The sequence below is a fragment of the Paramormyrops kingsleyae genome, chromosome 19 (assembly GCF_048594095.1).
Source record: "Paramormyrops kingsleyae isolate MSU_618 chromosome 19, PKINGS_0.4, whole genome shotgun sequence".
NCBI classification, from domain to species: Eukaryota; Metazoa; Chordata; class Actinopteri; order Osteoglossiformes; family Mormyridae; genus Paramormyrops; species Paramormyrops kingsleyae.
The window spans coordinates 30,110,415-30,222,825 of NC_132815.1; the positions used below are offsets into that span (position 1 = coordinate 30,110,415).

The 112,411-nt window shown below is 42.0% G+C and overlaps 3 protein-coding genes, 2 long non-coding RNA genes and 1 pseudogene across 15 annotated transcripts; 3 read left to right on the forward strand and 3 right to left on the reverse strand.

Annotated features, from left to right (window-relative positions):
* Positions 1–1,365: 1,365 nt before the first annotated feature.
* On the reverse strand, positions 1,366–10,447 carry LOC111834230 (eukaryotic translation initiation factor 5-like). Of its 2 annotated transcripts, none has more exons than XM_072702657.1 (12): positions 10,048–10,447; positions 9,655–9,850; positions 8,714–8,990; positions 7,578–7,659; positions 7,106–7,278; positions 4,385–4,496; positions 4,049–4,164; positions 3,794–3,955; positions 3,214–3,375; positions 2,317–2,478; positions 2,080–2,214; positions 1,366–1,955 (listed from the first exon to the last, which is right to left on the reverse strand). In XM_072702657.1, exons 3-12 carry the CDS (start codon positions 8,783–8,785, stop codon positions 1,857–1,859), a joined length of 1,275 nt encoding a protein of 424 aa, XP_072558758.1. In that variant the 5' UTR covers positions 8,786–8,990; positions 9,655–9,850; positions 10,048–10,447; the 3' UTR covers positions 1,366–1,856. The 2 variants fall into 2 exon arrangements, with proteins under 2 accessions (XP_072558758.1, XP_072558757.1); XM_072702656.1 differs by having other exon boundaries at positions 3,794–3,958; positions 10,048–10,446.
* Positions 10,448–11,352: 905 nt separating this feature from the next.
* On the forward strand, positions 11,353–32,902 carry LOC111843328 (uncharacterized). Of its 5 annotated transcripts, none has more exons than XM_072702653.1 (15): positions 11,353–11,476; positions 23,279–23,385; positions 23,480–23,539; positions 23,627–23,840; positions 23,999–24,074; positions 24,183–24,520; positions 24,773–24,846; positions 24,977–25,029; positions 25,280–25,477; positions 25,562–25,648; positions 25,778–26,031; positions 26,111–26,239; positions 26,894–27,028; positions 27,182–27,302; positions 32,324–32,902. In XM_072702653.1, exons 1-15 carry the CDS (start codon positions 11,423–11,425, stop codon positions 32,524–32,526), a joined length of 2,103 nt encoding a protein of 700 aa, XP_072558754.1. In that variant the 5' UTR covers positions 11,353–11,422; the 3' UTR covers positions 32,527–32,902. The 5 variants fall into 5 exon arrangements, with proteins under 5 accessions (XP_072558754.1, XP_072558752.1, XP_072558753.1 ...); XM_072702651.1 differs by lacking the exon at positions 11,353–11,476 and adding an exon at positions 22,112–22,376 and having other exon boundaries at positions 26,123–26,239; positions 32,324–32,901; XM_023810821.2 differs by lacking the exons at positions 11,353–11,476; positions 32,324–32,902 and adding exons at positions 22,115–22,376; positions 27,621–28,167.
* LOC140580928 (uncharacterized) lies at positions 28,101–31,524 on the reverse strand. 3 transcript variants are annotated; one of them, XR_011984069.1, is made up of 6 exons: positions 29,845–31,524; positions 29,704–29,749; positions 29,517–29,608; positions 29,231–29,341; positions 28,737–29,010; positions 28,101–28,521 (listed from the first exon to the last, which is right to left on the reverse strand). It is a non-coding gene; the product is annotated as an uncharacterized lncRNA (long non-coding RNA). The 3 variants fall into 3 exon arrangements; XR_011984068.1 differs by having other exon boundaries at positions 28,737–29,341; XR_011984070.1 differs by having other exon boundaries at positions 28,737–29,341; positions 29,496–29,608.
* Positions 32,903–38,642: 5,740 nt separating the features above from the next.
* LOC111834231 (tumor necrosis factor alpha-induced protein 2-like) lies at positions 38,643–96,113 on the reverse strand. Of its 3 annotated transcripts, XM_072702655.1 has the most exons (13): positions 95,963–96,113; positions 94,515–94,628; positions 84,228–84,440; positions 80,611–81,247; positions 70,258–70,372; positions 64,807–64,929; positions 64,156–64,250; positions 54,228–54,320; positions 53,476–53,602; positions 47,794–47,916; positions 45,376–45,531; positions 43,327–43,448; positions 38,643–42,582 (listed from the first exon to the last, which is right to left on the reverse strand). In XM_072702655.1, exons 1-13 carry the CDS (start codon positions 95,991–95,993, stop codon positions 42,372–42,374), a joined length of 2,160 nt encoding a protein of 719 aa, XP_072558756.1. In that variant the 5' UTR covers positions 95,994–96,113; the 3' UTR covers positions 38,643–42,371. The 3 variants fall into 3 exon arrangements, with proteins under 3 accessions (XP_072558756.1, XP_023649061.1, XP_023649060.1); XM_023793293.2 differs by lacking the exon at positions 94,515–94,628; XM_023793292.2 differs by lacking the exons at positions 94,515–94,628; positions 95,963–96,113 and adding an exon at positions 93,724–94,023.
* A 131-nt stretch (positions 96,114–96,244) lies between these two features.
* Positions 96,245–98,947, forward strand: LOC140580929 (uncharacterized). 2 transcript variants are annotated; one of them, XR_011984072.1, is made up of 2 exons: positions 96,245–96,582; positions 97,042–98,947. It is a non-coding gene; the product is annotated as an uncharacterized lncRNA (long non-coding RNA). The 2 variants fall into 2 exon arrangements; XR_011984071.1 differs by having other exon boundaries at positions 97,080–98,947.
* A 4,472-nt stretch (positions 98,948–103,419) lies between these two features.
* On the forward strand, positions 103,420–104,158 carry LOC140581084 (uncharacterized; annotated as a pseudogene).
* The last annotated feature ends 8,253 nt before the right edge of the window (positions 104,159–112,411 follow it).

Consider the following 112,411-nt stretch of genomic DNA (forward strand, 5'->3'; position numbering starts at 1 on the left):
TAACAATAAAGGTGAATCTGATCTGAATCTATTCTGTAGTTTTATTTAAGTTCTGCTTTGCAATACTGACAGACGACTGAATTTTCATAAATTTTTCATGCAAATGATGGTTTGGCTCTTTATTTGGACCCTCATCTGCTGTGCTCTGTCTACCTTCTGCCATGTTTTCGAGTAATCGAGATGGATAAGTTTAATCGAGTAGTCAAGTTCAATTGACTCATTGTGACAGCTCTATAAATAACAGAGAGGTGATTCTATAGCTAATGATCATGCAGTGGATTTTGCATAAGGGAAGTTTTGTGTCTATGGTTTTCAGCAAAATTAAGACTAAAATTCATTTAGAAGCAAAAACACCAGAATATCAATGGATCCACCACCAAAACACTGAACCAAGTTTTTATATATATGACTTAAAAAAACATGGTAAAGCTCTGCTATATATATGCTTATGACTTGGAAGCTGTAGCCCTCACCTTACACTTACCACCTCTCAACAGAGGTATCTTTGTGAAGCCTACAGTAACTTCCACAGTTGAGAAAGCACTCTGTGCAGCCAAAGGCCCAGGTGATTCATGCTGCAGCCAGGAAGCTCATCTTTCTGTCAATTCAGGAGCTCCATATATCCTATCTTGGCATTTGTAAGTAATGCTCAATTACAGAGATATATGGCATACAACACTTCTTCTCATTGGTTCTCAATTCCATGGTAGAAACACAACAAAAAAACAACAAAGGAACAATGCACATACATATGTACAACTAAACATTCATGAATAAGTAAAACCACCTCGATATCAAGCCATCATAGATTGCACTAAGTGAGATTGGCTGTGTGTGTGTAATTTAGACACACCAAGTTATTACATTTAAGGACTGCAGTAGAAACCTGGAGGAAACCCACACTAACAGAGGAAGACTCCTATTTACTGTTATTGATGGTGTGAAGTATTATGGATTTGGGTTTCAAACTACTCCGATTATTTCTGCTTAACCTTCTCATGATTAGCACCACCTGGTGGCTAAAGATAAGCATCACAATGCTAAAATTTGTTTGTTTATTGGTGTAGGAATCTCAGCGGCAAGCAACCCAGTAAACAGCCCCTGTGGCTAGACTGTACAAGCATGAACTCAATGCAGATGGCTGACCAGATGCATGCAATTACCCAGCAGTCCTCATGGCCTTCCAAGATCAAAGACCAGATGCTGCCAGTACTCTTGCTTCATATCAAAAACATCCAGCTATGATTTGCCTCATTTAGCTGAACATTTTTGTCGTGATCCCACCCCCCTCCCCCCCAAAGTAACACTGAGCTGTATGTCTATGTGGATGTACTGCAGGAATAACGAAGGAAATCCAGAAAAACATTACAACTTCAATATCATAATTTAAGGTACTGATGCTTTTACAATGACACCAAGGCATACAAACACTTGATTTTGTTTTATGGAATAAACTTAGACAAATTACAATGTACAAGCAAGCATATGTCTGATCAATGATCTAAATACACTGTCTCAAGTGCCACAAACTATTTTGCGGAGGAGAAAAATCAAAGGCCAGAATCCTGAGAAGTAAGCCCATTTAGTCACTGCAGACAGAACAGTAAGTACAATCACTATTTACTGAATCACTAAACAAGGAAAGAGAGAGGGAAAAAAAATACCCTCGTGCAGTTAGTGATTTAAAAAAGAAAAAAAAAAAGCTGAACCAACTTTAAAAAAAAAAAAAAAAAAAGAAGATGGTAAAGCTCTGCTATTCCCCCCCCCCCACTACATTCCAGCAGGCATTAAAGGACAATTAACAGTTAGGGGTGCTACTGAAACAAGCAGGGGCTCTGCAGCTCTGAGCAAGTTGCCTAAATGGCATCAATGTCAATGTCATAATCCTCCTTATCCAGCTCCTCCGGCTTCACCGTCTCCATCTTCAGCTTGTGGGCTGAGGAGGAGTACACAACCTGAGAAGGAAGGGTGACAGGTTATGAGAGGTCACCATCCTATCTGCTGGCTATCTGCAGACACATCAGTTTACCGACAATTAGAACGAACACACACACAATGCTGACGCAAGCTCAAACACACCTCCACATTCTCCACGTCTTCTTCCTGCTCACTGCCCTCGGACTCCTCCTCAGCTTCCTTCAGCCACTTGACAAATGGAGCTGCTTTGGCATGGATCTCTTTAGCAAGCTCCTTGGAGACATATTTTTTGGACACCTGCAGTAAAACATTTTCATGTTCAGTAGATAACTCTTTTGGGGGGGGGGGGGGAGCAGTCATTTGGAACCAAAGAACAGGAATATCACACGAGCCAAATACCTTTTCGGCCCAGGCCAAGATGACATCTTCAGCCAGCAGGTCGGCGTCATACATGTCCTTCAGCAGGATGGTAATGTGTGGCAGCAGCTGGGCCTGGTGCAGCTTTACCACACACTCAAAGCCACCCAGCAGGTACTTCTGAGCCTTCTTGTCATGACAGAACTGACCACAAGAGGGCAGCAGGTAAATTCATCTCACTGGAACATTAAGGCTGATAGTAGAATTCAGCTCAAGTTAAAAACAGGTTCTCTATTCCCATCTTCCAAACAACTAACCCCTTTCTGAATGCTAAGCTACACCACAAACATTATGATACAAGTTCATAATTTCAGGTAGAAATTGGGAACTGGCACAGCCAGAATGAGAACCTAAATGAACAAGTCACTCCATGTTCATTGAATGCTCTTAAATGGTGCTTTTTCTGATAATTAATTAGGTTTTTATTTTGTTTGGAAGGTGCAGGAAGCTTACATTTGTACTTGGGCTTGACTCATTTGCACTGAAGGGACTGCATCCAATTTCATCATATTTTGTATGATGCCAATAAAGATTCATTCATTCATTTTTGTTTTAAATTCATTTATGTTAAATCTTTTGATTTTAACATATTTTATTTATATTTAGTTGTATTGATATATGTTTATTGTGTATAGTCTCGTCTGTATTGTGTGCTTACGTCACTGTTAAAGATGAATTTCCATCTGATGTAAATTTGATGGACATTAAAGGAATATTCTATTCTATTCTATTCTATTGACAGTGTGTATGTTTGTGATGTGCCATTTGCATCACATGTACATCATTTTAGATATGAGTGCTACATTTAGTGTAAACTTCAGAACTGGCCAAAAGGCCACCTGCACATTGGCCATCAATTGAGCAGGAAGTGACAATCACCCTCAGGAAGTGGCGCTTGTACATCTTGATCTGGTCACGGATGTTCTCATCAAAGAGCAGCTCACTCAGGATCAGTGGGCCCATTGCCTTCACATCCAGGCGCTCAGCCTCCACCAGGATTTCCTTATCGGCAGAACCAATAGTACCACTGTCCTTCTTTTGCTGTCAGGGCAGAGAGATGATGTGAGCAACAGCTCCCAAAAGAGGGAGAAAAGCTACAGTGCCAAGGAAGCTTAAGATAATCAATACAGAATGAACAAAACTTATTGACTTCCAAGTATCCAGAAGTATACAATGCTGATCAATGATAATTAGGGCTGGATTTAAAGGAAAAAAAATATTTCCTGATACAAATTGATCTTCATTTGCATATTCATATAACAATTCATATTATGCCAAGATCGATTTTTTAACATAGGTCTTTAACGGTCTACGGCCGCTAGCCTTGTGTGGTCAGCCTCACGCAATGACATCTGAAAAAGATTCTAGTTCCTGAAAAGTTCTTTTTGTGTGGAAGCGCCCATTGATGATAGGGAACCATACAGAATCTCATCCTATAGAAGCCACACGTCATTCCCACCTTGACAAAGTTGTAGAACAAATTAACTCGTTCCTCCAAAGTCTTGTCCAGATCATCACTTAGGGTCAGGTTCTTGGCATGACTGCTGATCTCTTCCATCCTACGCCGCTGTGCCTCCTCTGTGGTCTCTTCAGCCCAGTCATCATCATCATCATCTCCATCCTGCTGGTGACCCAACCCACAGAACAAGCTGCTGAATCTACATCAACATCCCACCCCACCCCACTCAGAGATAAGGTAAACAGGGACACTCACCACCACATCTGGGGCATCAATCTCATTATTTCCTGTGTCGCCACCATTGGAGCTCTCCTGGTCCTTTTTGCGGTTCTTTTTCTCCTTCTCTTTTTTGACAGATCCAGTGTCGCTCTCTAGAAGTGACGCATGTTCAGAACATGAATCACTGACCCAAATCGAGTGCCAGCATAGAGCTCCAAAATGGACAGGTTAATCTGACTGCTTCATGCATTCAGTTTCCATATTCTATGCTACAGTAGACATGTTGGGGACATATGGCCACATTTCAGCCCATACTTTTCCCAGGAACCCCTGCAGCAGAAAATCAGCCCTTGGAAACATTTAGCTCCTCACCAGGTGGATTCTTCAGGACAAATGTGCAGAGCTTATGCCTTGTGTCCAGCATACCACGGTAGCCACAGGCCTTGCAGGAGATGCCAATGGTCTGCTTCTTTGGGTTGATATGCTGGAACAGAACCCCTCCCCCATTTTAGAACCCAAAGCCAAAAGACTTCACACCATCATAAGGACAAAATTGTGCTATCGGACTGCTTTATGATCATCCCGCTTCCGTGTTGAGATACCTGCCAAAACCGGTCCCTAGGATTAATGATGACCACTTCGGAAATACCACAAAATATGAGGATGCCGTAGGCAACCCCCATACAGGTGCCTGCCTCCCCATAACCCAGCAGGGCTGTCACAGGTCAGTACACAAAATAAAAAAGAATACATTTGACACGGGCAGAACCTAATTTCACAAATAGATATTAAACAGGAAAAAAAAAATTATGCCAACTGTGGCTGTGAGTTGGTTACAGCGAGTTATAAATTGATGGCTCGGAAACATTTTGGTTTCCCATTAATTTACACCAGCACTGGAGAATGTAGCTGGTGAAACCAAGACAGTCTGTCTATTATGAAGTACCAATCTCTGATATGCTGTTGGAAATATACCCAACACACTAACACATTTGAGATATACGACTGGACCAAAGCAGAAACTCTCTTCCAAGTTTGTCTTCCGGTGGCATTTATAGAAACTTTTACCTGAAAATTCAAATCAGGCTTAAATAAATAAATACAACATTTGGGGTGTGCAAGCATACTCTGTAGTAAAGAGCACAGGATTTATTTTACAATCACAATAAACTAAACATCTAAAATATAACAATGTGGAAATAAACATCTCTTGGTTTTTCTAATTCAGACACAATGACAGATGCATCAGGGCTGTGGAGTCGGAGTCGAAGACAATTTTGGGTACCTGGAGTCGGAGTCGGCAAAAAGTTAACCGACTCCGACTCCTACTAAATTTAAATGGGAATTAAAAAAGTAAGTTGAAATGTCCCAATTCACAAACAGTCATAATGAACTACTTCTCTGCTGTAAGAATAAAGCCCAATGCATGCAGTGCATAATGTTACCACAAAACGAACATGTCAAGTAACCATGAAGCATGCTTTTCATTGACTGTATGCGTCACTATATGGGATGTAATGCACAGGTAAGGTGCGGCACCGCTTTCCATTGTGTCGTGTTCCACTGTTACAGGGAACTGTGAACCTAGCCTAAAGCCCCCCATACATTTACAGATGCACTGCCGATTTTTCGGCCGTTCAACGAGTCATCACGCGTCAAACTCCTGAAAAATCATCTGGTGTGTTCTCAGCTCCATCGGCTCCCCTTCGCTATGCGCTAGTGAAGGGGGCCGAAGGAGCCGAGAACACAGATCTCCCTACCTGTCTCCAGCAGAGGCTCGTTCTGCTGATCAGCTGGCCGGTGAGTGACAATGCACTAAACTTCTGGCTGGCTGACAGAGGAGACAGCCACTGCAGCAGACAGAGGCATCACATTACTTTGGATGGGGGCGGTGGTCGAGATTTTCGGCAAGCTGAATCTGCCCGTCCATGTGGACACCCTCAATCTGCGGCCGCCAATCAATTGCCGCGATTGTACACGCACATCGGTCGGTGGCAAAATCCTTGTTTTCATTGTGTTTGTCTTTAATCTGGCATTACAGTAGAGCGTTGGCTTCCTAGCCAGTAGTTCTGTGGTGAAATGACATGTATGTTGCCTTCCTTTCCTTCAATGGATGTAGAAAATACATTAGCATAGTATATACATACAGAGGAGTCGGAGTCGGAAGATTTAGAAACTGAGGAGTCGGAGTCGGAGCATTTATCTACCGACTCCACAGCCCTGAGATGCATTGCCTCTGGTTTGCTACTTTCCCCAAATGCATTTGCAGTTTTAATAAATAATCTCAGAACAAGTTGTTTTCCCTACAGTAATGAAATGGCACCAAACCATGAAGCCAAAACCAAGGTGTGCCGAATTTTCCATACTGTTACACACCCATAACCCAAGGTATACTACACAGACTGCACCATGACGCTCTAAATCACAATCACAATACTATCACAAGTGCCCATTCAGAAGATCACGTGGACACCAGCAGCACATCATTTTCAAGGAGGAGTGGGTGTTCAAGCAATTCTGTACTGCTCTAATTTCTCAACTAATCCAGGGGATATTTGGTTTTAATACACTACTCAAATAAAAGTACTATAAGGATGGAACACATTAACTATGTATACTAAGTTTGTGCTTTGCTATTTTACTTTGTTTCAGTAGCTTTATAAACACTTTTTAGACCACCACAGAATGGAGACATAGTTGCTGGTTGCATGTATTTATTAAATATTGATAAATATAAATTACCTGAGCAACATTGTGTGCGAGTACTGTGTGCTATTTTACATTGTTTCAGGCAGATTAGAGAAGAGTGGTTTCTCAAACTCAAAGTCAGCTTTATTGTCAATTTCTTCACATGTACTAGACATACAAAGAAGAGAGTAACTCCCTTTGTTGTCTACTTTGGGCCTTAAGACTTTGCACACCATTTACACGAACATTTACCCACCAATGGAAAGGGCAAAACCAGAAAAATGCATAATAGGGCCTTTTAAAGATCCCTCAGTCTTCTGACTACCTACATGCATCATTGCCCTGAGGTGAACTGAAAGTTCCGGATTGGGGAGGGGGGAATGCTAGAGAAGGTTAAATACTCACCAGATCAGTTTCAGGATTGTCGCACTCCGGGCACAGAACAAATCTGCGGATAAATCCATCCAGCATGTCCTGCAGCTTGTTCGCCTCATGAGACCCATTAACAATGTAACGGTCATTCTTTGTGTCAAACTGAGTCTGGGCGCCCAGCTCACAGCCAAAGAACTTGGTAGGATCTAGAGAGAACGACATAGTTGGAGACTTTGCCTGACAAAATTTGGCACCAGGATGGACAATGCCAGTCCTAAATGGGGCAGCACTGCTCAAAGGGGGGGGGGGGGGGGGGAGTAAAATTATCTAATTTTGATCCAAAGTGATCTAACAGTTCATACTTTAGAGTCCCAAGACATGGTATGAGATGCACATTAGCTTATATCCAGCGGTGACTAGTATTCATGGGGAGTAGGCAAGAGTTACACAAACTGTTATACCAACATCTTCTTATGAAAGATGAACAAACAAAGGAAGTCCTCACATGTTGGAGGCCTGTTCAATGCCTTTGCGATGTCGACCATGTTGACTATGACCGTCTTAATGCCATTTCCTTTGCCCTCCACCTGGGAGCAAACGGGAAGGAGGGGGGGGGAGCGACATGTTAACCCTGCTGTGATATCCAAGACTTTCTCCCCACAAGCATACAGTGCATGGTCATGTGACATCAGGGCACTCAGTACGAACCCTCCAGCAGACCATAGCACAGGACAGACAGAACTCTATAACAAAGGAACAGACCTGACGGTCAATCCCAATTGAACTGGGAAGTCAGAATTTCTAAGTCCCTAGTTGGAAAATTCAACTGGAAAGTTTAACCTATGACCTTTTTGTGTCTCGCATTTTTATTTAGTATTAAGACCCCAGTTCCTGTTGTACGGTGTGAAAGTGACACACAAAAGTGGCCTGGAAGCAGGTTCTGAAACTTTAGTGTGAAAGCGTCCAATAGGGCTGGGTATTACCATTGAAGTCAGAGATCCCACACAGAAAGTCGGAGGAACCTTCGCAACACTGACTTCAGAATTAAAGTTGGCAACAGCCTTCATTGACAGAAGTGAAAGCTGTAGTTATATATTGTTTATTAGTATTCATCTTATTTGTGTTTGATTAAATCAGTCAGACACACTACTGTCAAACTATCTGTGGACAGGTTGCTGTGGTGTTTGTATGCGCAAAATACCACATAATGTGTTGTTATGAACTGGTACTGCTAACAATGTCCAACAACGAACCTGGTTAGAACTGGTATTACAAAATGGCTTCCTGACTTGTTGTACTGGAAAATGGTTAACTTGGGTGTGACGTCATTCCCAGCTCCGACATCCAATCTCCAAGGTAAATGGAATCCAGCATGAATGCCTGATATCACATGGCCATCACCTCCCCCTTCCAAAAAAGGTGTGCTTAGCAGTTATTAGCGGTATTGCACACCCACAGCTAGCCAATAACATAGTCCCTTATAACCATAATGTATGATCACAACAAAAATTCAGCTGCATATTTACATTTTACCTCTCAGCCATTATGACATTTCTTATGTGGGATTTAACTTGCCAACAGCAAGGTCGCCAAACACCCATCATTAACAGCCAGCCACACACACACGCCACGTCTACTCACCTTAGCAATCAGACGGGGCATCTTATACCGGTAGAATTGGTCTGACACACTGCGGTTCACGTTGACAGACATTTTGACTTTTTGCGAGATCTATCAGCAAGACAAGAACTCGAGCTGCAGCTTTTTGGTGTCTCCTGTGTGCACCAGGGCAGAGGACATAAACGACTGCACCAGCACTCGGTCTCTGACATGAAAAGGGTCTTGCCACCGAGGCTGTAGGTCCCTCACTCGTAGGCTAAGTTTCCCCAAAACGGCTTCCCACTGCTCTGCAACAGCTCTGGGAAAAGGGATGGGACAGGAAATAACCATCAGTGTAAAAGCCAGATGCAACCAAAATTAGGACAGGGGCACGGGGCAGCCAGCACTGATTTTTTTTTTTTTTTTAATTACAGGCCCAAAGGGTCGCAACCTACTGACATCGCCAAACGCAACCATACGGACAACCAGTTGACGGGAACTTCGGAAAAGGAAGAAATAACAGAAATTGCTAATCCACCATTCAAAGCCTGATCTTAAGTATGGTACAGCAAGTGTGTTTTCGCAGGACTGGATTAAGGTAAACGACGTGTTATCCCGATTAAACGCGGGCTCCATATAGGAGGAGCAGCGACCAGTCTGAATTCGTCATCTGGCAGATGGCCAGCTGTACTTATGTACCCGGCAAATGCGAAAAGCAGGCTAACTATACAGATTCATATAGCAGACAACCGGACTGCTTAAGATAAGAGTCAACTACCGGAGACTAATAAAACTCGATCCGAGCGACGCGTTATTGGACTACATGAAGCGTTGGGGCCTTAAATAATTCCAGGCAAGTCGAAATACAAATTTATCGAAATGGTGCATAGTGCGTCATGGTTTATTACGGCGGTGGTGTGCAGGGCTGGAAGACGCCATCTTGGTACACATATGCATCCCACTCACTATTAATCGAGGCTTACCTTTCCCATCCGGCGCTCCTGTCGTCCAGGTATTCACCGACTTCGTCAAACAAAGACATAAACACAGCACTAGTTGCCCTGAAACGTAAATAAAGCGATTGCGCTGCGAGCTACGGAGAATGGAGAGAAGCGCCCGCGTGCAGGGTCACAGTGCCCGGAGCTCAGAAGTCCAAAACCGCCCTCCTTGGAGAACAATCTGTAAAGCAAAGTGTAAAGTACTGGGACAAGTCAGCTCGACTGGGTCAGTGACAGCCATGTCGGGGTTATGGTACACCATCGTTTGTTCATTATTACAGATAGTAAAATATACAGAAACACACATCACAAAAACGTCATCGGAACATCGCATATCTAATAATTCTACACAGTGTATAGGACATCATTCTTACTTACATCTGAGATGTACAAACTGAATGAAAACACCGACGTGTTGCTTCGAAGCTCACGTTGACTCCCGATCTATCACGGCCCTGGATGACTGGACCCGTCCCCTTCCGCGAAAACGGTCTTCTAATTCGTCCATTCTGATGTCAATCATCAGCTACAATTGCTTGGCTTTCCCGTCTCATGAATAGAGGGCATGCATTGACTTTGGTGAAGAAGTTATTTGAAGACATCTTTAGAAATGAGCGATTAGATTTAAAAAAAAATATCAATTCAGATTGGAGGCCATAAAACGCAGTAAAGTTATAATACAATCTAGGAATAAAAAAGATGCCAACTTATTTAAAAAACTGGATACTTTGATGGGTTTAGATATGCGCTCACTCCAGAGAAGGAATTAGAAATGACTACTGTTCAGTCAGGGCTGCCAACTCTCACGCATCTGGCGTGACACCACTGTTGCCAACTCCTCAGCAAGGAATGTCGCTATTGGTTGTCCCAAAAGTCGCTAGAAGTCGCTAAATGACGCCATCGCCTAATTTGCATAATGTGCATGTAATTATAATGGACGCTGTAGGAGAGAGGAATAATGTCGTGGGAGAGACAAAAAGTGGTTAAAAAACACCCTAAATACGTTTAGAACTGCAAATGAACTTTCTTCTGTCGATTCTTGTTTTTTATATCATAATTCCAACCCTCTTCCCAGTGCTTGAAGTGGGCCGGAACGCAGTTCTGGAACTTCTGTATTTTCGTCTTTTGGGTTCCGCCACTTTTTTCTGCGTTCCGGTACTTACTGAAACTGATCCGACGCAGCGACAGTGGCCCGAGAATAGACAATATCACAAGACCGATAAAAGACTACATTACCCACGAGCCACGACAGTGTCCTATCATATGCATCCACAACCAATCGCATCAGCTTTAGCCCTAGTCTATTGTTAGGCCTACAAGTATCACACTGGTCTGGTTCATGTTGTTTTAATGATTTTTCAGTACTCCATTTGTGAATTAGAAAAAAGTAGCCTATGCCTATAGGTTATTGCTTGGAAGAATGATTAAATTAAAATAGTTTTTGAACCAACACATCCTAAAGACTTGATTTTTTTTTCACCGCACAAATGTCAAATGTCGGAAAATTAGAGTTCCTGCACTTATTTTTTCCCACTTCAAGCACTGCTATATCCGGGCTTGGGACCGGCAAAAGTGACCCCAAAGAGACACTCTGGCGGAATGTCATAGAAACTGTCATAATTTTTTGGCAGGAACAGCCAGTGGTGGCTTCGCGCATGCGCAATTCATTTGAAGTCTGGACGCAGAAAGGTGAACATTTCTTGCTCTGACTGCAGCTGGGTGGGGCTGCTGCGTGAGGACTGTCCGCCTGTGAATGCTTTGGGACGGGAGGCGAGCCCACGGTAGTACCCGCTGCTCGGTGTGGAGAGTAAGAACGATACGTGCTTCCACGTCAGAGTCTCCAAAAGTCTCTAATAACACTAGAAAAAGTCGCTAGATTTGTCGCTAGTCGCTTTTTTGAAAACGAGTCGCCAGAGAGGTCTAAAAACTCGCTAAATATAGCGACAAAGTCGCTAAGTTGGCAACACTGCGTGACACTTTAGACTCTAACGCTCACCTAATAAATGTTACGACGAATCTGTATTATTCCATTATAAACCTAATATTATATATGTCAAAAGCATTGTGGTAGTTTGCTAACCCTACAGACTATTTACAAGGTAATAGAACTTTTACATACATAATAAATGCGTTTGCATTTGTGTGCAGACTTGTCTCGAACTAAAGTTGATAACCCCGTAAAGTACGTTCTTAAGATGTCGTGCCAAATGGCTTGAGATGGTGAAAAGAACACGGCGTACTATTTTGCTTTGGAGAATAGAAACTACAAAAAACGGCCTTTGCTGGCTCTTACAATTGATGGTGCACCTTGTACGGACCCTGAAAAACGTCTCATTTTGTGTCGCATTTTTTAAAAACTTGTATACAGTACTAATAAATGTAGTGAAGTAGACTGTGGTAAATATTTGAATGGAAATTCGGAAGCCTTACACGTAATTACTGATGATGCTAAAATTAATTGTGATGCAAACTTAATCTTGGATAAGGTCACTGAGGCTGTTTTTCAACAAATAAGTCCAAATCATATGGCACTGATGAATAATGAGTGAAATTTAATTTACACTTTTTGGAGATTATTAAAAGTCCTTTATTTTAATGCTTAATATAGTTGTGTCAACTACAAGGAACTTACTGCAACAGTGAAACAATGTGCATTTTTATGTAATTCCCAAATCTGGTAAAGACCATTTATTTATAGAAATGTGGTGCCCAATTACTTTTGTTAAATGTGGACTATAGACCTTGGTTTTTGCTATAAGACTAAAGCAGGTATTGGATCAAATTATAAATGAATCACAGTCAGGCTTCATGACATCATCACATCAGCAATAATGTCAGGCTTATTAAGGATCTTGTGGACTATGAACATTTAATTGAAGAAGACTCTATTCTGTTTTTAGATTTCTAAAAGGTATTTGATACTATTGAGCAGACATTTTTGCTGTAGTTGTGGATGTTTGGTTTTGATGAGGCCTTTAATGGCATAGTGGGCATGGTCTTCAGAGACATTAACAGTTCAATAATATTGCAGTCCTCCACATCAACGAGATTTAGGATTGAAATAGGGTTCAACAGGTATGCCAAATATCACCCATTTTGTTTCTTATGGTATATCTTATAGTATAGTATAGTAGATAATAAAAAAAATTTCATCCAAGGGACATAAGAACATAAGATCATAAGAACTATACAAACGAGAGGAGGCCATTCGGCCCATCGAGCTCGCTTGGGGAGAACTTAACTAATAGCTCAGAGTTGTTAAAATCTTATCTAGCTCTGATTTAAAGGAACCCAAGGATTCAGCTTGCACTACGTTATCAGGAAGACTATTCCATACTCTGACTACACGCTGTGTAAAGAAGTGCTTCCTTAAATCCAGTTTGAAATGTTCTCCCGCTAATTTCCACCTATGGCCACGAGTTCTTGTATTTGAACTAATGCTGAAGTAACTATTCGGTTGAACAGCATCCAAACCTGTTAGAATCTTATAGACCTGGATCATGTCCCCCCTCAGTCTCCTTTGCTTGAGGCTTAACAGATTTAGCTCAAATAACCTTTCCTCGTATGACATTCCTCTAAGACCAGGAATCATTCTTGTGGCCCTACGCTGCACCTTTTCTAAGGCCGCTATGTCCTTTTTAAGATATAGTGACCAAACCTGTACACAATATTCTAGGTGAGGTCTCACCAAGGAATTGTATAATCTTAGCATTACCTCCCTTGACTTAAACTCCACACACCTGGAGATATACCCCAACATCCTATTGGCCTTTTTTATTGCTTCCCCGCACTAGCGAGAATGATACATGGAAGCATCAACATACACACCAAGGTCTTTCTCATAATCAGCTACCTTTATTTCAGTAGGTCCCATAAAATACCTGGACTTTATATTTCTGCTCCCTACATGGAGTACCTTACATTTGTGGCCAGGTCATGTGATGCGACACTCTATCACTCTCTTTTGTAGGTGGCTTGGCATGTACAAACTTTTGATTGATACTGTAGGAATGAGGTACAGGAGCTGGTTGCACGGTGTAATAGTCACAACCTTGCTCTAAACATTAAAAAAACTAAGGACTCAATAATGGACTTTAGTAAGACAGCATGACACAAGCACACCCTACTCTACATAAATAGTGACGCAGAGGAGAGGGTCTACAGTTTCAAGTTCTTTTGCCTGACAGTCACTAATGAGCTGTGCTGGAGCACCAATACCACCAGAGTAAATGGAAAAGTTCAACAATGCATCCTCTATCTGAGGAAACTGAAGAAAGCAAGCCTCCCTGCTTATCGGTAATGATCACAAGGTGCACAAAAGCAGGCTGGCAACTCTGCAGAGGGTGATAAGGATAAAATTGAACCCTGCGGTACCACACTATGAACGCAGGCCCACTGTGACATCGAGCCTCTTATAACTACTCGCTGCTTCCTATCCGTTAACCAGTTATCAATCCAAGTCGCTACAGTTCCTAAAATACCTGTCGCTTTGAGTTTAAGTGAGAGCCTCTTGTGGGGAACAACATCAAAAGCCTTTTGGAAATCTAAATAGATGACATCATAGGCCTTCTTATCATCAACTTCCTGAGTAGCTTCCTCAAAGAACTCCAACAGATTTGTTAAACAGGATCTACCTCTCCTAAATCCATGCTGGCTATCCCTCAAAATGTTATTTGAGTCCAGGTAATCTACCATTTTCTCTTTGATTATAGCCTCCATAACTTTACCAGTTATACAAGTTAGACTGATTGGCCTATAGTTTGACAAATTACTTCTATCCCCTTTTTTGAAAATGGGCGTTATGTTGGCATGCTTCCAATCAGAAGGTACCACACCTTCAGATAAGGATTTTTGAAACAGTAATGTTAAGGGTCGGCAAATAATATCCCTCATCTCTTTTAACACTATAGGTAAGATGCCATCAGGGCCCTGTGATTTATTTATTTTGAGCTTAGCTAGGCTTTGCAAAACATCAGCTTCAGTTATATACACTCACCTAAAGGATTATTAGGAACACCTGTTCAATTTCTCATTAATGCAATTATCTAATCAACCAATCACATGGCAGTTGCTTCAATGCATTTAGGGGTGTGGTCCTGGTCAAGACAATCTCCTGAACTCCAAACTGAATGTCAGAATGGGAAAGAAAGGTGATTTAAGCAATTTTGAGCGTGGCATGGTTGTTGGTGCCAGACGGGCCGGTCTGAGTATTTCACAATCTGCTCAGTTACTGGGATTTTCACGCACAACCATTTCTAGGGTTTACAAAGAATGGTGTGCAAAGGGAAAAAGATCCAGTATGCGGCAGTCCTGTGGGCGAAAATGCCTTGTTGATGCTAGAGGTCAGAGGAGAATGGGCCGACTGGTTCAAGCTGATAGAAGAGCAACTTTGACTGAAATAACCACTCGTTACAACCGAGGTATGCAGCAAAGCATTTGTGAAGCCACAACACGCACAACCTTGAGGCGGATGGGCTACAACAGCAGAAGACCCCACCGGGTACCACTCATCTCTACTACAAATAGGAAAAAGAGGCTACAATTTGCATGAGCTCACCAAAATTGGACAGTTGAAGACTGGAAAAATGTTGCCTGGTCTGATGAGTCTCGATTTCTGTTGAGACATTCAAATGGTAGAGTCAGAATTTGGCGTAAACAGAATGAGAACATGGATCCATCATGCCTTGTTACCACTGTGCAGGCTGGTGATGGTGGTGTAATGGTGTGGGGGATGTTTTCTTGCACACTTTAGGCCCCTTAGTGCCAATTGTGCATCGTTTAAATGCCACGGCCTACCTGAGCATTGTTTCTGACCATGTCCATCCCTTTATGACCACCATGTACCCATCCTCTGATGGCTACTTCCAGCAGGATAATGCACCATGTCACAAAGCTCAAATCATTTCAAATTGGTTTCTTGAACATGACAATGAGTTCACTGTACTAAAATGCCCCCCACAGTCACCAGATCTCAACCCAATAGAGCATCTTTGGGATGTGGTGGAACGGGAGCTTCGTGCCCTGGATGTGCATCCCACAAATCTCCATCAACTGCAAGATGCTATCCTATCAATATGGGCCAACATTTCTAAAGAATGCTTTCAGCACCTTGTTGAATCAATGCCACGTAGAATTAAGGCAGTTCTGAAGGCGAAAGGGGGTCAAACACCGTATTAGTATGGTGTTCCTAATAATCCTTTAGGTGAGTGTATATATTAGTTATAGACGATGTTGGATTAGTAATAAGAACTGGTAAGTTACTAGTGTCCTCGACAGTGAATACCCGTGCAAAACTATCATTGAACTCATTTACTATGTCAATGTCGTTTTCAATTATAAGACCCTTACTATCCTGCAGATTAGTAATTTCAGCTTTTAGAGCTCTAAAACTGAGCTGTCACTCAGAAATCCATTAGCCAGTGGGAGGGCACTCCTAAAAAAACCCACCCATGCAAAAGTTTTGGGCCAGAACAACAAGCAAAAACTCAGGCAGTGCAAAAGTCAGGCAGCGTAAGCAAAATAGCTGGTAATGTAATGAGAAAGCCAACAGCGCAAACAAGAAAGCTGGACAAACAAAAGGACATATTATCAAAAAAGTAAACGACCAATTATTTGTTTGCAAGTTATAAATTTTATTTAGAAATGACTTTTTTCTTTTTGCTTCAGTGAGTTTTATTATTTCTCAAAGTCTTGTTTTTGGTTGATGTTAAAAAAAGTTTCGATCAGTAATATTGGTACAAATTTGATTCCATAATAGCCCAAATGCAACTGTATTTTACATCCTAATTATGTTTTATGCCTTGAATTCTTTATCTAGATTTTACTTAATATATCTTGTGTATTTACATTTCATGTATTACTTTTTATATAAGAACTTCATGCATAGGTTTTTGTTTAGGCAACATTAATTGGATAGGTAAACTTGCTTTCAAGTCAGATATTTTGAACTCACCAGGAATCCAGACTTCTCTGCACAAGACAGGATTAACTGCGAATAACACTAATACTCACAGCTTTTACATAGTGTTGGCCAGGTTTGGCTTGTAGCATTCATTCTGTTGCATGCAGATACACAGAAGCATTTTGTTGAAATTGCTGAGTGACAGTTTATCATTTCATATTTCATCTTTAGGCATTGGTATTTGTAAATATTGTAAAGTCATTGTCATTGAGTTTTAAGTTTTTGTTTGTTTAATTTTCATGTTCTGTGATTTTTAGTGGGCCTAGATTAGTTAGTTAGCTTGCTAACTGAGCTGTGTACAGTATGTGTTCAGGCTGAGCTAGAGGCTTTGAAGTAATATGGCAGACACTGTAGTTAATGCTGACTTCATTCTAAGGAAGTCCCTTGGTGAATGAGAGCAGAATTTACATGCAAGTAGCTGGCTTACTAAAATACCTACTGTGTACAGCATGGTCCCCTCATTTTAAAAATCAACATCCACCACTGTCTGTAACAGGCATTGATTTTTCTGATCAGAAAGTAAGGGAGACTGGTTCTGCGGGGGCTTGATTCCCACATTCACTGTATGGGTGTATATACATAGTCTGCATGTTCTTTCTGTGTTGTGTTTCCCTGGGGTTCTTCCCACAGCACACAGATATGTGTTTGGGGTCATTGTTTCCTTTGGATGGACACTGGGGTTGTGGAGTGACATCCCTACCAGAGTCCCCTGCCTGTGCTCTCTTCACAAACATCATTAACCTTTCTTTGGCATCATCCTGTGTCACGTCACAACAATAATAATAATTGATACTTTATTGATCCCCATGGGGAAATTGTCTTTACACCTCTCTCAACTTGCTCTTTGGAGAGTAAGCTGTCCGCAAGGGGCAGCCCCCTGTTGGGGCACCCAGGGAGCTGGGGGTTAAGGGCCTTGCTCAAGGAGCTGCAGACATTCTGAGGCTGGGTTTGAACCAGTGACCTTCTGATTATAGGCACACAGGCTTAGCCACACGTTGCCTGCTTTAAAACATCTACAATAATTCCAGTTCCTGAACAGTCAGTTGTCACATGCCTTAATGATTACAGGCCTGTGGTACTCATATGTGTACCTGTCAAATGTTATGGTTATGGGGCAAATTAGAAGTCTTGAACCCTTGACGGTTAGGGAGCATGTATACTCGGCCACGTACTCAGCCCATTCAGCCATGTGGCAGCCCAGGGAGCAGCAGAAAACAAAAGCGACTAAGAGGTACTAAACCTTGAGACACACAGGGAAAAGAATGGGATGGCCAGCAACACCTGCTGGCCAAACAGGGAAACAACAGACAAAACAGGGACTGATCCTGATACACCAGCGTTTCACAAGGATGTGTGCTTAGCTCATTTTTCTATACCCTTTGCACACATGACTGATCTCTTGTCTGTGACTCTAACCTTATTGTCAAGTTTGCAGATGATACCACAGTTCTTGGTCTTATAACAAACAATGATGAGTCTGCATATACATGGTTCAAATTTCTTGGTCGGTAGAGTGATCTCACCCTTGAGCCCTTGAACAAGGCCCTTAACCCCAATTGCTCCAGGGACTGGCTGACCCTACTGTCTCCTCTACGCCAGTTTCATAAGGTGGCTTCCTGAGATGTTTTTCCAGGTGTCCTGAAGGAGATCCCACACATATTCTGAGTACTCATTGACAAATTTTCCTTCACTTTCTGGCCAAACTCCTCCAAAACCATATCTACTAGTTTTTGGTCAGGTGGCCAGGTCATGTGATGCGACACTCTATCACTCTCTTTTGTAGGTGGCTTGGCATGTACAAACTTTTGATTGATATTGTAGGAATGAGGTACAGGAGCTGGTTGCACGGTGTAATAGTCACAACCTTGCTCTAAACATTAAAAAAACTAAGGACTCAATAATGGACTTTAGTAAGACAGCATGACACAAGCACACCCTACTCTACATAAATAGTGACGCAGAGGAGAGGGTCTACAGTTTCAAGTTCTTTTGCCTGACAGTCACTAATGAGCTGTGCTGGAGCACCAATACCACCAGAGTAAATGGAAAAGTTCAACAATGCATCCTTTTATAAACACACACTGTCCCACCATGTCCCCCACCACAAGATCTCACTACCTGTAGGAAGTGGTCTTTCTGGGTTTGAGAGGGATCATTTAACAAGTTTAAAATCATATGGGTTGAGAAAAAAATGTTCATCCATATTTCCGACAAAGAGTGAGATTTCAAAACCGACAGACAGCTCAGTACCTCCGGGCTATGCAAATGTCTTGGCCACACCATCCCCACCTTGGCCTGCATCATTATTTGACCAATGCTTTCTTTATGAGGACCTGAGTCATTACAATATCTTGATTTTATTGCCAAGAAAGAACACATAAGAACATAAGAAATTCACAAACGAGAGCAGGCCATTCGGCCCATCAAGCTCGTTTGGAGAAAACTGAACTAATAGCTCAGAGTTGTTAAAATCTTATCTAGCTCTGATTTAAAGGACCCCAGGGTTTTAGCTTGCGTTACACTAACAGGAAGACTATTCCATACCCTAACTACACGCTGTGTAAAAATGTATTTTTTCAAAAATTCTTTTAAAAATGTTCTCCCACTAATTTCCACTTATGGGACATGGAAGCAACAACATACACCCGAGGTCTTTCTCATAATCAGCTACCTTTATTTCAGTGGAACCCATAAAATATCTGTACTTTATATTTCTGCTCCCTGCATGGATTACCTTACATTTATCTATGTTAAATTTCATCTACCAGGTATCAGCCCAGTTGCTAATTAAATCAAGATGCCATTGTAACCTCTGTGCTGCTAGTTCAGTATCTGCTACACCACCCAACATGGTGTCATCTGCAAATTTAATCAGTTTACTGTATGTATTGCTGTCAATATCATTAATGTAAATTAGGAACAATAGTGGTCCTAAAATTGAACCCTGCGGTACCCCACTATGAACGCAGGCCCACTGTGACATTGTGCCCCTAATAACGACTCACTGCTTCCTGTCTGTTAACCAGTTTTCGATCCAAGCTGCTACAGTTCCTAAAATCCCTGCAGCTTTAAGCTTAAGCAAGAGCCATTTGTGGGGGACAACATCAAAGGCCTTCTGGAAATCTAAGTAGATTACACCTCGGTTGGCCGTCCCTGCCGGCTGTGCGGGGTCGGGGATGGGGGACTAATCTGGACCAGTTGGGGATCTGGCCCCGGTGCCGGGGGGGTCCACTCCTGGCACGCCCTTATTGCTCCCCTGGGCCCAACACCACATTTCACACAACACTAGGGCTTGATTTTTTACTTGCATGTTAGACACCACATGACACTAGGGCTGAGGAGGTGGGTTGAGGCAGGTGGGGCTTTGCCGTCTGCCAGCGGTGGGGTGCCCATGCCTCAACTGCTCGCCCACTTTTTGCACCTTAGTCATATACACAGTCCCTATTACATTAGGGCCTTGGGGGTGCGGGGAGGGGGATGGGGGACTCTGCCATCTGCCAGTGGTGGGGCCCTCATACCCGAACCCCCTCATACCCACTAATTTTAATGCATTGTAGACATAAACACACAACTCTCTCACACATATACATGCACACTTCACACCAACATGGGTCGGGGAGGGGATAGGGGCTGAGGGGCCCCCCCTAACTCTCTGTCTCTGGCCCTGCGCGGGTGGGGTGGCCCGCCGGGTAGAAGATCCATCATGGGGGTTTCGGGAGGCCCTGGCGGGTGTGGGCGGCCTCATCTCTTGGGCCGCGGGCCGGGTGGTGCTTGGCTCTGCTGCGCCGTGGTGGGGCCCTGGCGGGCAGTCCGGAGAATCTTGGGACGCTCTGGGCCCTGCTAGGCGGATTGGGGGGTTCGGTTTGGGCTGGGCGGGGGGTCTGCTATGGTGTTAAAAAGTCTTGTGTGTTCAATTCATTACAGTATTTTCATAGCACTGACAATTATGCAGTTGACATAATGCACGTACAGTATGAGCTTAAGCTGGTCTTTCAGTATCTTGTTAAAAATGGGTATATCTCTGTAAACACATTGATTTATAGGATACAAAGCTTCAATTATGATTACACAGAACGTAAAAACAAATCAGCAGCATTGAAACTAGAAGATAACAGCAAACAGCTTGGCTTAAATGCTATTCAGTCTTGGTGTCTTCTTCGCAACACTCCCCTGTTATTTGGTGATATCATTGAAAGGGACAATAACTACTGGAACTTTCTTCTCCTTCTCATACAAATTGTTAATATTGTATTCTCCCTCATTGTAAAAGAAGGAATGATATGTTATTTAAAACATTTGATCTGTGATCATCATAATTTGTTTAAATCATTGTTTCTGTCACGCCCAGCTCCGTACGATCCTCGTGTGTGCCACGACCCCTCGTTACCTCGTGTTAATTCCTGATTGTGATCACCTGTGTCCTGTTATTTCTGGCTAGTTTGATGTATATGAGTCTGCGTCTCCCACTGTCTCCCAGATCCGTCATTGTATTGTAGCGTGTAATGTCAGTCTGTTCTTGCCTACCATTCTGTCAATTAAACCCCGTGTTCCTGATCCCTGGCTCCCTGCTCCTTTGTCTGCGCTCCGGGCGCTACGCACCGTGACAGTTTCCTGATAGAAAGTTAATACCCAAGTACCACATGATGGTACACTAGCCAAGATGCATTAAAAAAATTGGCCCACTTATTTATATGTGGTGCATGCGTTTCGAGGCTAAACATAATTTTTTTAAAAGGTCTGTAAAAAACTTCAAAAATATCACTAAATCTTTAGTAAAACAGCATCAGCGCCAATTGGAATTTTATTATGAGAATTATTATTTTTAAAGATTTGAGTATGGTCCTACAAAATTAAAGCACTTTGTAAATTTAGGAGCATTTACAGATGTTTCAGCTACCAACTGGGTCAGAAATTATGGTACTGAGTATCAAGTTCATTTGTTCATAACCTCTGGAACATTCAATGAACTCCCTGTGTTCAAAAAGATCTGCAAGATCATACTACATGAAGAGAATGCTTACATGATAACATCTAGTGTAGATACACTGTACTTTGATGACCACTTCAACGCATACTGTATTGAGGAGCAAAATGTTGAATTTACTGTCATGTGCTTAGAACAGCTTACTTATTTTAGACTTTTCGACAAGCAATACTCTAATGAGACTGAAACCAGAGCATATATATGGAAGTAAATTAATGACAAAAGTCTTTGATGAAAAAAAACACGTTGAATTACACTTATCAATAAAAACGCATTGCATTAATGACGCTTTGAATTTTTGGGGACTGTAATTTAATATGTGTATATAATAAACGTTAAACATTTCAACTGAAAAAATTTCAATTGTAATTTCATTGCTTAAATATTCAGTACAAAAATATTCGGCTTCCAAAATTCAGTTCCAAAACATACGTATTTTAAAGTGCATGTTTATAATTCAACTACATGAATTCAGTTCATTTAATTTCGCCTCAAAATAAATTTCAAAAGAACAAATTCAGTTGAAAATATTCCATGTGTTTAATTCGCATCTTTATTATTCAAGCAGTAACATTCAGTCCTCTTATTTCTGCTTTACAATATTCAGTCCCGTTATTTTCGCTGTTTCCAAATATGCTGCCAAAAATTCAGTGGTTTAAAATACGATCCGAAATTCAACCCTCTACATCCGGGACTAGCAGGATGAGCAATAGATTGCCGATAGAGTTCTCTTCGGGAACCGCGGTTAAAATGGAGCAAGCGGTAAGTACAAGTACTGATGGACTTGGCAGCAGATTTTCGTTGATTGTGTTACTTACTGTATGTTTCTTGTCGTTTACTGGTCAATACGATAACTTTTTGCGCCCCCAACTAATAGGTTTTTATGTAAGTAATTCGCTAGCTGCATTAATTATCACCAAACTTATCTTGCTAACGTAAGATGCCTGCGGTCAACTACAAGGTTCGCTAGCTTGCAAGCTGGCCAGCTAGGTAGTTAGGATGGGATAGTAGTCGACTTGGGGACTGACAGGTCCGCCATGTCGGCGATGACAGCAGAAGGGACCTTAATAGCACTTTGAAAGTATGATATGCTTAATTAATTAAGGAAAAGACGGTGAAGATGAAACGGCATCCGACAGCTAGGGCTGGGCCGTGAAATATCGCGTCGCGTTTATGAACATTCATATCGTCATCAGTGTATAATATCGTAATAGTTATAATGCACTATTTATACAAATTCCATCAAGGTATGAGTCAGTTGCTGGCGCCCTTACCATTAAACCAGTCACACGCGCCATATCTATTAGTAATACAATTTGGTCATCATAATGATAATCAGAAAACCTCGAAACCACCTGTTATATTTTATTGTTTTCTATATATGAATTTTATAATATGGGCATGGTGAAAATCTCTGAAAATATTGTGATATAATTTTTTAGGACATATGCCTATTGTATGATAGAACCTGAACTAGCATTGCAATAATGCAAACTTTGTAATGGTTTATTGGTTTGAAGCTGTGAATAGCCTGTTTCTTTAGCTGTATATAGTAAATGACAACTGGCCAGAGTCTTGGTTCTGCTTGTTGCAGTGACCAAGGAATGAGATTCTAGTCAATTTGTCAAATTATCTGAATGTACCCATGTTGTTTGTGGTACAAGGGAGGCAGTGAAGAAGTACTGAGGTCGGCAAGACACCTTATGTCTCTTCTGTCAAATTTTCAAAGACAAGGAAGTGCAGGACCTTCTACCAGTCGGGATAGTATCAGGTAAAATTTCATGTGTTCTTCTTTTTAATGTGAGAAAATCTCAATAAAGTAATTAAGTAATTTTGTGAATTTCCATTTTAATGTATGTCTGCAGAGCGAATAGACAAGATGGCCAAAACGAGAGAGCGGCATCTGTCCAGGCAGAAATGACAAGGTGGATATATAACACTTTCATGCATTTATAACATCAGAGGCATTATAACAACAACTGCACTGCCAGTTACTAATTTTTCTTCAACAGGTCATTTCCTGGATTGTTTTTGAGTCGGAGAGGAAAACGGCGCTTTACTGGAGTGTGTCCTGTGCCCAGTAAACAAAAACCATTTAATGTCATGTTCCACCTGCTGCCAACCCAGTGTGAACGAAGTCCTAGTGGTCCCGAACAGCTGCTCCATGCCCAGGCAGGATTAGGACGGAGAACTGCCACCTTGGATGAAAGCATTACACACGAAGAGGTCAGGGAATTACTATTCCAATACCTTGAACCACTAGACCAAATCAATCAGAATGTTTAGGTTAGTTCACAGTAGCTTGATAAGTCATCATTTACACCAACAGTAGCATTTGTGGTAGCAATTGGATAAATAGCATTGAGTTGTTTTATCATTTACAGTTATGCGATATCCTTATTGAGCTGTATCCAAAACTGGAAGGAATAAGTGGTGGATGGCTCCTGTACAAAGCAGGAGGTAATACTGCCTATCCAAAACAAAATATAATGCAATTTGCTGATTTTGTTATCTTTTGTTATGTATAATTTTGTTATACTGTATAATTCTTGTTGTTATGACTTCTAGGAGGATGGGGAAGTCGTAAACTCATCCTAGTGGCTCCTGCAGACTGTGGATATACAGGCAGGATTATAAGATCTGCAAAAACAGGAGAGAATTCAGTCCTCTACATAGCTCCTCTTCAGGAGGAGTTGGATACTGCACCTTTGCCAGCAACTTCTGAAGCCTTCCGTAACATGCCTAAGGCACTGTGCAAAAAGTGTAACATGTCTTATCCGCTCCAGGTTCTAACAGAACATATTAAATCATGTTCTGTTGTTGTGGTGGATGATGACGATGACGATAGGGTGGAAGATGGGAAATGTGACACTAAGCACATCACTGAAGATGTGAACAATGTACAGGTAGGCTGTTTCAGTACTGTAAAAATGTAACTTGTAGTTAACTTATATCAACTCATAAGTATAGACTGTATGGTCTGTCATTTTAAATTGTTTAATTGCTAAATGTTTACATTCTTAATCATCCATTTTAGATATAATTTGAGAAAACATAGGCAAAATATGGTAATTGATTAATGCATTTGAATGTCAGCATTTTTCATTTAAATATTTTTGTCTCCATCTACTCTTTTTGTAATTTATCATTTATTATAGACCTGTTGTCCTATATGTGAAAAAGAAATGCCTCTTGATGTGTTGGAAGTTCATGCAAGTGGATGTGGGGAAAGGTATACAAGACATATTGTATGAAAAATGTTTTCTACAACATAAAACTACCATATGCCTGAATACATAAAAGTTAATTATGATTCCTAATACTGTTTTTTTTTTTGTGTGTTTCCTTTTCCCAAATTGTAGAACAATGGAGGATGAAATGAACATTTCAATGGAAGTGACTCATTTGGATAGTGGTGGCTAATTTGTTTAATCTATGGTTTCTCTAATTGACCACTGCTTAGAAGAATGATGTGAATATTACCATTGTATTTGCTATGGCTGCTATGCTAAGGGGTTTGTGCTTTGTGGCCCTTCATGAACTTGTGTTAAACAATGACAAATGAAGCAGAAAAGAAAACAAAATATCATTCATTGGTGATCTAAATCAATTTTAACACAACTTGATTTGGAAGAATATTTAAAGAAATTGTGATTCCCTTCCAGATTGGAAGACTCACCCTGATCCTAAAATGGCTGCATACTTGTATACTTGTGAAATCCTCCGTCTCCATGAGACAGGGAAACCTCTTTTCATGTACATGGATTTGAGATCAAGCACTGAACAACAGGAGAGGGAACTGATAAATTTCTACAAGCAAACAAACATAGAGTGGGCATGTCCCGTTAGATGCCAACTTCAAGGTGAATTGTAAATTAAGATGTGTTTGTCAAAGTGTGTAGTTTGTATTGTATAGCTTTATGCCTGATTTGGTCCTTGTCTTTTAGGAGACGCTGCAATTGGTGATGGAGTCACGAGGCACTTTTTTTCCATAATTCTGGAAAAACTCAAATATGGTTTCAGTTTGAACATGGGTATGCACTGAAATACAGAATAATGTGCCTTATACATGACACTTGTTTAGTAGATTTTCCTGTTGTGAACTTCACTCTGTAGTTTGTGTCTGACACCTGGATTGAAAAATGTAATGTTTCTTTGAACAGGAAACACAGGAATAACTTGCTTGTTTGAAGGGCAGCCAGACCACTTGGTGCCGTCCTCATCCCAGTTCCTAATTGAAAGCGACCTTTTCCTAGTGGCGGGCAGAATGCTAGGCCACTCTTTCTTGCATGGGGGCCCACGTCTGGCAGGGGTCAGCAGAGCTTTCGTTCATGTGCTACTTTTTGGTTCACATGATACAGCCACACTGCAATTGGAGGACTGCCCAGATATTGATCTGCGAGAAACCATCACCTTGGTATGTATATTTGTAGCTGCATGGCAATTATACACACAGTATATATCAAAGTATATATTCATATATTTGCTCTTTGGAGCTTGATGGACAGTCTCCATTGAATGAGGACCAACACAGAAAAGTATTGGAACTTTGTCTCTCTTGGGATCTGCCTGGTCCAACAGAGGAAAACAGAAGATGGCTTTATGAGCGCCTGCTGTTACATGCGGTAAATTTAATTGTAGGAATGCAAAGTTTCTCTTCTAATATTTGTCATATTACATCTCATTAAGGTTCTAATCACATTTTTATACAAGTTGTATGAAAGTATACAGGCCTGTAATCTTATTTGTAATCTTTACATATTTATTGTAAACCTAGATATCTGTTGGTCTGTATTCCTGGTTGTGATTTCTGAGCTAGATGATGTTATATTGTATCCTGATCATGGCTGTTAGCAAAATGCTTACAGTGATTTTAAAGGATACTTGAAATGGTACTATGGTAGTCTGATGTGGTATCTTTTATCCTTCTATGGCACATTATTCTCTGCTCCTTCTCTTTCGATCTTTTTTTATGGATATCATTTGTGTGTTTTACTCCCATATGGTCTGTAGACCTTTAATTGCAATGTGAGAATTAAACTAATTACTGTGCAACTGAATTTTGTCATGAGGATAAGGTGTGGATGTTTTTCTGAGATTTGAGGGTATAACAATGAGCACTTGCCTATTTGCTGTTTTCCTCTACACAAGTTATCTATCAACATTGCTTTCTGACAATTTTTTTATAAATCTAAAAACTCATTTGAGTATGTTTATATCACGCAAGCCTATTGAATATGGGAATTAAATCAGTTTCCATATGTTTATGCATATTGTAGGTTCTTGGGAGAAGAACCCGCCAAATAAAACAAATCAGACGACGACTGAAGGACACCCTGGTTTGGCCTCTTCTTACTGAGAGAAAGGATGTGGTGTTCTTCCCAATGGAATCTGAGGATTCATGCACCCCTGATGTAATGCTTACTTCTGGGTGATCTTTATTTATCAGAGAATGGAACAGTTATGTTCCTCTCCCTTGATACAGACCGTCAAATGCCTTATAGCTGTGCTGTTGGTAATGGGAAGCCCACAGCTGACTCGTGCACTCATTTCTGTTAATGCTTTAGATGGTACTTTCCCATGTATCCTGGCCTAAAAACTGTGACGGTGTAAATGATGATGACAACGAATGCTCACCTGATACAGTGGAACAGATCTCAGGGTACTTGAAGCAATTCATTGAGACAGGTATGTCCTTTGCAGTATCAGGAAATCTTAGTAAGTGTATTTGTGCCCTATGTATGTATATTCTATGTTAAATAGCATAAGCCTACTTTACATAATTTCAAGTTGTAAGGAGACCAATGGTACTGACATTCATGTCTCTTCCTGCATAAATATGAGCACTTCAGTGATGCATCTCATGGTTGTCTCAAAACTAAATATCAGCATGTACAATTTATATTAAGACCATAGTTTTTTGCAGTCATATGTAGCAAAACAACTGAGGAAACAATATGCTGTAAGATCTCATTGTGTAATAAGAATGATTTTATGTAATGCCAGCATCCAGCAAGGACCTAAAGAACCTTTTAAAGTTTTTAAAGGATGGGAAGTTGCAAGGGAAGATTTGACAGTGGAAGTCATGAATGGTGATCTCCCAAGATCCTCTACCTGCTTCCATATCCTGAGGCTCCCAGGGCACTATGCAGATTTCCAGTCCTTTAAAAAGGACTTGATGATGTGCATAGGCTCCTGCAAATATGGTTTTGGTCATATGTAATGTTTAAATGCTTAAATGCTTGACTGTATGGTACATGTTAAGTTTGCACTGATGGCACTGTGGTGCTGCTGCACTACAGTGCTGTAAGTTTTTGTTAGTATTTGTGCTACTGCTAGAGTTGTTATTGTACTATTGTATAGCAAGTTACTATACCATTCCTTAAAAATTTTCCAAACTAATGTTATTGTGACATTATACATACTGTTACTATGGAACACTACAGTGAAGCTGAATCATCATATGTTGCCAAAAAGAAAGCACTATAAGGTACAGTTGTTTATTTACATTACAGTAAATGTACTCACTGGATGTGCAAACAAAGTTCAAATAAAACAATGGTCTTTTTGAAAAAATAATACAATCTTCAGCTATTGCCTGGTCAAGCACTACTGACGGAAATTGGTAAAAAGACAAGTTTCATAAATGAAGTGACACATAATACAAAAATAAGCAAAGACCAAAAAAAAAAAATTACTCTATGAGAACTGACTGACAAAACTGGAGCGCAGCTAAATAAATGTCCCAACCAAAGGTCTGTGAAGGTGCTCTGGGGTCTACGGTTTCTTGAAGTGCTGCCATTTGTCCATCACTCAAGGGAGACTCGATTGTAGGAAGGATGAAACTGGAGTGTACATCAAGACTGAGGCCACTACTCTCCCAGTCAATGTGTGGTATGCTCAACCCCTAGAAAATTAAAATCCTTTTAGATCTTTGATCATTATATATCCATTGACTATGAAGGAATACTTACAATTCTTAAAGCAATAAATACTGAACTGCATGAATGTTAAATTTCTATCATAATGCAATCTTTACTAAGTATTTAACTGAACTATATACAAATATCCTGCTCAAAAGAGTTGGCTAATACTGTCAAGCCTGCAGTAAATACAGCATACCTCTATGTCAGGTTCAAGTACAGGATGATGGATACTTCCAATTGTCCATAACTGGTTTGGGGTCATGTTGCCCTCTGTGCGGATTGGGTGATTGTCCCAGGTGTCTCGAAAAAGATTCAGATCATTTTGAAGCCGTGGAAGAAACACATAGTGGCAACAGAAGATGTGAATCATGTCTGAAAGATCAAGGTAGCCAGCTTCTTCCAGGGAGTGTAGAACATCATAATATACATTCGTTACTGATGCCCAGATGTCTCTCCATAACCTCTCGATGCTGAGAAAATTGGTCAATTAACATTATCAGGCAAAGTACCCAGTTCACTGACAGGTTACATGTAGAGATGGATGAATAGTGGTAAAAATTAGCCAAAAGTTAAGACTGTCCAATAAGAGGAGGTTTGTTATTTTAAGTTATCTGGACAAACTGAAAAATCTCACTTTATAGAATAGGACTAAGAAATGCTGAATTAAACTATTTGACCAGCTTAACTCACCGCTGATTATGGACACTCTTCCCTGAAATAAAGCTGCCCCTTCCTGTCCCACGAACTGTAAACATCAGGCGAGCTACATCCACATTTTCACTACCCTGGTCACCTCGTACCCTACAATATAAAAAAAAAAATTTATGCATAGAACAGTTTTGAAGCTCACAGTCCAGTGTGTAAATTTAAGCTTGTTATTAAAGACTCGGGTGGTAATTTTTTAATTGAAGTTTTAAAAGTATGTCCATGTATTAAAATGTTTTAAGCATAAAACCTTATATCATAAAAAGTGTACTTAAGTGGGAAGCCGAATGTTTCCACAGATTCTTGGAAAAAATCCAGGGTAGTTGAAGCCCGGTTATTAGAAGCAGCACCCAGGTACATTATCTGTGTAAATAAAGTAAAAATAAAACAGAGGGCAAGCTGGTGATGATCCAACACATTATACAAAGGAACTAACACTAATTAAGCTTGAGAATTACCTTGCGCGAAAAGCCATCTATACCTCCGAAGATGATTATATTGTAACTGAAATATCACAAAGAAAAAAAAACAGTAGAAACATACACAACTCTCAGAGCAAGGCTTGCAAAATAAAATAAGGACCATCCTAACAAACATACCGAATCAATTTATGATTGGTGTCGATGTGCATCAATGCTCTGGGACTGGAGACAGAATATGTCCTTCGAATGACACAGCCAAGTTGTGTCATTCGACATATCACTCCAGCAGTATCCACCCGGTGCATGGATGCTCTAACGCGTTCAAACTGTACTTGATGTCCATGGGCCTGTAACGCTGCTCTCACCATTCTGTATCCACAATGTGGCATGCGTTGCTTAATACCTGTCACACAAGCATCTAACTCTTCATCAGAAAAACTGCTATATCGTGCCCTGACTGAGAGATTGCATTCTGCCATTCTTCTGTATATTGTGCGTGGGCATACTCCTAGAATCCTGGCAATGTAAGGAACAGACAAATTCATATCCAAGAGATTTGCAATGTGTTCTGGTGATATGATTATACGTGGTCGTCCCATTCGTCCTTGCTCTTGCTGAACAGTCACAGTGGGCATCTCCCTGAATGTCAGGTTTCGTTGGATTAATTGAAGCAGTTCAGTGACAGCCTGTGTTATATTATGTGGGATGGTTACTATGCTGGAAATTGCACTTAAAAAAACCCATTCCTGCGAGCAGACAAAGTCCAAGTAATCAAGGTCAAGGGGCTAACGCCCAACTGCATGCTCCAAGCGGGAGTGGAGTCTTTCCATCACATAGTTCAGCAGCAACTGCTAAAGGAAAAACAATACTTACAATGTACTTACTCTGTATCGAACACATTAAAAATGTATTAATATTTCCATAACGAAGCCTTAAAGTTTAAATCAGCGTGATAAATTTATGATAACGACAGTCAGTTATGAAAGCTGCTGGCAACAGGTTTAATGGTAAGGGCGCCAGCAACTGACTCATACCTTGATGGAATTTGTATAAATAGTGCATTATAACTATTACGATATTATACACTGATGACGATATGAATGTTCATAAACGCGACGCGATATTTCACGGCCCAGCCCTAGCTGTCGGATGCCGTTTCATCTTCACCGTCTTTTCCTTAATTAATTAAGCATATCATACTTTCAAAGTGCTATTAAGGTCCCTTCTGCTGTCATCGCCGACATGGCGGACCTGTCAGTCCCCAAGTCGACTACTATCCCATCCTAACTACCTAGCTGGCCAGCTTGCAAGCTAGCGAACCTTGTAGTTGACCGCAGGCATCTTACGTTAGCAAGATAAGTTTGGTGATAATTAATGCAGCTAGCGAATTACTTACATAAAAACCTATTAGTTGGGGGCGCAAAAAGTTATCGTATTGACCAGTAAACGACAAGAAACATAAGTAACACAATCAACGAAAATCTGCTGCCAAGTCCATCAGTACTTGTATTTACCGCTTGCTCCATTTTAACCGCGGTTCCCGAAGAGAACTCTATCGGCAATCTATTGCTCATCCTGCTAGTCCCGGATGTAGAGGGTTGAATTTCGGATCGTATTTTAAACCACTGAATTTTTGGCAGCGTATTTGGAAACAGCGAAAATAACGGGACTGAATATTGTAAAGCAGAAATAAGAGGACTGAATGTTACTGCTTGAATAATAAAGATGCGAATTAAACACATGGAATATTTTCAACTGAATTTGTTCTTTTGAAATTTATTTTGAGGCGAAATTAAATGAACTGAATTCATGTAGTTGAATTATAAACATGCACTTTAAAATACGTATGTTTTGGAACTGAATTTTGGAAGCCGAATATTTTTGTACTGAATATTTAGGCAATGAAATTACAATTGAAATTTTTCAGTTGAAATGTTCCACGTTTATTATATACACATATTAAATTACAGTCCCCAAAAATTCAAAGCGTCATTAATGCAATGCGTTTTTATTCGATAAGTGTAATTCAACGTGATTTTTTCATCAAAGACTTTTGTCATTAATTTACTTCCATACATATACTGTATAGTGCCATACTGTTACCTACTGATTAGTTATCAGATAACTCCTGTATGAATTATTGTTTTATTTACTGAATGTGGTGCACTTGTTTAATAAATGAAAAAAAATGTATGTGATATTGTTGTTATTATTATAATTATATGGATTTTGAGTTCATTGCTATATATATATAAAATGTTAAAATTAACATTATAACCGTGTTAAAATAGGAGTCACTCCTATAGAGTTGAAAAATAACACTTAGAGATTTGATTTCTGACACCCAACACAAGTGTTGATAAGATATAACTCTTTAAAGTGTTAAGTAGTGTTAAATTTTAACTATACCTGGAGTCATTGTTAACTCTTTTACATAGTCAAAATGCCAACACTTTTAAGAATGTTAAGATAACACCCTGGAGTGTGGACCCATATAGACACTTTAAAAGTGTTGAAATTAACTCTATTGGAGTTGATTTGGGTCTGTTGATTTTGCTGTGTGCCAGGGCTTTTGTATTGCACTCACCTAACTCTTTGCATTGGCTCTGGTCTCCCCTACTTTAGATAATGCACTTTTTTCCCCTACCCCTCTTAGGGTGTCCTACCTGGAGACCCAGAAGTCAAGATATTCTGCCTACCCTGCTGCCTGTGACACCTCTACTACCTGTCATGTCCTTCCAGCCTGCTTGCCCCTCTGCGTGTGATGTCTTCCTGCCTGCCCTGCTGCTGTTCCACTCTTCATCATGCCATCAGAAGCAGCACCAGCACTTGTGTGCTATCACCATCCTGCCACATTGACATATCTAAAAACTTTGACTGTATAAATTAGGATTTTGCCATCTTGCCCATTTGACTTCCTCTGCTGGCTTCTGGACAATGAGCTCCTTTGAATCTGGTTCCTCCCAAGGTTTCTCAAGCCTTTGCTCCCAAGTCCTATCATTGATGTCTATCCTGCATGTAGCCTGCCCCTCTGTACTCCCTGTTTTGATTCCTGTGTGATCCTGTTTCTTTCTGGTTTCTCTTGTTTGCCCCAACTCCTGCGTGCTTCATCATGCAACGAGATACAATGTGGTGCAAATGCAATATACAGATGAAGTTGAATCACATTATTGCTTTTTGTGGCCTGCCACATCACGGCTGAGTTTCTGTTTCTGTTGTTACTAAATGCTTCCACTTTGCAATAATACCACTTACAGTTGACCGTTATTATGCTCCTGTCTAGGGTTGGAGCCTAACAGCGTGGAAGGGAAGGAGGAAATGGGAAGGACAAGACAACCAGGGGCTAGGAGAAGGGAACACGGGACACAAAGGGAATCTTTTTTTATGGTTTTTATAGTTTTTTTTTCCACAGACACTTTACAAGCACTAGGTATAACAGACTTAAGGAGTGTCAAGGGCCAAAGAAACAAACAAAACACATCTACCGAATACAACTCCAATCAAAGCTAATCCTAAAAAGCAATCACTCCTTACACACACCTAGTGATAGACAAACAAGCAAACACACAGCCAAAGCAAATGTATCCGAGGGAATAACGAAGAGGCAAAGTCAAAGTACAGACAATAGATCAAAACCAGGCGAGCAGTCAAAACCGGGGTGAAGGGGCAAAGCGAGAATCGGAAAACCAGGGACAAAACAGTCATATACGAGAGCAATCACGCAAAGGCAAAGCGAAGGGAGAGTGAGCTAACAGGCAAGAAGTGAGCAGCGAGCACCCGAAGTGACGAAGCGGCGACCTCTTCTGTCGGTGAACCGGAAACTGCTCCGAAGGCAAGGGAGGCGGGACAGGTCGAGAAGGCGGAGTCGAAAGAGGAGCTGACAAATGGGCGAGTGGGCAGGACATCCGAAGAACCTGCAGGCATCATTCCGAAACTTACGGTGCGTATCTTCCTAACGCTACGTATTACATGACACAGCTCACGGCCCGTAACACCGTGGAACATCTAGCAGGGAAGAAATTTCACTAACTGACTTATTGCAAAGGAGGTATTTTATGAAAGTACCATGCTTGAATTTACTGAGCTCTTCAGAACAACCGATTCTTTCACAAATGTTTATAAACCTGGCTGTATGACTGGGTGCCTTACACCTGCGGTAATGGGTCTGAATGAAACAGCTTAATTCAATGATTAAGAGGTGGGTCCCAATACTTTTGTCCATACAGTGTATGTCTTCGCAACGCTGAAAGAAAAATAAAACAAAACTTTACCACACAAATCTGTGCACATGCAACTTTATATACAACATACTACTACGTATATCTATTCTATACAGTTGTGTTCAGAATAATAGCAGTGTGTCTAAAAAAGTGAATAAAGCTGAAAATCCTTATAATAGTTTTTATTTCCATACAAGCAAATGCATTGGGAACACTACAGATTCTATTCCAAATCAAAACAAGAAGAGAAATTCATCACATTTGTGTTTTTCTTTTACAGAAAGTGAAAGGGAATATTAGCCTGTTCAAAAAAATAGCAGTGTCCACATTCTTCTTTACAAACTCAAAGATTCACTGTATGAACTGAGATTTTATTTTCCTTTGAATCATTTAACTAATATTTAGTTGTATAACCACTGTTTCTGAAAACTGCTGCGCATCTGTGTTGTATGGAGTTGACCAACTTCTGGCACATGTGAACAGGTATTCCAGCCCAGGATGATTGGACTACATTTCTTGGTTTTGCCTCAGAAACAGCATTTTTGATGTCACCCCACAAGTTTTCTATTGGATTCTATTGCTAGTGTTATTAGTACTAATGATAACATCTTTGAATGTTTCACTCCTGTAGTGCAGACAGAACTCCTTCAGTTAATTTCCTCTTGCAAACCCAATACTAGCCTTGTTGACCCAATTCCCACCAATCTACTTAAGGAAATTGCACCACTGATTAGCACTACATTGTTAAACTTGTTAAACTCATCTCTTAGTCTTGGATATGTTCCTAAATCTTTTAAAATGGCTGTTATTAGACCTATCCTAAAGAAACCAAATCTTGAACCTAGTGACTTAGGAAACTATAGACCCATCTCAAATCTTCCCTTCATTTCTAAAATTCTTGAGAAAGTTGTTGCTCACCAGCTGTCCTCCTTTCTTCAAGATAATAATGCTAACGAGCTATATCAGCCTGGTTTCAGACCCAATCATAGCACAGAAACGGCCTTAGTCAAAGTGATAAACGACTTGCTTATGGCTTCCGACCGTGGCTGTATATCGCTATTATTCTTACTGGATCTAACTGCAGCATTCGATACTGTAGACCATAATATTCTTTTGGACCGGTTGGAAACATTGATTGGCATTAAAGGGACAGCACTACTGTGGTTTCGTTCGTATTTAACTGATCGTTACCAGTTTGTCCATGTAAACAATGAGTCATCCATAGCCACTAAAGTAAGATATGGTGTCCCGCAGGGATCAGTGCTGGGCCCCCTACTGTTCAATCTATATATGCTACCGCTTGGTAACATAATTAGAAATTACAGTGTTAATTTTCATTGTTATGCTGATGATACACAATTGTATATATCTGTTAAACCTAGTGACGCATCCCAGCTCTCTTCTTTAGCCGACTGTCTGCTAGACATCCGTTGTTGGATGGCAAGGAATTTCCTCATGTTAAATACTGAAAAAACTGAGGTTCTTTTAATCGGTCCTAAGGAGGCCCGCAATAAGTTTGTAAACCCCAACCCTAGCGGCCTCCCTACTCAATTTAAAACAGTGGTCAGAAATCTTGGTGTCCTGGTAGACTCCGACCTCTGCTTCAGTGCTCACATAAATAGCATTACCAGTACGGCATTTTATCATCTACGGAACATAGCCAAGCTTCGGAAGTTGCTGTCCTTTCAAGATGCAGAAAAACTAATACATGCCTTTATAACTTCTAGATTGGACTACTGCAATGCCCTCCTTTCGGGTTGTCCATCTGGATCCCTACATAAACTTCAGTTAGTACAAAATGCAGCTGCCAGAGTTCTAACAAAAACTAAAAAATTTGATCACATTAGCCCTATCCTGTCTTCCCTGCACTGGCTACCGGTCAAGTTTAGGATTGACTACAAATTATTACTATTGACTTACAAAACTCTGAATGGCCTTGCACCACAATATCTCAATGATCTTCTGGTCCCTTACAACCCTTCTCGCCTGCTTCGTTCACAAGGAGCAGGATATCTAATTGTTCCTAAAGTAGACAGGGCTACGGCAGGCTGCAGAGCATTCTCTTACAGAGCTCCGCAGCTGTGGAATGGTCTCCCGGCAGATGTGCGGGATTCAGGCACACTCTCGCTTTTCAAGTCTAGATTAAAAACGCACTTGTATAGCTTAGCGTATAGGAAACCTAGTTCTGGTTCCAGCTAGTCGCTCACTCCCAGTCAGACTAACAGTATGAGGTGATGAGCTGGGTGGGGATCGGTGTCATTGGCTTTGGATAAACTGATGCGTCAGTGCTGTCACTCTAGCTCTACACTAGAGTGCTGATGTTCAGGGAGTCCCCATGCCTGTGTTCCCGCCTGTCTCTTCCTCTTTCTCATGCTGCTATACTCAGATCTGCCGGAGCCTAGACGAATATTGCACTCGATCATTTTGCTTGCACTGCCTCTGGTTTCCTCAACTCTGGCTAATACACAATTATTCTTACTTCCTCCCTCACCCCTTCTGGGGTGTGCTCCCTGGAGCACAATGTCGTTGAAGAGTTTATGCCTCTGCGGCCTGCAAGACAACTACCTCCACCTCCAGCAACTACCCTCCAACCTGCCTGCCCTTGGCTCAACACGATGCCTCGCCATCCATCCTGCGGCTGTGTGTCTATTAATCCTGCCATCGTGCATCAAGCACCACGTGCCTGCACCGGTCGGCCGCTGCATTGAGACATATATTTCAACCTCTGTATTAGCTTAGTCATTTCATCTTGTCTGTATTAGCTTAGTCATTTCATCTTGTTTGTTTGACTCATCTGCCGGCCCCTGGAGGATGGGCTCCCCCTTTGGGTCTGGTTCCTCCCAAGGTTTCTTCCTCTTAGGGAGTTTTTCCTTGCCACCGTTGCCTTTGGCTTACTCAATGGGGGGTCCTTACGAGGCAGAAATGTAAAGCGCATTGAGACAATGTAATGTTGTGATAATGCGCTATATAAATAAAATTGAATTGAAAAAATTGAATTAAGGTCTGGGGATTGGGCTGGCCACTCCATAAAGTCAATCTCGTTGGTCTGGAACCAAGATGTTGCTCGTTTACTGGTGTATTTGGGGTCGTTGTCTTGTTGAAACACCCATTTCAAGGGCATTTCCACTTCAGCACAAGGCAACATGACCTTTTCAAGTATTTTGAGGTATTCAAACTCTGATCCCTGGTATGCGATAAATAGGCCCGCCACCGTAGTATTAGAAACATCCGCATATCATGATGCTTGTGCCACCATGCTTCACTGTCTTCACAGTGTACTGTGGCTTGAATTCAGTGTTTGGTGGTCATTTGACAAACAGTCTGCAGCCACTAGACCCAAAAAGAACAATCTTGCTTTCATCAGTCCACAAAATGTTGCGCCGTTTCTCTTTAGGCCAGTCAATGTGTTCTTTGGCAAATGGTAACCTCTTCAGCACATCCTTTTTTCTACAATGGGATTTTGTGGGGGCTTTTTGCAGATAGCTTGGCTTCACATAGACGTCATCTGATTATAACTGTACTCACAGGTATCTTTAGACTTTCTTTGATCTTCCTGGAGTCTTTGCCATTTTGGCTATTCTTCGATACATTTGAATGGTAGTTTTTCGTTTTCTTCCACGTCTTTTAGGTTTTGGCTGCCATTTTAAAGCATTTGCGATCATTTTAGCTGAGCAGCCTATCATTTTCTGCACTTCTGTTTTCCCCTTTCCAGTCAACTTTTTAATCAAAGTACGTTGTTATTCTGAACAATGTCTGGAACGACCCGTTTTACTCAGAATTTCAGAGAGAAATGCACTATAACCAGCATGTACAACATTTGCTGCCTTCCTTACTTAAATAAGGTCCATAATTGACACCTGATTTTTCACAGAACGAATAACCTCACTAACTGAACTTCACACTGCTATTATTTTGAACACACCCCTTTCAATTTATGATTCAATTACCCAGAATCAGCAGCATGCATGTCATGACTGTTGGGTCTCTTGGTTTTCCATTACTCTACTATACCTACTAGTAACTTATTTGCCATAAAAACAATGATTGATCAGGTTAGTGATGTCAGATTGCTATTATTTTGAACACTGTACCTATGCTAGCATGATGAGGCCTGCAGCTGTAGCTATGGTACTTTGGGGTAATATTCAATAAGCTATATTAATTGTGAATTAACATTTCCCACATACTGTAAAGCAGTCAAATACATTAAAATAAGCTTTTGTTTTTAAAACCAGCAGTAGCTTAGGCACTGTTATAGCTCACGTGCATGTTTTTCATCATCGAGCTACTTAAAATGGTTAATGGTTACAGTTCAGATGGAGCAAAGTTTCTCAGATATGGTTTAAGAGTATCATGGTCCTAGATGGCCAATGCAAGGTACAACTTCTCTACACTGCATTTTGGTGTACCTTGCACCAATTTGTAGTGCACTATGTACAGTAGTAAATTAAATTTACAGTTCAGAATTCAAACAGCATTACAAAATGGCTGACTCGCTATATAGTTGACATTAGACATTTGAAACACAGCCGATGATTTTTTAAAGGGGTAAGAAAACCCGGAAAGTAAAGGGGTGAGACTTCAAGAGAAGGGACCCAAGTAGGCATGGCTGTGCAAAGAATTTTTGAGGGGCAGGTGATCAAAGGTTGAAAGGGGCACTCAATACCTTTAAAGCTATTGCCAAATGGGCAGGTGCTCAGGCACCACCCCCAAAAATGTGTCTGGAAGCTGGACCACTCAGTTAAACGAAAAGGATGGAAGCTGATATTTATGTTTATTAATACAATAATCCATGAACAAATGAGAGTATCAGATAAACATTTAACAGATACAGTTAAGACTTTAACATTGTGTATATATTCAAAAGAAAAGTTGACAGCCCTGACCAAATCAAGTGCAGAGTACAGCTGGACAGGAATAAGATGGTAGTGGGTACAAACACTGAAAGCCTGTTATATACACAGTTACTGCCAAATTGCACATAATGCCAAAAACGTGTATACAAAATACAACACAAAGAAATTACATCTACAATGATAAATCAGCAGTGTTACTCTTCAAATTGCAGGAGTCACATTATCACACTCATAGTTCACCCGATCACACTATGCATCATAGGAGAGCTAAACAAATAAAGGGGAAAAAGAAATTTAAAACAATTATTTATATTTACAGTTAGGAGACACTTTTGCCAAAGGTGACATTACTCTGCTTGGTAACATTATTAGAAAACATGGTGTTGGGTTTCATTGTTATGCAGATGATACACAGTTATATATATCTGTTAACCCTGATGATACATCACTCCTATCTCGGTTAGAAGATTGTCTGTTAGATATTCGGTGCTGGATGGCAAAAAATTTTCTAATGTTAAACACAGAAAAAACAGAAGTACTGGTGATTGGTCCCAAGGCTGCAAGAAATAAGTTTCACCACCTCAGCATTAGTGGCCTTCCTACACAACCTAACACAGTGGTTAGAAATCTTGGTCTTCTAGTAGATTCAGATCTATGTTTTGATGCTCACATAAGAAGTATTACTAGAACTGCGTTTTATCATCTACGAAACATAGCCAAGCTTCGTAAGATGCTCTCACTTCGTGATGCAGAAAAATTAATACATGCCTTCGTAACTACCAGACTAGACTACTGTAATGCCCTCCTTTCCGGTTGCCCGTCTGGTTCCTTAAATAAACTTCAGCTGGTACAAAATGCGGCAGCCAGAGTTCTCTCAAACACTAAAAAATTTGATCACATCACACCAGTCTTATCCTCCCTTCATTGGTTACCAGTTAAGTCTCGGATTGACTATAAAATACTGCTGTTAACCTATAAAGCACTGAATGGCCTTGCACCAGACTACCTTAATAATCTGCTGACCACATACAATCCCCCACGCTTGCTTCGATCTCAAGGTGCGGGATATCTGTTAGTACCTAGGGTAGAAAGATCTACGGCAGGCTGCAGAGCTTTCTCCTATAGAGATCCTCAGCTGTGGAACGGTCTTCCACCGGATGTGCGGGTTTCAGGCTCACTTTCAATATTCAAGTCTAGACTAAAAACACACCTATTTAGTTTAGCTTATAGGGACACTAGTTCTAGCTCTAGCTAGCTTCTCACTCCCAGTTAAACCGATAGTGTGAGGTGTAGAGCTGGGTGGGGATCGGTGCCATTGGCTTTGGATAAACTGAATTGACAGTGCTGTCACTCTAGCTTCACAATTGCTTGTGGGATTGGAGTGCTGACATTTCAGGGACTCCCCATGCCTGCATTTCCACCTGCCTCTCCCTCCTACTTACGCTGCCATAGCCATATCTGCCGGAGCATTGCACTTCATATTGCACTCATCTAACTTTTAGCACTGCCTATAGTCTCCCTTACTTTGACTAATTGCATTTATTTCCACCACCTTCTCCTGGGTGGTGCTACCTGGAGCCTTCAATCTATCAAGATGTCCAGCACACCCTGCAACATGTGACGTCGCCACTGCCAATGACGACCGTGCATCCAGCTCGCCGTTCTGCCAGTGTCATCTTCCTTGTATGACCCGCTCCCTGCCTTCTGGCTGCCTGGCGATTGGAGGAAGTGTTGGCACCGGCTTGTCATCTCCCCCCTGCTCCCCGTTTGTGTTTCAGACTAAACTGTATTTGACTCTCCCTGCCGGCCCCTGGAGGATGGGCTCCCCCTTTGAGTCTGGTCCCTCCCAAGGTTTCTTCCTTCTAGGGAGTTTATCCTTGCTACTGTCGCCTATGGCTTACTCACTGGGGGCTTTGGGAGGGGAAGCTGTAAAGCGCTTTGGGACAATGTAATGTTGTGATAATGCGCTATACAAAAATAAATTTGTTGTTGTTGTTGTTGTCTCAGAGTAAAACAAAGAAACAATAAAAGCTTAACAAGGCAGTGAATAGCCTGCACTTGGCCCACATGCAGGCATTTTTTCACATTAACTTACAGAACCAGAGTGTTAAATAAAATGCAATGCTTCAGAAAATAAATAGTTATTATAGATGTGGTCAGAAATTTAGGAGAGTATGTTTGTAGAATTGTCAATATATTTCACAAGGCAAATTCAAACATATATGCTGTTTGTGTCCTTGAATCATAAAGTACAAAAATAATAAGTTAAATAAGAAGATAAAACTGATGATATAAAACAGAAATGATTAAATCCATTTTCCTCAAATTTACCTAGGTGTGTTCCTTACCCTCTTCTACCATAAGGGAGCACTCTGAATAGGGGCACTGTCTCAAACACCATCAACATTCCCCATGGACTCTGCTCAGCGGACCCTAATGTTAATACAGTGGTACCTCAGAACTCGAATTTAATCCGTTCAGAACTCCAGATCGAATCCTAAAAAGTTTGAGTTGTGATAGAATTTTCCCCATAAGAAATAATGGAAAACCAATGAATTGGTACCCGGCCCCAAAAAATTACACCTAAATATGTTTTTTTTTAGCATTTAAACACAAAGTGAACCAGATAAAACAAGAAGAGCATATACTGTACTAAACACATCTAAGCACATTTATCAAAACAGTAATGTGTAAAGTAAGAAAATAAATGTATCCAAACAATGCGTCCTGCCCCGATCGTCCACTCCTTCCGTGTGCCACAAGTTATCTTAGGTCGGCGTTCACAGTTTGACTTCTGAGATTCAGATCGAGCTCTAGGTAATTTTTTTTTGAACTGGTTGGTTCGACTTTTAAGAAATTCGAGTTCTAATAAGTTTGAGAACTGAGGTACCACTGTAGTTCCACAACAGCTTTCCCTTCCCTGGACAGGCAGCCCTCAAAAGACCTTTGAAGGAGCCGGGTAGCAAATATAAACAGTCCAAAATACCCAGAAGACAGGGTAAAAATGTCCTCATACACTCCAGCTGTCTTGACACAACAGTGTCAACAAGCTGCCTGTAACAAAGACAGTGATCCAGGCAATGGATGAAATAGTTCACATTATATTCAGCTTAAGGTTCTTGAATGACTCCTTGTTTTATATTAGATAACTGAAATGGTACTTGGAGAGCATGTGGTTACATTATGCACTAAAAGCTTAATAATCTATTATTCAGGGTTGTAGTTAGACTCGAATCCTGTCTCAAGACATTTTTATATTATTTTGGTCTCCTTGGTATTTGCCCTTGGACTGGTTCTGGGCTTGTCTTGGACTTGACAAAGGTGGTCTTGACTACAGCTCTGTTATTTTTGAAGTACAGCAGATATCACAGGTGTTTTGCATGTTTGTGGACTTGCACTTGATGAGTGCAAGAGCCTAAAGATCAGAGTTAGAATTTACAAGTACACACATCCATGCTTTATACAGTAAATGCAGTAATAATGAGACAGGTTCAGAAGACTACACAGCAAACTGAAACAGAATGTGTACAAATCATAGCCTCATATGCCTGTGAATCATTATACAGTATATAACAAATGTTTAAAAAATGGAGAGTACAACAGGCTAGGCTAAGAGCATTGAAAACTGCTAGGGAATTTTGGGTAGTCCTGTAGCTGTGAGCTGTGATCTCAAGGGAGCAACCTTGAAGATCCACTTGACCTGCACCATAGAGTAAAAGGGTTGGCTAGTTGTGGGCACAGATGGGATGTGGTTCTCCACCAAGCTTTTCTGTATGCTTGCTATGTTGTCCTTTGAGAGATGGACCTTGAGGTACAGCAGGGCGCAGACATGCTCTTCCCTTGGAGAGGGAACATGATTATCAAACCACATGGATTATGATGAAGGTCATGCCAGTAGTGATACTTAATACTGGAGGCTTTAAGGGGTCCTACTATATCATAAATTTGCAGTTCATAATTTTATTTTTGGGCTCTACTGCAATAGATTTACGTGCTTCAGTGTTCCAACAACATAATATTTTTCTCAGACTGTACATCAATATTTATTCTGTCTATAATTCTATCTGAGCCTTAAGCGCCACCCCCGATGAGTCCAGTATGCTCTGATTGGTCAGCTTGCCTGACTATTCAGCTTGCCCTACATGTTCCACGCCTGTCTTGCAGTTTGCAGATGGACCTTTGCAGATAGGCAGCCAATAAGGTCTGTGTTACTGTGAGCCAATAAGGTGACATGTCACAGAATCTAAGGGCTGGAATTCCAACAAGGTGTTTCAGGCAGATTAGAGAACAGTGGTTTCTGTGGTGAGAGTTACACCTTTTGGCATCTACTTTAGGCCATAAGACTTTGCAGATTGCTTCATAGCACACTAAAGGAAAGGGAAAAACTGAAAAAACATAATAGTACAAGAGATTAATGCAGTCTATTATTTGCTATATGCTTGCCAGGACTATTCACTAGCTCATTTTCTGTATAATCCTCAGAGACAGGAATGTCAAGGAGCATATTTGGCTCCAAATCAGGGGCAGAGTATTGTGACTGTGGTCTGGTTGTCTCTGAGATGTGCTATCCCACAGGCCCTCACCTGATATCTGGATATTTCTGAGCCAGTGAGAGAACCTCCAGCTTAATGGCCTCTGGGTCTTGCAGCTTCAGAACTTCAGCAATTCCGGGAAGAACAGAACTCAGCCACTCCTCCTTGGAGCCCTGGATAAAAAATAAGAGTCAGAGGGCTATGGAAGTTTTATTGGACTTTTTTTTTTTATTATTTGTAACCCACAGAAAACAATCCACAAATACAGTATGTACCATGCTGCACAAATATTTCACTGACCAAAAATATGTACAGTGGTACCTCAGTACTCGAACTCATTAGAACTCCAATTTCTTAAAAGTCGAACCAACCAATTCGAAAAAAATTACCTAGAGCTCGATCTGAATCTCAGAAGTCAAACTGTGAAAGCCGACCTAAGATAACTTGTGCGCCGGGAAATTAGTCACACGGCACGTCTCTCAGCGGAAACAAAGGGTAACGCTTCAGTCTCAGCCTCGCATTCGTTGTGACAAAAATACATTTAGACAATGATAGACAGTAACAGTAATTATTATTATATAATAAAATACATTTTTAAATAAAGATTTCTTATTCATTATTTTAATATTAATAATAAACCATTACTACGTTTAATTATTATAATGTTGTGCCCAGCGGGGATCGAACAGAGGCGCAGATGTCAGGGTATCGGGGAATACGGGGTTTAATTACAGGTAAGGCAGGCAAAACGCAGACAGACAATACAATGACCAGACTGGGGAAACAAACTGAAACGCAGATGAAATACAGAGGGCTAATGAAAACAACTAGAAACAGCTGATCACACGGGGATTCCACATTAACGTGGGGGCGTGGCACACGGAAGGTTATATAAATGTGCTTATACTGTATGTGTTTAGGACAGTATATGCTCTTCTTGTTTTATCCGGTTCATTTCGTGTTTAAATGCTAAAAAAACATTCCATTATTTCTTATGGGGAAAATTCGATCACAACTCGAACTTTTTAGGATTCGATCCAGAGTTCTGAACGGATTAAATTCGAGTTCTGAGGTACCCCTGTATTTCTTTTGTGTTGTTTGAAATCCACAAAAATAAGGAGCAATTTGTACATATGAAACGTGTTTTGCACATTTGTAGATCACTTCCCGTCTATTTGTGGATCATAGATTCTAGGAGGTCTGGATGCTGTTCAGCCAAATGGCTATTTCAATTAGTTTAAATACTAGAACTCATGGCCACAAGTGAAAATTAGTAGGAGAACATTTTAAAATGAATTTGAGAAAGCACTTATTTACACAGCGTGTAGTTAGAGTATGGAATAGTCTTCCTGTTAGTGTAGCGCAAGCTAAAACCCTGGGTTCCTTTAAATCAGAGCTGGATAAGATTTTAACAACTCTGAGCTATTAGTTAAGTTCTCCCAAAACGAACTTGATGGGCCAAATGGTCTCTCGTTTGTAAATTTCTTATGTTCTTATGTTACATAAGAACATAAGAACTATACAAACGAGAGGAGGCCATTTGGCCCATCGAGCTCGCTTGGGAAGAACTTAACTAATAGGTCAGAGTTGTTAAAATCTTATCTAGCTCTGATTTAAAGGAACCCAAGGATTCCTTTAAATGTGGGTTACATGTATTACTTATCTCCTGTTTATTTGCAGATTTTTGTCCAATGTATATCACAGCTGATCGGTAGAAAAAAATCCACAAATATGAGGTGCAGTTACCAGCTACACCAGCAGGTGCCACAAAAAGATTTATTGACAAAATCAAGCAAAGCCTTGCTGGATTTTGTCTCAGCAAAAGACTAAATATTTTTTGTGACTCCACAAAAGCTTCTTGTGCATGAAAAAGTTCATTTCCTTGGCTATTTCAGGTATTTCTGAGCTATTTCTATGGTTCACCGGCAATGCTCGCCTATAAGCAGAAACAATTTTTCAAGAATGTGAGCACATTTACTCCTCTTCTGATCCCTCCTGGTGACAGCCCACCAGTACTGCCAGCCAGAATACAGAGCAGCACAGGATCTGCAGAAATAGGCGGTCTACCAATGGCTGTGGGGGGTGGGCACTAACACTAACCTCCTGGCTGAACAGGTCATTCAGGGCATGGCTGTCCTCACACAGTCTCTCCACCAGTCTGTCCTCTTCTTCTCGTGACTTCAGCCTCAGCTTCCTCTTCATTAGCTTCCTCACGTACTCCACCATCATCTGCAGGTGCAGGTGTGCTACCAGCGCCTTACGGCACACACATATGTAATGAGTAACACAGTACCACAAAGTCACTGATATGCCATCCGTGTAATAATGTCCCTGGAGCGTACAGATCAGGCATGGAAAGGCTATCGGGCCTATTGCATTTGGCCAAATTAATTTGGCAGAACATAGTCTCTAACAAATTGCACTATATGTGTCACACTATACAGCACAGAAGCGCAGAAGCGCAGGAAGCCAGTAGTCAGGGCGAACATGGAGTTTAATAGGTACAGCAACGATAGGGACAGGCAAGACACGGGGTAACATTACACGCAACAATACAATGACCGGACTGGGGAAACAAACAGAAACGCGGACTAAATACAATGAACTAATGACAACAATCAGGAACAGTTGGTAAACACGGGGAATCCATACAGGGTTAACGAGGGTTCGTGGCACACAGGAGGAGCGGACGATCGGGTCATGACAATATGTACACTGAACTTCTTAATTATAACCACAGTCAGTTTTGCTACAGCTTCTGGACATGATATTCACACCGTGAATATGTCCTAACATGATTAGTACCGAAGTCCAATGGAAAGTGGAATCGCATTTTTATTCGCATGATTTTTAATCGGAGCGAAAAGCACTTCTCGAAGTACAACGCCATATACTCTTAGCGAGATATACAACTTGTGCACAAAAACAACTATCCAAGTGAACAAATCATTCTTTTAAATCGGTTGATGGGCCGAATGGCCTCCTCTCGTTTGTAAATTTCTTATGTTCTTATGTTCTTATGGTTCTTTACAATGAATTGACTTAACTGATTGTCATATCTAAAAGAATCATACCTTTTGTACATCCACATATTGCACAGGTCAAAATATTAGATTCTTAAAATTAAAAAATATTTGACAAATTATAATATAAAAATACAGCAGCATTTTGTAAATTTACTTAAATTTGCTTTTCGTAGACTGTCTGTAGACATGTTGCCTTCAGTGTCCCTCCATATACTGTTATCCATCGTGCTTGTGGTGTGTTCATGCCCAGTGGCAAGGTGGCCATGGCTCACTACACCCAACTAATGATGACCAAAATGGTTAGAGTTTTGGCACGTTTGACTGAAGCGGTCACTAAGCAATTCTCGTGAGACTAATAAGACATAGGAGATGTTTATCACATAATTAGTTAATGTGTTATTATTTCTTATTTAAAATGCATTTAGTTACATTATTTCTGTCACGACGCGTAAAAGACGGACCAGGGAAGCAGGCGAACGAAAGTAGGAATGGGGTTAAATAAAAAGATTTAATTGGAGAACGCAAGGGCATAAGGGAAAAACAACACGGAACAATACAACGCATGACACTGCACTGACAGAACTCGGGAAACAAACTCTGACGTGGACTTAAATACATCGAACTAATACAGACAATTGAAAACAGCCGTGAAACACTGGGAATCGACGTGAGGTTAACGAGGGGGGCGTGGCACAGAAGGATCAGCACGATCGGGGTGTGACAATTTGCCTCTGGTATCACTGTTTTTATTATTTAATTCATTTTCTTTGACGTAAGTTGCTAAGTTTTGAAGTCGCATTCCCTAACCCTAATGTTCCCATTGGATATGTGTATTTTAGTAAGTGATTTTAGTGAACATGTGGTTTTTCATGATCACATTAGTCACATTATAGTAGAACTACTGTACTATACTTGTTCACACTGGCAGCGACATCTAGTGTTGAAACTAACTTGTACCTCAGTTGATTAAACATGGCATAACCGAGAAGATGGAAAAAAGCAAGGGAGTTCTGAAAATTTCAAACACCATCGCAAAATGAATAATTTTCATCATAATCATTAAGTTGGACACTTGGACCCTGCAGTGTATTCACTAAGAGCTATGCAGGAATGTTGGAGACTGCCTTGTCGCTTTCATCATCTTTTCTACTGTTTCTGTTTTGCACCCAGCCTATTCTGCACTTTTTTGAATGAGAGTTTTAAAGAGTTTTATTGCATTCATTTAAATTAAAGATACAGAAATGTCTACTATAATATGCATACTACATTATTAGGCTACTGTAATGTCAACAGTTAAACTATTCAGTAGCGTTATATGGTTATTTTGATAGAAAATTATTTTTCAATGGCACAGGGGTTTTCTGGTCTAAGAACAGTTTTTCACACTTAATATTGTTTGGCCCCTGACTACTTGAAATTTTCTGTGTGTGGCCCACAACCAAAAAAGTTTGGCCACCCTTAATCTAGATCATTCTTCTATAGGGAATCAGACCTGCAGGCAGCTGGGCCTCATGTCCTTGTGGGCTTCCACATTTTCCCTAATCTTCATCAGCAGCTCCGTCATCACGCTGCCGTCACTCAGCCATGATGCTGTCCCCAGCTGATTATAATGTGGCTGTGGGAATATGAAGGCACATGTGGGCTTCAGGTCAAGTTCCACGACTGTCTGCTTATTCACCATACCCTGACTCGTGAATACCAGGAAGCACTGACACCAGACGGTGGATTTTTAGGTGCCTGAATGCTTCACATGACAATAAGGTGCCCCAAGTACTTTGCCCACTACAGACCCCTTATTAAAACCATAGCTATGAGCTACAAAGCCTAGGAAATTTATAATAACAATAATCCATCCATTTTCTTAAACCGCTTATCCTGTTCAGGGTTACAGGGGCAGACAGCCTTAGCCAGAGTGACTTGCATAAATGCTTAGAAGTCTCCATCAGTGAATATAACAACAACTGATCTGAACAGTTTCTGCAAGTTTTGTTGCTTTTCATCATTCTGTGTTGTAATATTTTCCTTTTTCAAAACCAGTTTGGTTTTGTGTATTTTTTCCAGCACACCGATCTGCAAGCATGGAAGGTGCACCCTTTGTAAGCAGACCTGACTCACAGGTGAGCTTAGAGCTTAATCACAGAGCATGGACTGGAGAGCCAACAGTGGGTGGCATCTTCCTGGTTCACTAACAAAACGTGCTTCCTTCCAGGATGTCTGCTGACGTTTATTTTGTAACCCGTTTTCCAGAAATGAGTTTCAGTGTGACTGTGACATAATTATAGGGCAAAAACTATAACATATAATCGCAGCTAAAAAAAATGGCACTAAAATAAACTTCCTAAAAAAACACTGTCCTTGCTATGGTGAACTAAATTATATGTAGTTTACTCATCATTATACACACAGAAGCCAGTGATGATCCTCAGCGAGTTTGGGTTTATGTTTCATTCTGGGTAACTCAACAAACTTCATCCACCTATCTCCTGAAACCACTTCTCCTATTCAAGGTCATGGGGGGGGGGGTCCAGAGCCTATGCCAGATGCTATAGGTATAAGGCAGGGAACAACTCAGGATGGGGTGCAAATTCATTGCAGGGCACACTCACACACCATTCACTCACACATGCACACCTATGGGCAATTTGCTTACACCAGTTAGCCTCAGCATGCTTTTGGACTGTGGGGGGAAACCAGAGTACCCAGAGGAAAACACAACAATATGGGAAGAACATGCAAACTCAATACATACAGGGTGTTCCACCTTAACTTGTGCAACCACTTTATTCAGAAAGTAAGAGTAAATAAAACAACAGAAACATTGAAATCACACTTTTAATGTTACAGGTTATTGCTTATAGTTATGTAACACATGTCATTCAATAATTCCACCCGTTTTTTCAATTACACTCTCCAGCCTATGACGAAAACTCTGGCACGTCTTTCTTACATATGCCTCATCCATTTTGCTCCAAGTTCTGAGGATGGATGCCCTCAGAGCTTGCACTGATGAATGTGGTTTCTTGCAGGCCTCCTGCTCCATGTATGCCCAGATACTATAGTCCAGGGGATTCAAATCGGGTGAGTTGGGAGGCCACATCTCCTTACCCCAGAAGTTGGTCATGTTCTGCTGCAAAAATTCTTGGGTCTTCCTCGCCGTATGACAGGGTGCACCATCTTGCTGCCATACATAATTTCCATCAGGAAAGGTCCTTTGAATCCAAGGTAGCACATGCTTCGTCAACATCTTGATATAGGCATCAGCATTCACCCTCTCATTTTGTGGAATGAACACAGGCGGACACTTTTTGCCATTGGATGCAACAACCCCTAGTACCATGACTTTGGCAGGGTTTTTTGTCTTGGAAACATGTTTCACACAATCAGGGACATCCTTTACTGCATCTGCTGAAATATAACGGTTGTTTCTACGGTTGAGAACCCGATCAACACAAAACAATTTTTCATCACTGAAGAGGATGACTCTGCCAGAAGAGTGTTTGACATCATTCAAAAGAAGTTTCGCCCTGTCTACCCTTTTCTTTCTGGAATCTTCAGTTATTAGGTGGGTGCTGGTGATGGCCCTAGAAGTGGCACCAAGGTCTTCTTTCACTATGCGATGCATTGACGTAGTGCTCACACCCACATCCTTTGCCATCTTGCGTATTGAGCGCCATGGGTTGGTGTTTATTCGGTTTTTCACCTTCCTAATGACGTCTTTGCTTCGAGCACTTCTACGTGAGCCAGTAGACCTTTTCTTCACATCTCCTGACTCTCTGTACATTTTTTTTACATTGTTTACAGTGTTTCTGTGTACGTTTAAGGCACTTGCAATCTGCTTAGGAGATCTCCCGGCACGAGCAAGATCAATGATGGCCTGTCTTTTGGCTTCCATATTTAAGAATGAGACAGTTAAGGCTAGGTAACCTACTTAAGAGTATTGGTCTGGTAATTGTTTATGTGTTTCAGGTGAAATAGACGACTATACCAAATTAGATTGTTTGCAGGTGTGTGGTTTAAGAGTGCACAAGTTAAGGTGGAACACCCTGTATGAAGCCATGGCAGAGTCCCAGAAGTGTGAGGAAATACCGATATATACATAAATATATGTATATATACACACAAACACACACACACACACAGAGCTCACAGAAAGTCCTGGGAAGCTTGCTTAATTCAGTCAAAATACTGCAAATTTGGTTTTACAACAAAAATAAAAAAAACAAGGCTCTTTTTTGGCACTTAAAAATGGAAGTAGCTCATCAATAATTAAAAAAAAACTGTTATAACTTGTTTATAATTGTCTACTAATGATTTACAAATCTGATTATAAACAACAGTGATAAACAGTAACAGTAATTATTATTATATAATAAAATACATTTTAAAATAAAGATTTCTTATTCATTATTTTAATATTAATAATAGACCATTAAAACCTTTAATTATAATAATATTGTCGAGCCGAGCGGGGATGGAATGGAGACTAAGGCGCAGACATCAGGGTATCAGGGAATACGGGGTTTAATTACAAGTAAAGCAGGCAAAACGCAGACGGACAATACAATGACCGTATTGGAGAAACAAACCTAAACGCGGACGAAATACGGAGGGCTAATGAAAACAACCAGAAACATCGAGTCTGTATGGGCCATGTTCCGCGCCTCCATTGTGGAGGCGGCTGACTGGAGCTGTGGCCATAAGGTGGTCGGTGCTTGTTGCGGCAGCAATCCCCGAACCTGCTGGTGGACACCGGCGGTGAGGGATGCCGTCAAGCTGAAGAAGGAGTCTTCTATCGGGCCTTTTTGGCCTGTGGGACTCCGGAAGCAGCTGATGAGTACCGGTGGGCCAAGCGGAACGCGGTTTCGGTGGTCGCTGAGGCAAAAACTCGGGTATGGGAGGAGTTTGGAGAGGACAAGGAGAATGACTTCCGGATGGCTTTGAGGAGATTCTGGTCCACCATCTGGTGTCTCAGGGCAGGAAAGCGTTGCAGCATCAACACTGTTTATGGTGGGGATGGTGCACTGCTGACCTCAGCTCGGGACGTTGTGGGTCGGTGGAAGGAATACTTTGAAGACCTCCTCAATCCCACCGACACGCCTTCCAATGAGGAAGCAGAGTCTGGGGACTTAGGGGTGGACTCGCCTATCTCTGGGGCAGAGGTTGCTGAGGTGGTTAAAAAGCTCCTCGGTGGCCGGGCCCCGGGGGTGGATGAGATCCGCCCAGAGTTCCTCAAAGCTCTGGATGTTGCAGGGCTGTTTTGGTTGACACACATCTGCAGCATCACTTGGACATCGGAGGCGGTGCCTCTGGATTGGCAGACCGGGGTGGTGGTTCCCATCTTCAAGAAAGGGGACCGGAGGGTGTGTTCCAACTATAGAGGGACCACAATCCTCAGCCTCCCTGGTAAGATCTATTCGGGGGTGTTGGAGAGGAGGGTCTGTCGGATAGTCGAACCTTGGATTCAAGAGGAGCAGTGTGGTTTTCGCCCTGGCCGTGGAACAGTGAACCAGCTCTATACTCTCGGCAGGGTCCTGGAGGGTGCGTGGGAGTTTGCCCAAACAGTCTACATGTGCTTTGTGGACTTGGAGAAGGCATTTGACCGTGTCCCTCGGGGAGTCCTGTGGGGAGTGCTCCGGGAATATGGGGTGCCGGACTGCCTTATAAGGGCTGTTCGGTCCCTGTACAACCGGTGTCAGAGCTTGGTCCGCATTGCCAGAAGTAAGTCGGACTCGTTCCCAGGGAGGGTTGGACTCCGCCAGGACTGCCCTTTATCACCAATTCTGTTCATAACCTTTATGGACAGAATTTCTAGGCACGGCCAGGGTGTTGAGGGTGTCCGGTTTGGTGACTTCAGGATTAGGTCTCTGCTTTTTGCAGATGATGTGGTTCTGTTGGCCTCATCAGACCGTGACCTTCGGCTCTCACTGGAACAGTTCGCAGCCGAGTGTGAAGTGGCTGGAATGAAAATCAGCACCTCCAAATCCGAGACCATGGTCCTCAGCCGGAAAAGGGTGGAGTGCTCTCTCCGGGTCGGGGAGGAGGTCCTTCCCCAAGTGGAGGAGTTTAAATATCTCGGGGTCTTGTTCACGAGTGAGGGAAGGATGGAGCGGGAGATCAACAGGCAGATCTGTGCGGCGTCAGCAGTGATGCGGGCGCTGTATCGGTCTGACATGGTGAAGAAGGAGCTGAGCCAATAGGCAAAGCTCTCGATTTACCAGTCGGTCTACGTTCCTACCCTCACCTATGGTCACAAGCTGTGGGAAGTGACTGAAAGAATGAGATTGCAAGTGCAAGTGGCCGAAATGAGTTTTCTCCGCAGGGTGGCTAGGCTCTCCCTTAGAGATAGGGTGAGGAGCTCGGTCATTCAGGAGGGACTCAGAGTAGAGCCGCTGCTCCTCCGCATTGAAAGGAGCCAGATGAGGTGGCTCGGGCATCTGTTTAGGATGCCTCCTGGACGCCTCCCTGGTGAGGTCTTCCGGGCATGTCCCACTGGGAGGAGGCCCCGGGGAAGACCCAGGACACGCTGGAGGGACTATGTCTCTCGGCTGACCTGGGAACGCCTCGGGACTCCCCCAGAGGAGCTGGAGGAAGTGGCCGGGGAGAGGGAAGTCTGGGTTTCCCTGCTGAGACTGCTGCCCCCGCGACCCGACCTCGGATAAGCGGAAGTTAATGGATGGATGGATGGCATTAGAAACAACCAGTATCATTAAGTAAAACATTCATTTCAAGTAGTAATAAATTGAAACCCAAATTATAGTTCTAAAAGAGCTGCTCTGAGATAAAAGGTCATGGCCAAGCAATCTCATTGGGTTCTTTTTAATTAGCAACACTTTAACACCAGAACACCAAACATTAGCGTTTAGTATGTCTTTGGGTGCCAGTGACCACAATTACAATTAAAAGCAAAATTGCAAGAACAGAACTGAATGAGTCAGTCAAAAAAATATGACACTTAATAAAAAGAAAATGTCTGTGTGAAAGATATGTGCAGATATGTTAAACATTACCTGTCAATGGACTTGTTTTGAAACCAATAAATTTGCACAATTATTACAAAATTAAGCAAGCGTCCCAAGACTTTCTGTGTGCACTGTACAGTAAGCTATTCATCATTTAGTTCATCTGAGAGAAAGCAACAAGGTGGCTGCCTATAAAGTGAAACCTTTCCCAGTACCTTTATGTCACTTTGTATGCTGTTTATCAGGTACTTATAGCACTGCTTCTCCATGTCATTCACTATGTCCAGGTGTCTGACCCTCACATCTTCAGGCTGGGGGTCCATGGAAACCACAATATAGTCCCTGTGGGAAATTCACCTGTCTGGTCATTGTAAAAAAAACAATGCACTCCATCACTGTACTACAAACATAAGCTAGTACTGTCCTTCTGGAAAAGGGATTTCACTACAGTACAGGAAGAGGTAGATAGATCAGGTCCAGAAAGTAAAAATCCAGATCAAAATTTTGTTTCAGTCAACCAGTTAACTATAAAAATACACAGATTACCCAACTGGCAGGTTGAAACAGATTCTTGGTCTGGATTTTAAATTTTTGGACTTGAACTATCCACATCTGAGCATAAGCCTTACTTTAACCACACAAAGCTCCAAATACAAAACCACTGCATAAATCAGCTCCACACTGGACCATCTTCAGTTAGATCTTGTAAAAAACTTTAACAACATTGTCACATTGCTATCCGAGATTGACGCTTTTGACTTTTGGCATTTTTAGGTTTTGTACTTTGTTTACAGATTTTTTATAAAATTGAGATTATTCTTGTGGGGACAGAAAAAATGTCCCCACAAGATATGAAGTTACAGGTTTTTATCACATTGTGGATACAACTGGTCCCCAGATTGTAATAGTTACAAAAACACACAAACACACACATGCAGCTAAAGCCTTTTATAATTAGATGACTTACCTGAGCTGGCAGATGCCTGATAAGCTGCCCTTTATTATTGGTTTCACATTGATCTGTTTCACTTTCATTTGATTCTTCAGGGATTCCCTATAGCTGTAATGCATAATGAGGCCGATGCCTTAGTAAATATACAGAGACCCAGCAGCAAATGGAAAGACGACACACAGGTTCTGGGAAGTAGCTATACGTTTGTTAGTTAGTAAAAATGTTGCAAATTTATTGTTTTCATAACAAAAGTCCATTGACAAGCAATGTTTAACATATCTGCACATATCTTCTGCACAAATATTTTCTTTTTTTTAATTTTTTTTTTGACTGACTCATTTAGTTCTGTTCTTGCAATTTTGAGATTATTTGCAATTGCAGTCACTGGCTGTCAGATGGATACTAAACGCTAATGTTTGGTGTTGTACAGTTGTGTCCAAAAGTTTTGAGAACGACACAAGTATTGGTTTTCACAAAGTTTGCTGCTTCAGTGTTTGTAGATCTTTTTGTCAGATGTTTCTGTGGTATATTGAAGTATACGTACAAGCATTTCATAAGTGTCAGAGGCTGTTATTGACAATTACATTAAATTTATGCAAAGAGTCAATATTTGCAGTGTGGGGCCTTCTTTATCAAGACCTCTGCAATTCACCCTGGCATGCTGTCAATCAACTTCTGGGCCAAATCCTGACTAATGGCAGCCTAATCTTGCATAATCAATGCATGGAGTCAGAATTTGTGGGTTTCAGTTTGCCCACCCCCTGTTTGAGGATTGCCCACAAGTTCTCAATGGGATTAAGGTCTAGGGAGTTGTCGATGTTTGTTCCCCGAGACACTTAGTAATCACTTTTGCCTTATGGCATGGTGCTCCATCATGCTGGAAAAGGCATTGTTCATCACCACACTATTCTTGGATGGTTGGGAGAAGTTGCTCTCGGAGGATGTTTTGGTACCATTCTTTATTCATGGCTGTATTCTTAGGCAAAATTGTGAGTGAGCCCACTTCCTTTGCTGAGAAGCAACCCTACACATGAATGGTCTCAGGATGCTTTACTGTTGGCATAACACAGGAGTGATGGTAGCGCTCACCTTTTCTTCTCCAGACAATCTTTTATCCAGTTGCCCCAAACAAAGGAAAAGGGGATTCATCAGAGAAAATGTCTTTATCCCAGTCCTCAGCAGTCCAAACCCTGTACCTTTTGCAGAATATCAGTCTGTCCCTGATGTTTTTCTTGGAGAGAAGTGGCTTCTTTACTGCCCTTCTTGACACCGGGCCATCCTACAAAAGTCTTCGCTTCACTGTGCATGCAGATGCACTCACACTTGCCTGGTGCCATTCCTGAGTAAGTTCTGTATTGGTGGTGCCCCGATTCTGCAGCTGAATCAACTTTAGGAGACAGTCCTGGCACTTGCTGGATTTTCTTGGGCACCCTCAAACCTTCTTCACAACAATTGAACATCTTTTCTTGAAGTTCTTGATAATCTGATAAATGGCTGATTTAGGTGCAGTCTTACTGTACTAGCAGCAATATCCTTGCCTGTGAAGCCCTTTTTGTGCAAAGCAAAGATGACTGCACGTGTTGCTTTACAGGTAAGCATGGTTAATAGAGGAAAAACAATGATTCCAAGCACCACCCTCCTGTTAAAGCATCCAGTCTGCTATTCTAACTCAATTAGCATGACAGAATGATCTCCTGCCTTGTCCTCGTCAACACTCTCACCTGTATTAATAAGAGAATCACTGAAATTATGTTAGCAGGTCCTTTTGTGGCTGGGCTGAAGTGTAGTGGAAATGGGTTTCTTGGGATTATGTTCATTTTCATGGCAAACAGGGACTTTGCAATTAATTGCAATTCATCTGATCACCTGATCAATTCATCTGGTGTATATGCAAATGCAAACTGGCATCATAAAAACTGAGGCAGCAGATTTTGTGTCATTCTCAAAACTTTTGGCCATGACTGTATGTTATTGCAAAGGTGTTACTTATTAAAAAGCACCCAATGAAACTGCTTGTCAATGAGCTTTTTAACTCAGAACAGCTTTTTTAGTACTATAATTTTGGTTTCCCATTAATTACTACTGAAATGAATGTTTTACTCACGTTTGTTTTTCTAATGTGATATACAGCGCTCAAAAAAAATTAAAGGAACACTTTTTAACAAGAGCATAGCATCAAGTCAATTAATCTTTTGGGATGTTGATCTGGTCAGTTAAGTAGCAAAGGGGGTTATTAATTAGTTTCAGCTGCTTTGGTGTTAATGAAATTAACAACAGATGCACTAGAGTGGCAACAATGAGATGACCCCCAAAACAGAATAGTTTAAAAGGTTAAAAGGTGGAGGCCGCTGACATTTTTCCCTCCTCATCTTTTCCGACTGTTTTTTTCACTAGTTTTGCATTTGCTACGATCAGTGCCACTACTGGTAGCATGAGGCGATACCACCCTACAAAGGTCCAACGCCCCCAGGATAGCACATCAATACGTACCATTGGCAGAGGGTTTGCTGTGTCTCCCAGGACAGTCCAGGAGACAGGCAATTATTCTAGGAGAGCTGTACAAGGCCGTAGAGGTGCTTAACCCATCAGCAGGACCAGTATCTGCTCCTTTGTGCAAGGAGGATGTGCGGGATTCAGGCACACTCTCGCTTTTCAAGTCTAGATTAAAAACGCACTTGTATTGCTTAGCGTATAGGAAACCTAGTTCTGGTTCCAGCTAGTCGCTCACTCCCAGTCAGACTAACAGTATGAGAGCTGGGTGGGGTTCGGTGTCATTGGCTTTGGATAAACTGATGCGTCAGTGCTGTCACTCTAGCTTTACACTAGAGTGCTGATGTTCAGGGAGTCCCCATGCCTGTGTTCCCGCCTGTCTCTCCCTCTTTCTCATGCTGCTAGCCAGATCTGCCGGAGCCTACATGAATATTGCACTCGATCATTTTGCTTGCATTGTCTCTGGTTTCCTCAACTCTGGCTAATACACTATTTTTCTTACTTCCTCCCTCACCCCTTCTGGGGTGTGCTGCCTGGAGCACCATGTCATTGAAGAATTTATGCCTCTGCTGCCTGCAAGACAACTACCTCCACCTCCGGCAACTACCCTCCAACCTGCCTGCCCTTGGCTCAACGCGATGCCTCGCCATCCTTCCCTGCGGCTATGCCTCTATTAATCCTGCCATCGTGCATCAAGCACCCCGTGCCTGCACCGGTCGGCCGCTGCATTGAGACTGATATTTCAACCCCTGTATTAGCTTAGTCATATCATCTTGTTTGTTTGACTCATCTGCCGGCCCCTGGAGGATGGGCTCCCCCTTTGGGTCTGGTTCCTCCAAAGGTTTCTTCCTCTTAGGGAGTTTTTCCTTGCCACTGTTGCCTTTGGCTTACTCACTGGGGGGTCCTTACGAGGCAGAAATGTAAAGCGCATTGAGACAATGTAATGTTGTGATAATGCGCTATATAAATAAAATTGAATTGAATTGAATTGAATTGAATTGAATTGATTAGCACTGCCAGAAGCCCTACAAAATTACCTCCAGTAGGCCGCTGGTGTGAATGTCTCTGACCAAACAATCAGAAACAGACTTTATGAGGGTGGCCTGAGGGCCTGAGGGCCTGACGTCCTCTAGTGAGCCCAGTGCTCACTGCCCAGCACCGTGAAGCTCAATTGGCATTTGCCATAGAATACCAGAATTGGCAGGTTCATCACTCATACCCTGTGCTTTTCACAGATGAGAGCAGGTTCACCCTGAGCACATGTGACGGATGTGAAAGGGTCTGGAGAAGCTGTAGAGAACATTATGCTGCCTGTAACATTGTTCAGCATGACCAGTTCGGTGGTGGGTCAGTGATGGTCTGGGGAGGCATATCCATGGAGGGACATACAGACCACTAAAGGCTAGACAATGGCACCTTGACTGCCATTAGGTATCAGGATGAAATCCTTGGACCCATTGTCAGACCTTATGCAGGTGCAGTGTGTCATGGGTTCCTCCTGGTGCATGACAATGCCCGGCGAGAGTATTTAGGCAGTTCCTGGAGGATGAAAGAATTGATATCATTGACTGCCCCCCACGCTCGCCTGATATAAATTCAATAGAACACCATTATGTTTCGGTCCATCCAATGCCACCAGGTGACACCTCAGACTGTCCAGGAGTTCAGTGATGCCCAGGTCCAGATCTGGGAAGAGAACCCCCAGGACACCATCTGTCATCTCATTAGGAGTATGACCCGACATTGGCAGGCATGCATACAAGCACGTGGGGGCCATACAAACTACTGAGTATGATTTTGAGTCAGGTCAGGTTGGGGAGTATGCACCCACCACACGGTGAAACTCCTCGGGATCCCAGCCGGCAATCCCTCAGGCAGTCCCACCCTCCAGAAATGCCCATTGATCTGCGACAGCCAGGTGTTACATGGGCATCCCTTTGGCCTGGTCCAGCTGCTTGGGTCCTCAGCAATGAGAATCCTGTGAGCCGGATCACCCTCAAGGAAACATGTCACATGGGTGTAGTGTCATAACTGACACTCCCTCACAATGTGCCTCATTTTGGACTCCTCTAGGAACCGCTCATTCAACACTAGCTCAAACCAGCGGTACCCAATGATTCTCTGAAGAGACACAGTACTAATGGAGTCCAGTCTTCATCTCAGCTCACTAGATAGCATCCATGCCTCACAGCCATACAGCAAGACAGGGAGCACCAGGACTCTAAAGACTTGGACCTTCGTCCACTTACAAAGATATTGGCAGCACCACACACCCCTTTCCAGCAACCCATGACCACCCATGCTCTTCCAATCCACCTGCTGACTTCATAGGAAAAGTCACCTGAGACATGAATGTCGCTGCTAAGGTAGATAAATCTCTCGACAAGGTCAACATTCTCCCAGCAGACAAGCACACTACTGATGGCTGTGCCTAAGAAGTCATTAAATGTCTGGATCTTAGTCTTTACTCAGGATACCCACAATCCCAGACACTCAGAATCCTCATTCAGTGTCTCGAGAGCCCCCATCAGAGCTTCCACTGACTCCACTAAGATCACTGCATTGTCAACAAAGTCGAGATCAGTAAATCAACACCCAGACCATACAAGCATTGAACAGAGTAGGAGCAAGAACACACCCCTGGCGAACCCCAGAATCAACTGGGAACAACGCAGAGGCTCTCCCTCCACTCTGCACAGCACTCACAGTACCAGTGTACAGGCCGGCCATGACATCCAGCAAATTCTGGGGGATCCCGTGAAGTCTCAGGATGTCCCACAGGGCAACTCGAGTCAAACCCTTTACGAAAATCGACAAAGACTGCAAAGAACCTCTGCTGATATTTGCACTTGCGCTTGATGAGAACCCTCAGTGTAAGGATCCGGTCAATGATAGACTTCTTAGGTGTAAAACCAGACTGCTCCGGTTGCTGATCATGGATCCTGTTAAGGATGACCCTAGCAAGGAAAGCAGTGTTATCCCCCTGTAGTTGCCACAATCCAAGCGATCACCCTTCCCTTTCCAGATAGGGACTACAAGTCCCGCTTTCCAGTCAGTTAAGATGATATCTGAGTCCCAAATGGAAGCAGAGATTGCCTGCATTGACAGAAAGACAGCCTTACCATCAGCCTGGAGAAGTTCGCTCCGGGTAACACAGATCCCCGTGGCCTTCCCTACCCCCAGCTGATTCACCACCCATGCAATCTCAGTGAGATTGGGTGGTTTACAGCTGATCAGAGGATCAGCTTTGAGAATCGTGGACCCAGAGGTGTCCAACATCATAGCTGGAGGGTCAGCTTTAAACAACTGCTTAAAGTAGTCTACCTAGCAGGTCACAACTAGTGTCATTTGTAAGGACCATTTCATCCCCCACCCTGACTGCAAGTCTCCGAGGAACAGATTCAGATGTACGTAATGCTTCAAACAACAACAAACAAACAAATTTATTTTTGTATAGCGCATTATCACAACATTACATTGTCCCAAAGCGCTTTACCCCACCCAAAGCCCCCAGTGAGTAAGCCATAGGCGACAGTGGCAAGGAAAAACTCCCTAGAAGAAAGAAACCTTGGGAGGGACCAGACTCAAAGGGGGAGCCCATCCTCCAGGGGCCGGCAGGGAGAGTCAAATACAACTCCTCTGTAAGCAGGATGTGTGTCACTAGACCACAGATGGTGTGTCACCTGCTCACAGATTCGTCTATCAAACTCCTCTTTATCTGCCCTCAGAGCCCTTACAGCCATTCTTCTCTGTTCCTGGTACAGACTAGAGTTCCCACCAAGTCGTGTGCTGCGACTCTCGATAATATCCAGGGTGTCCTGCAAGATGAGACACCTCCTTCTGGGAGCACTGGCAACAGCAACACAACCCTCGGCAACCTTCAGGGTCTTATCACGTAAGGTCTCCCACATCACATTAACCCTCTGGAGTCTAGGGGTAGGGAACACACTTTCACTGACTGGGGCACACATTTCATTCAATATCATAAACTTAATTAATGGCAAATAAGTTATTTCATATATATTTGTTTTGGCATAAAACTCATCTTAATCTTAGTGTACTTTGTAAATATGTCAGATTTATGTGAAGTTTGTAATTTGACATCAAAGTATAGACATTGCAAAATGCAGTTTGACACATTATAAAAGTACAAAGCAAGCAATGGTGGAAGTTTGTTTTGATCCCAGATATCTAATCAGCAAAGTCTTGGCTACATGAAGATGACTGAATGGTGTAGTTGCAACATTCAGTTAGATAAATGTATAAGAAAGTCATGTCACTATTGTTAGCTCCTTTCATTGAATATGTAGCAACTTTCATGTGTATGAATGAGCCATTGTCACTTGGCCACATCCCTCCCCCCCTTTTATGGCGCTGATGGGGATATATCTGGATCGCGTTTCACCGTCGCACTGTTCATCGAATTACCATGCGAATGCGATTTGAATACGCGGTAATGCGGCTATTTAGAATGTGAATATCGGTTTTCGCATGAGGGCAGTACTACACGCCCCCGATGCAGATGAAAAAAACACTGACTAAATCTTCTTTTCAAAACGTCCATTGTCGGAAGTATTAACGTTTTTAAAATTAAGTTAAATCGGCAAAAAAAGTAAACCATGTCATCTTACTATGTTTTATGTTTCTATGATAAGATTTCAGCGTGTTATGAACTGAAATACACGAGAAAGAAACTCGACATCGCCGACGATGCCGTCGACTCCAGAGGGTTAAGAGTCAGCAGTCGCTTCGGAGTCTGCAAGATCCTCACACAAACTGTGTGCAACCTCATCAGAAACAGCTTGATCTTCTAGTCTGGCTAAGTCCAGCCTCAATCTCCTAGTAAGTGGTACATCTATTCTGAATCTTCAGTGTAGCAACAACAAATCTGTGGATAGAATTCACAAACTGGGCACTTCTGTAGACCATAGATTCTGCAACTGCCCACAAGGATGTGATCCACCACCAGTATTGGAGTACCAAGTCCAACGATGCAGCTCAGGGCATTGAAACCAGGATCCAGTGACCCGCAGCCCCTGACCTTTTGCAAAGTCAAGGAACATGGAGCCACTTTGACCCCAGTCTCCAGACCCATGGGGACGGACACAATTCTCATAGACAGCTCTGTTAGTGCCAGTGATCGCACTGAAGTCACCCATGACCAGAGGAGTGTCACCTTGTTAGCACCCATCAACCACCAAGCAAGGTGGCGAGTAAAATGTCTCCCTCTATGAGAGATCACTCACCATGGTCAGAGCATACACTGAGACAACAGACAAGACACCCAAGGAGTGCCTTTGCCTGAGTCTCATTATATGTTCGTTGAAAGGAGTGACATCAGACACCATCGGAAGGAGCCGATCCGCTACGGCAACAGCTACTCCCTGAGTATGAAAGCCATCAGACTAACCAGATCAAAAGCAGATATACACACCTACAGAAATTTGCCCACTCCCCAGTCTCCGTACCTCAGAGAGTTTACAAAGCTCCCTCGACAGCAGAGGAAGATGGTCATCTTGTCGGCCAGACAAGACGTTCCATGTGCCTACCAAGATGGGTCGCCTCAAACTGTGACCCAAGTGCTGGCATGCAGTAGGCGATGCCTCAGCTTCACACCAGCCCGATCCCCAACAGGCCTGACCCTCCAACGGTTTTCGACTCGTCTGGGGGTGGGGCTCCCGAAGGCTTCCCCCATCCCCTTCATGGTGCATGCAGCCTTCCTGCGGGCGGCTGCAGCAGAGCTACTCCTGCAGAGAGCAGAAGAGTATCGTGCTTGTTTAAATTGAGCAGTTCTGAGTTGTTTTACAGTGGCTGGAGTCCCGCCAGCGACTCCCAAAGAAACTGTTTCCCTGCAAGTTGGAGTTTAACATCAGTGAGTTGCTGCAATCATTTTTTCACTTTGATTTTCAGGGTGTCTTTGAATTCAGCCCTCTGTAGGTTGAGAATTTTCATTTCCATCAAACGTTGTGGCATCCTTTCATTCCTAACATTATTCAGTCCATATCAGTGTAGATATTCAGTATGATTGTTTTTCCCATTGAGATCTGATGTTTTCAAAATGGTCCTTTAATTTTTCTGAGCAGTGTATAAACATAATCCATAATCCATTCTTAATAAAGCACCATGTTTAAAGACATTTTCACAAAATAGGGTAGAGTGTAAAACTAAAGTAATCTTATTTTTCTTCTTTAAAGGAACATGATTTACAACATGGATAGTTCAGGTCCAGAAAGTACAAATCCTGACCAAGATTTTGTTTCAACCAACCAGCTAAGTACTCTGTGACTGTAACTCATAATACTCACCTGGCTGGTTAAAACAAAATCCTGGTTTGGATTTTTACTTTCTCATAGTGTTGGTGAGTAGCTAACTAAAATCATCAATGTTATTAACTTTACTAACTAATGTAACTACTTTTTTCAGTAGCTTATATTTTTTTTTACAAATAACGATGTAGTGTGGTAAAACGCTACATCATAAAAAAATACTACAGGATGTCGTCGACTTACGACCTACTGTATACAACTTATGACTGATTGATTTTATGACCGTACCGAGACCGCACATATGTGACCACAACTGCACCGCATTGCCCACCGTGAGTGTATGACAGTTTCCGCCCCAAATGCCAGCAGCATGAGCATCCCCACAAGATGCTCATTCATTCATCTTGTACTCAGGCTGCTGTTCACAGCGCTCACAGTACAGTATACATTCGTGTCTGTTTGTGTCTTAGCAGCTTAAATGGTGATAAAAAGGTGAAAAAATGACAAGTAATATGACTTAAAGATGATATTTTATTATACAGTATACTATACATATGATCATTTTTGCATATAAAATAAAGTTCTGACTTCTCTTTACAAAGACAGGTATTTTCAACTACCAAGTGTTTCTGATTGGTGTTTTTTGCTTGAATAATCTGGGGATGGATGTTAAAGGGTTGAAATTTAATTTAATTAATTATCATTAAAATGCATAGGACCACTTTGGTTCTTCAACCGATTATCAAAATGTCTTTTTTTTGTTGTAAACCTTCTAAGCAGTTGTGATTGCAAAGTATCTTGGTTTACACCAATATAAAAAAAAATTTGAAACCTTATTGTGATTTGACGTTACGTTATTAAAAAAATATAGATTTTCATTTCCATTTTTAGCATCACGTTTCACATTTTTTTATCAATTTGCTGTAAGAGTATCCTACAGCACAAATATTAAGTATTACCGGATGAAATAGCTTCAATCTAGTTTGCTACTTTTTCTCTGTAGCTTGTAGTGTAGCTAGCTACAATACTAAAACAGTAGCCTGGCTCTAGCCTAGCTACTTTTAATCATAAGTAACTTGTAGCCTACCATTTAAAAGTAGTTTCCCCAACACTGCTTTCAGGACCTGAACTATTCACTTCTGAGTTTGTTTGTTAGTCAGTGGTCATGGCTGGATTTTAAACCATACCTTTGTAAAAATGGCCCCAGCTGACACACAATCCTCTGAGCCTTCATAATGTCTCCCAGAATGGTGCCTGCCTCCTTTACGCAGTCATCAACAAGCTGTGACAGGGGATGGCAACATGCAGGTAACGTTAGGGAAGTGCCACCTAGAGTTTGGCCTGACACACTTTCATCAAAAACCAGAACAAGGAAATAATGTGTGACATGCCAAGGAAGAATTGAGAAAATAATCACACAGAGAACAAAGAGACAGACAGGAATTAAATGAGCCATACACAGCTCAGTCTACAGATCCTCAATCACAGCTGGGAATTAAAGGAGTTTAATTTAAAATTCATACTGTCCCTATTATTGATTATTGTATTTGGCTTTATGGAGTGTTTACTGTGTATTTGTACAGTATACAGTCATATTTATTCTATTACAAGATAGCAGCTGCACAGACTGATTATTACGAGCTGAATGTAGGTACTATTAGTAACAACAGCAACCTGTAAGTCTTTATGAATGTCTATGAATGTATCTGGCACTGTATGTGTAAATACAAGCACCAGAAATATAGTATTATATTCCTAGACTCATTAGGAAACAGGAAGAAGAGACACACTCCAGAGGAGCAAGTGGTGCAGCAAAGGAAAGACGTTTTGTTTTGTACCTTGATGACTGGAAAAGTCATGGCTGTGGTATAATATCCGTCCTCCTTTTTGGGCAAATCTCCTTTTTTCCATGCCGCGTTCTCATCGGTCAGGGCCTTGGATATCCACGTGCCTAGCTGGCTCTGAAAGGCATAGTGACCTTGGTTACACACTTACCTGCAGATCCTATCAGAAATGGTTCAGGGGCGTGCAAGATGGCGGCTTGGGAGCGGTAAGGTTTTTTAGAGGTTCTTGCCCCCTCTTTTGTTTTCTATCCTCTACTCGTAAATAGAGTACTCAAGCCATTGATTTCAGCTGCAAATTTTGTGTAGCATGTCATTAGAGACGTTTTGGCCGCAGTCTTTGCCGAAGATGCCTAAATCTGTTAAGAAAACTGGGAAAAAGGATCTGATCGCGGATGCAGAGGCTGATGAGCCGGAGCATAGCTCAGGTGATGCTAACCGTGAACCCGAACTCAGTCCGGAACCAGCGGACTCAGTCTTCAAAAACAAGTCGCTATTCTAAATGATCACATCGACGATCTGGAAAACAGAGGCCGGCGCAAGAACAATAGAATTTTAGGCCTTCATGAAGAGGTGGAGGGTACTGATGCCGTTGCTTTTCTTCAAACGTGGATCCCCGATTTTCTACACTTGCAGGCTAAGAACGGGCGTATCAAGATTGAGAGGGCGCATCGTACGTTGGCTCCAAAACCGGGTGCTAAGGACAGACCCCGGCCGCTAGTCGTTCGGTTCCATAACTACAGGGACAAGCAGAAGGTTCTTGACGCCAGCAGGATGCTCTCGAGGGATGGAGATTTGTGGTACGATGACAACAAGGTGTCATTTTATCAGGATTTCTCTGCCTAAATGATACGGAGGCGTAAGGAATTCGACGCCGTTAAACAGTGACTTCGAGAGATGGGCGCTCGCTACGCGATGTTGTATTCAGCCAAGTTATGGGTGTCTATTGGAAATACTTCCAAAGTCTTTGAGATGGTTGCTGCAGTTTCGCAGTATTTGGATAAGAAGGCTGCGAGCTTTAATACCTGATTTGCGTGCTGTCGTATAATGGTCAGGGGCTGAACTATTCGTTTTTACAGATTGTATGCCTGTTCTTTTGTAGTTTATACGAATCAAGGCTTGAGTACCTCTTTGTATTGTTTTTGTTCCTTTATATTGACTGAGTAGGGGATGTTTTAATAATTTTAATTAGTTTTTGAGTGGGTGGTTTTCAAGAGACTTATTTTGGTCGACTTCCTTTGAGCCAGAGCTACAGTGCGTGGTTAACTTGTTGGTTTAAGAGGTGAGGTTGTGTCCCCTAAGAGATAAGGGGAACTGTCCCCCATTCTGTTTTTCTTTCCTTTTCATGTTTCTTGAGTCTTTTATTCTATTATTATTTCCTTTTTTTTTCCTTTTCCCTCATGTTGCCAGTTTGGCTTGCTTTGATATGTATTTTTGTTCACTTATATAACCTGAGACACACATGGCTGCTTTTTGAATGTAATGGCAGGGCGACGATTATAAATGTGTTGGTCAGGGGAAGGGTACTACCTGATTTACTCATCACTGGGTGCACGTCGTGGCGGTTAGTTACCTAAGAATTTGTACTTGGAATGTAAGGGGTTTACACGGGCAGATAAAGATACGGAAAGTTTTTACACATCTCTGTAAGGAGAATATAGATATCGCTATGCTACAAGAAACTCACCTGAGTGAACATCTGAACCTAAAACATAAGTGGATTGGTTAGGTTCATTACTCATCTTTTACAAAAAGTAGCAGAGGTGTAGCTATTATAATTAATAAAAAGATACCTTTTAGAGTCACAGAGAATATTAAGGATAAATTTGGAAGATATATTATTATCAAGGGAGCTTTGAATGGAGAAGAGTTTTCACTTCTAAATTTATATTGTCCCCCTAATTACTCTTCAGAATTCCTTTTAAAAGTTTTTTTTCATTTTAAAGAGAATGCGTCTGGATTGGCTATTATAGGAGGGGACTTTAACTGTTTATTAGATTCTTTATGGGATAGATTCCCCCCCAGAAAGTCTTTTATCACCAAACAATCTAAAGCTCTTTGTAAAGAATTAGGATATATAGATTTTTGGCATACTCTTAACCCTTTTCCAAAAAAATTCCTTTTTCTCTAACCCTCATAATTGTCACTCTAGGATTGATTACTGTTTTGTTTCTAAGGCTCTGATGCAAACAATTTCTAACAGTTACATAGAAGATATTGTTATCTCTGATCATGAGACAGTTGTTCTAGATGTTTGTGTGAAGGGGTTTATAAGATCAGCTAGATGCTGGAGATTCAATACTCTGTTGCGTAGAGATGACAAATTCCTCTCACATTTTTTCTCAGAGTTTAGGATATTTTTTTCTATTAATTCAGCATCCACAGATAATCCCTCACTTCTCTGGGAGGCTTGTAAAGCATACATCAGAGGCCTCTCCATTTCATATCTCACTGATAAAAAAAGAAACAATTAGAAAAACAAAAATACCTAGAGTTAGCCTTAAATGTTGCCACTGATAGCTATCTGATCTATCCTTCACCTGCTTCCTTAGGAAAAATAAATATGTTACGGGCATCTTTAAACTCATTGCTAAACCAACAGTCTCACTCAAATATTCTATTCTCAAAGCAAAGATTGTATGAGTGGGGTAACACACCTAGTAAATATTTAGCCCATTTGATAAAATCTAAATTGTATTCACAATTTATCATCTCTATAGTTGAACTTAACGGTGTGCAATCTTTTGATTCACATATTATAAATAATACTTTTAAACAATTTTATTCTATGCTATATAAATCTAATTATTCTTTTCAAAGACGCAATTCTATGGTATCATTCTTTGATCGTTTGACTCTTCCTCTTGTCTCTGAGGATCAAAGGAATCTTCTTAATGCTCCTATCACAAGAGAGGAAGCTAGGATCGCACTCCGTAGTCTGAAATCTGGAAAATCACCTGGGCCAGATGGCCTCCCATGTGAACTGTATGAAGAATTTGAACATATTTTATTAGACCCTCTCTTAGCCATGCTTAATCATTAATTTCTGACTGATAGTCTGCCCTCTTCACTTCGTGAAGCAAATATTTCTCTGATATTAAAAAAAGACAAGGATCCAGAAGTTTGTAGCCCCTATAGGCCCCATTGCATTACTAAACTCTGATTTAAAAATGTTATCAAAAATTTTAGCACTAAGATTGGAGAAGGTTCTACCTCTTATTATTAATGAAGACCAGACGGGGTTCATTAAAGGTAGAAGTTCCGCTCATAATGTTAGGCGGTTACTAAATATTATCAAGCTCTCTCATAAATTAAGTTTTAATTCTCTTATTTTGTCTCTGGATGCTGAGAAAGCTTTTGACTCCGTGGAGTGGCCTTATCTATTTTATACTTTATACAGATCCTTTTGCAGCTGTTATTACTAACGGTCACAGATCTGACAATTTCCCCCTGTTTCTGGGCACCAGACAGGGCTGCCCCCTCTCCCCATTGCTTTTTGCAATAGCGATAGAGCCGTTTGCTCAGATGGTGAGAGAGGAGACGGCTGTATCTGGATGTGTTGCTCTTTCTTTCAGATCCCGAGGTATCTGTGCCAAAAATTGTAGACATTATTCAGGAGTTTGGACAATTCTCCGAGTATAAGATAAATTTTTTTAAATCAGTCGCCCTATTCCTAGGTAATAAGAAGCCCATCAATCAATCTCCCTCCTTTCCCTTTAAATACTCTGAGGATGGTTTTGTATACTTGGGTATTCATGTGACCCCTACTTTTGAGCAATTATATAAAGCCAATTTTACACCATTGTTAGGAAAAATCCATGATGATTTGAATAGGTGGATGGCTCTCCCTCTGTCATGGCTGGGGAGGGTGGCTCTGGTGAAAATTAATGTCTAACCCCGCTTACTGTATCCATTGCAAATGATTCCTATTTTATTGTCCAATAAGGCTATAAAAGAGTTACCTGGGTGGCTCAGTTCATTTATTTGGAGCAAAAGGAAACCCAGATTAAAACTATCTAAACTTCAGCTCTCTTAGTTCAAAGTTATGCAGAACTCTGTTTAATAGTCCTTTAGTACACAATACCCTCAAGGCATGGCGTGCTATTCAAAGGCTGGAAGGCAAGAGCGATATCACCTCACCTCTTTTGCCAATTTTGAACAATCCAGAGTTCCTGCCAAGTGTTACAGATTCAGGTTTTAATCTATGGCCTGTTCTTGGAATTTGTAGGATGGGTGATTTGTTTGAGGATGGATCTCTAATGTCTTTTGATAATTTAGTTTCTAAATATAATCTACCTAGACAGCACTTTTTTAGATTTTGGCAAATTAGAAACTATATATTCAAAAATACCACACTTATCTCTAAATACTCTTTTTCTGTTATTGAGGAAATCCTCTGGAACTCCCCATCACACAGGTTGATCTCCCTTTTCTATAAAGCTCTATGCTCCTATGGTGCAGATAGCACTTCATATCTAAGACTGACTTGGGAAAAAGACCTGGGGGTGGATATTCCAGTAGAGGAATGGGAGATGGTTTGGTCTCAAGCTAACAGGCTCTCGGTTTGTAATAGGGCAAGAGCCATTCAGCTTAGAATTTTACATAGAATACATATCACGCCACAATTAAGACATAAATACAATGCAAGTCACTCGCCACTCTGTCCTAAGTGTAAGTCTAATGTAGGAGATTATATTTATTGCATTTGGAACTGTTATAGGATCCAGGCATATTGGTCCAAAGTTGTGGCTCAATTGAACAACATCTTTGGCCTGGATCTGGAGCTGGATCCTTTGTTACTTCTCTTCGGCTTTCCTTGTAAGCTCATTTCAGATAAATTTGAAAGACGACTTTTTAGTTTGTTATCTTTTGCTGCCAGGAAGAATTTGCTGATGTCATGGATCAGTGATAAGCCTCCCTCCATCAAAGGCTGGCATTCAATTATTAGGGAGATTATCCCTCTGGAACTCTTGACCTGTATTATTCATTTGACAACTGATGCTTTCATTCGCATATGGACTCCATACCTTAATTTCATAAATGCTTCTACCTGTGACATCTTGCGGTTTGGAATGTGTTACTAGAGGTGTATAGATAATTTATGTATTCTCCCCGGTTATTGTCAATTTTGATCTGTGATATAATACTCTGTTTGTCATTGTATGTACAATTTTTCCTTTCTTTTGTGTTGTATTCCAGCCAGTGTGTGTGTGCTTTTGTTTTGCTAAATAAAAATAAATAAATAAATAAAAGAAATAGTTCAGACTGCACACGTTTTTATGTTGCAGTTACGTATAAGTATTGCTTAAATATCTAAGCTATGTCCCTGCTGATTTTCACAGAATGGAGCTTAAACAACTTAATTAAGCCAGCAGAAACTACAGCCCAAACAGAGCCTTTTTACAGCCCAGGGTCTGCAGGAAATTCACTGTCAGAATGAGGCACTACCTCAGCATGGGAGAGGTACTGCTGTTCCAGGGGCTGGACCACATCTTCAGGCAGCAGAGGTCCAAGTGCCTGTAGGTCTATGCTTGTTTGAAGACTTTTGTGCCTCAGTACGTTGCTGAAATAGAAAAAAATGATGGGTTCAGAACCATTCAGAACTTTGAACGTGCCATGCTACCAACAAAGACGAGTGATAAGGTAATAACTTTAGCAAAGCAGCACAAAAGGCTTTACATAATAAAAGGAATAAAAAGAATACAGAAAATATAACACAATAAAAAAACATACAAAAAGAAAACATAATAAAAACATGTAAAAGAGAAAAGGACTATATAATATGAAACATTGCAAATATAAAGCATTAACAACAAAATAAGAACACAAACCATGAAACATAAAACTAAGATAAAAACAAAAGTATAAAAAATCTAATTTAAGACATCAATAAAATATGAACCATGAAATGCTGAACGGTAAAAATGAGTTTTTAAATGTGACTTGTAATTGTCTAATGAGTCAGCTGACCTAATGCTTGGCAGTAAGCTGTTCCTGAGCATAGGAGCCAACACAGAAGGAGCCTTATCACCTTTGGCCTTTAGTCTCGACTTTGGAACAGATGATCGGAAAGGTCTGATTGGTTTGATAGAGAACTAATAATCCAGAAATATATTCTGGAGCCAAACCATGCAAAGCTTTAAAAGTGATCAATAAAATTTTTAAATAAATTATGAATTTAACTGCTAGCCAGTGAAGTGAAGCCAGAACAGGGGTAATATGCACACAAACCCTTGGTCTTGTAAGTAGTCTGGCTGCAGTGTTTTGTACCAGCTGAAGATGAATGAAAGAACTGTACGAATTGTTCAGTAAAGCGAATAGAGCATTACAGTAGTCCAGGCGAGATGTAATAGAAGTGTATATGACTAGTTCTGTATCTTTAGAGCAGGGGTCTCCAACTCCGGTCCTGGAGAGCTACTATCCAGTCGGTTTTCAATTCTACCTGGCTTCTGATGAGCCACACCTGTTCTCAGGTAAATACCAGGGCCAGGTGTGGCTCATCAGAAGCCAAGTAAGACAGAAAACCTACTGGATAGTAGCTCTCCGGGACCAGAGTTGGAGACCCCTGCTGTAGAGGAAAGAAATGCTCTAATGGTGCGTTCCATTTGCCCTGGGAACTCGGATTCCGAGTTGGATTCCGAGTTTCGAAGCCGGAAGTGACGACATGCGCGCTCCCGTTTCTCGGAGATCCGAGAATGATCTCGGATAACGCAGAGGATCCCGAGTTCAGAATCGAAGATGGCTGCGCCCTTTATCAACAGAAGGGAAAGTTGTAGTTTTATCCTGTTTAAGCACTACTTCTCATTTCTGGCTCATTAAATCGGTCGCACACACTATACCGTCCAACTTATCTGTGGACGTGTTGCTACGGAGTTTTATACGTGAAGCACCGCGCGTAATGTGTTATCAAGTGATATGGCTAACAATGGCTACCCAATTAACCGGTCTAGAATTGGATTTCATGATTAGTCGGATTATTTGTCGGATTTAAGGTAGTTCGGGCTAATTGTAAGTGAACGAAAATAAAGGCCATTTAAACTGAGGTACCTTAAATCCGACAAGTTGTCCGGCTAAGCAAAAAATCTTGCTTTTTCATACGGGTCGATGGTATTGCTGCTACTTTGGCAAATGGAACGTATCCAACTCGGTTTTTCCGAGTTTTTACCGGATGTGACGTAATCTCGGATTCCGAAAATCGGAATCCGAGGCAAATGGAATGCACGATAACTTTCATAGTATTCCTCACTTAGTAAAAGCTAGACTGTACCTCTTTATTAACATGAGGCCTGCTTCACATGAGTTGTATTACACTGTGGCCCAATTACTAACATCTCTGTTTTGTCAGTGTTAAGCTGAAGTTAGTTATAGGATAGGTTTATGGTAAGGGGTTGTTTTTCAAGGGTTGGACTTGGCCCCTTAGTTCCAGTTTAAGGAACTCTTAATACTGCATTTTGGACAATTTCATGCTCCCAACTTTGTGGGAACAGTTTGGGATGGCCCCATCTTATTCCAACATGACAGCACGCCAGTGCATAAAGCAAGGTCCATAAGGACATGGATGAGCGAGTCTGGTGTGGAGGAACTTGACTAGCCTGCACAGAACCCTGACCTCAACCCGATGGAACACCTTTGGGATGAATTAGAGTGGGGACTGCGAGCCAGGCCTTCTCATCCAACATCAGTGCTTGACCTCAGAAATGCTTTCCTGGAAGAATGGTCAAAAATTCCCATAAACACACCTATACCTTGTGGACAGCCTTCCCAGAAGAGTTGGTGGGCCAACTCCATATTAAAGCCTATGTATTAAGAATGGGATGTCAATAAAGTTCATGTGTATGTAAAGGCAGGTGTCCCAATACATTTGGTAATATAGTGTATGTTAGCAGTGTTGTTTGGATCCAAGGAAAAGTACAGCTGTAGATCATCAGCATAACAGTGAAACTTAATGCCATATCACCGGGTGACATGTTCAAGAGGGAGCATAAACAGGGAAAGAAAAAAATTAAAATAGTGTGTCACATCACATGACCTGGCCAACTGACCTAAACACAGCAGAAATGGTAATTGGAGCTAAGGGTCTGCTCAAGGACCCAATGGTGGAATCATGGCTGACCCTGCTCCGTGACCCCAGCTTACCTCACTTATATGTGGTTTTAGATAAAAGTATTTGCTTATTTATAAAATTAGAAAGGGGGGCTGTCTGAAAAACAGCATTGTATAACCCGGACAGCCCCATCAAATATTTTGACAGAGTCAATAGCAACACTGAATTTTATTACCTTATATTCAGGTATATATGAGGCCTAAAGAAAAAGACAAAATATCGGTTATAACGATCATCTGCTTATAGTGATCAATTTCACCCAGACAGACATGATCACAATAAATGTTTTTTTTGTTTGCAAGAAATGCAAACAATATATTTTCTACTTCTTTAGGGAACTTCCCTTTTATATTACAACTAAAATTTGACCTTTTTCATAAGATGTGTTTTATTTAAAGCGATTTGTGTATGATTTCAGTTGTTCTAAATTAGTGCTGCCACTAACAACTGTTTTTTGATCAGATAATCTTGTTGGGTGCAAGATGGCACCATGAGTAGTCATAGCGTGTCATGGACTCGGATGGCTCGGACACGAGAACGTGGCATAGTGCACACAGAAAAAGGGTGGACGACCCACTGGCGGCTCCAAGAACAAAAGGGGTTTACTAAATAAAACAGAAAACACTACAAACACAATGAAACCAAAAGGACCGCAAGGGGTCAAAAACTATAAAGGGATTGACAAAAACTGGGCAAATAAGCAAAATACACACCACACAAACGTCTCAATACTAATCAAACAACAATCAACGAACCACTGGGGAACTGAACAGAAGCAGGAACTAAAGCACTCAGGGGTAACGAGACTAACACAGGACAGGTGAGGCTAATTAACAAAGACCAGGGAAACGGGGCACAGGTGAAACTATAAACTCAAAAGAACTAAAAACAGGGAAACTAAGATAGGGTGACCAGATAATCCATGTCAGGGAGGACACTTTGAGCTACTTCGGGTTTTACAAACTACTTCCAAATTGAAAGGCTCCTCCGATTGGCTAAATAGTTCAGCACTTATTGTGCTTTGACTGGTTTGTTTCCTTGACTGAAAGACTCATCCAGCTGTTTCACATTAGCGTTAGTGATTATAGGAGACTGACCAATCAACACACAGCAAGAACTTGGTGCTCAAATTAAATCCAGGTCCTTTTAATTGAAATGGTAATTTACAATTCCTGTCCTAGCTCAGAGTGTCCTCCCTGACGTGGATTATCTGGTCACCCTAAACTAAGAACTAACCAAGGAATAAGGAACCAACACTGGGGAATTACAGACAGGTAAAGACAAGCAGGGCCACAAGGAACAAAACAAAAACCAACTACAAAATCAAACACAAGAACTAGAGAAACTCAAATGAAATACTAGGGATCAAAAATACAAAAACAGAGGAGGCAGGATTCAAACACAGGACAGAAGGGTACACAGACAACCACATGCTCAACATATTGAGCCACATGACCAGACAGGTAACCAGGGAGAACAAAGACTAACATAAAGAACAGGATGACCAGCAACGCCTGATGGCCAAACGGGGAAGGGAACACAGACAGACCACAACACGGGCTGACCCTGACAATAGCGGCCCGGCGCTGCACGAGATTTAGCAGTTTTCTTTTTCTTTTTTGTGTTTTTACATTTATTTTGCTGAATCAAGTATCAGTCGCACACATGCAGTACAGCAGGACTGAACTGATTATGGTTCAGGAGCAAAATAAGCACCAAAATTGTAATGAAAGTGGCTGGGACTTCATTCCACCGGCGATCTGAAGAACCATAGTCTCCGTTTACAACATTCCACTGCTGAAGCGGCGCAGGCAACGGAGGCTAAATGCTAGCCCCCACAAACCGGCCATTCCAAGTCTCTTTCTTGCTCAACAAGAAAATGGATGAGATACGACTGCGGATTATCTCACGCTGCTTGGATTACTGTGTGATGGTAATAACAGAAACATGGTTGGACTCTTTCACCCCACTAACTGTGATCGAGCTAATGGGCTATGCTACTTTCTGAGTGGACAGAACAACCAAATCCGGTAAGAAGCGGGGAGGAGGACTGTGTGTGTTTGTTCACTGTTGTCCGGACATGGAATATCTGATGGTACAATGTAGACCATTCTACTTCCCGAGAGAGTTCATGTCGGTTGTTATAACCGCAGTTTATGTGCCGCCAAAGGCTAATGTTAAGCTAGCCATGGAGAAGTTACAACGTTCCATTAATCAACAGCTTACGCCGCAGCCGGACTGTGTTATAATTGCAGCGGGAGACTTTAACCACTCAAACCTGAAGTCTGTCCTGCCCGGAATATATAAAAATGTGAGCTTTCTGACGAGGGAAAATAAGATTCTGGACCAGGTCTACACCAACATTCCAGAGGCCTACAAAGCCACCCATCTGCCACACTTTGGACTTTCAGACCACCTCTCTCTGTCCCTGATACCTGCCTATAAACCTCTAATCTACAAAAACCAACAGTTAAAACAATTCAGGTGAGGACTGAGGAAACCACTGCAGCCCTACAATACTGCTTTGACACTATGGATTGGGGAATATTTGCAGAGGGAACAAACTAGAGGGTCACACAGCTGCTGTGCTCTCTTACATTAACTTTTGCACAGGGAGTGTTACCTCAGGGTGCGTGCCCTGCTCAGAGCACGAGATACTGCCTTTAAGTCAGGAGATCAGCAGGCTTACAAAGAGGCATGTCAGTCCCTGCTGAAAGGCATCAAAAAGGCCAAGCGCAGACACAAACAGCGCATTGAGGAACACTTTAACAGCAACAACTCCAGACATATGTGGCAGGGTATCAAGGCACTTACCGCCTACAAAGACGCCCACACACCGGCAGAGTTCTCAGACAGAACCCTACCTGACACCCTAAATAGGTTCTTTGCCCGCTTCGATCAACACAACAGTATGGCCCACACTCATCCTGCTCTTCCAAAAAGGGTCGACACCCCCATCCAGCTGCAGCAACATCAGGTCAGAACCATTTTGCGCAGAGTCAATGTGAGGAAAGCAGCTGGTCCAGATGGAGTTGCAGGGAGGGTACTTAAGCCATGTGCAGACCAGTTAACGGAGGTTTTCACAACCATCTTCAACCTCTCGCTACTGCAGTCTGTAGTTCCGACCTGCCTTAAGTCAGCCACCATTGTTCCACTGCCCAAGAAGAAGAGCCCAGTGAGCTGCTTGAATGATTACCGCCCAGTTGCTTTAACTCCCATCAACGCCAAGTGCTTGGAAAGACTCATCATGCCCCACATTAAAGCCGCTATTGCAGCTGACACCAACCCACATCAGTTTACATACAGGGCAAACAGGTCGACAGAGGATGCCATGATAACTGCTCTCCACACAGCCCTCAAACATCTGGACAACAGCAACACCTATGTGAGGATGCCATTTATGGACTTCATCTTTGCCTTTAATACAGTATGACCGCACAAGCTGGTTCAAAAGCTGAACAACCTGGGCCTCAGCAGCTCACTTCACCTGGATAAGGGATTTCCTCAGCAACAAAACGTTAGGATAAGAGACCACAGTTAGCTTTATATTTAATGTTCTGGCTGTAATATCTTTCATCAAAAGCAAGCAACACTCGTTGGTTTTCCAGATTTCTTTACGGGCGAATTTTAATTAATATTTCAATGGGGACACTCGAAAAAGCTAAAAGCGTGAAAAAGCTTAATGTGGCTACATATACCAAAAAAGTGACCAATAATCACCAAATTTCTCTCAGACATATCTGGTCATAAAGATTTTCGCCTGGCAAGGAATCAAAATCGAAATGCTAGGAATATGGACTTTATCTCACATTAGACGTTTTCCTCTCCATTGACGCCCATTATAAGGAAACGCACCTCATTCCCTCAATTCATTTATGTTCTCTCTAATTTCAAACAACCTCTGAATACAGTTAGTAAGTAAGTTGTTCACCTTCAATAGCCCAGCTGTCTTGTTTAAAGTCACTGATGGTGAATGGACACAGTGCAATTATTAATAAATACATATAAAAACACATATGAAAGTTACACGGTGTGCATTGTCCCCTGTAGTTTAATGCTTAAAGCACATTTCACTGGACATGTCTGTATCAGTTAGAATTAATAGACTAATAAGAATAAACCTATCTTGTGTACTTTAAATGGACACAGAACATTTTAGGTGGAAATTAGCGGGAGAACATTTCAAACTGGATTTAAGGACGCACTTCTTTACACAGCGTGTAGTCAGAGTATGTAATAGTCTTCCTGATAACATAGTGCAAGCTGAATCCTTGGGTTCCTTTAAATCAGAGCTAGATAAGATTTTAACAACTCTGAGCTATTAGTTAAGTTCTCCCCAAGCGAACTCGATGGGCAGAATGGCCGCCTCTCGTTTGTATAGTTCTTATGTTCTTATTAATAACAGAAAAGTATTATGAGAGAATGCAAAACTATCGCGTTCCTTCGCAATGCTATTGCATTGTATTTGTAGAAAAGAGTCTACAAATATTTAGAGTATTTAGATTTATTTCTATTTAGAGTAACTTCCGTCCAGTCCGGATTGTTTATAAATGTTCCCCTTCTTATTTGTTATTTCAACTTGACGCGCTGACTTACCCGAGTTATCTCTCCCCTATCGGACAGAATGGTTGTCAGTCATAAGCCCCGCCCATCTTCCTGAGAGTGGAGAACTCGCTTGCTTATTTAGTACCATGGACTGCAGAAGCGGAGCGGTGCCAGCGGAGCCTAGCGAAGTTCATGATTATTTAGTGTTCCTTTATAATTGCAGTTAGATATAAATTAGTATTTCTGTTAGCCCTCGGAGTGCGTGTTTGTAATTTCTTATGGTGTAATCTGATTTTCAGTACTAATTTTCAGTTAGTACTTGCCGTTTGTTAGGATGTGAATCCTCGTTACCCGTGGAGTTAACATAGACGCCATTTCATGTCTGTGTATACTGTATAGCCATGCCGTATCCTAAGTTTGCTTGTGTATCGCATGCATTAATGTCTATATTTGTTATGTTTTGCCTAGGAGATATTGCACGTTTAGCATTGCACAGGTTATAAAGATTGTATGTTACTTGGTATGTTAATGACTTGGTAGCATACTTTGCTGTTATCTGTTATATACATGTATTGTGTTTTGCTCTAGGAAAACCACTTCATTTCAGGGCACTTCTCTCAATCAGATAAAGTGAATGGAAATAAGCAATCGTGGCTGGTGTGATGTTTAATAGGATTCTTGATTACATACATCCTTAACCGGATATCGAGAGCGGTTCCATCTCAGTCGACACCGGTGTTCTGTCGAAATGAGGTACATTTGTCGAGTTATCCTACCGTAGTGCTAATCGATAGCCCTAACCCTAACTCTTACCCTAACCCTAAACCCCCAAACCCCCTAAAACCCTCATCCTAACCCTAACCCAAACCCCTAAAACCTAACCCTAATCCCAAGACGGTGGAACTGCACATGCGCAAAAAGGCTCGATAGTACGCCTCGATGGGTAGTTCAACTCGTCAGAACACCGGCAACCTAGCTCAGAGCATGGGATATAGTTTCCTCATCTAAAGTATTTTTATTTGTGTTGTGTAAAATCATAATTACATTTGTACACATTTGTACATGTGAAAAGGGTTTTGCAGATTTGTTGATTTGTCAGTCACATTACATTTGTGACTTACCTCCTATTCATTTGTGGATTGATCTATAGAACAAAATCCATAAATATGAGGTGCAGCTGTGATATACAGTGGTACCTCAGTTCTCTAACTCTAACGCGAATTTCTTAAAAAAATTCGAAAAAAATTACCTAGAGCTCGATCTGAATCTCAGAATTCAAACTGTGAATGCCGACCTAAGATAACTTGTATGCCTGGGGAAATGAGTCACACGGCACATCTCTCAGCGGAAACAAAGGGTAAAGCTTCAGTCTCAGCCTCATATTCGCTGTGATAGCATCCTGTATGTTTACACTAGCTGAATACATATATTTAGAGTTAGACAGTAAAAATACATTTAGAAAATGATAGACAGTAACAGTAATTTATTATATAATAAAATACATTTTAAAATAAGATTTCTTATTCATTATTTTAATATTAATAATAGACCATTAATACATTTAATTATAATAATATTGTCCTGCCGAGCGGGGACGGAACGGAGACAAAGGCGCAGACATCAGGGTATCGGGGAATACGGGGTTTAATTACAGGTAAAGCAGGCAAAACGCAGACGGACAATACAATGACCGGACTGGGGAAACAAACTGAAACGCGGATGAAATATGGAGGGCTAACGAAAACAACCAGAAACAGCTGATCACACGGGGTTAACGAGGGGGCGTGGCACACGGAAGGAGCGGACGATCGAGGCAGATTGTTAACTTTACACATTGTTTGGATACATTTATTTTCTTTCTTTACAAATAACTGTTTTGATAAGTGTGCTTAGATGTGTTTAGTACAGTATATGCTCTTGTTTTATCTGGTTAATTTTGTGTTTAAATGCTAAAAAAAACATATTTAGGTGTAATTTTTTGGGGCCGGGAACCAATTAATTGGTTTTCCATAATTTCTTATGGGGAAGATTCGATCAGAGCTCGAACTTTTTAGGATTCGATCCGGAGCTCTGAACGGATTAAGTTTGAGTTCTGAGGTACCACTGTATATCATTATCAGGATATACGATGACTCATTTCTGGATATGAGATTTTTGTCATAGCGCACAGCCCTACGTCTTAATGGTCAAAACTGCCCATTTTTTTGCTATCAGTGCTGCTTCAGTTTTGGGGCAATCAGTCTCAAAATTTAACTAGTTCCATTTCAGTGCCCATACAATGCCTCTGCACTTTGAAAAAAGATCTTTCAGGTTATTTGAGTCATTAATCAGGAAATACAGAAGTCTGAGGGAGTATTTTATAAATCATCATTTCAGTGACGCTCTGTACTGTATAACTTACAAAAATTGTATACATTAAAAAACAGTGGTTATGAGTATTAGATGAGCTTAATGAACTCAATGCCATAATTGGCTGTCCTTACTCTAGTGAACTCCACAGCTTCAGCAGATTAAGAACATAAGAACATAAGAAATTTACAAACGAGAGTAGGCCATTCGGCCCATCAAGCTCGTTTGGGGAGAACTTAGCTAATAGCTCAGAGTTGTTAAAATCTTATCTAGCTCTGATTTAAAGGAACCCATGGTTTTAGCTTCCACTACAATAGCAGGAAGACTATTCCATACTCTGACTACACGCTGTGTAAAGAAGTGCTTCCTCAAATTTGTTTTAAAATGTTCTCCCGCTAATTTCCACTTATGGCCACGAGTTCTAGTATTTAGACTAATATTGAAATAGTCATTTGGCTGAACAGCATCCAGACCCGTTAGAATCTTATAGACCTGAATCATATCCCCCCTTAGTCTCCTTTGCTCAAGGCTGAACAGATTCAGTTCCGCTAACCTCTCCTCGTAAGACATTCCTCTAAGACCAGGAATCATTCTCGTAGCTCTTCGTTGCACCTTTTCTAAGGCAGCAATGTCCTTCTTGAGGTATGGTGACCAAACCTGCACACAGTATTCTAGGTGGGGTCTTACCAAGGAATTCCCCAGTAAAGTCATGTGACACACTGGCCTGACGTCTTGTTAAAGAATAAAACATTCAAAAGAGTAAACAGGCATAAAATTCACCACACACAAGGCGACTGGCTTACTTTGGGTAGTGATCATACACCCAGGAGATGAAATAGGTGCAGTCCTCTATTTCCATGGGAGACGTGGCTAAATCCTGCAGACGTTCCGAGAAAGCCTGGTGATACAGCCTAGCATACAGGTTACATATGTCAAACTCTTCTGGGTAGCAGTCCTTCACGTTCTGCACAACCCTCAGCAGGTCATCCTTCACCAGTTTGCCCATCTTGCAGATGTCCGTCTTCAGGCTGGAGGACAGGTTCTCCACCCCCTGCACCTTGTCCAGCCGGTTTATTCGCAGAGTCACCAGCTCTTCCAGCATACGATCGTGGGTCTGTCTCCACCCCTGTGGCCTCCATGGTGGCACTTGACCCTCCATTGCTTTACGCCACTGTTGATCTTGCTTCTCCTCCTCCATGATGGCACTCACTGCTGACTTAAGGGAGCTCTCCTTGGTCTTGCAATCCAGGGTGTCCCGCACCACCTCCTGGACCTTAAGGAGCAGGGCCTTGTAGTGCTTGCGCAGTGCAGCCTCCTCTGTTTCCCACTCAGCCTCCTTCTCTCCAGGCGAACCAAACAGCTGTTCCTCTCGGGCGATCAGTTGCTGGCCCGCCTCCCATAGACGCAGCTGGGCTAGATTTTCCTCAAAAGGAAGTGCAGCTGAAATGTGGTATGAGGAGCAGACTCTGAAACACTATTACAATTCTCCTATTGATAAGATTAAGAAGCTGTGTGATTAGCAGGCAAAAGTTCACAAATCCTGGAGATGTTCACAAATCCTGCAGTAATAGTGCTAATTAATACTCAATGAATTAATAAAATATTCGCTAATCAGAACGGGAAAACTAAAACTGCAAATTGCTTTTAATAAATCAACTTAAGTCAAGGGAGTAGATGTATCCAGCCCCCCAATTTGGCTTTAATCAAACCCCCAATAAATACATTCTTGCATTATTATTAAACAGCGGCTGCGTTCACACAGCCAGCCACATCCTTCAATTCCGATTTTTTGCTCAGATCGGATTTGTCTATCTTGACGGTTCAAGAGACCTATATCTGACTGTAATGTGAACGCATCGGTCCTCCGAAACGTCACGCATGCGCACATTGATACGTTTTTACACGGGTAAAAAGCTGATTGTAAAATTGGTACGTTGTGCGGCCATGACCGTACCGCTGCGCTGATTCGAGTCTTTTGCCTCCTTAAACTTTGACTTCAGGCTCTTTATTTTTCTTTGGCATTGTAGCCACGTTCGTGTCCGCGCTGTTCCATTTCTTTGGCAATTATTTCAAATACTACTCTATTACGATAGGTTCCTTCCAGTTTAGCTTGAACAGATTAATTTCCCCAAATATCAATTAAATCCCCAACTTCTCCATCCTTCCACTGACTGTTATCGCAGCTCTCCTCCATTTTTACCTTCCTGCGCTGCCGGTGCAGGCTGATGTCAGCGCATGCGTATAAGCAAAAAGCCACATGAATTCCGATCTGAGCGTTCACATTCATTTCGCATGGCCGCGAATCGGATACGTATCAGATTTTGTACCACATATGAAAGTGATCAGATTTGCGTGTCCACACAGCCCTGAAAAGATCAGATCTGTGTCACATTAAGGCAAAAAATCCAATTTGAGTCACTTCAGCATGGCAGTGTGAACGTAGCCAGTGTACTATGGAAGATTATAAGCACAAAAATTCAAATGGAAATTCATTTTGCAAGTGGCAATTCAATATTCAATCAGAGCATGCATTTGTCATTTCAATATTTAATCTGAGCATGTAATTTGAAAATATATCTTGCAATCGGCAATTCAATATGCAAAGTGCTTATGCAATCCTTAATTCATTTCAAAATATTTTGAATAATAAATAGAATAACAATTCACTGAATTGCATTTCGTATTGCCATGGGTTTTTTGCCAATTTATTCAAATGGAAATTCATTTTGCAATTGGCAGTTCAATATTCAATCAGAGCATGCATTTGTCATTTCAATATTTAATCTGAACGTGTAATTTTTAAATACATTTTGCAATCGGCAATTCAATGTGCAAAGTGCTTATGCAATCCTTAATTAATTTCAAAATATTTTGAATAATAAATAGAATAACAAGGCACTGAATTGCATTGCGTATTGCCATGGGTTTTTTGCCACTTTATTCAAAAGCAATGGCGTCGCCGGCAATTGCATTGCATGTTGGGGAAGAAAACTCAATTTGCAATTCCCAACTGTCAGACCGCTCATCAAGGCGGACCTTCATTAACGACGTCACTTCCTTGTTTAGGGCCTCACCAGCATTCAATGGACTTGTTCGTTTAGAGAGTAATAGCGACAGAAGAGCCTGTAGCAAGTATTTGTGCCTTAGCAGATGACATGGAAAACAATCGGGTATCAGCAATAGATGTGTTTGATAGGTTGCTTTTGCTCTCACAGAGGGTAGAGGAACTTTCCATCTTAACTGGACTTGACACGGGAAGGATGCAAACTAATCTAAGAGTGGGGAGACCCGCCATCGAGATACCTGTGGTGGCCATTGAGGGCTACCTCTATGGGCTGATATTTGTGCTACTAGAAACTGAATATGAATTGTGTATACTTGAATATACAGTTGTCGCATTAAAAAAACTCAATCTGAGTTTATTAGTTTAATCTGAATTCAGTTCGCAAATTCAATTTCAACTTATTGAGGAAAAGTAATCGACCACAGGTTCACAACGCAACTCATTTCCACGTTTAGGACAGTTCTGCAGGTCGGGGTAAAGTGGAGGCGTGTGCCGGGATGTCGCAAGAGCAAATACGGGATCGTATACGCATCATCATATACGTAATGAGAATTAAGCGGTACCCGCACTGCTATATGCTGATACCCGATTGTTTTCCATGTCATCTGCTAAGGCACAAATACTTGCTACAGGCTCTTCTGTCGCTATTACTCTCTAAACGAACAAGTCCATTGAATGCTGGTGAGGCCCTAAACAAGGAAGTGACGTCGTTAATGAAGGTCCGCCTTGATGAGCGGTCTGACAGTTGGGAATTGCAAATTGAGTTTTCTTCCCCAACATGCAATGCAATTGCCGGGGACGCCATTGCATTTGAATAAAGTGGCAAAAAACCCATGGCAATACGCAATGCAATTCAGTGCCTTGTTATTCTATTTATTATTCAAAATATTTTGAAATTAATTAAGGATTGCATAAGCACTTTGCACATTGAATTGCCGATTGCAAAATGTATTTTAAAATTACACGTTCAGATTAAATATTGAAATGACAAATGCATGCTCTGATTGAATATTGAATTGCCAATTGCAAAATGAATTGCCATTTGAATAAATTGGCAAAAAACCCATGACAATACGAAATGCAATTCAGTGAATTGTTATTCTATTTATTATTCAAAATATTTTGAAATGAATTAAGGATTGCATAAGCACTTTGCATATTGAATTGCCGATTGCAAGATATATTTTCAAATTACATGCTCAGATTAAATATTGAAATGACAAATGCATGCTCTGATTGAATATTGAATTGCCAATTGCAAAATGAATTGCCATTTGAATTTTTGTGTAGCCAAAATCAAATTCTCTCCGATGCCGCTGTCAACGCACGTATCTTTGCTACGGGAACGTAGCCTACCTGTCTGAGTACCACCTTCAGACGATGGGCTTCTCCGGACACTGGTGTCACTTTTCCTTTTCTGCATAAAACTAAACTTCACCGTCAGTCTCGGGAAGAAATTTCTGCCGTCTCCCCCGATCTTTTTTTCATGTGGCGCTTCAGCTCCGTCTTCTTTCATCGTTACTTCGTTTTGGCCTGGCTGTGGGCTTTCTTCACTTTCTCTTTCTCTGTCTAATAACACGAGACATTTCCAAATTTAACTGAAATTAAGCTATTTATTTTAGCAGAGGGCTATATTTTACGTGTTTTATGAAAGTCTCCGCAGTCTTCTTCATAAATAAAAGAAGCGACCTTTTTAGGCAAAGCTGGGCGTGTACAGTAGGCTAAATGAAATACAGCAGACACGTAAAACAGTGGGGCAACGGGAAAAATATTTCGAAAAAGAAGTTTTAAAAATAATTTTTACATTTTAAAGCATTAAAACAAAAATATACATTATAAATAATAAAAACTAATATGCATATACATATCACAGTCGGGGTGCCAGCTCCCACGTATCTGGCGTGACACGCTTTCAGAGTGTCACGTTCACCCAAGAAATTTTACGGAAAATTATTACATTATAAATCTAAAACTAGCTACATCAAGAGCGTTGAGATAAATTTGTGTGCAGATTGAAATTATCAGTCTAGTCGGAAAGTTTGCTACGTGCATGTATATCTACTTCATCATAGGCGGTTACCATATTTAGAAAAGCTTCAGCCATTAGTTCCGTATATTCGCATACATTTCGCACCAACTGCTCGCCAGATCTAATCAAATACTATTATCGACTCTGATCAGATCTAATCAAATGCTACAATCGACTCTGATCAGATCTAATCTGTTTATTATCGTAAACTTCTGTGTATAGAAATACATTTTGCTTGCAAATCGATTTGCAAGCAAAATGTATTTCTATACACAGAAGTTTACGATAATACGAAACGATTTTCTAAGCAACAGATATTGCCTCCATCCAAAGAATCTGTTGTGCCAAATTTGTAATGTAAGTACAAACATGCTATACGAATAGCCTATATATACAGTACCAATAAAGTACACAAGTACCACAGAAAATCATTAACCAGTTCTTGCGATTTAACTTATAACTCATACAGGCCAATATATGTCAGTTTTTGGGACCGTACCGAAGCATCCGTTACATTTGTAGCAAAATGTTTAAAGTAAATTCATCATCAATAATATTAACAATGAAAATAATATCAGTTTAAATTAAAGTTATATATCTGCCAAATGATTCAATTCGAACGAGAAACGAAAAACATTAATGATTAATTAAAACATCTGAAACATCCGACAGCTTATTTAAAGATTGGTTTTAGGAACAATGATTAATAAAATATAAATATGTGCTTCGCACCAATTTAAATCAGTTACGTACACCTACCTTGAGTTCGGTGTTTCTGACTGCCTGCTTGCGCAGATCTCTTAGTATGTCCCCCGCCCCGCCCCGCCCCGTCCCGTCCCGTCCGCGTGGCCGGCACAAGAGGAGTTGTTTAAAAAATCAGTATGCCTCAGTGCAAGTAAAATCAGATGTTATGAGGGGCCGTTAGGGACTTTATTCAGAATTACCATGCATATACATATGTGAAACCATGTATAAAGCTATATGAAACCAAAATCATTCACACAGTACACTGAAAATTGCACACACTTACAAGCAGAGTGCGAATTACCCCTCCATAATTGGGGGGTACTGCCTTCATAACACTTCTATGACCATTATGGTCCACTAAGCAAAAGTGGGCATTTATCACTAGACCGATGTCGGCTCCACAGTCCACGGGTAGCCTAACGGAAACAGCAGCCTTATTAAGCAGCATGTATTGGCCTCTGCAGAGACCATCAGAACTTTGTCAGAAGCAACAACAGTCAGGCAGCAACGGATTGTTGCAACTGCAAGCATGGGCATCCTGGGAAAATCTCCTTGCGTCGGGCGGTGTAGTAGGGGTCTGCTGCCGGATGCACCTCCAGCTCTCAAAGGGTGTGGGCCACGTTACCAAGCACAACAGTGCTTCGGGGCATCGAGTTTAGACAGGAGAAGAAAATGGTAAGTAAATGACAAGCTGTGTCATGCCTTCTCCTGGCTGTGCAGCGCCGTCTCATAGCCGCGTGATGCTATCGTTGATGCCTCAGTCCTGCTGGTCCCTCTCCTGAGCCAGCCGGGCCTCCCAGCTGTGACACTCTTACTAGCAGTTCGAACAGAGTAGCCCCACCTGCTGCCTCTGATGGTTGAGGCTGCAGCTGGGGTCACACTGCAGCTCCTTGCAGCTGCCAAGCAAAGAGCACTTGATGACCAGTGAGCGGTCGGAGTCCGCAGCGATGTTTGCCATCCCCAGGCTGCATCCACATGGCAAATTACTTTTAGTGTCACATGAAAGTAAAGTTTCATGAACCCACTGTGACCTCTTTTCCACCTAACAGCAAGAGACCAAGATTATTTTTTATGGTGTAAACCAGCAATGTAACTCATTTTGTTTCAAGCCAAAAAACACTTTACAATCGCACTTATTTTTATGGAAAGTGCTCTTTCATGACATAATATTCACCCATCCAGTGCATTTCACTAGTGCCGGGCAGTTTGCAGCTGGCAGAGTGAACATGCAAAGTGAATTTTTCACTTGCACCAAGCAGTTCACCACTTGCAGTCTGGATGGGTGGACGGTTTGCCACTTCACTGCTGCCTACAAGTCTGGCAGGCTGGACCAGACTTCCCAGATCATATCATAAAGCACCTGCTCCAGCAGCACCAGTGGGATCACTTCTGACATCCCACTTCTAACACCATTGTGGTGCTTGGCAGACTAAGGAATCACAATGCTAGTAGAAGAGATGAGGAAAGATGGTCCTCACAAAGTTGCTCTTTTAATGTAGTCCTTAAAAGAACCACACAACATGCAATCACAGCACTCTGACAGCACATGGTACGAAAACACAGGGAGGTCCCATAATGGATGAGAAGGCTCACACAGGGTGGGCCACTGCACAATGACTAAAGACATGTGAAGATCGGGCATGGATCAAGTAGAAACACAGCTAAGGGCATATGTGACAATTGGATACACAGCACAAAAAGTATTTACACTTACGATTACACACAGGGGCTATTTATAATGGTTCGCAAGTTTTTGCAAATGGTTTCTGCATCCACTGGCATATTTATTGTATTTTTTCATTTACTCCATATATATGGTTCATAATAATAATAATAATAATAATAACACATTTAATTTATAATTCCCTTTACATCACAGGATCTCAACAGGCTACAAGTTAAAAAGAGACAAAGCAAACATGCTTTTATTACATCCTGTATTGACTACTGCAACTCCCTTTTCGTTGGCCTCCCTGCACTATTTATTCAAAAGCTTCAGTATATTCTCTGCTGCTAGAGGTCTCACTCACACCAAAGGATCCGCTCACATCACACCCATCCTGTCTCAGCTACACTGGTTACCAGTTCAGTCTTGATTCAAATTCAAAATATTGCTTCTCTCTTGTAAAGCTCTACATACCCTTGCTCCTTGCTACCTCAGTGAACTTTTGACTCTCGACTCACCCTCTTGCTCTCTCAGATCCTCTAATAATAATCTCCTTGCTATTCCATGCACTGCAATTTTCTCTATGGGTGAAAGGTCCTTCAGTGCCATGGCCCCATAACTATGGAACTCTATCCTACAATCACTCTGTGATTATTGTTGTTTATCTTCCTTCACATTTGAAATAAAGACGTTTCTTTTCCTTGAACATTTCTCTTCTGTCTCTTCCTCCTGTACTGATTACTGATTTGTGTGTGTGTGTGTGTGTGTGTGGATTTGCATTTGCACCAAATTGTCCCCAAAGTGTAGTAAAACCTGAAATTTCCCTACTTTTGGGGACATCTTTTGAGGTCCCCATTTGGATAACCTCAGTTTTATAAAAATCTGTGAATGCAATCAAAAAGTAAAAACGCCAAAATCTTGTATTTGGGTTGGTGACTTATGGTTAAGGTTAGGGATGATAAGGTTAAGGGTGTCGTGATTGGGATTATGGTTTTTCCCATAGAAATGAATGGACGGTCCCCATTTAGATAGGAAGACCAACTGTCCATGGTGTACACGCTTGCAGTTGCAACAATCGGTTGCTGCCTGCATGTGTGTGTGTGTGTGTGTGTGTGTGTGTGTAAAGCGACCTTGGGATTGTGAAAGGCGCTATATAAATGGTACTTATTGTTGCCATAATGAATTCGTCCCTGTCCTCAGATGATATGCCTGATCGATTTAATGGCAATGGGAATTTAATGGCAATAATTGGACCACTACTGAAGAAACCAAGTTTGCATCCACAGGGGTTCAGCAAATATAGATTGTCCTTAGTGTACCATTTTTTTAATGTACCACAATGTACTGGAAGCAACCTGTTGCTCAGTGTATCCTTCTGCCAGCAGAACCACAATTAAACCAGGATTTGTTTAAAAATATTGAGTGCAGTCTCTTCATTTTTTTTCACGCCTGTAAGTACTGTAATTGTTTTATTTAATCTTTGCATCTGTGTATTTTATGTTTAAAATAATAAGTGTTGTAGCCGTGTAGTGTTTTAACCTGCAGTTAGGCTTGTCTGTCCCAAGGGTCAGTGTTGATGTGTTCTGCCTACCAGGCTGCTCATGCTGGCCAGCTGCTCAGCCAGCTGCACCACCAAGAGTGGAAGCAGACCACCCTAAAGTTTCCTCATTAGGGTGGAAAGGAGCCCCAACCTAGCTCAAGTGAATAGGTTGGTTTGGTTTCCCAATGTTAGGCAGTAGAGCAGAAAATTGATAATCTTCCATAATACTGAGGCCCTCCAGAGGTACAACATTGAGGTCCAGTACCAGGCAGGTAAGCTCCATGGCAATGCAGGCGCCCTCTCTTCTCGCCCCTGCAAGATGCTGTCACTACGCAAGAGCACACTGATGCCGAGGCACTAGAGGTCATTGATTATCAGTAGCAGTGGAGCTTCAAAGGACCTTTTGCTGACCCAAGTCTTGGATTTGCTGCAGGCAGGTAGGTGGCCAGAATGGAGGGATGTTTAGACCCTCTATTCCCAGTGATCCACCTTCAAGGTGCTCGATGAGCTGCTGTACTGGTGCTGGCAGTCCCCAGAATGTGACTGGCATCTGCTCAACTGTTGGGTGTTCCGGAGCCTTCGTCTCACAGTCCTGCGGGTTTCACTAGTGTGATGGGAGCCAGCAGCAAAGACTTTGGGAAAACTGCATTGCTGCTTCTATTACCCTGGCTGCAGCCAGGACACCAAACTATTCATACATTGCTGCGATGTATACACTACCCAGAAGGATCCAAGCCATCACTCCTGAGCACTGCTGCAGTCGTACTAGATAGAAGCACCAATGGAGAGGGTGAGGGTAGACATGCTGGGCTGTTCTCCCTGTAGAGATCCTGGGAATTGCTATGTCTTGGTAGGCATGAATTATTACACCGAGTGACCCGAGGCATACACGGTTCCTAACTAGAGCACAGCAACCACAGCTGAGAAACTTCTGGAGGAGGAGTTCTGCTGCCTCAGTGTGCCGAAGTGCACATTGACCAGGGTTGGACCTTGGAAGCACAGGCACATGGCGAGGTCTGCAAGCACTAGGCATTTTGAAGAACTATACCACCCCCTTCATTCCCAAAGTGACGGGCTGGTGGAGGGGTTTCATCATACGCTTCCTGCGCAGTTTGTCATCCTCATCGGCCAACACTAGTGCAAATGGGACCACCACCTGTCTCTGGACCTGTGGACATACCGAATACCGAGCAATGGTGATAGAGAGCACTCGGTTGGGGGTCGCCGGGGACAGCTGACTCCTCAGATGGGAGTAATGTGACACCATAGGGCCAGTCAACAAAGACTGATTATGCAGGTTATTGTCCTGCATTCGGTTATCTCTCTTCTATGAGCTTTTTGTGCACAGACAACAACAAAAGCGTGTCCGTGGAGGCAACCATGTTTGTTCCGAGATGTGTAGCTCCAATGGGAGACTGGTCGAATGTGACTTGATGCACCTCAGAATTTTCAACTTCACCGAGATAATCGAATGCAGCATTGGTAAGCCTTGCATGCTGCTGCTTATTTGTGTAATCATACTGTAGGCGTAGTTTTAGGGGGGGACGGGCATACATAATACTTAACACACTTAAACTATTGGATTAATGAAAATGAATAACAGTAAGATGGAAAGATAAATTTCACTTTATATATTGTAACTATAACAACAATAGTTTATGAAAAAAAACTACCTGCATTGTTGCATTCTCAGCTCTGTTCTCCATATTAAGGAAATATCACTCAGATCACTTCAGAAAAGTTTTTTTTAATTCTCTGCTTCCTCTGCTTCCCAGTCACAGCACCGACAGCAGGGCTGTACCTCTTCTCCTTATATATGACCGGACTCCGCAAGAAAACACCTCCGATCGGTGAGGCTGAATACCTCGACCTCACTGTCAAGGTTTTATATTGGCTGAATCAGCCCGAAATTCGGGATGATCCCGTACTACGGGCTATAGCCAGCCGGAGCAGGGACGTCTTAGAAGAGATGTCCCTGCCCGGAGACACGCACCTTGCGAGGGAGGTGCGCAACAACGTGCGGCGGCTGAGAAGCGGGGCGGCGGAAGCGAACCTGCGTAAGGTAACCCTCTCCTGCGGACTGCCATGTGGACCGCTCTCGGAGATACCTGAGGTGCCCCAAACACCGCCGCTCCCTTTTGTCCCCCATCCGTTCCTGTCTGGTCTCCCCTGTCTGCTCCTCCTCCCTTCGTCCCGCCTGTGTCTGCTCCTCGTTCCTCTGTTCCTCCCCCGTTCACCCCTGGTCCTTTTGTTTCCCCGTTCTTTGTGCCCTCTGTCTCTCCCTTTCTTGTGTGTATCTCTGCCTTTCCCGTTTTGTGTCAGGTTTTGTTTTGGCTTTTGCCCTTGTGTCTGTTCTGTGTGTCTGTTCTGTTCCCGGTCCCTCGTTGATGTTTTGGGTTTTGATTTTCAGGTCCTGTTCCCCGGTCTTGTCTCATCCGTCGCCTCCCCTGGGGTGCGGCCGATGTGCGCGCCTTTGGGGGGGGGGGTTCTGTCACGCCCAGCTCCGTACGATCCTCGTGTGTGCCACGCCCACCTCGTTACCTCGTGTTATTTCCTAATTGTTATCACCTGTTTCCTATTTGATTTTGACTTGTCTTGTGTATTAGTCCACGTCTGTGTTAGTATCCCCAGTCCGGTCATTGTATTGTTGCGTGCCTTGTCTTCAATTAAACCCCGTGTTCCCGATCCCTGGCTTCCTGCCCATTTGTCTGCGCTGCCCATTTGACAGAAATAAACATTTTAACATTTAATTAAGTCACACTCCTCTCCGTAATTACATTTTAGATATTCACAATAGCTTTTCTCCTAGTCAAAATTGTATTCTTACTACTACAGAATGGCAATTACAGACATCCACGATCACATTCTTCCTAGTAGAAAATGTATTTCAAGATATCTAAAACTTTATTTCTCCTAGTCACAATTCCATTTAAGATATCTTTAAATCTTTACAAAGCATAAGTGGCGGTTTTAACATTTAATCGCTAGACTGGATATGTTTTGCAGATATCCATAATTTAATTCTTCCTAGTCAAAAAGAGCATTTCAGATATCCACAATGACATTCTTCATAGGTGAAATCATGTCACTTTTGCCATTCATGTCTAATATGGCTTTCAGTTTCAGATATCCACAATTATATTTCAGATATCCAGAATGTTCATTATAAATTCTTACTAGGAAAAACTCCCATTTAAGATATCTACAATCCAGTTGTTACTAGTCATATTTTTAATTTCAGATATTCAAATGGAAAAAAAACATTCCAGATATATATAATGTAATTATGAATATCCAAAAATACATTGTGAATAGTAAAAATGTCATTACAGATATCCACAATTCATATTATGACTAGTAAAAAAGCAATTGCATACATGTATATCTACATTTTAACCTAAAATGGGTCCATTGACTACTGTATCTACAATTAGCGTCACCTCATCACTCGCTCCGTCTCGCTCCACTTTCATATACCGGTGCTGTACCAGACCAGCTCACACCCTGTCATATGACTGTCATATGACCAGCTCACACATATGACTGACCCAGAAATAAACCAGGGGAGCGATAATGAGCGAAGCGGCTGTGAGTGGGGGGAGCTGGAGAAGCATACAGCTCCGTGAGCGATGAGGTCCACTTACATGCTCTGGTCAAAATTATGCATTTTGTGAATGAATGACTGTCCCATGCACTAACTGCGAACAGCTGACAGCCCCTCAACACGCCACTTGCGCCAGCTGTCTGTCTGTCAGTAGACCCTCTGGGTGACCAAGTCAAAAATGAAACTGGAACAAAACTGGTAAATCCGGCTAATATTGATTTAATTGCACTGGAGTCTGTATTTGTGCTGAACGTACAGTGCAGATGAGCTAAACGTATCTTGCTGATCACTTTCTGTTCTGCTGCATTAACAGCAAAAACTATATATTCAGCAACGTGAGGCTGACGAAACAAAAAACTTTTTATATTTTATCGTGCAAGTTATTAGCTTTCTATTAAAACGTATGTAGTTATTAATTTATTTGTAATAATGAGCATTCTGGATATCTGAAATATAATTGTGGATATCTGAAATTAAAATCCCTATAGATATGAATGGCAAAAATGACGTAATTTTTCCTAGGAAGAATGACGATGTGGATATCTGAAATGACAATTGTGGATATGAAGAATGTCATTGTGGATATTTGAAATGCTTTTTGACTAGGAAGAATTGAATTAGAGATATCTGCAATACATATCCAAACTAGCGATTAAATGTTAAAACGGCTTGGCATACCCGTCCCCCCATTGTTAATATATATTACCTATATACGCTCCAGTGTGTTAGTTACTTAATGTGCGTATCCGTGTTTTTATGTTGTGAATGATAAGTGTTGTAGCTTTGTAGTGGCGCGCATTTGTTTTCTTTAGCATCATATAAATCGTTGGCCTCCCTGTCTGTGCCGCTGCTAGTTGTCTCTGTGCTAATGATAAGGGAGAAGTCATTGATTTTATGAAAGAGTTTATCTGGTTTTAGAAAACATGACCCCTGTCCTCCTACAATATTGCAAAATGTATTGTCTTCTTACGGTCTTGGTTTTTTAGCCACCAGCCACCACTATTAATCGTAGCCCAAAAACTGGAACCATGCAGACACGTTATTATACTCACAAGACTATTGGTATAATTTCAATTAAAACGCAACATTTAAGGCTCCCATCGCCTGGATGGAGGATGAATGGCTAATGATTTGATAGATAGATGGATAGATAGATAGATAGATAGATAGATAGATAGATAGATAGATAGATAGATAGATAGATAGATGGATAGATAGATAGATAGATGGATGTAAAATGTTAATAACGAGCATCTCCACACTGACCTGTTTTTCCTCTTGTTTTTCCGAATAAAATATTTAACTTTTCGGGGTGCGTCTTGCGGGTCGCATGCATCATGCCGAAACAGCAGTACAATCAATGCAGTATTATGTGATGCTCCGTATTGCTGGCGTCATTATAGTTTCTCCTTTCACTTCAGGCTGCACGTACCCGATCTACGTGCCATTCCCAGCCTACATCGCGACAAACCATAAAGCGATCGATCATACTTAATGTTTGATTCCCACTTGTAGCAGAGGTTTTATTTGGATTTTAAGTAATTCTGCATCATTATCATATGCTCGGAGCAGGGGAGTTTCTAGCAATTGAAAAGATCAGGGGCTAAGTCAAGTTTACCTGGTGCTTGACTTTTTTGTTTTTGAAGGAGGATAATTGGCATCGGGGCTAAAATACTCGGGGCTATAGCCCGCAGTGATCGGACCTAACGACACCCATGGCTCGGAATAAACAATATTTTCAGAATACAGATGTCATATGAATTGTGTTAGAAATAAGTTCAATCTTTTGCATCCACATGAATTTAACTGTTTTTTCTGCAACTGAAAGATTATTTATTTTTAACATTTGTATCAAGAAGCATTATTATATATCAAATGGCCAGAATATTGAACCGTTTCGTTTGTATTAGTTTTCCTATCATTACAAAGACATAAAAATATATTGCAAGAGCAATTTTTCAAAGAATGCCTGTTTCAGCCAAATACTAACAAACTGAGAAACCACTGGATCAGCCTGAGAGCCACCCTACACTATCAGAAAAAGTACCAATTTGTACCTTTGAGGGTATAATTACGAGTCACTGGGGTTGTCCAAACGCTGCACCTTCTTGAGTGCCACCATTCCCTCAGCTCATCACCTCTGCAACCTACTGCCAAGACCCCATCACCTCCTGCAACCAAGTAAACCAACTCCCATTCATTTTAACAACCTAACCTGTTCAGTTAAATCTGCTTTATAACTTTTAGGAAGTGTTCCCACAGACTGCTTGCTTTGCAGAACAGTATTTCTCTCTTAAGGTTACCTATTTTAATCTGGTCACTGCGTTTTCATATTACATTATGTTTGGTTCTATTCTGTTATTTTGTGTTTGTTGTCTATGTTAAGTGTAATGTCTGTCTTATGTCAGTATAGTGTTGTCACATCGGAGAGAGCCCGGAGCGCAGACAAAAGCGCAGGACGCCAGGAGTCGAGGAAAATATGGGGTTTAATGGATGTAATTTGTCATATTTCCATATACAAGTATAGAGTGGTATGTATAGGGCACATATGTATACAGTGCATTTATGTATACAGTGGCATCCCTTCATGACTCTGTTGTGACATACAGAGAGTGAGTGACAAGTGGTGGACTAACTTTTCTGGGTGTCCTAGGCTGATGTTGGTAGGGAGCCTTCCTAAGTGGGCTATTTGAACTATTTTTTGGAGCCAAAAGAGAAAGGAGAAGGAAGTAAAAGTGATGATACATTAATAATAGGCTAATCAAAGTACAGAGTGCCAGCAGTGAACCTTAATGATTAGTGTGGGGGTGGGAGTGCTGTCAGTAAAATTTGCTGAGGGGGGAAGAGGGTATCATGCAGATGGATCGATCGGCCAAATTTAAGAAGTTTAGCTCTTTTGCTAAGGTTAGTCTTCAAGTTTAGCATACACTTGTTTGTGTTCTCTCCATGTCTGTTCGCAATATGTGTACCACTCTAGCAGAATTATATCAAAGACGTAGGAGATATGTTAGGACAGAATGTTAGTCTTGTGTCTTTGCACTGTTTGGCTACTCTGCTGAGCATGGGGTGTGTGGCTCAGTGGATTAACCTCCTTTCTTTGTGATTGGAAGGTTGCCAGTTTCAACCTTGGCCTTGGCAGAACATTTCCATTTGGCCCTTAATTAACACTTTCAGTGGCTTGGGGTGCCAGATAAGTGGCCTTACCTTGCAAATAAATCCCAAGCTTCTTTCTGAATTGTATCTGTTTGTAAGTCAATACCAACCTGCTTTGGATAATGCAATATTAAAGCATGACAGGATATGTGAGAAAAAGCTTTCCAATGTACTTAGGCAAATAAAGGATAATTTCCTTTCAAATGTGTAATTATTGTGTTCACCTAAAGGTGGATGGAGTGTTTTAAAAATATTCAGGCACTGGATAGTGACAGATTCCATTTTCAACTACTTCTTGAACAATCAACATGGATTTGCAAACCAAACAAACAAAAAGAAACTTCCTACTTACTGCCTGTTGTTTTGGTCCTGTTTGTCGACATTCTCTAAACTCAGACGGACAAAGTAATACAATACTCCCAATCAGCAGATTCTGAACCGTATTAAGATTTAAATAAGAAGATAACATAGCTCAGTAAATTCAACATACATCCACCTATTACTGTCAGCCTCAGCTGCTCAGGGCCCTTCCCATGCTCTAGGCCTCTCGCTGTTTCCTAGAAATCACGTGACTTCACCCCTCCTGCTCCCTCTTCAGGCCAGAGATGTGGAGTATGGAAAATCAGAGGGGGGAGGGTGTGTACTGGCAAGGCGTGTGACAGGCAAATGGATGGCAGTGATTCTGGGCCAAATGGGGAGGGAGGGGGGGCAGAGAATAGAGGGGACGAGTGGAAGTCCCCAAAACAGTAGCTGGATGGAGTCAGCAGTCCTGTCGGTTTCCCAGGAAGTCAGCCATGCATCAGTGGGGTTGTCACGTTACATGTACCCAGTTTTCAAGGTTTGGCATGGCTGCTTACACACTAACATCTATCACAGGGCTTGTTCTGCTCTCTGCCGGGGAAGCTGGGAAAGCACAGTGATGATCATGCAGAACAAAAAGTGAAATCTGAGCTTGGTGCTCTGACTACAGCTGTGAGTATTCCGATATACAGCACCAATCAAAGCTAACTCACATTTTTATATTGCATGTACTTTTCCTTGGGTGCTGCAGCATTCTTCACTGTAGTCTCACAACTTGCTGGGCTAGCCATTTAAATCCTGCCTCTGCTGTGTGTGTGCCTGTGGATAATGTTTTTATTACAGTACATTGTGGGGACCAAGTATCGCCCCACAATGTAATAAAACCCTGTTTTTTGACATTGTGGAGACCATTTTTCAGGTCCCAACAAAGATCTGTGAATGTATTCAAAAAAGTATAAATGCAAAAAGTCTCATATTTTGTTTGGTTACTTATGGTTAAGGTTATGGCTGGGTAGGGGTTTCGGTGATCATGTTTTCCCCATATAAATGAATGGAGAGTCCCCACAAAGATATAATTACAAACCTGTGTGTGTGTGTGTGTGTGTGTGTGTGTGTATAACCTTATCTTAGTTTCTTAAAGTTTGATTGTGTTGTTGTGTGGGTAGCAGCTTCAGGAGAGATACCCAGACCTCCCTCTTCCCAGCTACTTCTACCAGCTCCTCGGGGAGGATGCCGAGGCGTTCCCAGGCCAGCCGAGAGATATAATCCCTCCAGCGTGTCCTGGGTCTACCCTGGGGCCTCCTCCCTGTAGGACATGCACGGAAAACCTCTTCGGGTAGCCGCCCAGGAGGCATCCGCACCAGATGTCCAATCCACCTCAACTGACTCATTTCGACGTGGAGAAGCAGCGGTTCTAGTCTGAGCCCCTCCCGGATATCCAAACTTCTCACCTTATCCCTAAGGGAGAGCCCAGACACCCTGCAGAGAAACCTCATTTCGGCCGCCTGTATTCGCGATCTCATTCTTTCGGTCATTACCCATAGCTCATGACCATAGGTGAGGGTAGGGATGAAGATGGACCAATAGATCGAGAGCTTTGCTTTCCGGCTCAGTTCTTTCTTAGCCACGACGAACCGGTTAAGCGCCTGCAAAACTGTAGACGCCGCTCCGATTCATCTGTCCAGCTCCCGATCTCGCCTACCCTCACTCGTGAACAAGACCCCGAGATACTTGAACTCCTCCACTTGAGGCAGTACCTCTTCCCTTACCAGAAGAGGGCAATCCACCCGTTTCCAGCTGAGAACCATGGTCTCGGATTTGGAGGTGCTAATCCTCATCCCCGCCACTTCGCACTCGGCTGCAAACTGCCCCAGAGCACACTGGAGGTCCCCAGCAGATGAAACCAACAGGACGACATCAACCGCAAAAAGCAGCGAGGCAATCCTGAGGCCACCAAACTGGACACCCTCAACACCCTGGCTGCGCCTAGAAATCCTATATTATAAACAGGACCGATGACAACTGCATTGCAAGTCTATAAATAATAAATTCCTGTATTTCTTCATTCTGTTCCATTTGTAGGAATTATGAGCTCAGGTAAATTTTAATATGTCCACCAATATGTTTTAAATTAATAAAATTTTAATTAATTATTATTTAATGACGATTATTGCCTAATCGTTATGCCAAATGGTCGGCTCCTCCAAACTCAATTGAGGTATCCCCGTAAATCTGTTAATGTGAGACTTAAATGGGAATCACTAATTACCAGTATCGCTTAATATCCTGGGTTAGAAAGCTCGTCCCACGAGCTGCATCACCAGGTAATGTAAAGGATTGGTAGCGAAGCTACAAGGCAGACATACCATGACATATTCACATTAAAAGCAGCACATCTTATCCTTAGATAGGCATGGCCGTTAGTTTGTGGTAATATCATTATAAGTTGCTTATCTGGACACAACATATCTTGATTGGTGTGGCTTATCCCAATTGATCTTCTCCAAAATGGATAATGTACACCTTAATTCAGTTCTTTTTAATATAGCATGGTAGAACAAAGAAAGCTTGCTAACAGACCAAGATCAGATAAGGACCACAAAGGAATGTTGGAAGAGAAGGGGGGGGTTGTTATAACCACGAGAACATATATGCAGTGGTAGCTATACCTATTTAGTTATTCAAATTTATATGTGTTCAAGTGTAAAGGGGTAAAATAGGTGATACTCCGTAAACATGGTTATAAGGGTGGCACACAAAACACTAAGATTATCTAAGGACACATACAACATAACCTATCTGTATATTGAGACTAGTAGTCGTGAGTAAATCAATATACAGGGTATACAAAAGCCAAACTTAAATGAAACTTCCTTTAGGGTGTTGGTCTGTTGGGTGAGTGATATGTAAGGCAGGATGTCTGGGGGAGGGGGTTGTGTACCAAGTCGAGAGACCCCTGTCCATTAGGTCCACTCTGCTGTCTGTAGGTCCCTAAATCTTTGGGCAATAAAAGTTGGAGTGCTAGCCTCCCTTGTTATCTGTGTGTGTGTGTGTATGTGTGTTTCAGTCTGTTTATGTGTGTGGGGTCACTAACCCCCCTTTGGTGCCTAGGCCAATGTGTACCTCTTGTACCAGGCTAGGCCTGGTTTCAGGCCACCTGGAATTTAAGCACTGTGATATGTGCATGTGTGATCCTACACATTGTTATGTCAAAAACAACCCCTCTGCACTTCTCCAGGTTTGAATCACTTCAGGTCATGCATTCACCCTTTCTGTGCTTAAAAATATACAAGTTACCCAAATATTTCAGATTTTGGCTACTAAATTCAAAGGCTGCTTCTTCTTAATTCAAAAGTGCCTATGGTCTAAAGCAGGATTTTGATTTCAGGTAAGTGTCCTCTGACTATTGATTGGTACTATTCATCTTCATTTTGCTTAAGTGTTTTTCCTTTATGAATCACTGAGGCCTGACTCACACACACCTACAATTTCCCGGCATATGATTATTCACACTGCTTTATGTTTAGATGTAAGGGAACCTTTAGTAATGCAAGCAATCTAATTGCCACTATGAAAAAGTAGAAAAAGAAACTAGGAAATTGTTTTGGTGCAGGTGGTGGCATGAAGTGTACAATTGAACATCCATCCATTCATCCATCCTCCACTGCAGATCTGGGTATGGGTTGCGAGGGTAGCAGTCTACACAGAGATGCCCAGACCTCCCTATCACCAGCCTCCTCCAATAGCTCCACTGGGGGGGATACAAAAGCATTCCCAGGCCAGCCGAAAGATATATTCCCCCCAGTGTGTCCTGGGTCCGCGTCAGCGCCTCCTCCTGGTTGGACATGCCCAGAATACCTCAGGAAGGTGACCAGGAGGCATCCTAGATAGATGCCTGAACCACATCAACTGGCTCCTTTCGATGCAGAGGAACAGTGGCTCTACTTTGAGCCCCTCCTGAATGAGCCCCTCACCTTCTCTCTAAGGCTGTGCCCAGATATCCGGCAGAGGAAATTCATTTCTGCTGCTTGTATCTGCAATCTCATTCTTTCAGTCACTATCCAAAACTTGTGACCATGTGAGTGTAAGAATGTAGATCGACCAGTAAATCTATAACTTTGTTTTTTGACTCTGCTCTCTCTACACCATGACAGACGAGTACAACGTCTGTGTTACTGCTGGCACTGCAGTGATCCAATAGTTGATCTCTCCCCTCCATTACTCCCTCACTCAAAAAAGACAAACATACAGAAAACATATAAAATAAAACAGAGGTAGAAATAGAAATTATGGTGTGAAAATAATTAATATACAGTTTAATACAGAAAAAACACTTCCAAACCACTATGCTACTGCAAGGTTCATATGAATTTGGTTTTTCTCAAATGTAATGATACCAAAAAGAAATCCTTTTAAGTGAAATGATCATAGACTAATTGTTCTTAAACCTATAGAATATAGAAATTTAGCCTGTAATATCTGCTGAGCTCCAGCTTGAGTTTAGCATTATACAGGACCAGGCCTGTCATGTCTTGCTCGTACCCAGAGAAAAGATTATCTCACTGTCATTTCCCCATGTTTGCTCAGGGTCTTTCGACAAGGTGAGAGAGGTCTGCAGGCTTCCTGAACAATCCAATACTCTACATTCTGAAGAAACAGGCAGACTTTTTCACAAGAAGGCTTATAATCCCATTACAAACAGGAAAAATTTTAGAGAAACACCAAGGAAGCATAAACTGAGCTACAAGTCAATAGCCTAGAAAAAGCAACAGTTTTACTCCTCTCCTGGCCTCTTCTCCTAATCCACAGCTCGCTGTGCCAATGACAAAATCACCTTCTGAAAGGGACAAATTAAAAGGAAAAATGACAGTAATACAATCTGCAAACCATTTCTCTTCAGATCATGCTGACATTCCCACTGTCAAATGAGTTGTACTATATACAGTATGCTTCTCCCTCTTCAGCTGTTCAGGGGTGGGGGCCTCTGTCCTCTGTGTAGGGCTTGACTTTCTCCTTTTATTGATTGTACAAATTCTTAGCAAACAGGGCACAGGTGTGACAGCTCAGGGACATATGTGGCAACAATCTACAGCACCCAACAACCATGTGACAAACATAATTTCAACACAAATCACAATGGCAGTTCAAGCAAACATTCACTTCCAGTTCACACAGGGCCATGCCACCAAAGCCACAGTCAGAATTCAAGCAAATTTCTATTACAACTGGCAGCACAGTAGAGAAACTGAGTCACATCCCAGCTGTCTCGACAGATACCTTAAGCTAAAGGAACCAAGCCCGTCTGCCAGTCCTAACCCTATGGCTAATCGTTATAACAAACCTAACCCTAACCCTAACCTACCTGATTTGGTTGATGCAATATTAAAGCTACTCATACTCATTATCCCTTTATTTGGCCATCACATCAGGAAAACAATAGAAGTTTGCAACTAATTATGCCCCGCCCTCCCCTGCACGTCTTGTCTGAATATTAAAATTAGTATTGGATTATTTTATTCTCTTTGAATAGGCACTACAACCCATTTTGCCATCAATATCAAATAAGGAAAAATAAGCTAGATGCTGTATATTGAAGAAAAACATTTCTCTTCTTCTAATGGACAACAACCGATTTCATCATCAGATCAGACTTCCAGCTGCAGTTATATGAGTCCTGACCCAGCTCTTTGTGTGTCTGGTGTCTGCCTGTTCTTCCTGTTTTGCAATGGATTTTCCCCATTGTTCAAAAACATGCAGATTGGTGGACTGTCATGTTTAATAATGTTTAATTTATATAGCACCTTTCCAGAGCTCAAGGTTTTTTTGCCAAAATATAACAAAAAACATGTAGAAATTCAATTGAAGCAATTTAAACAAAACAAATTAAAATGTGAAACGAAACAAAACAAAAAATTAAATTATGTAAATTTCAAGTAAACAATACAGACATTATGAAGTGGCAGCCAAAAAATGCAAGTAAGATTGTTGGAAAAGGTTTCAATATCACCTACTCCTGCCATTGTCCTCTGAGGTTGAGTCGCCCCCTGCTGGCTGCACGCCCGAGGCGCCTGTGTGTGCTCCTGCGGCGCCCCCAGAGGCGCCTGTGTGTGCTCCTGCGGCGCCCCCAGAGGCGCCTGTGTGTGCTCTCACTCTCACTACCCTCAGCCCCTGTTCCAGTCCCGCAGAGGCCTGCTGCCCCAGGGTGCCCTACTTCCCAAGCCCCGAAGGTCCCCTCTGCTCCCTGTTGCCCCCTGCCCTTAGATCCCTTGGCCCCTGTGTTCACTCCCCGTCCTTTGTCACCGTTGTTCCCTTCTGGTTCCTTTGTGCCCTCCATGTTTGCTCCTCGTCCTTCCATGCCATTGCTCCCCTCTGGTCCCTTCGGGCCCTCCATGTTTCCCCTTCACCCCTCAGTGCCTTCGTCTTTGGTTGGTCCCTTTGTGCCCCCTGTGGTTCCCCCTCGTCCCTCGGTGTCTTCTAGTCCCTTTGTGGCCCCCACATGTTCTCTTCGTCCTTCTGTGCCTTTGTCCCCTTTCGGTTCCTTTGTGTGTCCTTCTCGTCCATTTGTGCCCACGCCCCCTGTTCGTCCCTGTGTGCCCCCTGGTGTGGTCCCTCCATTGTCCCCTTTAGTGTCCCCGGTTCCCATGTTTTCGTCGTTGGTGTCTTTGTGTTTGTCTGCATTCCCCGTGGTTTGTGGCTTACTGTTTGAGTTGTCCACCTTGTGCCAGTTCTGTGTGTCCATACTGTTCCCTGTGCCCCGTTGAGGTTGTTGTTCTTTTTGTCTTCCCAGGTACCGTCGTGTCCCCGGTCTCCGTCGCTCTGCTCCCCTTAGGCGCGCCTTTGGGGGGGGGTCCTGTCATGCCCCGATCGTCCGCTCCTCTCATGTGCCACGCCCCCTCGTTAACCTCATGTGGATTCCCCGTGTTTATCAGCTGTTTCTGGTTACTGTCATTAGTGCAATGTATTTAGTCCGCGTTTCAGTTTGTTTCCCCAGTCCGGTCATTGTAATGTTACCCAGTGTTTTGCCTGTCCCTCTCGTTGTTGTTCTTATTAAAACCCCGATTTCGCCCCGACTTCTGGTTTCCTGAGCATCTATCAACGCTCCGTGTGCCGTGAGGCGTAACAGGTACAAACAATTTTTCCCATAAGGAATAATGGGAAAGGGATTAATTGGTTTTCCAGCCCCAAAATACCCCCATACAAAACATTTATAGGCACAATAATTGACCTTTTAGTGACAATATAAGTAGTACTGGTTGAGTATATCATATTTTTTGGCATATTAGACAACACTTTCATCTTTAAATGCATAAAAAACTGCGCTATGACTGTACATGAAAGAGACCAAGTCCTGTACGCTAGGTTAGGCTGCTCGGCATAGCCTACACCGAGCATAAAAAAATTGTTGCTAACAATAAAACATTGAATAACAAGCCTAAATATTACAGTAAATTGTGTTACTAATAAAAATGTAGAAAAAAATTATCAGTGCTATCATAAATTTTACGAAAAATTGCTTACGATACGGCAATCAGTTAGCCTATGCGGGAAGGATACGTACCTCTTTCCCGTATTGTAACACATTTGGTTACTCCCGAGCACCACTTTCCATCTCTCAACGTGTCTAACAGGTTTTCCCCACTCAGAGAAACACCCACTGAGACATCTGTTGAAAGTGCTCTGCCGATAGGTGATTCTATCCTACAAGACGTGAAAATAGCTAGACCGTTATCGGCACCAGCAGTTGAGGTAAATTGTTTACCGGGAGCCAGAGCACCGGAAATCAGGGCCAATCTTAAGGTGCTGACGAGAAATAGACATAGATATTCTAAGATAGTTGTCCACGTCGGCGCCAATGATGTCAAGCTCAGACAGTCTGAGGTTACGAAAAGTAATTTTAAAGAGGTGTGTGAGGTAGCCAAGACAATGTCCCAGGCAGTAATCATCTCTGGCCCCCTCCCAGCTAGATGTGGCGCTGAGACCTACAGCAGGCATTGGTCACTGAACTGCTGGCTGTCAAGGTGGTGATATGAAAATAGCATAGGTATTGTAGATAACTGGTCCATTTTCGAGGGGAAGCCTGGTCTTTTGAGCCGAGACGGTATCCACTCCTCATGGGAGATTTCTGCCCGTATTTCAATGAACTTAGCAGCTAGCCTTTATGCAGATACAGGTTTAGGCGGCCTTTGACGAACTGGAGCTAAGGCCAGGCCGCAGGCAGAAAGCCTAAACTGGCCACCTGCGAGTTGCCTTGAGTCGTCACCTAGGTACCACCATATTGACATTGTCTCTGTGCCCTGAACCAAAAATAGTACACGTAGACCGCAAAAAGCATCCCTTTCAACTTTAATTTGTATTAAGTTAGAGCAGCTGATACAGACCACCTGCACCACTAAGCTAAAAATAGAATTACTAAATATTAGATCATTAACTACTAAGGCACTTATTCTAAATGAAATGATTTCGGACCATGTCCTAAACATGCTCTGCCTAACAGAGACATGGGTTAAACCTAATGAGTACTTAGCCTTAAATGAAGCGACGCCTCTGCGATATAGTTATGAGCACAGACCCCAACTAAATGTTAAAGGCGGAGGCGTTGCAGCAATTTATGAAGAAACACTTCTAATAACGCAGAAGTCAGGATTTAAATTTAAATCATTCGAAATATTGTTCCTCAAAATTTCAAGCACCTTTTCAAAATCTAAAACTCTATCTCTCCCCCTCATTATAATCTACCATCCACCAGGTCCTTATTTGTAATTTTTATCTGAATTTGCAGAATTCCTTTCAGACCTAGTTACTTCAACTGAGAGAGCAATAATTGTGGGGGATTTTAATATTCATGTAGACAACAAACATGATCCCCTGACAATAGCCTTTACTAATATACTCGACTCTATGGGTATCACTCAAAATGTAATTGGGCCTACCCACAACTGCGGTCATAATTTTTATTTAATCCTATTGTTTGGTCTTGATATAGATAATGTAACTCTACTGCCTCAGACCAGTACTATCTCTGACCATCATCTTATTACATTCAATATACAGTATACCTTGCTCAAAATATTAGCCCCCTGACTCGCTTCTATGCCAAACGTACAATCACATCAAATACAGCGAGTAACTTTAATGTTGAATCCTGCTGAACTTGATAGCATTACGGATTGTTTAGCATCTACGCTTAGTTCCACCCTAGATACAAAATATATTGGAGTGAGCATGTAGCATAGACCACACTTTCCAGTTAAACCAGGGTTTAATCATTGGGATAGGTCTTACAGCATTTTGTGGGAACAATGTTCTCAATTCATGTGCTAATATAACCAGTTACAGCTGCAGTATACTCTTCTAAGTCAACCATAGCAACAGTTCTAAACACACCCCAGATCTGATTCTTCAGTCCACACTTACAGTTTTACTTACAGGGGGAGCTCGCTTGATGGGGTGTCTGTAGGTTGGGTAGAGGAACACTGAGATGTGGTCTGACTGACTGAAGGGTGGCAGGGGCACAACCTTATTGACATCCTTCACATTGCTGTACACTTGGTCAAGAAGGTTACTGTCATGCCCCGATCGTCCGCTCCTTCCATGTGCCACGCCCCCTCATTAACCCTGTGTGGATTCCCAGTGTTTACCAGCTGTTCCTGATTGTTGTCATTAGTCCATTGTATTTAGTCCACGTTTCCGTTTGTTTCCCCAGTCCGGTCATTGCATTGTCAATCTGTTGTTGCTTGTCAATCTGTTGTTGCAGTTGAGCACACTGATGCCGAGGCACTAGAGGTCATTGATTATCAGTAGCAGTGGAGCTTCAAAGGACCTTTTGCTGACCCAAGTCTTGGATTTGCTGCAGGCAGGTAGGTGGCCAGAATGGAGGGATGTTTAGACCCTCTATTCCCAGTGATCCACCTTCAAGGTGCTCGATGAGCTGCTGTACTGGTGCTGGCAGTCCCCAGAATGTGACTGGCATCTGCTCAACTGTTGGGTGTTCCGGAGCCTTCGTCTCACAGTCCTGCGGGTTTCACTAGTGTGATGGGAGCCAGCAGCAAAGACTTTGGGAAAACTGCATTGCTGCTTCTATTACCCTGGCTGCAGCCAGGACACCAAACTATTCATACATTGCTGCGATGTATACACTACCCAGAAGGATCCAAGCCATCACTCCTGAGCACTGCTGCAGTCGTACTAGATAGAAGCACCAATGGAGAGGGTGAGGGTAGACATGCTGGGCTGTTCTCCCTGTAGAGATCCTGGGAATTGCTATGTCTTGGTAGGCATGAATTATTACACCGAGTGACCCGAGGCATACACGGTTCCTAACTAGAGCACAGCAACCACAGCTGAGAAACTTCTGGAGGAGGAGTTCTGCTGCCTCAGTGTGCCGAAGTGCACATTGACCAGGGTTGGACCTTGGAAGCACAGGCACATGGCGAGGTCTGCAAGCACTAGGCATTTTGAAGAACTATACCACCCCCTTCATTCCCAAAGTGACGGGTTGGTGGAGGGGTTTCATCATACGCTTCCTGCGCAGTTTGTCATCCTCATCGGCCAACACTAGTGCAAATGGGACCACCACCTGTCTCTGGACCTGTGGACATACCGAATACCGAGCAATGGTGATAGAGAGCACTCGGTTGGGGGTCGCCGGGGACAGCTGACTCCTCAGATGGGAGTAATGTGACACCATAGGGCCAGTCAACAAAGACTGATTATGCAGGTTATTGTCCTGCATTCGGTTATCTCTCTTCTATGAGCTTTTTGTGCACAGACAACAACAAAAGCGTGTCCGTGGAGGCAACCATGTTTGTTCCGAGATGTGTAGCTCCAATGGGAGACTGGTCGAATGTGACTTGATGCACCTCAGAATTTTCAACTTCACCGAGATAATCGAATGCAGCATTGGTAAGCCTTGCATGCTGCTGCTTATTTGTGTAATCATAGGCGTAGTTTTAGGGGGGGACGGGCATACATAATACTTAACACACTTAAACTATTGGATTAATGAAAATGAATAACAGTAAGATGGAAAGATAAATTTCACTTTATATATTGTAACTATAACAACAATAGTTTATGAAAAAAAACTACCTGCATTGTTGCATTCTCAGCTCTGTTCTCCATATTAAGGAAATATCACTCAGATCACTTCAGAAAAGTTTTTTTTAATTCTCTGCTTCCTCTGCTTCCCAGTCACAGCACCGACAGCAGGGCTGTACCTCTTCTCCTTATATATGACCGGACTCCGCAAGAAAACACCTCCGATCGGTGAGGCTGAATACCTCGACCTCACTGTCAAGGTTTTATATTGGCTGAATCAGCCCGAAATTCGGGATGATCCCGTACTACGGGCTATAGCCAGCCGGAGCAGGGACGTCTTAGAAGAGATGTCCCTGCCCGGAGACACGCACCTTGCGAGGGAGGTGCGCAACAACGTGCGGCGGCTGAGAAGCGGGGCGGCGGAAGCGAACCTGCGTAAGGTAACCCTCTCCTGCGGACTGCCATGTGGACCGCTCTCGGAGATACCTGAGGTGCCCCAAACACCGCCGCTCCCTTTTGTCCCCCATCCGTTCCTGTCTGGTCTCCCCTGTCTGCTCCTCCTCCCTTCGTCCCGCCTGTGTCTGCTCCTCGTTCCTCTGTTCCTCCCCCGTTCACCCCTGGTCCTTTTGTTTCCCCGTTCTTTGTGCCCTCTGTCTCTCCCTTTCTTGTGTGTATCTCTGCCTTTCCCGTTTTGTGTCAGGTTTTGTTTTGGCTTTTGCCCTTGTGTCTGTTCTGTGTGTCTGTTCTGTTCCCGGTCCCTCGTTGATGTTTTGGGTTTTGATTTTCAGGTCCTGTTCCCCGGTCTTGTCTCATCCGTCGCCTCCCCTGGGGTGCGGCCGATGTGCGCGCCTTTGGGGGGGGGGGTTCTGTCACGCCCAGCTCCGTACGATCCTCGTGTGTGCCACGCCCACCTCGTTACCTCGTGTTATTTCCTAATTGTTATCACCTGTTTCCTATTTGATTTTGACTTGTCTTGTGTATTAGTCCACGTCTGTGTTAGTATCCCCAGTCCGGTCATTGTATTGTTGCGTGCCTTGTCTTCAATTAAACCCCGTGTTCCCGATCCCTGGCTTCCTGCCCATTTGTCTGCGCTGCCCATTTGACAGAAATAAACATTTTAACATTTAATTAAGTCACACTCTGTTAACATGTGAATGTAAATGTATGCTCTCAATTATATATGGTCTGTCATAATTTGATTGTACGGTAGGGGGCATTGAGCTGTGATGCGCATGCTCGAAGTGTATATAAGTGTATATGTGTGTGTTTGCGTACGATAAAAGAAAGAGGACGGAGATTGTTCCCAGTTCATATAGTCAATAACGTGTTGTGTGAATTTATTTTCCTCCGATATTATAATTCCTTTATTGTTAGTCTTCTCCTAATTTTTCTCACCGCTGCACCGACAGTTTTGTCGATGTGCCAACAGGTTATGGGCCCAGAACTCGTGTGAGAATATTACCGCGAAAGTTCGAGAAGACAGCGTGGTAGACATGTCTGACGCACAAGCTATTAAACCCAGGTTGAGGGAACAAACTAATCGATGGAACAGGTTAGTGTTTGACGGAGATGAAAAGAATTATGAACTATGGGAAACTAAATTTTTGGGCCATCTACGATTGCAAGGGCTAAAAGAAACGATACTTAAGGAGCCCACTGGAGAAAATGCAAGAGCAGAAGACGCCGAGAAAAATGGCGAAGCATATGCCGAGTTAATACAATTTCTAGATGATAAAAGTCTCTCCCTCGTTATGCGAGAAGCGGCAGATGACGGCAGAAAAGCGTTACAGATTTTAAGAGACTATTATGCAGGTAAGGGCAAACCACGAATAATTAGCTTATATACTGAGTTGACTTCCTTACAGAAAACGCAGGGAGAAAGCGTGACTGATTATATCATTCGTGCAGAAAATGCCATTACGGCCCTAAGAAATGCAGGGGAAACCTTAGGTGATGGACTTTTAATAGCAGAGGAGTTATGAAGACACGGAGAAATATAGTGCTTGTGCAACAGAGGACAACGTGATGAAATTTCAAGTACAAGAAAGGCCTGGTGCTCCGATGTACAGCAACACGGGCATCGTGTGCTATAGGTGCGGAGAAAAAGGACATAAAGCCAGAGTATGTTCAAGAAAACATCCCGGACAGTCCCAGTGGTGCAGCCATTGCAAAAGTAAGACTCACAGAGACGCAACGTGCAGAAGGAGACCGCGTGATAAAGACAACGCCAAGCAGATGGCTGAGAAGGACACCGAATATAGTTTCGTTTTCAAGACGAGTGAAAACACGACGCAGCCGAGAGTGGAACTGAAGGGTCTGATGGTCGATACAGGCGCGACGTCACACATCATTACCGACATAAAGAAGTTTCAAGCGTTTGACAGTGATTTCCAACCGGATAAACACACCATGGAATTGGCGGACGGAACAAAAACCATCGGAGTGGCGCAACGGAGAGGTGACGCACTAGTAAAGCTGATGGACAGCAGAGGACGACGTTGTACAGCGACGCTGAGAGACGCGTTATACATTCCCTCGTATCCACAGGACATTTTTTCCGTGAAGGCAGCGACAGCGAATGGCGCCAGGGTGATCTTCCAGAAAGGGAAAGATAAAATTAAGCTTAGAGATGGTAATGAATTTGACATTAAGGAATATAACAGACTTTATTTCTTAAACACAATTAATGATGAAAGTGATGACAATTGTAATAGTTGTCAGAGTATGCAGAAGTGGCACGAGGTTCTTGGACACTGCAATTTCGACGACATTCTTAAGTTAAAATATGTTGTTGATGGCATGAATATTAAGGGTAAAGTTGATAAGTCTTCCCTTAACTGTGAGGTGTGCGTTAAGGGAAAATTCATTCAGAGCAGAAACAGAAACCCTGACAGTAGAGCTAGTGAAGCACTTGGACTAGTGCACACAGATTTAGCAGGTCCAATTGAGCCAGCATCAAGAGAGGGACATAAATATGCAATGACTTTTACTGATGATTTTTCCAGTACAGTATTTGTATATTTTCTGAAAAACAAAAGTGACACTACAGCAGCTTTGGAGAAGTTCATTGCAGACACGGCACCTTATGGTAAAGTTAAATGCATACGATCTGACAATGGTACAGAGTTCGTAAATAGAGAATTTAAGTCACTACTAACCAAAAGTGGGATTAGGCATGAAACATCAGCACCTTATTCGCCACACCAAAATGGCACTGCAGAACGCCAGTGGAGAACACTTTTCGATATGGCTAGGTGCATGATCATTGAGAGTAACTTACCCAAAGACATGTGGGTGTATGCGGTACAGACAGCAGCAGTAGTCAGGAACCGGTGTTACTGTAGTCGTACCAAACAAACACCGTACTTTATGTTGACTGGAAAGAGGCCTAACATTTCTAGGATGCAAACATTTGGAACAGTGTGTTTTGCATACAGGCAAGACAAAAAGAAATTAGATTCTAGGTGTGAGAAGGGAGTTTTTGTTGGATACGACAAATATAGCCCCGCCTACCTAGTGTACTATCCAGATACCGGTAAGGTCCTGAAGCACAGGCTTGTGAAATTTGTTGAAAGGAGTACAGCAGAGCAGGACACACAGACTGACCAGATAAATGTTGATGACTGTAGTGACGATGACATGAGGAGGAAAGCCGACACTAGACAGATCTGTAGGACCAGTGACATCCTAGAAGTCACTGAAGAGAATCAAGTACCAACTCAGGGCAGCCAAATTTGTACAGACAGTTCTGATAGACGCTACCCCAGCAGAGAGCATAGGAAGCCAGGGTACTTGAATGACTATGAAACTGATGGTAACACGGATGACCAAATACTAACCAATATCGACTATTGTTACAGGTTAATTAGTAATGTACCACAGACATTTCCAGAAGCTGTAAATTCTGTTGAGTCCAATAAGTGGATGGATGCTATGAAAGAGGAGATGCACTCCTTGAGAGAAAATGACACGTTCACTTTGACCACCTTACCCGAAGGTAAAAATGCAGTGGGGGGAAGGTGGGTATATACAATTAAAGACAACCCTGATGGTTCGGAGACGTACAAAGCAAGGTACGTAGCAAAAGGGTATAGTCAGGTAGCTGGAGTTGACTACAGAGAAACCTTTTCACCAACAGCTAACATGACGAGCATTAGAGTGTTAATGCAGATTGCAGCACAAAATGACATGGTGTTACATCAAATGGATGTAAAGACTGCATATTTACATGCACCGATAGACTGTGAAGTGTACATGGAACAGCCAGAAGGATTCGAAGTTGAATCAGAGAAAAATGAAAAATTGGTATACAAATTGGAAAAGTCATTGTATGGATTAAAACAATCAGGCAGAAATTGGAACAAAATGTTACACGATCACTTGTGTGAAAATGGATTCATACAAAATCCAGCTGACCATTGTGTGCACACTAAAGAAATGAGATGTGACAAAGTAATTCTTATTATTTGGGTTGATGACTTGATACTTGCTGCAAGTGATGAGAATTCAATGCAAACTGTGAAAGAAATGCTGACACAGAAGTTTAAAATGAAAGACCTTGGAAAACTGAGACATTTCTTGGGTATAGATTTTGAATTAGGAGATGGTTTTGTAAAGATGAGCCAAAAGAGATATATTCAGAAACTCTTAGAAAAGTTTGACATGACAGAATGTAAGTCCAGACTAACACCGTGTGAGCAGAAACTGAATTGTACTGAAGATGTGTTTGTTGATTCCAGGAAATTCAGGGAGTTAGTTGGAAGTTTAATTTATGTGACAACTTGTACCAGACCCGACTTAAGTTTTATAGTCAGCAAATTATCACAGTACCTGTCTAACCCCTGTGATCAACATTGGGTGACAGCAAAACATGTGTTAAGATACCTAAAAGGCACAGTTGGTTATGAAATGTGTTACAAAAAGTGTAAGAATAACCTAAAACTGCAGGCCTATAGTGACGCAGATTGGGCAGCAGATTCAGATGACAGACGGAGCATGACTGGATATTGTTTCAGTTTGAGTGAAACTGGAGGTTTGATTTCATGGAAAACAAAGAAACAATCTACAGTTGCTCTGTCCACATGTGAGGCTGAGTATATGGCGCTTACCGCCACAGCACAGGAGAGTGTATACCTTACTCAGCTATTACATACCATCGATGAGGAAACGTGTTATGCACCAGTGAAAATTTATGAAGATAATCAAGGTGCAATTGCCCTAGCAAAGAACCCTGTAAGCAGGCAGAGGTGTAAACACATAGATATCAAATACCACTACATAAGATCCATGTTAAACGAGGGAAAAATTACACTGGACTATTGTCCAACAGACGAGATGGTTGCTGACCTTTTGACAAAACCTGCAACAAAGGTGAAGTTAGGAAAGTTTAAAGGATTTATGTTTGGTATGTAAATCCATGTGTTGATTGTTGTGGTAGGTGGTACAGTGATAATACTGTAAGAAC

What these genes read in the sequence shown, in the direction of transcription:
- LOC111834230 (XM_072702656.1), bottom strand. Translation starts at nt 8,785, where the DNA reads ATGTCTGTCAACGTGAACCGCAGTGTGTCAGACCAATTCTACCGGTAT. An exon ending in TGCCCCGTCTGATTGCTAAG is followed by an intron (nt 7,660 to 8,713) that starts GTGAGTAGACGT and finishes GTTTGCTCCCAG; the next exon opens with GTGGAGGGCAAAGGAAATGG. An exon ending in ACAAGCGCCACTTCCTGAGG is followed by an intron (nt 2,479 to 3,213) that starts GTGATTGTCACT and finishes TCTTGTGGTCAG; the next exon opens with TTCTGTCATGACAAGAAGGC.
- LOC111843328 (XM_072702651.1), top strand. Translation starts at nt 22,149, where the DNA reads ATGTGTTTAATTCGCATCTTTATTATTCAAGCAGTAACATTCAGTCCT. An exon ending in CGGTTAAAATGGAGCAAGCG is followed by an intron (nt 22,377 to 23,278) that starts GTAAGTACAAGT and finishes TTGTGGTACAAG; the next exon opens with GGAGGCAGTGAAGAAGTACT. An exon ending in TGCGAGAAACCATCACCTTG is followed by an intron (nt 26,032 to 26,122) that starts GTATGTATATTT and finishes CTTGATGGACAG; the next exon opens with TCTCCATTGAATGAGGACCA.
- LOC111834231 (XM_072702655.1), bottom strand. Translation starts at nt 95,993, where the DNA reads ATGTCGACAAACAGGACCAAAACAACAGGCA. An exon ending in TGAAGGTGGTACTCAGACAG is followed by an intron (nt 81,248 to 84,227) that starts GTAGGCTACGTT and finishes ACCACATTTCAG; the next exon opens with CTGCACTTCCTTTTGAGGAA. An exon ending in CAGAAATATCCAGATATCAG is followed by an intron (nt 42,583 to 43,326) that starts GTGAGGGCCTGT and finishes TCCCTCTCCAAG; the next exon opens with GGAAGAGCATGTCTGCGCCC.